Here is a 144,179-nt window from a genome sequence, read left to right on the forward strand (position 1 = left end):
GAATGGCAATTGGATCTCAATGTAGACAAGTGTAATGTGCTGCGAATACATAGAAAGATAGATCCCTTATCATTTAGCTACAAAATAGCAGGTCAGCAACTGGAAGCAATTAATTCCATAAATTATCTGGGAGTACGCATTAGGAGTGATTTAAAATGGAATGATCATATAACGTTGATCGTCGGTAAAGCAGATGCCAGACTGAGATTCATTGGAAGAATCCTAAGGAAATGTAATCCGAAAACAAAGGAAGTAGGTTACAGTACGCTTGTTCGCCCACTGCTTGAATACTGCTCAGCAGTGTGGAATCCGTACCAGATAGGGTTGATAGAAGAGAGAGAGAAGATCCAACGGAGAGCAGCGCGCTTCGTTACAGGATCATTTAGTAATCGCGATAGCGTTACGGAGATGATAGATAAACTCCAGTGGAAGATTCTGCAGGAGAGACGCTCAGTGGCTCGGTACGGGCTGTTGTTGAAGTTTCGAGAACATACCTTCACCGAGGAGTCAAGCAGTATATTGCTCCCTCCTACGTATATCTCGCGAAGAGACCATGAGGACAAAATCAGAGAGATTAGAGCCCACACAGAAGCATACCGACATTCCTTCTTTCCACGAACAATACGAGACTGGAATAGAAGGGAGAACCGATAGAGGTACTCAAGGTACCCTCCGCCACACACCGTCAGGTGGCTTGCGGAGTATGGATGTAGATGTAGATGTAGATTTGTGGATTGGCGGTAGCGTCGCGACAAGAGGCAGTCACGAGATCAAAGCGGCTGAAGCCACGAGCTGCGCAAGGAGGGCCTGCGCAGAGCCAAGGTACCGGAGTACTTCACCGGGGTCAGCGTCGACTACAAGCAGCTGGCCGACATTCCGTCAGTTGGTTGGCAACATTCGTGTCGGACGACCGCTCGTAGCCTGGCTGCCCGGCACCACTCAGCGACGCACCGTCAATCCATGGAACTGCTTGCTGATAAAAGGTCTGATCTTTGGTCGTAAATATAGGCATTAGTATTGTACCAAGATGTTAGTTATCGTTTGAAAATTCATCCCGCTATTATATTGCCTTTCCTTTCTGGTTTCTACCAGATCATTAACGTTCTAATTAATCAGCTCTTGGTCGTAAATACAGCCGGAACAATTGTACTAAAGAAAATTTTATGGTTAAATGCTTCGATTATCTGTAAAATATAGTTTATATATTTTTAAAAAATGGTTCAAATGGCTCTGAGCACTATGGGACTTAACAGCTATGGTCATCAGTCCCCTAGAACTTAGAACTACTTAAACCTAACTAACCTAAGGACATCACACAATACCCAGCCATCACGAGGCAGAGAAAATCCCTGACCCCGCCGGGAATCGAACCCGGGAACCCGGGCGTGGGAAGCGAGAACGCTACCGCACGACCACGAGATGCGGGCTATATTTTTAAATGCCGGCCGGAGTGGCCGAGCGGCTCTAGGCGCTACAGTCTGGAACCGCGCGACTGTTACAGTCGCAGCTTCGAATCCTGCTTCGGGCATGGATGTGTGTGATGTCCTTAGGTTAGTTAGGTGTAAGTAGTTCTAAGTTCTAGGGGACTGATGACCTCAGAAGTTAAGTCCCATAGTGCTGAGAGCCATTTGAAGCCATTTTATTGTTAAATAAACAGGTTGTGTGAAAAGGAAGTCATATTGGTGGGTTCTCCCTTCCACGTTTTCTTAATTTCAGTAAGTACAACGTATCATTGCAATCTTTAACAAAATGAACAAATTTACAAAATTCTTTTGACCTTAAACCTAAAGTTGAATAAGCTTATAATCTTTGCAAAAGAAATCTGAAGTGCTGTATTACAAAATAGCAAACAATATGACAATGATTACAAGACGGCCAGACCTGCAGCCAGCCAGTTAGCGGGTGAAACAGCGGTGTTTACTACCGCGCTGCACACAGTCTGTCTTATTAACTGCCCTTCTCTCTCTCTCTCTCTCTCTCACACACACACACACACACACACACACACACTCCCTCCTCCCGAACAGGTCATGGAGGCCCATCGGTACCGACCGGCCACCGTGTCATCCTCGGACCATAGGCGTCACAGGATGTGGATATGGAGGGGCATGTGGTCAGCACACCGCTCTTCCGGCCGTATGTCAGTTTCCCCGACCGGAGACGCTACTTCTCAATCAAGTAGCTCTTCAGTTTGCCTCATAAGGGCTGAGTGCACCCCGCTTGCCAACAGAGCTCGGCGGACCGAATAGTCACCCATCCAAGTGCTAGCCCAGCCCGACAGCGCTTAACTTCGGTGATCTGACGGGAACCGGGGTTACCACTGCGGCAAGGCCGTTCGCCCTACTGCAACACGTGAAAACTACATAAGCACCATTGATCACAAGCTTGATTCAGTTACTCAAAAGAAATGATTAATTTGAAAGCTATATGCCGAAAGGTCCGGAGCTAAGATGCGCACCTGGGCTTAAAAGGTTAAACAGATTAGCAAACAATATGACAATGATAAGGCTAACTTCAAAGCAACTAACCTCTTAATTTCAATCGGCAACCAAGATATACTGGACCACAACCCGTCCCTTCTGACAATTGACTACAGCCCTGGTGACATTTGGCTGTTAATCTGGTCTCGTGGTCTAGGGGTAGCGTCTTTGATTCATAATCAAAAACGTCTTCGGTCCCGGGTTCGATCCCCGCCACCGCCTAAATTTTGGTAAATAATCAGCATTGGCGGCCGAAGACTTCCGGCATAAGAAGTCAGCCTCATTCTGCCAACGGCCTTGTCAAAGAGGGCGGAGGAGCGGACAGAGGTTCAGGGCACTATCTTGTCCTAGGTGTGGGAAATCGCCCCTCAAGGCGGAAGAATCAGCAATGATCAACGACATGAGGATGCAGAAGGCAATGGAAACCACTGCATTAAAGACACGTAACGTGTATCCACAGGACATGTGGCCTGTAATTGAAGAAGTGTCATGATGATCTCTCCATTGGCAAAAGATTCCGGAATAGTCCCCCATTCGGATCTCCGGGAGGGGACAGCCAAGGGGGAGGTTACCATGAGAAAAAGATTGAATAATCAACGAAAGGATAACTTTCTACGAATCGGGGCGTGGAATGTCAGAAGCTTGAACGTGGTAGGGAAACTGGAAAATCTGAAAAGGGAAATGCAAAGGCTCAATCTAGATATAGTAGGGGTCAGTGAAGTGAAGTGGAAAGAAGACAAGGATTTCTGGTCAGATGAGTATCGGGTAATATCAACAGCAGCAGAAAATGGTATAACAGGTGTAGGATTCGTTATGAATAGGAAGGTAGGGCAGAGGGTGTGTTACTGTGAACAGTTCAGTGACCGGGTTGTTCTAATCAGAATCGACAGCAGACCAACACCGACAACGATAGTTCAGGTATACATGCCGACGTCGCAAGCTGAAGATGAACAGATAGAGAAAGTGTATGAGGATATTGAAAGGGTAATGCAGTATGTAAAGGGGGACGAAAATCTAATAGTCATGGGCGACTGGAATGCAGTTGTAGGGGAAGGAGTAGAAGAAAAGGTTACAGGAGAATATGGGCTTGAGACAAGGAATGAAAGAGGAGAAACACTAATTGAGTTCTGTAACAAGTTTCAGCTAGTAATAGCGAATACCCTGTTCACGAATCACAAGAGGAGGAGGTATACTTGGAAAAGGCCGGAAGATACGGGAAGATTTCAATTGGATTACTTCATGGTCAGACAGAGATTCCGAAATCAGATACTGGATTGTAAGACGTACCCAGGAGCAGATATAGACTCAGATCACAATATAGTAGTGATGAAAAGTAGGCTGAAGTTCAAGACATTAGTCAGGAAGAATCAATACGCAAAGAAGTGGGATACGGAAGTACTAAGGAATGACGAGATACGTTTTAAGTTCTCTAACGCTATAGATACAGCAATAAGGAATAGCGCAGTAGGCAGTACAGTTGAAGAGGAATGGACATCTCTAAAAAGGGCCATCACAGAAGTTGGGAAGGAAAACATAGGTACAAAGAAGGTAGCTGCGAAGAAACCGTGGGTAACAGAAGAAATACTTCAGTTGATTGATGAAAGGAGGAAGTACAAACATATTCCGGGAAAGTCAGGAATACAGAAATACAAGTCGCTGAGGAATGAAATAAATAGGAAGTGCAGGGAAGCTAAGACGAAATGGCTGCAGGAAAAATGTGAAGACATCGAAAAAGATATGATTGTCGGAAGCACAGACTCGGCATACAGGAAAGTCAAAACAACCTTTGGTGACATTAAAAGCAACGGTGGTAACGTTAAGAGTGCAACGGGAATTCCGCTGTTAAATGCAGAGGAGAGAGCAGATAGGTGGAAAGAATACACTGAAAGCCTCTATGAGGGTGAAGATTTGTCTGATGTGATAGAAGAAGATACAGGAGTTGATTTAGAAGAGATAGGGGATCCAGTATTAGAATCGGAATTTAAAAGAGCTTTGGAGGACTTACGGTCAAATAAGACGGAAGGGATAGATAACATTCCATCAGAATTTCTAAAATCATTGGGGGAAGTGGTAACAAAACGACTATTCACGTTGGTGTGTAGAATATATGAGTCTGGCGACATACCATCTGACTTTCGGAAAAGCATCCTCCACACAATTCCGAAGACGGCAAGAGCTGACAAGTGCGAGAATTATCGCACAGTCAGCTTAACAGCTCATGCATCGAAGCTGCTTACAAGAATAATATACAGAAGAATGGAAAAGAAAATTGAGAATGAGCTATGTGACGATCAGTTTGGCTTTAGGAAAAGTAAAGGAACGAGAGAGACAAATGGTTCAAATGGCTCTGAGCACTATGCGACTTAACTTCTGAGGTCATCAGTCGCCTAGAACTTAGAACTAATTAATCCTAACTAACCTAAGGACATCACAAACATCCATGCCCGAGGCAGGATTCGAACCTGCGACCGCAGCGGTCGCTCGGTTCCAGACTGTAGCGCCTAGAACCGCACGGCCACTCCGGCCGGCGACGAGAGAGACAATTCTGACGTTACGGCTAATAATGGAAGCAAGGCTAAAGAAAAATCAAGACACTTTCATAGGATTTGTCGACCTGGAAAAAGCGTTCGACAATATAAAATGATGCAAGCTGTTCGAGATTCTGAAAATAGTAGGGGTAAGCTATAGGGAGAGACGGGTAATATACAATATGTACAGCAACCAAGAGGGAATACTAAGAGTGGACGATCAAGAACGAAGTGCTCGTATTAAGAAAGGTGTAAGACAAGGCTGTAGCCTTTCGCCCCTACTCTTCAATCTGTACATCTAGGAAGCAATGATGGAAATAAAAGAAAGGTTCAGGAGTGGAATTAAAATACAAGGTGAAAGGATATCAATGATACGATTCGCTGATGACATTGCTATCCTGAGTGAAAGTGAAGAAGAATTAAATGATCTGCTGAACGGAATGAACAGTCTAATGAGTACACAGTATGGTTTGAGAGTAAATCGGAGAAAGACGAAGGTAATGAGAAGTAGTAGAAATGAGAACAGCGAGAAACTTAACATCAGGATTGATGGTCACGAAGTCAATGAAGTTAAGGAATTCTGCTACCGAGGCAGTAAAATAACCAATGACGGACGGAGCAAGGAGGACATCAAAAGCAGACTCGCTATGGCAAAAAATGCATTTCTGGCCAAGAGAAATCTACTAATACCAAATACCGGCCTTAATTTGAGGAAGAAATTTCTGAGGATGTACGTCTGCAGTACAGCATTGTATGGTAGTGAAACATGGACTGTGGGAAAACCGGAACAGAAGAAAATCGAAGCATTTGAGATGTGGTGCCATAGACGAATGTTGAAAATTAGGTGGACTGATAAGGTAAGGAATGAGGAGGTTCTACGCAGAATCGGAGAGGAGAGGAATATGTGGAAAACGCTGATAAGGAGAAGGGACAGGATGATAGGACATCTGCTAAGACATGAGGGAATGACTTCCATGGTACTAGAGGGCGCTGTAGAGGGCAAAAACTGTAGAGGAAGACAGAGATTGGAATACGTCGAGCAAATAATTGAGGACGTAGGTTGCAAGTGCTACTCTGAGATGAAGAGGTTAGCACAGGAAAGGAATTCGTGGCGGGCCGCATCAAACCAGTCAGTAGACTGATCACCATAAAAAAATTAAAAATATTTTCAAGGTTAAACTGATTTTCACCCATTAAGACCGCCCTGAAGGAACTTCTTAAAACGTTACCTGTGAACACTTATTACAAGAGAACTCTCTCGACGGAACCACAAGGTCCAGCTAAAATACATCAACAATGACCTGGGCTTTCAAACACAGAAACGAACAGCTTAATACAACAGGTTGTTCAGATTATAACTAATGACCGAGAAATGTAATTACAATCAAAAAATTGAACCGGTTAACAGCAAAATTAACCACAAGGTGCCTCTTTTGTTTAACGGCAACCTGTGCCTCAGTACAATTGTTCCGGCTGTATTTACGACCAAGAACTGATTAATTAGAACATTAATGATCGGGTACAAACCAGAAATGAATGGCAATATAATAGCGGGATAAATTTTCAAACGACAAGTAGTGTCTTAGTACAATACTATTGCCTTTATTTACGACCAAAGAGCCGACCAAGTAAAACTCTTAGGGTCGGGTACAAACCAGAAAATAATAAGTATGGCAGGTAGACAATGAAACAAATCACCACGAGGATTATAGAATGTTACTCCCCTTTACCAGCAAGCAGTTCCAGTTCCGGTGCGTCGCTGCCGTTACTGAGTGGTGCCGATGAAAGCCAGGTAGAAGAGGGCAGCCAGGCCACGAGCGGTCGTCCGACACGAATGTTGCCAACCAACCGACGAGATGTCGGCCTGCTGCTTGTAGTCGACGCTGACCCCGGTGAAGCACTCCGGTATGTTCGCTCTGCGCAGGCCCTCCTTGCGCAGTTCGTGGCTTCGGCCACTCTGACCTCGTGACCACCTCTTGTCGCGACGCTACCGCCAATCCATAAACTTCGTGCCTCCCTCTCTGGCTTTTTTTTTTTACTTTATTGTTATTTTAACACCTGAACAATCAGGTAGGCTGGCAGCGGCATGCTACGCCGCTCTTCAGCCATAGAGTTGACAATCACAGTACAATAACGGAGAATTAAAATGAACATAGTGACGGGCAAAAAATAGTAGGCACAGACACACAAAAAAACACGGAGCCGTTCACACTCGACGTGAAAGACACTGAAAACACGTTGGCATAGCGCACATAACACTGATGAATCCGATGGCACAAGTGAACGTAGAAGCGTGACGGCGGACACTAAAAACACAAACGACGTCACACACACGAGACACAGATGGCGATGATCTCCGGCGCGCGAAAGTCCACGTAGCATGTGCGAGTCCGGGGACCTGCCAAGACGGGAAGAAGGGTGAGGGTGAGCGGAGAGGGTGGAGAGGGGAGAACAGAGATGCCAATGGCTGAGGAGATGGGAGGAGGAGTAGAAGGACAGGGGAGGGGAGGGAGGGGAGGAGTGAGGAGAAGGGGAGGAGGGATGGAGGGTGCCCAAGGGAACAGAGACAGGAAGAGGGAGGGAGGATCAAAGTTGGTAGGAGGGGTAGATGGAGGGGAGGAGGACATCATCAGGGATGGGGAGCTGGTGGAAGCCACCTCGGGAGAGGGTAAGGAGGGTGGAGAGATGGAGACCGAGTGGGACGTGGGAATACAGGCGCGGCAGCGGGCGGGGGTGAGAGAGGATCGGGGAGACGAGCGGGTGAGGAGGATCGAGTTTATGTGAGGTGTACAGGATCTGTATCCTTTCAAGGAAAAGGGGGAGGTGGGGAAAGGGGATGAGATCGTACAGGATTCGCGTGGGGGAGGGGAGACGGATGCGATAGGCGAGGCGGAGAGCATGGCGTTCAAGGATTTGGAGGGATTTATAAAAGGTAGGGGGGGCGGAGATCCAAGCCGGATGGGCATAACAAAGGATAGGGCGGATGAGGGATTTATAGGTGTGGAGGATGGTGGATGGGTCCAGACCCCACGTACGGCCAGAGAGGAGCTTGAGGAGACTGAGTCGGGATCGTGCCTTGGCTTGGATGTGTCCGGAGGTGGGGAGTCCAGGAGAGGCGACGGTCGAGGGTGACGCCAAGGTACTTAAGGGTGGGAGTGAGGGCGATAGGACGGCCATAGATGGTGAGATAGAAATCAAGGAGGCGGAAGGAAGGGGTGGTTTTGCCTACAATGATCGCCTGGGTTTTGGAGGGATTGACCTTGAGCAACCACTGGTTGCACCAAGCGGTGAACCGGTCAAGATGGGATTGGAGAAGGTGTTGGGAGCGCTGCAGGGTGGGGGCAAGGGCAAGGAAGGCGGTGTCATCGGCAAACTGGAGAAGGTGGACGGGGAGTGACGGCAGCGGCATGTCCGCCGTGTACAAAAGGTACAGAAGGGGGGAGAGGACGGAGCCTTGGGGCACACCGGCGGAGGGGACCCTCTCTGGCCACCAAAACCCGTATATACATCGGTAAGCAAAGACCTTCTAAGGACACAACCCAGAGATACCAATTCTTCCTCATAGATACTGGCAATGCGGCTGCAAGAAGGATAGTCGATACTACTCCTGAGCCAGTGGCGACAGACAGGTGAGTCTACTAACTCAATGGCGCACGGCTCAGAGATCTCTGCTCGACCATGATGTATCTAACTGTATCTTCGTGCATTTTCCGAGTATACTACCTCCTCTTGTGATTCTTGAGTGGAGTATTCGTTGTTACTAGCTGAAATTTATTGCAGAACTCAATTAGTCTTCCTCCTCTCTCATCCCTACTACCAAGCCCATATTCTCCGGCAACCCTCTCTTTTATTCCTTCCCTACAACCGAGTTCCAATCCGCCATAACTACTGGACTTTTATCTCCCTTAACTTACTGAATTACACGTTCAATAACCTCACATACTTTCTGCGTCTCTTTATCTTCTGCTTGCGACGTCGGCATGTACACCTAAACTATCATTATTATATCTATGGTGACACCATTTTTGATTTAGCAGCCATATATTCACATGGCGTAAGAGGACTTGGAGCTCATTCACGATCGGGCATTGAAATATATCGAAAGGCGACAAGTGAAAATTTGTGGCGGACCGGTTCTTGAACCCAGATTTCCTGCTTTACGCGAACAGTTGCCTTAAGCGCTTCGGCTATCCGAGCGCGTCTCCCATCCAGCCCACATTTTCAACTTGTCACAGACCACAAACGTGGAGTCCACTGTCCATTACTTTCACTGCTCGCAGCTTCACCAGATTCCAGAAAGAGTTCAGACGCAATGTGCATCCGCACTGAAAACATTATTATTTGCCGTCAGGCACATACCTATTGTTATACGGTGTCTGTTCTTTTGGACATGCCCCAGTCCTGGTACACAATGAAATCCCTATACCACAATATCATAAAACAAAATGGCCCAGTCCCTTGGTAAAATTGAGTATTTCTTCATTTTAAGACGAACAGTGGTGCAATGATGATGCTGGTTTGGTAGAAGGACACACAAACAATGCAGCCTCACATGACATAGTGATTGTGTGGCGCAGGTTCTTCGAGTATGATCGGACGAACATGAATGACAAAGACCGTCTCTCTGCAAATCACCGGGAATCGCATGAGAAGCGGAGCTCACAGTGCCCAAACGCTGGAGTGTCACAGTCGAGATGATAGTGAAAAAAGTGGGAATACGTCATCGATCAGTTTTCAGTATCTTTCACGACGTTTTGAATATGACGAAGACACCATTCAATGGTTCTACAACTGCTTACACCAACTTAAAAAGCTTAGCGGAATGAGAGAGCAGTGAAAATGTTGCAACTGTGTCAGGCCAATGCAGATGACTTCCTTAGTTGCCTAAGCACGACATAGAGAGTATGGAGCAGCAGGGGAAACATTTGGACTCACTACTGCTGCAAAAGGCGAAGATCCAAACATCACTGGTCCTGTGCTAACATATTTTGATTGTAAGTAGCAAACCTTTACAAGAGCATATATCGAAATTCCGTTAGGAGATTATGGGAGGCTGTGGAAACGAAGCGTAATGAGAAACAGCTCTGGGGTTGTTTCTGCTCCATGACAGTGGTCAAGGCAGCTCATTACGGACAGTACACAGTCACACACGCTACTTCTTTGCGTTAACAACTTTTGCCTCAACACCATATTCTCCTGATGTGGCATCCAGTAACTTGTTCCTCTTTCTTAGGATCAAGAAAGGTAGGGCAGGCATTTCCAGAACGACAACGAGATGATTTTCGATGTAGAACATTTCCCGAACAGCTAAAATGCAGACTTCTGCAACCAAGGTCTCCACCAACATTGAGTGCCCACAGAAATGTATTCAGGAAGGGGGAGGCAAGACTCTAAAATTGCCATTTTTGATGTAAATGAGTTAATCAGTTTCGAGACGTATCATGCCACAAGAAATAAGTTTTATATGTGACACAAAAGATTATATTATATCCCAAAGAATCGATGGTTTTCTTCTGTTTATTACCGAGTGGTGCCACCAGCCAGAATTGAAGTACAGACGCCGGCCGGCGTGGCCGAGTGGTTTTAGGCGCTTCAGTCTGGAACCGCGCGACCGCTACGGTCGCAGGTTCGAATCCTGCCGCGGGCATGGATGTGTGTGATGTCCTTAGGTTAGTTAGGTTTAAGTAGTTCTAAGTTCTAGGGGACTGATGACCTCAGATGTTAAGCCCCATAAGGCTCAGAGCCATTTGAAGTACAGACGTAGTAGTAACGACTGTTTGCGTATTAAAGTTGTGTCAGACCATACCGCGCAGAAGTGGCTATTAGTAATAAAGGATCTCTCAAGCACGTTGACGCAGTGCGCTCTGAAATTAAGTAAATTTGATTTTGAAGAGGTAAATACGCAGAACTCAACACCGTTTCTGTGGATAAATCTCCACTCGATTACAAACTGAAGTGTCAGTCGTTGATGTCGCCCAGTACGTGCTCACAATGACAAAGCCCACGAAAACCGTAGTGGTGACGAAGAAGAGTAACAGCCCACCCCCAAGAGGCTGTGTTTCGTGGGTATTAAACTAATGAGCAGTAAGATAACTTCGTCCTATGAGGCTAATGACGTCGGTGTAGACGGGACGTTAAACATTAGGAGTATGAGGCTGTGAGTTCGTGGACAGTCAAGATGCAATTCCTGTGAAGTAGTGAGCGGCACAGTCCCATGAGGGTCGGAGCTCTCTTGGGCAGTCAACAGGCAGGTCCAGCAAAGCGTCGCTGTAGGGAGTGGCTGACGGAAGTCCTTTGTTGTACGATGCACTTGAAGAGAACGAGACGACATTGCCGTATGAGCAACAGCTGCGGTAGACATTGTCATAGACATATAGTCGACTGAAGCCGAGCGAGGTGCCGCAGTGGTTAGCACACTGGACTCGCATTCGGGAAGACGGCAGTTCATACCCGCACCCAGCCATCCAGATATAAGTTTTCCGTAATTTCCCTATATCGGTTCGGACAAATGCCGGGGTGGTTCCTTTGAAAGGACACGCCAGATTTCTTTCGCCATCCTTCCCTAATCCGAACTTGTACTCCGTTGACCTCATTGTCAACGGAACGTTAAACATTAATCTCCTCCTCCTCCTCCATAGACTCGAGGATGGCTGACAGAATTCCAATAACCGGCGTGGAGCCTGGATCATAACTGACCGCCGAGAGACCGAGCGGTAACGTGAATTCCTGTCATTGGAGCCGGCCGGGGTGGCCGAGCGGTTCTAGGCGCTACAGTCTGGAACCGCGCGACCGCTACAATCGCAGGTTCGAATCCTGCCTCGGGCATGGATGTGTGTGATGTCGTTAGGTTTAAGTACTTCTAAGGCCTAGGGGACTGATGACCTCAGCAGTTAAGTCCCATAGTGCTCAGAGCCATTTGAACCTGTCAGTGGATGAAAACTGTTGCAGTGCCACTTGAACACGTCACCGCGCGTAACCTTCAAACATAGAGAAAATTTCTTACGTAACATCATTTTCTCGCGGTGATACTTAAAACTTAATCACTACTCTTCATGTAAAGAAGGCTGCCCCAATCTGTAAATCAAAGATCTGAGCCCATCAGCTAATGGGCTACATTTCCAATGTAGCTAATTCTGGAATTGTAATTTGAAAACAATATAATGTGCCTTCATTATTCTGTGTTAATCACTTTTAATGTTACGGAAGCAAATCGGCCATGCCTTTTCAAAATAACTACCCTGGCATTTGCCAGGAGCTATTTACTGAAATCATGTTGTTGTTGTTGTGGTCTTCAGTCCTGAGACCGGTTTGATGCAGCTCTCCATGCTACTCTATCCCGTGCAAGCTTCTTCATCTCCCAGTACCTACTGCAACCTACATCCTTCTGAATCTGCTTAGTGTATTCATCTCTTGGTCTCCCTCTACGATTTTTACCCTCCACGCTGCCCTCCAATACTAAATTGGTGATCCCTTGATGCCTCAGAACATGTCCTACCAACAGATCCCTTCTTCTAGTCAAGTTGTGCCACAAACTCCTCTTCTCCCCAATCCTATTCAATACTTCCTCATTGGTTTTGTGATCTACCCATCTAATCTTCAGCATTCTTCTGTAGCACCACATTTCGAAAGCTTCTATTCTCTTCTTGTGCAAACTATTTATCGTCCATGTTTCACTTCCATACATGGCTACACTCCATACAAATACTTTCAGAAACGACTTCCTGACACTTAAATCTATACTCGATGTTAACAAATTTCTCTTCTTCAGAAACGCTTTCCTTGCCATTGCCAGTCTACATTTTATATCCTCTCTACTTCGGCCATCATCAGTTATTTTGCTCCCCAAATAGCAAAATTCCTTTACTACTTTAAGTGTCTCATTTCCTAATCTAATTGCCTCAGCATCACCCGACTTAATTCGACTACATTCCATTATCCTAGTTTTGCTTTTGTTGATGTTCATCTTATATCCTCCTTTCAAGACACTATCCATTCTGTTCAACTGCTCTTCCAAGTCCTTTGCTGTCTCTGACAGAATTACAATGTCATCGGCGAACCTCAAAGTTTTTATTTCTTCTCCCTGCATTTTAATACCTACTCCGAATTTTTCTTTTGTTTCCTTTATTGCTTGCTCAATATACAGATTGAATAACATCGGGGAGAGGCTACAACCCTGTCTCACTCCCTTCCCAACCACTACTTCTCTTTCACGACCCTCGACTCTTATAACTGTCCTCTGGTTTCTGTACAAATTGTAAATAGCCTTTCGCTCCCTGTATTTCACTGCTGCCACCTTCAGAATTTGAAAGAGAGTATTCCAGTCAACATTGTCAAAAGCTTTCTCCAAGTCTACAAATGCTAGAAACGTAGAATCATTCCATGTAGGCTTTCACGGCCGGCGTCTTCATCAATAAACACTTCCGGGCTAAGTTGCCGTGGTCGATCTATAAAACTTCTTCTCCCTGACGTTTCGTTCTCAACTACGGAGAACACCTTCGGAGGTGACCGATCTATAAAACTTCTTCTCCCTGACGTTTCGTTCTCAACTACGGAGAACATCTTCGGAGGTGAGTCACCTCCGAAGATGTTCTCCGTAGTTGAGAACGAAACGTCAGGGAGAAGAAGTTTTATAGATCGACCATGGCAACTTAGCCCGGAAGTGTTTATTGATGATGGGGCTAGAAACGTAGGTTTGCCCTTCCTTAATCTAGCTTCTAAGATAAGTCGTAGGGTCAGTATTGCCTCACGTGTTCCAACATTTCTACGGAATCCAAACTGATCTTCCCCGAGGTTGGCTTCTACTAGTTTTTCCATTTGTCTGTAAAGAATTCGCGTTAGTATTTTGCAACTGTGACTTATTAAACTGATAGTTCGGTAATTTTCACATCTGTCAACACCTGCTTTCTTTGGGATTGGAATTATTATATTCTTCTTGAAGTCTGAGGGTATTTCGCCTGTTTCATACATCTTGTTCACCAGATGGTAGAGTTTTGTCAGGACTGGCTCTCCCTAGGCGAAACTTATTTCTGGACGGTCGAAGACGGATTTGAATTTTTGTCTTCCTGAACCTGAATCCATTGTGAACCGGAGTCCATTGTGCTATCCACTGTGTCATTTCGCTGCATGTCCCAAGGCTACCCATGCCCCCTCACCAGCTTGAGTTTTATCGAATATTTTTATGTCTCATTTAGAGTATGAGTTTTTTAAGGAGTACCTGGAGGAGGGCACTAAGGTGGTATGCTGGAGGCTTTATATTGCTGATATCTTTGCTCTGTGTGGAGGCAGCAAGGAAGAACGTGATAAATGACATAACTAGCTTAATATGAAATGTTCCCTTCGAAAAATTATAAATGACTGTGCCGATAAACCTCTTTCATTATTTGATTTTCAAGCAGGTGAGCAAAACTGAACGTACTCAGACATTTCTCTCTTTACTTATTCTGATCATCACTAAACTGACACACAATATTTTTAGCGCAACCAAATCTGCCTTTCAGTAATCCCTACAAAAGAATGGCCCTGACTAACAACAACTTATACCTTTCATGGATCACTTACCTCACAAAAATCTTCGTTGCTCGAACTACTGCAATACATCGAGCGCCAATACTGCCAGCTAAATAAAAGATTCTAACTACTGAAGGCACTAACTACTGATAAGTATACTTAGCAAATGAAAGATTTTGATAGAGAACAAACAATGTATTTACCATAATAGTGTTCAAAAGTAATTTTTTATATATATATATATATATATATATATATATATATATATATATATATATATATATATATATATATATATATATCTTACAAATTTACTCTTTCTGATGGACACACGTCCAGATCATCTGCTCTCAAAACTCCATCTCTCTCCCCACATCCACCACTGCTGGCAGCTCACCTCCAACTGCGCAACGCCACGCGCTGTCCACATCTAACTGCCCAACACTACAATAGCAAATATTCCAACAATGCAAACCAGCCACAGACTGCACACAGCACAGTCAGTGATTTTCATACAGAGCGCTACATGGCATTACCAACATAAGAACCAAAACAGCCTACTTACATTTCCCCACAAAAAATTTTACAAATTGTTTTGGACATTGGCCAATACATATTTCTTTAAAAAATTATATTAACGCTAACAAATATATCAAATGCACACATTTATCGGTACAATGTTGGTCAAAAGCTAAAATTTTCTCACAGTCCATAAAGACAGTCCTGAACATTCGTCACAGTAGTAATTGCAGTTTTTTTTTCTTTTTTCAAAGTATGAGCAGTAAAAGAAAATGCACACGGAAGTAGTGGATTTCCATGCAGTCTTGAAGAAGTAGTGTTGTCCTAGAAAGACAGTGCTAACTCTTGACATGCAGACAGGTAATGGGTCACAACAGAGCAAACCCACAGCAGAGTCAGTCGAAGTTTTGAAGAATATTGGTAGGTAGGTCATCACAGAGCAGACCCACTGCAGTCCTGGTAGAGATTATGGTATTGGTGGGCCATCAGAGGTGCAGGCCCACTGCAGTTGTTGCAGAAATAATGGTATTAGTGGGCCATCAAAGATGCAGACCCACTGTAGTCCTTGTAGAGATTATGGTATTGGTGGGCCATCAAAGGTGCAGACTCACTGTAGTCCTTGTAGAGATGGCTAGCAGCCATCCGTTGCAACTGTGTGGGTGCACAATCACCATCGAAGAGTCTTGCAGATAATATAGCAAGTCCATGAACCACCACTTGTGAAATCACAAATAAAATTTTTGAAATGTCCTTAAAACCAGCAATGCTGTTAACCAGTCCCTTGCTGAATTATCAACACACATGCAAACACTAACAGTCCTTTTTTCCTCACATATTGTGCATGCACTATGACCAACAGAAATGTGTGCAGTGAAATGAAACTTAATTTGAAGAACTGATGTCTATACAATTACAAATTTATGGCATAAGAATCCAATTACAAAGATACAGAATACATCATTAAAGAACATAATAGTACAGATAACATTTGTAGTAATACGGGCTTTACAAAAGAATAGAAATAAACATATACATCAGTGTTACAGGAATTTTGATATAAGTAAATAAAATTTTAAAAATGAGAAGAGCTTTTGAAAGGTTAACTTCACACATGAGCATTAAAACAGAACAGAATAAATGATGTCTAAACATCTTTACAAAGTAAATGACATAGTATTAGAAAAATTCTACAACATAACTCTTATCAGATAAACACATAAAGACAGGAAGAACACAAATACACAAGGGTACACAAACACATAGTGGAATAACACAAAAGGAAAGGACAGGGTTTGTTTTACTGCAGTATTTATAGTATTTGATTTGCAAACAAAACTTTCTTTACTTATTGGAGATCTCCCTTCGTTCATCATTATTCCCAAAAAGTCCTATCTATACCTGTTGTCCCTAAACCCTACTGTTTTGTTCATATCCTCTTTCAAAATAATTATTTCTCATTGTACAATACTCATTTTGTCCCAAATCTTTTTCATATAACTTCTCAATGCATTTCTTCCAATTCATCACAACTTATTCTCTTATATAGCCTACCCCATCTTAAGCTAAGTTAAATCTACTGAGCTCAGATATATATACTAAGGGACGAGGCAATGCAGCAGCACAAAACAATTAACACAAACAGCAATGACAAAAAAATGCAAATTGGCAAAGCAAGCAGCAGTATATCTAAATTAACAAAGCAAATACAACATTACTACTAATATGAGCCAATGTGCAGCAATAAGAAAAATAAATCAGTAGTAAAACTGGCTTAATACAATGTAAAATTCAGTAGAAATATGCCTGGCAAATGGCAGCAGCAAATGCAATTACTTATACCTAAACATGATAGAGCTCATGCAGAAAAAAAATTACAGTTTAGATAGGAAATGTCTAATACCTATGTCAGATCTTAACAGTAGAGTGATGCATCACAAAAACTTACTCTACAAAACAAGTTACCAAATTGTTGAAAAAATTATGTATGCAATTCCTGTGAAGGGAAATGTCTATTTGTGCTTCCTTTTTTAAGAAAGTAGATCATGAAATTATTATTTAATGGATCTGTAGGCATAAAATAGTGATATCAGTACATCTATTAATTTTTATTTTAACCAATGCTGCAGTGCAACTAGAAACTAGATATTAAACAAAATAGGAAAATATATACATAAAGCAAGGCATGAAACGTCATTCACTATCCATATGGCATCTCCTAAGGCAGTAAAATATCTTTCAACTAGAAAGACATTAGTCAAAAAATGTTTCTCGTCATTTCATTAGGCATTTCAGTAAATATCACAAAGTACAAGCTCCAAACTGTAATCATATGTTTTCAAGTATGAGTGTGTCGTATTTGCGATGCTTTCTACAAAGGAGTGTCAATAGTGAGGTTAATGGCTTTTTCTCCAGGCCACTGGCGCTGCTGGGCACCCACAACACATTACGTCAAGGTCACTTTCCTTTCTCACCGAGACATTCATGACAGCGGTCTCCACTACAGTGACAGTCTGATACCAATAAAATTTCACAGGTTGAAGAATTATAGTAGAAATGTGTAGAAACGAAATCTCATGAATAGCAGTGTTGTGATACATTCACGCACGTACACACGTTTCATAACTCTTAAAGTACGATTCTTGGTTTCCAACATCCTTTTTCACAAATCAGAGTCACTACTCATTATTCCTTACCTTATTGCATATATATGTATTCATCGACACTTCAATACTTCATCATAATAAATACGTAGCATAATCAAATTCCTCATATAGCACCAGCTTATTGATCATAAACATACCTCAACAGCATAATAAACATTGTCGTCGTAATAATAACATCATAACACCTCAATCAAATCTCAAAAATGTCATATCTTTCTGCAATAATTTCAAAACCTACAAAAATTTCTCTGCTTATTCCAATAGTGTCATCTACCTCAAACGTACTTTAAAAATCATAATCCCATACCAAATACATCATTCAAAGCTCTCATAGTATCACAATGGTTCCAAAACAATATGAACAGTTCACAAAGTACAGACAAAATACAATTTCATAAGTGTGAAGTTATCCAACTGTGTAATTGCATAAACATGTGTCACTGACGTAGTAAAAAAAATGTTTGTCTATCTCAGTTAGAAGATCAGATAGCTGTGTAATTCTGTGTTAGAGAAATATGGCACCATGGTGTAAAGTTGTATAAGCAAATACCATATTAGCTAGGGCTCCTAGCGTTTGCCCCACACTTAGTGCACAAAGTAGGCTTGTACCCCCTGAGGATAAATGTAATTATACCCTCAAATGTTACAGATTACAGCAGTGGAATGAAATGTATCACGCAAAACTTTCTTTGTATCTTTGTAATTCAAAAATCTTTAAAAATAAATGTTTTAAGTACAAAAATTAATTACTCAAATGCGTGTCCTGTAGCGCAACACTGTGTGTCTTGTTGTAAGATAATTCTGTGGAAGTGTCGTAGTTATCATCCTCCATAAGCAAAGTTCTGCAGAAGTCAATGTACTTACCTTGTCATAAACAAAAGTGAAATGCTTTGCATACAGATATTGTAGTTATTACGATTATTGCCGTGTGGCTAACTTGCCCCCCTTCTAACAGCCGTGTACCGCAAGTCTCTAGAGGAACGGAGGGTTCCAAATGATTGGAAAAGAGCACAGGTAGTCCCAGTCTTCAAGAAGGGTCGTCGAGCAGATGCGCGAAACTATAGACCTATACCTCTGACGTCGATCTGTTGTAGAATTTTAGAACATGTTTTTTGCTCGAGTATCATGTCGTGTTTGGAAACCCAGAATCTACTATGTAGGAATCAACATGGATTCTGGAAACAGCGATCGTGTGAGACCCAACTCGCGTTATTTGTTCATGAGACCCAGAAAATATTAGATACAGGCTCCCAGGTAGATGCTATTTCTCTTGACTTCCGGAAGGCGTTCGATACAGTTCCGCACTGTCGCCTGATAAACAAAGTAAGAGCCTACGGAATATCAGACCAGCTGTGTGGCTGGATTGAAGATTTTTTAGCAAACAGAACACAGCATGTTGTTATCAATGGAGAGACGTCTACAGACGTTAAGGTAACCTCTGGCGTGCCACAGGGAAGTGTTATGGGACCATTGCTTTTCACAATATATATAAATGACCTAGTAGATAGTGTCGGAAGTTCCATGCGGCTTTTCGCGGATGATGCTGTAGTATACAGAGAAGTTGCAGCATTAGAAAATTGTAGCGAAATGCAGGAAGATCTGCAGCGGATAGGCACTTGGTGCAGGGAGTGGCAACTGTCCCTTAACATAGACAAATGTAATGTATTGCAAATTCATAGAAAGAAGGATCCTTTATTGTATGATTATATGATAGCGGAACAAACACTGGTAGCAGTTACTTCTGTAAAATATCTGGGAGTATGCGTGCGGAACGATTTGAAGTGGAATGATCATATAAAATTAATTGTTGGTAAGGCGGGTACCAGGTTCAGATTCATTGGGAGAGTGCTTAGAAAATGTAGTCCATCAACAAAGGAGGTGGCTTACAAAACACTCGTTCGACCTATACTTGAGTATTGCTCATCAGTGTGGGATCCGTACCAGATCGGGTTGACGGAGGAGATAGAGAAGATCCAAAGAAGAGCGGCGCGTTTCATCACAGGGTTATTTGGTAACCGTGATAGCGTTACGGAGATGTTTAATAAACTCAAGTGGCAGACTCTGCAAGAGAGGCGCTCTGCATCGCGGTGTAGCTTGCTCGCCAGGTTTCGAGAGGGTGCGTTTCTGGATGAGGTATCGAGTATATTGCTTCCCCCTACTTATACCTCCCGAGGAGATCACAAATGTAAAATTAGAGAGATTAGAGCGCGCACGGAGGCTTTCCGACAGTCGTTCTTCCCGCGAACCATACGCGACTGGAACAGGAAAGGGAGGTAATGACAGTGGCACGTAAAGTGCCCTCCGCCACACACCGTTGGTTGGCTTGCGGAGTATGAATGTAGATGTAGATGTAGATGTAGATGAAGAAAGTACTGTACTGTAACGTACTGTTGTGATATGGAAGAGACTGTCTCATTGTAGCTATACCACAAAGTTACTACTAAAACATGTTTTACTTTCCAGAAGAATTCAGAAAAACTGTGCAGATATGAAACAGATACAGCGCAAAAGCAATAATATAAGTTGTGTCACTCATTAGTAGCATCGTGATATAATCATGCAGCTGTCAAATAAACTAACCACTGTGTCATCTGGTATCTCTCAGAAAGTACTTTAAATCCAGAATGTATTTTCAAGTAAACCAAAATGTTGCATTAAAATCTCATTAGCAGAACCGGTATATGTTCTAAGTATGTAGGCCTTATAGTCGTTACGTAATCGTGCAATGAACAAGGAAGAATGTACACACAATAACACTGCATCGTCTGTTCACTAAAAAAATGCATTCGTAATTACTGTCTAAATAATTTTCCTAGGTTCTTGCCTGTATAGTTGGCTTCAAAACATTGTTGCATGTTAACAGTTTCTAAGTGTGACAAAGTATACTTGTAATGTGAAGCCAAAATTTTATGGCAAAGACTAAGTTAAAAAGCAGATTATCTCTCAATAAACAGTTTTACATGTGAAATGTGGTGCAATCCTTTACTCTTCCTAGTACGCAGAGTTTCAACTTCAACGCAATTATCATGTGGTATACATAAGATTCTGTAAGCTCCATTGTAAATCAAAAAGAAATTGTGATGCCAGTGTTTCTTCTTATGTGTCAATGAATGAGCTTTAATGAGAACTTTCTGGCCAATATATAATTTCTTTGTATTTGCTTTACCCTGTAGTTTTCTCCTTTTGTCTGCAGCAGAATTTATGTTTTTAATAGCCAAATCAATTATGTCTTTGTGTCAAGCTCTCTGATTCATCTCATGTTTTGACAGTTTAAATAAGTAACTGTCATACTATTAAACATACCTGAGTTAACAAGATTTGAAGTAAATTCTGTGCTCTTTTGTTTCTGTCCTATTTTTAGTCACTGACTATGAGTTATGTTTCTGACAACTGCAGTCAAAATTAATTTTGAAAAAGATTCATTACATATGTCATTTTAATTTTTTTTTTTCATTTGTAGTTATGCTACTGCAAAATACAGGGTGGCACATGAAATGTGTTACCAATTGTTTCTTTCACAATTTACGACGCACATTAGATATACTGCTGGGATCTCTACAGCAGTACCAGCAGAGCTTGGAAAAACAAATGAGCTACGAAATGATGCGTATTTCATGATACTGCTGCTAGGAGACTAGTAAGCAGCAATGACTGACAACGGAAGACTGACAATACAGCAATGATCGGCAATTGCATTACTTTTTCATGAAACGAAAACCTTGTTGTGACTCAGAGGCATTTTCGACAACAGTTTAACACATGATGGGTCCCTTGCAAGAAGACCATCCACAGGTTGTATGATAAATTTGTACAGGAAGTAACAGTATTGGAAGCAAAGCGACCTCGGCCTAAGCCTGTTTGTTCGCCAGAGAATATTGAAGCGGTACGAGTTGCTATACAGGGAAGTCCCGGGAAATCGTGTAGAAAGGCAGCAGTGCAACTGGGAATATCCAGATGCTCCGTTCAATGCATTCTTAAAAGTGACCTCCATATGTACCCATACAAGATGACCTGTGCACAGAAGCTCACTGAAGAACACAAGCAGCAGAGACTACTGTTTGCTCAGAGGGCAGAGGATAGGGAAGAAACTCTCAACAATATTTGGTTTTCAGATGAGGGGCATTTTCATTTAGACAGTGTGGTTAACAAACAAAATGTACACTTTTGGGCCACTGCAGCATAGAGATAGAAGTGATGACACTTTATGCAGGACCTGACCATCATTTTGCAGGACAGTGCTCAAGCAAGTACAGTGCAAGCTGTTTTTGATTTGTGTGACTGATGGGATTGCTAAGTGCTATACCACCTACTGCCCTCCCCTAACTTAAGCCCTAGTAAGTTCAACTTGATTTCTAAACTGAAGGAAACACTTCACGGCATTCACTTCAGAACTGCTACAAATTCGTCAGGCAATATACCGCGCTGCTCAAACTGTCAACACAACTGACACTGCTACGAGTATCCTATGACTTCCACATCATTGGCAATGGGTTATACACAATGCTGGTGACTACTTTGAAGGTCAGTAAAACTTTGAAACATGTATCTTTTTTGTATGAGCTGTAAATAAATAGTTGCCACTATTAAAGTTTCAACCCTTGTATAAAGGCCTGACAGTCAGTACATGGCCTAGTTTCAGATGAGGAACCCATATCGATTAGATCAACAACAACACATCAACTTAACTGTGAAATAAGTGTAACACAAGTAGGCCGGGTGTTAAAACAATGACAGTGTCTGTTCCATATGTACCATATTATTTTGCAAGATCTGTGAACTGTATGGTTCAGTTTATAATGCTCATAGGTAATCAACAGTAAACTATTGTAGCAGTATGCTGAGGTTTGCCTGCAACCTCTTAATGAGACTTATCAAAATTTTCCAATAGTTGACTCGCCATATTAACTATGTAATATTGTGGAGTTGTGAACAGTGAGAGTAAAGAATCAAATGAAATGCAACTGTCAGCTACATCATTTAAAGTAGTCAGTGTTGAACTTCCACCCCCTATTTTTCAGCCAGTATAGCAACGCAGTACGTCAACACCGAGGACAACTCATAAAGAAATAAAGCATGCAAATGTCACATGGTCCATTTGGAAAATAAACGATTTTGAAAGTACATCAAAAGATACACTGCATGTGCATCAACCAACTTGTACCTCCATGAACTACAACATATGCTTGAAGTGGCAACCATGAGTTTTATTCCACAAAGTACCTGCGAACAATGCTCACATGCACGTGATCCAAAAGTCCTGGAGTACCCTGAATGATCTCCATTGTAGCCATTACACAGGCAAGGAGATCATCCTGTGACTCCACAGGAGCCTTGTATACAATACTCTTCATGTAGTCTCAAGGAATAGGCCCAGAGTTGTTAAATTGGGCAATTGCGGTGGCCAACGAATCAGTCGATTGTGCCTTATCCACCCATTCTCGAATGTTTGGTGAAGGCGGTGATGAACATTGTGTGAAAAGTGGGCTGGTGTGTGTCTTCGTGCATGAACCACATTGAGTGATGGATATACAATGGAACATCCTCCAAAGGCTGCACCTGTACGTCTTGCAGGAAGGCCGATTGTTGGACGGTGTGCTAGAATATGTTGGGCAATCAGACAACCACAGATAATATCAGCCTACACATTAATACAAAAACAATGTTGAAATCCATGAGGACGTGTGACATGAGGGCTTTCCTCATCCCAAATGTGGCTGTTAAGACAGTTGAACAGACCTTAGTTATTGAAATGCGCTATTTCTGTGAAAGTCCGAAACATCAACACTATGGTGTAGGAACCTTCCACAGTAATAATTCCTGCACCTTCTGGAGGAGGTATGAATGAAGCTTCTGTTCATGGAGAACTCACCAAACGCTGCACTGGGATACATCCTTAGTAGCTGATATGTTGCAGGTACTCATTGACAGGTTCTGGTTGATCAGCTGAAGGATTTCCTCTTCCTCATCAACTGTGCAGTGCCTCTGGCACTGACCAAAATTGCCCCTATGAGTATTAGCCTTGAAAGTGCTGGTTTCCAGAAGTTGTTGTTCCACTCTTGCCAAAATGGCATGTGATGGATGAGCATGATCTGGAAATTACAGGTGTTGTGTTAATAGACCATTTCGTCCATTTTCACACTGAATCAGCAACATGCTGGTGTACTGAGAAAATGTGTACTCTGCCATTCTGTAATGCACTGTCTTTCTTGATAACTCGGTGGCAGCTGATGCACATGTGCTTCAGTTCATTGGATTGTTCTCTGATGACACATGATATGATGTCACACAAGACACCACATGACACAAGACATTGATGTCTGTCAATGTGTGTTGCCTTCCATCACTCAAAGTCATTTATCTTCCCAATGGTGCATTTTCTGGACATGAGTTTATTACTAAATATTAAATATTGCTGTCCCGATTCCCCTCTAAACAGCTACAACTTGTGTAATAGGAATTCTGAACCACCGTGTATATCAGTGTTAAAATTAAGACATCTACTGCAATCAAAGTGAGCTACAGTGTATTTAAAATTAGTTGTGACTTTTGACAATTGGTTCGGTGGAAAAGGTGTGACGCTGTTGCCTAGGTAACACTAATGGAAAGGTGGCTTTCCCCACCATGCCGCCAGCAGTTCGGTTGGTAAAGTGCTCCTGTTGACATGCCGTGCATAAACAGTACCATGTGGTGTCACGTATTAGATGCAGCTATGTTCATTAGCTCCCCTTGTAAAGTGGTATTTTCTGGTGTTCAAGTGTTCTGCAGTAGTCAGGTATTGTGAACCAGTGTTCTATGTATGCGTTGCATTAACAATAACAGTGCAGTATGTCTATTCATGAGAGTCACAAAAAAAGTGGTTGTCCAAGAACATGTTCACCAGCAGTGAAGATAATGTTCTGCTGAAAAATATTCCTCCAAATTCTACGATAGTAATGTAAAACGCATCATACCACTCCGTTATGATGGATAAAGCTCCAACAATGCACAGAGGAAAGGGGATGTTTTGCTCTGGGTACAAAGAAATGTTCACTGGATAAATCTTAACCTGGCTTGTGTAAGGCAGAGCTAATGAAACTTTTGTACAAGCCAGAAATTCCACGCTACCCAGTCGATGAAATGGCTAATGCTAAATGGCCTAGTTTAATCAGGCTTCCTCTGTATAATGCTCATTTAAATCCAGCTGAGAATATATGAGCCTAGGTGAAAAATAAGTGGCAAAAAAACAAGAAATTTACACTTGGTGAGGTTGAAGAAAAGCTCATGAAAGAAGCCATTGCAAATGTTGCACAGCAGGATTAGCATTGAGTTGTCAGCCATACCAAGAAGGCAGTTGAGGAGACATGTCATGAAGCACGGAAGAATTTTGAGAATACGTAACGTCTCTTGTGCCATGTTATAATCTGCTTCTTTTGACTAAACACAGTAGAGTTTACAAATATTCATCTTACTAACATTCTTCACTTATATTGCTGCAAAATAACACAGTGACTGCAGTCACAGATTGCAAGCAAGTACAGAGGCTCAGGCCATGGTGAACAATTAGCTATTAAAGTTTGGCAATTTTTGGAAGCTTATTACTAGTTCTTTCCACACTCAAACTAAGAACAGAACTTTCCATGCTCAATATGATGAAAGAACAGAAAGTGTTCATTGTAAGATTGCCAAAATGTTGAGATGTTATGTAAACAGCCATGAAAACATTTTGGATGTATATCTCCTGTAAGTCATGTGAGCGTATAACTCTAAAGTACACAGCAGTGTTTGTCTCTCACCACAAAAAACTTGAGTAAAATGGGGCTTAGTAAAGAAATTTGCAAAAATATTATTCAATGTGTGGCACAAGGTGAAAAAAGCAGATACAAGAGCACCTGAACAACAGGAAATGTGGGACAGTGTACACGAAGTGCTTATCTGCATAGATCACTTTTGTAAAATGATACAATGCAGTTTATTAAATGTTTTTGGGATAATGAAGTGGTGTTCCTCCAGGAGCATCCATGATGTCACAATTCCAGTGATTCGAAACATCTTTAGGGAAGAAGTATTGGGCATGTTACAAAACCAGCCACTTGAAACGTGAGTTTTATTTTAAAGAAAAACAGATATCATACTAACTAGTTATTAGTGGACATTAAGTCTAACCTATAATATGTGGGAAGTAAGAAATGAGGTACAAATATTGCAGGCAACATTTGTGGGGCTGTGTAACATAGCAGAAAAAGGGAGAGTGTTAGCAGAAGTACAAGAAAAATATCAGGGTTATGAATTTCATACAAGAAATTGAGACAGCAGTTACATCAGGTAATCAACTTAGCAGCTGAATGTCAAAGGGAAGGGCACCATAGTTTTTAGAAAGGGGTTGTGCACTAGATTTGCTCTTTTTTGTCTGGAAGTGTTGATGGTAAATTGTTGCAAGCAATGAAAGTTGAAGAGCAAGATGATGATGGAATTGCAGGATATCAAAATATTAATCAGTGGTATGATCTGTGCCAAAGCGAGTATGACATTCCATCTCTTGGCCACTGTAACTGGAATAACTGCTGTAAATCTGATACAGCCTTTGTGGTATTGGCAGGAAGAGCCACAAGATGTGTTGCCAACCCAGAACCCAGCCGTTTTAAATGATACTCTGATATCAGACTTCCTACATTCGTTAGACGAATTCAAAGTGTCACAAAAGGGAGATATCACAGTGTAACAAATGTTTCAACACATACAGCAATAACACGAGAAGTGATGTCACGATATTATGAGTGTAAGTGTAACAGTTTCTATTGCTGTATTGGTTTTGATTGTATTTTGTGTAATCTACATCTACCGTAAGTGCAGACCTGTACATCACCCCAAACTGCTGGTGCATCAGATACCAGATAACTGGATAACCAGTGGCAAGCAAGTTTTTTTTTAGGTAACTGGGCATTACAGGAGGAGGAAATTAGTGTTTAAAGTCCCATCAACAACAAGGCCATTGGAGACAGAGCACAAGCTTGGATTAAGAAAAGATGGAGAAGGGAAGTGGCTGTGCCTGTTCAAAGGGACCATTTGGCTTATGCAATTTAGGAAAATCATGGGGCACCTAACTCAGGATGGCCAGATGCAAGTCTGAACCATCACCCTCCCAAATGCGAGTCCAGGGGCTAACCATTGTGGTACCCCAGACAATTAGAACAGCAGACTACCTGATAAGTGAGGGGGAGTGAGTAAAATTGTGAATTATACAGTGTTGTGAACTGTGTGGTGAAAAAATGATTTATCTAGTATGTAAGTAATGACTTGGAGAATATATGTTTCTCTGGAGATATGAGTTCTGTGGACAGAATGGAGAAAGCACTGTTTTAGGATTAAGAGCATAACTGATGAACCACCTGAGTCAAGCTAGGCCAGAGTCAGGGAGAAATGAAGAGCACTGTGTATAATTGTCAAGTTGTGTATGTATGGGAATAAGTTTCCAGAGACACCTTGAGCAAAATCCGAGTTGGATTTTTTGAAAGAGAGAGGAGTGTTTTTGCCTTGATATAATACACTGGTGTGCAAAACTTAAGAATCAAAGTAACTTTCACTTGATTTGTCACTTCCAAGTAACATAGCTCAGTGAAACACAGATGGTACAAGTACACACAAAGAACAACTACAGTACAGTAAAGAAGGTAACTGAAAGAAATACCCAACCAGACAAATATAAATGACACTTTTATTCAAAGACAATAATTACATTTAAGTCTCTACAATACACAATGGCCCCTTGGACAGTACAAGGTTCTCAATAGGATATGTGATCATCACAGACAGCAGTGCTTGCTCTGCAGTGTGCAACCATGTTGGCCACAAGACTGGTGTGGAGTTCTTGTGGTAGGGCATTTCATTCCTCCATCAACGTGGTTGACACTGTTGGATGGTCATCGGTGTATGTGGACCTTTACAATGCATCCCACATAGGCTTGATGGGATTTAAGTCAGGTGAAAGGACAGGCCAGTCCATTTGCTGAATATCCTCTCGTTCCAAGAGCTCCTCTGTCAGTACTGATCAATGAGGTCATGCATAAAAATGATGTTAGCACTGAATACACCCCATAAAAGACACTCATGGCGAAGGACTATGGTGTCACAATAATGCTGAGTTAAGTGCACCATGGTCAAAGATTTGGAGATAAATATGCTCATACAAAATTATGCTTCCCCACATCATAACACTTAGACCACCAAAATGATCATGTTCGACAATGTTCCTGAGTGGGTTACGTGTTCTCACCTCTCGCATATGAGGTCACGTCCAGCATTGTCAAACATGATCATTTTGACACTGCTTGTATGGCTGTTGGCTGCCACTGGTAGAATAACTGATGCCTGCAGCCATCTTGCCTCCTCAGGAACCTTGTGCCACTCCCATCATCAAAGCAGTGTTCATGCAGACAGTGCACTTGCATTGGCATATCCCTGGTAGCGCATACAGTACTTCTATCTTGCTGCCACAGGCAATCTGGGGTGCCATCACATCATCTGCGTGTTGTGGAACAATAAATGTTTGTTTCTTTAACATTTTTTACTAATGTCTAGCATGCTTCAGACAGGCAGCCACTCACCAAGCTACAGTTCACCCACATCCTGGGGTGGTAATCCAAGACATCCTGATCTCAACTACCATACAATCTAACACCTGACCCCCAAGCATTATAGACTGTTCATTATAGTTAACAATAAGCTTGCTCACTCATTGTGGCCGATATCACTGAAGTCGATCACTGATGAAGCCACATGAGCGCCTCCCCTTCTTTTTAAACACGGTGGGAACTGGCACTGGACTTGTCTCCCAATTCTCATGAAGCTGTTTGGTGCAGGTATGGGCAGCTCCTGTTCTGCAGGTGTCACTTTGGCATCCTCCATTAGTGCCAAGAGCTGGGCAAAACTGTCTGTAGAAGTGTCAGCCTCAATGTTGGAGTATGGTGTTCCGCACTGAGTAATAAATGCACCATCATACGTGTTGGTGGGTTTGAGCTGCTCTATTGAAACTGTCTCCCATTTATCATTCCTGTCAATTATAAAATAATTTTTCCTTTGAGATTACCCTGTAGGGTCCAGAGTACAGTGGTGGCACTGCATCATCCCTGAGCCACATGTCTGAAGTTTCCTGCAGATCTTTCTACATCTACATCTACATCAATACTCCGCAAGCCACCTGACAGTGTGTGGCGGAGGGTACCTTGAGTACCTCTATCGGTTCTCCCTTCTATTCCAGTCTCATATCGTTTGTGGAAAGAAGGATTGTCGGTATGCCAATGCTAGAAGATCCTGTTGTTCAGTACCAAGGACCTCTATACTTACAATACTCAAATAGATTAGATGAACTTTGCAGTGTCTGTAATTGTAACAATAAGAAAAAATTAAATTATAATATTGTAGCCGGCCGAAGTGGCTGTGCGGTTAAAGGCGCTGCAGTCTGGAACCGCAAGACCGCTACAGTCGCAGGTTCGAATCCTGCCTCGGGCATGGATGTTTGTGACGTCCTTAGGTTAGTTAGGTTTAACTAGTTCTAAGTTCTAGGGGACTAATGACCTCAGCAGTTGAGTCCCATAGTGCTCAGAGCCATTTGAACCATTTTTTTTATAATATTGTATCATGCTGTGTTCAGTTAAAGTTTAGTTATTTCTCTGTTTTCCAATGTTGACAGAAGATATACAGTCCATTACACATGCTGTATTTATATAAGTAATCAAAGTTAATAAATCAAGTTAAGACTGTGAATGTATGAAGAAAAAATATTCATTGATTAAACAATGGAAAACCCAGGATGGAATGTCACAATATTATGAGGGGAAAAGTTGCCTTAATGGCCGAAAGCTATAGTTGTGAGAGTCTTTTTATTGTGCCTATCTGTGACTCACCTTCTCCGCTATATGGTGAGTAGCAGCCTTCCTTCTCATATTATTCACTGATTAATATATACAATCTTACTTACTGAAAAGGAAACATAGCTATGGGAAATTAATGCAGTTACAAATGTTGTTGAGTTTTGTGTCAGCTAAATATTGAGGAAGAGCATAATTTGTATTGAAAGCTGATAAGAACTGTAAGAAGACCTTCAAGTTGACATGATGAAGCATTTAACAAGCACCGTCAGACATTAAGTAGTAGCTGAAATTGCAACAAAAAAAAAAAAAAAAAAAAAAAAAAAAAAAAAAAAAAAAAAAAAGGAATGAATGAATCCTCAGGGCCTAATGAAATCCGTGTTAGATTCTATGCAGAATGTGTGGTTGAGATAGCCTCTCATTTAATCGTAATATGCTGTAGATCCCGTGAACTAAACACTATGTCCAGTGGAAACCACAGGTATCACAAGAAGTTAGTGGAAGTGATCTAAATTATCAATCCACATCACTGACATCCATCAGTTGGAGAATCATAATACTTATTCTGAGCTCAAACATAATGATATATTTCAAACAGAATGACCTACTCTATGCCAACCAGCAAACATTGATCATGCAAAACCCAGCTCATGCTTTTCTCATGAACATCTTGAAAGCTGTGGATCGAGGTAATTACATTAATGTAATGTTTTGAAGGCATTTGATTCAGTACAACATTTATTTTTATTAACAAAGATATCACCATATGGAGATTAAAACAAAATTTTATACTGGATAGAGGAATTCTCAGTCTGGAGGATGCAGCATGTTATCTTGTATTGCCATTCACTCCAGCAGTTGCATAGTCAGCACAGTACATTGCTAACCGAAGTGGCCCAGGTTTGATTCCCACCCAGGTCAGAGATTTTCTCTACCCTGGGACTGGGTGTTATACTGTCCTCACATTTATATTGTCATAACCGACATTCCATTTCTGAGATGGCTGTATGGGCACGTCCCAAAAGCAAAAAACAAATCTTGTGTGGAGATCCATTGACAAATGAAGTAATTGACATGTTGACTGCCATGTGGTCAGCTATCGCTGTGTGCCGTGCCTGGCTTGATAGTGAAACATCCATCACTAAGTAATCAACATGTTACAGGAGTGCCCCAGGAAAGTTTATTGGTACTCTTGGTGCTAATGTTGTATATTAATGAACTGGCAGACAATATTAATAATAACCTTAGAATTTTTGCAGATAATGTCATTATCTCTAACAAAATACTGTGTGAAAACAGGCTGCACAAATATTTAGTCAGAATTTGGTAGGATTTCAAAGTGGAGCAAAGAACTTGCTTTGAATTCTTGGTATATAAAACAGTGCACATCACAAAATGCAAAACTGTAGTGTCAAACAACAGAAAATCTGGGCTCAAATACTGACAGTATGCCCAGGATAGATTGCTACTCACCACATATAGGAGTCACACTGAAAAGCATAATTGCTCTCTCTCTCTCTCTCTCTCTCTCTATCTCTCACACACACACACACAAACACACTACAAACACACTAACACTCACTCACTCACCTCCTGTGGGTGAGGCCTCAGGGCCTGGAGAAAATGGGCCATGTGTGTACAAGTTGTGCATGTGTGGATGGATATTTGAGTGAGTGCCCACATCAACTACCACTGTAATTTTAGATGGTTGTATTTATTTCTTCACTCTTTTGACAACTCATCTTAGTAATAGACTGGCATAGGAAGCTGAAGATAGACCAACAACTATGTTGTTGTGACCTAACTGTGGTTTTTCTTTCTCACAAGACTACCTGTAGAAGATCTTAAGGTCAGACAGCCTCTACAGTGTCCATCCCACTCTTAAATTCATCATCAAGATTAGGAGAATTGCTTAACTACCTGTCTCAGATATGATAATTAAGTGGTAGGCACATGATCAACATGTTAAGTCTCCTCTGTTTCCAAACATATGAAAATGGCCATTAGAATAACCAGAAGGGAAAAAATGGGAAAAAGGGATAATATTGAAAATTGCAGGTCAGTTTCCTAGCTAACAGTGTTTTCAAATGTCTTTGAGAAAGCAATATACAGGGTGTTGCAGAAGTGATGCTGAATATTCAGAGATATGACAGGAATGATCATTCTAAACAAAAATGTCAAGTAAACATGGGCTCTAAAATGCATACCTTATGAGCTATGAGCAATTCTTGATATTCAATACTGTGAAACAAAACTCTTCTACTGCAAGCTCTTTGCTTTCCATATTTTGGGAAGTGGTACTATGGACCAAAACAAGAAAAAAATATCCAGTGAACATGTGCTCTAAAATGCATATCTTTAAAAGTTATAAGCATATGTTCATCTCCACTACTTTGAAACACAACTCTTCGAATGAGCAAGTACTCATAACTCTTAAAGTATGCATTGTAGAGCACATGTTTACTGGACATTTTTTCTTGTTTTGCTCCATACCACCACTTCCCAAAATATGGAAAGCAAGGAGCTTGCAGTAGACGAGATTTGTTTCACAGCATCAAAGATCAAGAATTGTTCATAGCTTTTAAGGTATGAATTTTGGAGCCCATGTTTACTTGGCTTTTTTGTTTCAAATGATAATTTCTGTCATACCCCTGAATATTCACCATTATTTCTGAAACACCCTGTATATTATCTTATTAAATGTAATTTGGCAGACAGATGGTTTGGATTAAGGAAGAGAGTATCAGCAGGTGCCTCCAGAGGTAAGTGAACAATGAAAGGAGGTATCTTTTTTGATTACAAGAGGAAAAAAAAAAAAAATCGGTTGTGTGGACCAGGGAAAAATTTTGTCTAAGTTGGATTATTGTGGACTTGGGGGGAGCTCAAAAACAGCTCCTTTCTCAGCTAGCATTCTCTTGACTGATTTGTTCTATATATTCCAGTCTCTGTCTTGTACTGTACTTTTTACCCCCTCTGAAGTACCATGGAAGTAATACTCAGATGTCCTGACTAGTCCCTTCTTCTAATGTTCTTTCATTGCTGATTCTGCAGAGAACCACATCATTTCTACATCTACATCTACATTCGTACTCCGCAAGCCACCTGATGGTGTGTGGCAGAGGGTACCCTGAGTACCTCTATTGGTTCTCCCTTCTATTCCAGTCTCGTATTGTTTGTGGAAAGAAGGATTGTCGGTATGCTTCTGTGTGGGCTCTAATCTCTCTGATTTTATCCTCATGGTCTCTTCGCGAGATATACATAGGAGGGAGCAATATACTGCTTGACTCTTCGGTGAAGGTATGTTCTCGAAACTTTAACAAAAGCCCGTACCAAGCTACTGAGATTCTCTCCTGCAGAGTCTTCCACTGGAGTTTATCTATCATCTCAGTAACGCTTTCGCGATTACTAAATGATCCTGTAATAAAGCGCGCTGCTCTCCGTTGGATCTTTTCTATCTCTCCTATCAACTCTATCTGGTACGGATCCCACACTGCTGAGCAGTATTCAAGCAGTGGCCGAACAGGCGTACTGTAACCTACTTCCTTTGTTTTCGGATTACATTTCCTTAGGATTCTTCCATATGAATCTCAGTCTGGCATCTGCTTTACCGACGATCAACTTTATATGATCATTCCATTTTAAATCACTCCTAATTGTGTACTCCCAGATAATTTATGGAATTAACTGCTTCCAGTTGCTGACCTGCTATTTTGCAGCTAAATGATAAGGGATCTATCTTTCTATGTATTCGCAGCACATTACACTTTTCTACATTGAGATTCAATTGCCATTCCCTGCACCATGCGTCAATTCGCTGCAGATCCTCCTGCATTTCAGTACAATTTTCCATTGTTACAACCTGTTGATACACCACAGCATCATCTGCAAAAAGCCTCAGTGAACTTCCAATGTCATCCACCAGGTCATTTATGTATATTTTGAATAGCAACGGTCCTATGACACTCCCCTGCGGCACACCTGAAATCACTCTTACTTCGGAAGACTTCTCTCCATTGAGAATGACAGGCTGCGTTCTGTTATCTAGGAATTCCTCAATCCAATCACACAATTGGTCTGATAGTCCATATGCTCTTACTTTGTTCATTAAATGACTGTGGGTAACTGTATCGAACGCCTTGCGGAAGTCCAGAACCGGCATCTACTTGTGAACCCGTGTCTATGGCCCTCTGAGTCTCGTGGACGAATAGCGCGAGCTGGGTTTCACACGACCTTCTTTTTCGAAACCCATGCTGATTCCTACAGAGTAGATTTCTAGTCTCCAGAAAAGTCATTATACTCGAACATAATACATGTTCCAAAATTCTACAACTGATCGACGTTAGAGATATAGGTCTATAGTTCTGCACATCTGTTCGACGTCCCTTCTTGAAAACGGGGATGACCTGTGCCCTTTTCCAATCCTTTGGAATGCTACGCTCTTCTAGAGACCTACGGTACACTGCTGCAAGAAGGGGGCAAGTTCCTTCACGTACTCTGTGTAAAATCGAACTGGTATCCCATCAGGTCCAGTGGCCTTTCCTCTTTTGAGCGATTTTAATTGTTTCTCTATCCCTCTTGTCTATTTCAATATCTACCATTTTGTCATCTGTGCGACAATCTAGAGAAGGAACTACAGTGCAGTCTTCCTCTGTGAAACAGCTTTGGAAAAAGACATTTAGTATTTCGGCCTTTAGTCTGTCATCTTCTGTTTCAGTACCATTTTGATCAGAGTGTCTGGACATTTTGTTTTGATCCACCTACCGCTTTGACATAAGACCAAAATTTCTTAGGATTTTCTGCCAAGTCAGTACACAGAACTTTACTTTCGAATTCAGTGAACGCCTCTCGCATATTTCTCCTCACACTACATTTCGCTTCGAGTAATTTTTGTTTGTCTGCAAGGATATGGCTATGTTTATGTTTGCTGTGAAGTTTCCTTTGCTTCCGCAGCAGTTTTCTAACTCGGTTTTTGTACCACGGTGGCTCTTTTCCATCTCTAATGATCTTGCTTGGCACATACTCATCTAACGCATAATGTACGATGGTTTTGAACTTTGTCCACTGATCCTCAACAGTACAGATAGTACTTGAGACAAAACTTTTGTGTTGAGCCGTCAGGTACTCTGAAATCTGCTTTTTGTCACTTTTGCTAAACAGAAAAATCTTCCTACCCTTTTTAATATTTTTATTTACGGCTGAAATCATCGATGCCGTAACCACTTTATGATCACTGATTCCCTGTTCTGCGTTAACTGTTGCAAATAGTTCGGGTCTGTTCGTCACTAGAAGGTCTAATTTGTTATCGCCACGAGTCAGTTCTCTGTTTAACTGCTCAAGGTAGTTTTCAGATAAAGCACTTAAAAAAATTTCACTGGATTCTTTGTCCCTGCCACCCGTTATGAACGTTTGAGTCTCCCAGTCTATATCCGGCAAATTAAAATCTCCACCCAGAACTATAACATGGTGGGGAAATCTACTCGAAATAGTTTCCAAATTATCCTTCAGGTGCTCAGCCACAACAGCTGCTGAGCCAGGGGGCCTACAGAGACATCCAATTACCATGTCTGAGCCTGCTTTAACCATGACCTTCATTCACATTTCGGATCTCCGTCAGTTTCCTTCGATACTATTGCACTTCTTATCGCTATAAACACGCCTCCCCCTTCACTGTCCAGCCTGTCTCTGCGGTATACATTCCAATCTGAGTTTAGGATTTCATTACTGTTTACATCTGGTTTCAGCCAACTTACTGTCCCTAGTACTATATGGGCGTTGTGACCGTTTATTAATGAGAGCAGTTCTGGGACCTTTCTATAGACGCTTCTGCAGTTTACTATTAGCACATTAATATTGTTATTCTCTGTTGCATTTTGCCTACTCCTACCTTGCCGCGTCTCAGGAGGCGTCTTGTCGGGCCTAGGGAGGGAATTCTCTAACCTAAAAAACCCCCATGTGCACTCCACAAATACTCCATTACCCTTGTAGCTGCTTCCAGCGTGAAGTGCACGCCTCACCTATTCAGGGGGACCCTACATTTCTCCACCCGATAGTGGAGGTCAAGAAATTTGCACCCCAGATCTCCGCAGAATCGTCTGAGCCTCTGGTTTAAGCCTTCCACTCGGCTCCAAACCAGAGGACCGCGATCGGTTCTGGGAACGACACTACAAATAGTTAGCTCTGATTCCACTCCACGAGCGAGGCTTTCCGCCTTCACCAATTCCGCCAACCGCCGGTACGAACTGAGGATGACCTCTGAACCCAGACGGCAGGAGTCATTGGTGCCGACATGAGCAACAATTTGCAGTTGGGTGCACCCAGTGCTCTCTATCGCCGCCGGTAGGGCCTCCTCCACATCTCGGATGAGACCCCCCAGCAAGCAGACAGAGTGAACACTGGCCTTCTTCCCCGACCTTTCCGCTATTTCCCTAAGGGGCTCCATCACCTGCCTAATGTTGGAGCTCCCAATAACTAATAAACCCCTCCCCCTGTGTGCCTGCTCGGACCTTGCTGAAGGAGCATCCACATGTCCACTCACAGGCAGAGCGGGCGATGCCACACAGCCAGCCTCCACATTTACCCTCCGCCTCGTGCGCCGCGAACGTCGCTGAACCCGCCACTCCCCTTGAGGAGAGGGTGGCCCAACCATGCCCGGTACCCGCGAAGATGTCTCGACAGCAGGGACAGTTGGTGAAGCATGTAACACCTGGGGTGTACCTTGCGACACACCAGACTCCCCACTGCCGCTACTCTCCAAGGCAGCAGCCTGAAGATGGCTGACTGCGGCCATCAACACGCTAAGCTGTTCGCGAACAGTGGCCAGCTCCTCCTGCGTCCGTACACAGCAGTTACACATCCTATCCATCCTAAGGAATCAATTTACTGAAGAGAGTTAATCAACTTTTAACTAGACTGCTAATTCACTAAAGGCGGCTGTTTATTGACTAAACTGTGGTTTCTAGCCAGTTCTTGTAGAAAATAATGAAAATAGCACTACCTGTCTCTGGACTGTATTGAAAACAAACACTAGCACTACTGGCACTATGGTTGACTAAAGGGACTCTCTCTGACTGTATTCAAAACAGACACGAAATCTATGGAACACTATTAATAGCACTCGACAATTAAAGCTTCCTAAAAGCAAAAACACACGGAAGAAGAAGTGACAAGTAAGAAAAATACAGTTAATACTTAAATTAAGGTAGCTTGCTGCACAGCAGACGTGAAGCAGACGGCAGTTACGACAACACTGACTGTCTTGTCTTGTCTTGTAAGTCCAGTTAATTTTTAGCACAATTCTGTAACACCATATCTCACATGTTTCAATTCTTGTCTCTTTCATTTTTCCCACAGCTCATGATCCACTTTTAAACAATGCTGTAATCCAGACATAGATTGTCTGAAAAATGCTCACTCAAATTAAGGCCTATGTTTGACACTAGTGGATTTATTGTGGCGCAGTTGACAGAAGTGTCCATGTTAAGTACACAGAATGTAATGTAAATGATTCAGATAATAGGTTAGTGGATAACAGCAGATCATCGTTAATACTTCAAAGCAACAAAGTGTACACAGTTTTTGACATGAAACTCTCATAAAAATGGAATGTTTTCATCATGGGCTACTCAAATTATCAATAAAGTTGAATGTTTTTAATTCTTTGGATGAAAATAGACAAACTTCCTGTATCCAATTCAAAATCTTATGCAGAAATTGAATATATCTGTTGTCACTGACATTGAAAAATGAAAGCTTGTTTCCTGTCTATTATGGTACCTCCTATGACACATTTTGTGGCACCCGTGCAACACAGACAACATTCTTAGTCCAGAATGAAGGAGGTAGACAATCTCAGAGTTCAGTGAACATCATTCAGATATTATTCAAGCACCTCTGAATTCTGGCTCTGCCTTTCCTGTGCATATAGGCCTTCTTGGAATTTCTGATTAATAATACAACCTCAATGAAAGTGCATTGTAGCATTCACTCTCAGAACACTTAATACAAAGTCCACTTAGATAACACTTTCTTAATACAATATATTTGATCAGGTGAACATCCACAATTGAGGAACGTATTTATGGAATAAAAATCTGCTGCAGTTGCTAGTAATTTTGTTTATTTATTCCATGACCAGTTTCGAAGCTTAAAGTTGCATCTTCAGGTGCCACAAAATAATTATGAAAACATGAGTGTGTGGCAGTTGGATCAGTCAGTCATTGGGGATAACACCCACATCAATCCACTCTATAAAAAGGGAGAAAAGTATAACATAGACAATTTTAGACCTATTTCTATGCCATCATTGTTTGCTAAAGTTATTGAAAAGTCTGTGTATGTAAGGATAATTGATCATTGTACATCATATGATTTGTTATCAAATGTACAGTTCAGCTTTACAAGTCGTTTAACAACTGAAAATGCTATATTCTCTTTTCTCTGTGAGGTACTGGATGGGTTAAACAAAAGGTTTCAAATGCTAGGCATATTTTTTGATTTGACTAAGGTATTTGATTGTGCTGATCACAAAATATTGCTCCAGAAGTTGGACCATAACGGAATACAGGAAGTACCTCACAATTGGTTCACCTCTTACTTTAGCAATAGACAGCAAAATATCATTATTCATTGACCCAGTTTCAAATAGTGCAGTTCATGACCTACATTCATGGCTTGTAGAAAATAAACTAATGCTAAATCACAGTAAGACTCAGTTTTTACAGTTTCTAACACACAATTCAACAAAATCTGCCGTTTTAATTTCACAGAATGGGCATATGATTAGTGAAACTGAGCAGTTCAAATTTCTAGGTGTTCAGATAGATAGTAAACTGTCATGGAAAGCCCATGTTCAGGATCTTGTTCAAAGACTTAATGCTGACATTTTCACTACTCAAACAGTATCTGAAGTGAGTGATCATTCGACATGAAAATTAGTCTACTTTACTTATTTTCATTCGCTTATGTCGTATGGTATTATATTTTGGGGTAACTCTTCCCATTGTAAAAGGGTATTTTTGGCTCAAAAATGGGCGGTTCGGGCAATAAGTGATGTAAGTTCATGAACCTCTTGTCAATCCCTGTTCATGAATCTGGGTATTCTGACATTGGCCCCTCAATATATATATATATTCCTTACTGTCATTTCTTGTTAACAATATTAGCTTATTCATAAGAACGAGTGGCTTTCACTCAGTTAATACTAAGCAGAAATCAAACCTGCATTTAGATCGGACTTCCTTAACTTTTTTGCAGAAAGGTGTGTAGTATACTGCTGCATCCATTTTCAATAAGCTACTGTTCAAATTCAAAAATCTTAGCAGTAATCCAAGTGCTTTCAAATCATAACTGAAGAGTTTCCTCATTGGTCACTCCTTCTATTCTGTTGAGAAGTTCCTTGAAAACTTAAACTGATTCTTGTTGTATTTTTGATAACTTTTTTCGGGTTCATACAGATTTTATTTTTATCTGTTATTACTTTTATGTTGTAATTTTATGTACTGACATGTTCTACAACCTTGGAGATTTGTTCCTCAATTTGGTCCTACAGGATTTGATGCGTAAATAAAATAAAATAAAGAAAATGCATGGGAGTGTAGGACCAGCAACTGCAGCACCCACCTGGTCAGCACAACACACACATCCATGTCATGCTGTCCAGGCAGTCACTGTGATTGTTGGTCTTACACTCTTATGTTAGTTTGACATGGGTGTGATCCCCAATGACGGACTGGACTGACCACTATACATTCATGTTTTCATGATTATTTAGTGGCACCTAAAGATGAAGCTCTAAGCTTCAAAATCAGTCATAGAATAAATTAACAAAATTACTAGCAACTGAAGGGGATTTTTATTCTGTAAATATGTTCTTAACAAAAGCATGGACAGGTTCTGTTTGCAAGAAGTTCTGTGTAAAACTGAAAATTATGAGAGAATTATCACCAGTTTTCAAAACTAAATTGCAAAGCTATGTTGTAGCATACTTAATGTAAATATTGTGAGTAGCTCCGAGCTTTTTACTGTAATGTGAACTTTAGCTCACAGTCACACAGGAAGTAAGGATAAAATATCAAACACGTCTCCTGTCAAAACCACGATACAGATAGTTTGAAAGCCAGAAACACTAAGGGAAATACTATTACAAAAGACAAACACAATGTACACTATGTGCATTCTAGATGGAGTCAAGCAGGTGGCTGAGATCAATCTAGAAGCAACTCAAATGTGATATGCAGAGGCAAGAAGAAACCTGGACAAGTTGGCATCTACCCACATGAAGGGATTTCAGGTCAACTGTCAGTCCATGTTTACATTCAGTCAACAACTGCAGCACATCCAGAACAATGTCAAGTATAAAAGCCAGAGGCTTCGTCGCTCACTGTGTTATGCTCTTGGTGTCAGATTACTTTACTTGCTCTATCAGGCGTTTTTTTTTTTTAGAATATTAGGATATGCTGCACACTGGTGGAGAACACTGACGGCTGATTGTGAGAGGAGCACATATTTCTGACATTCTAGTGCAAGAAAAATAAAGAATAAATTGCTGCTACATAAAAGAACTAAAAGATCAGACCACAGATTGTATATGAAAGATGAGCATCACATTACCTGTAGTTACCGTAAGTTGCCACAGAATTCACTGTTCGAGAACAGAGCATTCTGAGATAACACTGAAGATTCAGATGGCTCCACAAAGTAACACAACCTACAGAATCTCTACAGTCTGCGTCTAAAATATGTTTGTTTTATTTTTTAAAAGTAGCTTCATCACACAAAGATATTTTAGCCCATTGAATATTACCAGGATTTACTAGGTCTATTCAAAATTCCAAAAGTTTGTCCTCAAATTCTTTCTATGTTTACCTTTCTCTTACTGTGCTTGGTGTCCTTCATAATACTCTCCTCCACAATTGATACACCACTCCCAATGCCATTTCCGCTTCCGGAAGCAGTCTTGGTACACCCTTTGCTGGATTGCATGAAGCACCATATGCAAATTTTATTTTATCTCATCTATTGTTGCAAATCTTCATCCTTTCAATGGGGGTTTTCAACTTCAGAAATAAAAAAAAAAAAAAGTCTGCAGGGACCAGGTCTAAAGAGTATGGAAGATGAAGCAGCACAGTCATTTCGGTTTCTGCACAACAGTCACACACCAAGGGATGAATATGCAGGTGCGTTGTCATGATGCAAGAGCCATGAATTATCTTGCCGCATTTCAGGCCATTTCCTTCTCACATTTTCTCACAGGCATCGCAACATATCCCGATAATACCATCGATTAACAGTTTGTGACTGTGACAAATTCATGATGAACTAATCCTTCAAAGTCAAAGAAAACTATCAGCATGGCTTTGACATTTGATGCTGACCTGATGAGTTTTTTTGTCTTACAGAACCTTTCCCAATCCATTATGAAGACGACATAACCGTAGACCTACATCTCTTCAACAGTTATGATTCTAGTAAGGAACATCTCATTATCATTAGTTCAGTCCAAAAGCTCTTCACGGATTGCAAAGCAGAGATCTTTCTGGTCTTGACTCACGATCCATGGAACGAACTTGGCAGCAACACGATGCATTCCAAGAGGCTGTGTCAGGATTTCATGGCATGATCCAACTGAAATGTTACATTCTTCTACAATCTCTCGGACAGTCAGTCTTCACTAGGTACACACTATTTTGTTTGTTTTCCTGACATCAGCATTATCGGTAGACGTCGAGGGACATCCTGAACTAAGGTCATCTTTAGCTTCCATCTGGCCGTTTTTAAACCGAGTGAACCATTCATAACATCAAGTATGGCTTAAGCACTCATCACTATAGGCTTCCTGCATCATTTGGTGTATCTCTCTAAACATTTTCTTGAGTCTCATACAAAATTCAATGCAGATGTGTTGCTCCTCTACTCCAACTCTGCCATCTCGATATTCGCAAACTGTGCGACACAATGTTCTACTCAATACTGCACTGAACAATATACAACAATGAACTTCCACCAGTTGCACATTAAGAATAGGGGTGTGCACAGATGCCAACCACATTTTGCTCCAACACACCATTGGTGTGAAATTACGAATGTTCTGGAAGTTTTTGAACAGACCTTTTGCGTGTCCCACAATAGGTTATCACAGAACCAACTGTAATTTGCTGCATGCTATTGCTATGAGTCAGTGTTCAACCAGTAAAGGGAAGGCTGCTAACAGATAGCAGAATGCCTACAACTACAGATTGCACGTGTAGGTTGTGCTGTCCTCGCGTTTCATTGTCAACCCTTGTCTCCATATTGTCACATCAAATTAGTTCGCACCTGCAGACAGGCAACCCAATTACCAGATTCACAAAGCAAATTTGCCTTCAAGCTTTCATGGACACATCATGTAAACAACTTGCACTTGACACATCACAAATGAAGCCCATATTGAACACGTGTAGTGCAAGCCACAAACTTGGAAAGATGCTCTGTTCACTGATGTGTGAATGCTTTCAGTACGTCTTGTACATTTTGCACAATTGTCTTCTGAAACCCTGAAGGTATTCATGAGTAATCCTGTAAGTCCTATCCCTCCCCCTTTGAAAAACAAAATGTGAAATACCAGAAACACTCTCTTCATATTGTTACTTCTTACAAAGACTTAATTAAGATACGCATACATTAATTTTTTTAAAAATAAAAGTGGTATTCAAGGAGTTGATATGTGTGTTCTAAATCCTTTGAGCAGAAACAATTCAGATGCTTGACACTTTTAGAGGGACAGGAGTGACAGTTTTAAGCACTGTGCCACCTGACTTCACTCAATCCCATAGTGACTTACACTTGGAATGGCTTCTTTTTTGAACATAGTCAAATTAAAAAAAAAAAAAAAAATCCTGGGCCCTTTAAGAAGCTAAGTCCCTGATTAACTCCACCCTTAGCATAAAACAAATATTTTTCAAAATTTCTGAAATGTGGCCTCATTGCTCATGGACAATTACTGGAAAGTTACTTACATGGGAAGTCAAGCAACAGTATGAAGTGCAGGTGTTTGGAGTGCAGAATATATTTTTTATTCTTGTCAGACTATGAGTTCTTTGATGTGAAGTGGAGGCTCACCAGCTTCAGTGCAGAGGTGGATGCACGTATGTCAGCCGCATAATCTTCTGGTCTACAGTGATATCTGGATACCCCACTTACTCTTTATATCCGAGTTCCCCAATTTTAGTTCTGGAAGATTAAAAGCTCTACGGAAATGGTCAAAATACAATACACTCAAACTTTCTTTAAATTCAGTTGTTAGGGTCCTGTCATCTGTAGCTGGCGTCTACTTGCTGCAAAACTAGACAGTGAACTGAAAATCAAAGAAGTTGGACAAGGCAGAGTGAGTATTTTGTGTCACTTTTCATTAAATTATTTTTATGTAAATGGTACACCGTGACAATTTTTATATACATTTTGAAGAGAGGAAGCGAATTATCAAATAAAAGATACAAAGTGCTATTTAAGAAAGATGCACTGTTGTTGATATCTTTGCAATGAACAAAGTTACAAGAAAGGAAATCGTGCTGTTTAATGTCTTCCTGTTACTAAACATTTTCTCGATACTTTTTTTATTTTGCTTCTGGATAAAAAGTTATCCGGGGCAGTAAAGATAAATGAGATACCCTGTACTAAAGTATTGACAGCAAGCATATTGTCTATGAATAGAAATTTGACATTATGAGAGTGCTTTCTTTTGAAAAACTTTCAACAATCTTTGGATGCATAATTATTTACCCTTTTATTGGTTAGTTTTAAAAAGGTTGAAGTACAGTTTTTTGTCTTTTTTTTTTTTAATACTGGAATCAAGTGAAATGTGGGACATCAAGAAATGTAATATAATTGATAGATACGAGTTCATACATTCTTAAAAAAAAAACAACCAACAGTGTGGTAAGACCAAAATAGAGTTTAATTGAAAAGAAATTCATCAGAAGATAACTAAAACTGGCTGAAAATAACCCTGCATTGGGCAACAAATATTATACTGAAATTGGCAAAAAATAAAATCATTTTTTCCTGTACCTACCTATTTGCTAAATCATTTTACATTACATTCTGTATAATAAGAGCAACACTGAATCTAGATTCAACGCCTATGCTTAACCTCCTCCCACACCAGAACACAAGTCTGATTCAAGCAAATAGGACATGAGCATCAGATTGCAACAGGTGAAGAGAGCTGTACTTGCCATAAGACATCTACTCCTTGCCAACAAAGGCTTCAATTTGAGAGAGAAATTTCTGAGACTGTGTGTCCGTATGAAAGTGAGTGACGAACTGTGGAAAAACTGGAAAATAATATATTCGAAGGCCACTAAAAATTAATTGGACTGATAAGACAATAAATGAGGAGGTTCTCCACAATATCAGTTATGAAAGAAATGTGTGGGATATACTGATCAGAAGTAGGGACAGGGAATTTGTTTTCTGGGAATAAATTCATGGTATTTCAGGAAGCTGTAATCAGCAATAATCTTAAGGGTAGACAGAGTCTATTATATGCAACAGCTATCTGAGTGTATCTGAATCCTCCCAGAGTTAAGGGGAATGTGTCAGGAAATCATCCAGTTTCCCATATTAAGTTAAAAAGTTCAAGAAGGATTCACTTTTCAGTCACACTGAGATTCTGCAACTTGCTATAACAAATTTTGCCATGGCCTTGTGCTGTGGCACATTCTGCAGTTAATGATGAATCCCACTCCCACATAGAACAGTCAGCTATAAACTTGACTTTTGATGGAATTTAATTCTCAATTGCTCACCTCAACAAGCACTTTGTAGTGACAAAAATCTGGTCCAGGTTGACATTGGAGGTGAACAGAGTGAGTGAATGCACTGCACAATGTCTCACTCACTGGTACAACATACATTAATAGTGCTTCTCCCGCCTCTCCTTGAATACTCCTATTAGCTTCCCAGTTATGGAGGTGTTTAATAAAACAGTTGATTGAGTATGCAAACTGTTTCCAGGGTATCGTTTTACTCTCTCATATTTATGAAAGATTTTAGCCCTTGCACCTGAAAGGCTGTGATGTTCTCAATAAACAAACTTCACTTCTCTACAGTTGCACACCTGTTCCTAATTCATTGTTCTTCCTATGGCGACTGTACCCCTTGAAGACAGGGGAACTAGTTTCTCACAGATATCTCTTAGAAGCAAACACATGGGCCTCTCTTGTGCCACCTGTTTTAATTCCTCCACGTAAATTACTAATACAATGATGTCCCACTAGAGTGTGGAACACATATCAATGAGGTTTTCCTGCCTAGGCTACAAGCATTATTAAGTGTATTGTCATTCAACGACAACTGGGTGTTAACTTAATTACAGTAGCTGATCTGGTTATGTAGCTATCAATGTTTCTATTAGAAGCATTCCATTCCAAAGGTATTTAATGGGCTTCAAATTTGTAGTAATCACTTCTAATACATTTTTTTACATAAAGGGGGAGGAGGGGTATCCTGTTGAAACTTTTCCTTCCTCCCATTTAATGGCAACATACAGAAAACTGAAATTTTTTGCTGCCAATACAGACTGCTCTGGACGACTAGCCTGTAGAGTTCTCTGGATGTTTAAACACAGGATGATTTTTGGTTTAGTCATGAGCATTTTTGGTCCCACGAGAAGTTAGGGAAGCAAATACTCATCCAAACACAGCCTTCTGTAGGCAACAATACAACTTGAGTGTGGAAAGTGACTCAGAGATTCCTCACTCACAGCTGCTTTGCTTCAACAGCCATCTACCTAATCAACACAGTTTTTTTAGGTCCAGTTTTGTTTTAAGTGAATTGCAATATACTAACAATCCAGGTGATTACATCAAGATCCCCACTAACTCATTTTTTACACCTTTTCTAAGAAAAGTACCCCATTTTTGCCCACATTCAGACAACGAGACATTGAACTGCACTACTTGTGACAGAAAAGCATACCACTGGTAGTAAGCATGCACAAATTTTTGAGGTAGTGGATTATACCTTTATTCAGAGGTACCAAGCTCCTATCAACTTTATAAGAAAATTTATTTCAGAAACATTTTTTCTATAACAAATACACTATACAATCTATAAATTTCAAGTGTTATAGAACAAATATAACACCAATGATCAGGTACAATTTAAGATGTTACAAACTGTGTATCAGACTGCATTAACAAAAAAAGTAACAAAAGTAAATAAAAATAGTGAACTACAAATAGTTTTCCAGATGTTGCTACCTTGTAGCCTTTGTATAGTGCAAGTTGTACTCAGTACATTCTTCTATATTCTCTTGATTCAGTTTTCTCACCTTTAGGAAGTGTGTGACAGAAGTTATGTAATTTAGCCTGCCAGCAGGACACAGTTCCATCAAGGGTATATAAATCAATATCATAAAAAACTATATTAACAGTAATACATAAAGTGTTCTCAGATAATTTGTGAATTACTTCAACTTTAAAAAGTTTTTCAGTGCAACTACAACTGTAAAACTCACTTCTCTGAACAAAATCAAATAATGCAATTACATTAATTATGACATATTTAAAAAGACTTACAATTAGCCTATACCATTTACAAATCAATTTCATTCTGGGTTAATGATGATAAATAATGATATTCTGAGTGAGAAAGTTGCATGTCTGCTCTTCATCAATAATGAAGGACATTTACCAGTCTTAAATATTGATTTTTAAATATTAACATTAATTATGTTAATATTTTTATATCATTCTCTACTGTACATTATTATTTCTTTCCTGAAAAGTAACGAGCTTTCTTTGGCTTATATGTAAACAAATTCAATTTATCTCTGCTTTAAAATAAATAAGATAAATGTAAAAATAATACAAGGCCCCAAAAAGTGACCATTTAGGTCAATATTAATGACATTCTACCACAAAACATAATAATCAATGTACATCAAGATAAGAGTAAGTTAGATGAAGAAAATGACTGAAAAGTTATAATTAATATGGAAGAGTAATCAAGCACTAACTCAAATTTGAGTTATCTGCAAACTCTTTAAGTCTCAAAACTGATTTATCTTATAGGCATATCAGAGCAGTAAACTCTACATATAAAATATTTCCTTACAATACACAACACAGTACACATCATAGTCATCACTTCAGTGGTCTTACATTTGAATGTATCATGTGAACAACAGCTCTTATTTGTTCCAGGCCATCTCAACATGAAGACTGCAGATTCCAGAAATGTATGACTTGTCAAGCACATTCTCATACTTTACACATAAATCATTTAACTGTTCTTTTATAACTTAAGTTATGCCATGAAAAGTTTACATGTATTCCTCTCTAATAATGAACACTTACTTCTTTTATGTAAAGAGATACACTTCGACTACTTTCCATGCATCATATTGCATAACAATATCCAGAACTAACTCTCACATCATTTTTCCATTTCTGAATTCACAGAATATTTGGATACAATTTCAGATAATATATACAACAAAGATAAAATTATCCCAGATAAAGGGCATTTTAGGTACTGACTTAGCCAGTATTGAAAATTGAAATTTCTTCAATTAGTCACCCAGTTTCTTTGCAAGATTAAGTAAATTGGAAACACCTGTGAATAAAATCAGTCTATCCCTCTGTGGTGTCATGAATAAACTGCTACAGACAAAAACAAAATATCAACAACATAGACAAACAGTTCAATTCACTGTGGGGCAAGCGGTGATATACCAACATTAGTATTTGCGCCAACAATAGTGACAGGTCCTGCTTCAAGATTTTTCAGCAGTTGTGTCAACCAGTGTTTTGTTGACTTGTCATCCTGTAGGCAATTTGAGAATGTGGTGTCCCTCAACTGATCAGGCAGACATTGTCGTAGAGCCTCTCTTGCCCTGTAACACAGCTTAAATTAATGCACATTTGTAACACAGTACATTCACAATAGCACCTAGAAAAACAATATTGAAAGTAAAGACAAAAGGTCTACAACAGAATGCAGCAGTCTGAAACACACATCTATTCAACTTATCTACTTTACATCATATTTTAAACTGTGGTTACTTTTTCAGAATAGAGGACATAATAATGAATATTGTACTTCTGCAGTTAAAGCTACGTCTTTTTGTGAATTACTTAATTTGGATACAGCCCATGGTGAGTCAGGCATTTATTACCTAAAAACACCTTTATAAGTCATCTTTGATTTATTCCATTCATATCCAGACATTCCTATAGATACCAACAACTTCCGTAAGGCTTTAAAAGTCTTTACATTACTCCCACATCATCCAACATTGTCATGTAATGGTTACAATACTCTACTCTTAATATACTAGGAGTGGGCTTCCAATGTCCATTTGATCATCCTGAATAAAGAATTTCACTGTTTCTCTAAATCACTCCAAACTTTACTTCCAGAATAGCGAAGTGAATGATATAAAAAACTCAGAGTTCTGTCAACATTAAGGTACTCAATCTCTACACAATAATAAAAACTGATTCCAGTTCCTATACTGACTATAACAAAGAAAGGAGTAATGTGCTAATGGTCTTCAACTGGATCAAGTAATTAGTACACTCAAATAACTAGGCAACTAAGCTGCTGATCTGCCTCAATGGGAGCCTCTATTTTCTCATGGTTAAGTTACCGACAACTTGAACATGTTCCACACCTCACAGTTAACAGTAATTTATTGAAAGTAAAACAACTACACAAATTACCTTATAATCTTTATAATGAGAAAATTAAAAATAATTTTAATGTTTCAAAACAATACACGTATAATAGTGGCACTAGCATTATCTTATTTAGAACTTACCTAGGGTTGTCAGAGAGGCGGAGGTAGCATCTCACAACATGTTTAAGCAGCCTTGCTGAAGGATCTTTTGCCAGAGACAGTACCATTTTTCCCTAAAATATAATTTCCACAGGTATAAAATAGAAAATTTAAGATTCAACATGTAATACATCAATAAGCAATGTTACGCAAACAGAATTTCTGGTGGGTGAAACTACTGCAAAAACAGTGCACTGATCAATTTAAATGAGTCAGGTGAAATATAACTCAGATACAGCTATTAAGACACTTACAAGGATCATAGCAACATGTGAGAATCTGTCATAAGTCTGACAAATGTACGAGAGGCCACTGTCATCAAGAAGTATCTTCTGTAATATGAAGGTAGCCACAGTCTTTGATAGTTCTGATCCACTTTCCATTATTCGCAGACACAGTGGGATTATCTCAGTTGTCAGAAGGAATGTAATGACCTCTTGTTCATCAGTCTGTGAAAATATCACCATAAAAAATATGATAATCTGCATTTTGTGTCTAAAGATCTAGATTTTATGTTAAGCACACAAGATTCTTTCAACACATAACACTGAATGGCAAAGTTACACCAAAAATTTTACAATCTGATATGACAAGAACATTGAAATATTCTAATTGGTACAGCACAATTTTTTTGTGCATTGATTTGTCTTGTACATTTTCCACACTGCCTGGCAGCTATCAGATGCATTTTACAGCTAACTTATAGATAATAAGCACAGAAAATTGTGCTTATTTAAAGGAAACTGTGACTGTCACAATGTCTGTGAAAACTAGCTGACAAGTTATATTTGAAATGAATGATCAAAATTTTGAAGTTAATCTCTTTCCTACCACACTTCATTGGTCTAATTAATCTAGTGTTGCAATGTAGTCACAAGTGCAAATGTAACTCCAGCTCCATATGAGAATGAAGGATATGCAACCTGCACAAAGACTCTTGAAGTGACTCAGTAACATTCTGTATGTTCCTTATATTTTCACTTTGCCTTTTTGTTTAATTCCTTTACTTCTATGTTTCTTTCTGCCCTTCCAGGTACCCTCACTCAAACTTTATTATTAACAGCTATGGACATCAAAATCATTCCAAAAACTGGAATACATTATCTCTGTGGCAATTCATAATTCATTTGCTGCCTGCTAAAGAAAATATGTATCAAGCCATGCACTTACAATTTACTATACCTGCACTACTTATTCAGACACTCTTTCATATTTCTTACCCATGGAAGACAACTTTGATTCTGTTGATAACTCAATTTGAGTTTCTATTTGTATTTATGTCTATAACAATTTGCTAACTCCTGAAAATTTCATTATACATGAATAAATCTCCACTTTTATGTTTTAATATTCACTGCTGCCATTAACTTTCCATGTTCAGAAAAGTCTTCGAATCCAGCAACCTAAATACAAATTTTTTTATGTTCTTTCACTAATTAAATCATTTTACAATGTTGCAACTGGGTTTCTTGGTATATTTAACTGACTAGAAGGGGACTGACACACACACACACACACACACACACACACACACACACACACAGACAGACAGAGAGATTTCTTTGACACCTCTTTCTCCTATGTTCGCATTACAACAATTACTGAGTGGTTATAATTACAGTGCAGCTACTCACAGACGTCCTGTGTCGGCTGTAACTATCATACGTATGTATTCTAACGCGTTAATGCGGAAGCGATTTATGCTGGAAAAAAATTAGTTAATTTTTGCCACCAGGTGTAAATCTGGAACTGTGAATGTAAGAAAGATGTATAGAAATGTTTTCATATTTATTGGACTCTGAACGGGATGTGAGTAGAAAAGGTCAAACACATGAGAAAGGCATAATGCTGATTTTACTATTGACCGCTACTTACACAGCATGTTCAATATGAGCACTTGAGACATTGACAAAGTGCTGTATCCATAAAACGAGGTGATAAACAGTTGCTTGCAGCAGTTCTGTTGGAATCGGAGGAATGTGATTCCATATAGTGGTCTTCAGATTAGGTAGACTGAATGTGTCCCTGGTAAACATGTTCCCTTAGATCTCCCCCAGAGCTAAATGTCACATGGATTCAAATCAGTTGATCTTTCAGGCCATGCGTCTGGAAAACCTCTGGAGGTAACAGGCTCATGTAAGGACACATTATTAAGCAGATCTTTTACTGGATGAGTGACATGAGATGCTGCCCTGTCTTGCATGAAAACTGGGGTTTCCACACAGTTATGCTCTTCCAAAGCAGGATTCACATGCCGTACATGGAGGTCTTGATAACATGCACACGCCACTTTTCACTTGACAGGCCCTCTATGTGTATTCTCTTCAAATAATGAATAGAGAATACAGGTGCTTGAGAATCCACATAACACAGTCACATACAGCAACTGCAATGGCTCTTTGTGCACAACATGGTGTTTAATAATACCCCAAATTCGGTAGGCCTGTGTATTCGCTGCACCCTGCAGTGTAAAAATGTGCCTTGTCACCCCATAGAATATTGCTTAGCCACATGTCATCAACTTCAATCTGTGCCAGAAGTCGAAGAGCAAATTCAGAGCATTGCTATGAATCATGAAGTTTCAGTTACTACACCTTCTGAATTTTGTACAGCCACCAGTATAAGATAGGGTGCAAAATTTTCCATACTTTTGATCTTCGGATGGGCAATTCTTGGGACACTGCACAAGCACTAGCACTACCTGGGGCACGTGTTCGATGGCTAGTTACAGCAATAACAACCTCATCAATAACTTCCACCAGCATGAGACGCCTTCCTCTTCTAGATGCCACACCAAGCTCACCTGTGTTTTCAGATTTCATTATCTTCTTCTTTAAAACATTTAATGACAGTGGGCCTCTCCTCAGATCTTTTAGTTGACAACAGTCTCTCAATAGAGCACTGTAATTGATGCCCTTCACAAAAGACAGCACTCTGTCTCTCTTCTCGATTACCATCCTATTCACTCACATTATTGCTTTTCAAATGACAATGTGGATGTCATATCATCATAAGAACAGTGTACAGCACCAGATTTGCACCCGGTAGCCGCAATTGGAACTAATTTGTTTCCCAGCATAAATTGGTTCCATATTAACACATTAGCATATCTACCAACTTTTGCTGTCATATGATAATAACAGCTCACACTGGACCTCTGTGAGTAGCTGTACTTTAATTATAACCACTGCGTATTACATGAGAAAGCATCAGAAAGCAAACTCGGCTGTAACAGAAACTAACTCATTCAGGTGGTTAGCTGTAGCCAAACTCCAGTGAAAGACAGTACACATTGTTGCCTTGCAGTCCAAGCAGGGAAAGTCAGCAGAAAGTATTTTCATTAGCAGCTGTGAAAGCATGCTGTTAACATCATTAAATTTACTGACAAGGAGGTGAAAGCAATGACTGTGCTGATGGAAAGTATAAGAAGAAAAATGATGAGGTCGTATCAACTGTGGGCAAGTTACATCAACGAGGGAATGATGATGAGCAGAATGGGATTTCTAGAAGCACAGTAAATATATAAATATTCTATTGACACAGGAATAACAGTATTATTTGGCAGCAATTTCTGCAGTATTATGAACTTTGCAAAAGCTTCACAGTTTTTGTAACACAGAACTGGACTTCAATGGAGGCAAGGAAATTCTAGGAATAATTATTCCATCTATGGAATTCAGTTTTAAAATGCACCAGAAAAGACAAGTCATGCTATGCAGGACACTGGCATAGAGCCTGTGACAGCATTACACTATTAAGAATACTGCAGTGTTCTCCCCCCAACTGTTTCTCAGGCAAAAAAGCACAATGGTTTTGTCACCCTGGACACATCCTAAGTTCATTTCCTTGGCTAATAATACTTCCAAAATCTATAGTTTGCAAGAATTAAGATTTCCCTTGTAAATATCAACTTCTAGTACACCTACTCTCAGCTACACATCATTCACTCTTGTTTCTCAAATGGATCTCTCTGCAGTAATTAATTTTGTGGATGGAATTATCTCTCATGTGATAAAGGCATTGATTCAATACTGTGTGGAATTCGTCACAAATAGGACTAACATAATTTTACCGTTGCTTCCTCCACAGCAAAAACACTAAAACTAAAAATCAGTTTCAGTGTAACACAATTCTGATAAGGCCTGGATGAAACTGGGCATTGGTTAATTGAATACTTCAAAAACTGCTATGCTCTAGGAATTACTGAGCTGAAAATAAAAATAGGAAATACAAATTACTAAAGCTGATGCTTGCAATGTAAAAATGGGAAACACACAACCTGGTTACAAGACAAGTATTTATCTTCAAAACTAAAGAAATCATTAGCTACCACCCTCTAGCTAAATTGACATCCTATACAACTTCACTGTTAAGTGCAACAGGAAGGAAAATATTGGAAACATACTGAAGCAAGATATAAAATTAACAACACTGCTTTCTAAAAAATGAAAGTACTTTAAAAGCAAATGTGACCTAAACTTGTATGGCATTTACAAACCAAGCAAATTCTTGAGAAATGGAAACAAACTAGATGCTTCAATTGCAGCATACAACACATACAAAACACGAAAAAATACAAAATATGAAACTAAGGATGAAAAAGATGTTTGATTAAAAGGAACTGCAGTACAAATATAAATAGGCAATGAAGCAGTTTCAGCATCCTACCAAACTGCCCATTTGCAAACTGCTTCTGGATCGAGGATGCGGCGTGACCTAAGATGGAATCCATCCTGTGGATTAACAATGAGAGCCTGTGTGCTGGAAGCCTGGATGTGGTTTTTACTCTGTTTGCCACATCCAGCCAGGTGGATACTGGACTCAGTTACAAGATTTATGAACATTTAGAAAATGTTCGCACACGTACACTTGAGAACACTAGATGATACAGATGCTGTTTCTCCCCCCCTATCACTCCCCCCCCCCCCCCACACACACACACACACACTGACATTGCCAAATACTGTAATTAACATGCTAACCCTGTAAAGTTAAAAGATAAAGGGCAGCAAAAAGAAAAAGATTATCATTCTGCAGCCAAGAAAGAATTCACTAGATGGTGTGTGTGTGGGGGGGGGGGGGGGGGCTATCTCTGATGAAGGCCTTGTTGGCTGAAAGCTCATTTTCTGACTGTCTTTTTTGTGGTGCCATCTGTGACTCAGCATCTGCACTTAATATTTTTAAATACTGGAGTCACACGTAACCAATACAGCAAGGAAAGGAGAATGTTCTTCTACCAAAGACACAGTGTTTTTTAATTATATACCATACTGTGACAAAAATGAAATCCAGAAGAGGAGGTTTATAAAAGATTCTCAAATGTGACAGTAAAACTAGTTTATACACTATTGAACAATACTATAAGACATTTTTACAAAATTTTAATGAAAGTGATACCTGCGTAACATTCTGACACATGGGTATGGAGTATGTTGATAGCTGTTATCATAGGATAATACACACGAGAGTGAGGCAAATTTCCCATACACTACTGCAGTCGCAAACCAATTGACCAGTACCTTTAAACCTGACCGACTGAGGTCATTACAGATGGAGCTCTGGATAGGGATGTTGCACATTGAAGAAATGATTCCACCATTCATTTAAAGTAATTTAGAAAAATCATGGAACACATAGTTTGAAGAGTGACGTTTCCACCATCAACTTTGGTCAAAATAAGTAATGTATTTAGCACTAATGGCTGGTTTCAAGCTTTAACTCATCATGAAGTGCATGAATAGATGTTGACACTTTCCTCAGTCAGATACTTATGAGGTGGATATGTTTACATTCATTCATACATTTGAAAATGAGCTAGAGCTCGGAACTGGCCATTTATGCTAAATCTAGTAAGTTCACTTGTTTTATAGGCTACTTAGTGATTTATTACTTGGTCATTAGGTTGTGGCCTATTTTTCTGTGCCTACATTTCATTTCACTTCCTAATGCTGCAGAAATCCTCAGAGGCCCAACAAAGCAGTTTGTTAATTCTCAAATTTTAGAATCTGAGCTGAACACATTATATGTAAAATGCAACAACTAGGCTTGACACCCGACCACTAACTAAATTTCGTTGAATTGTGTGGAGATCATTTATTGTGCTGCAATTCCTAAGATTTTCCTGGGCAGGAGTTACATTTATAGTTTCAGAGCCAAGTTTACACCACCAGTTTTCTGCAAAATGATTTGATGACTAAGTTATATGCTTCAAGTAATGGTCTCAGCCAGTCTCCCATCATTTGAGGTAAATGACTAGGATACTCTTGAAAATATTGTATGGATGACTGTTGTTATCAGTCCAAGTGGAGGGAGAAAAATATACCTTTCCACTTCTTGAAATGTTACTCCATGCTGCAGTGGATCATGCCCAACCCAATAGCAGTAACGTGATTCACATGAACTGTGTTTTTACATAAAAAACTGTATATAGGTATCATTGATGGAAGTGGGATTAATCCTCTTATCCACAGCTTCACAATACATTTCTATCCTGAAAGTTCTCACTGCTAGTAAAATATTGTGATCACAGTGCACAATTGCTAGAGCTATTCATTCTGGTGAAGTTCTTGAAAAAAACACTTGTTATCTGCGATCAGTGTTCATAATTTCCTATTTTGCCAGCAATCTACTCTACTGACACTCAAATTTTGTTGACAGGTGTGAAACCATTAATGAGAGCTTAGAAGTCTAACATCATGAACTTCCTCCTGAATGATTGTGAATTTAAGCCCTTGCAATCTGATATTAACAGTAGATGGGCTGTTCGTGAATGTATTGTGGCCACTAATCCCACGTGTTACTCCAGTGATCAGATATTTCATTCTACAATTATTCATCAACCAAAATGAGCACTCATTTGGGGAGCATTGTTTCTACCACTTCATTGGGAATCTGTGTCTGTGCGCGCGCACTAAATAGTTATGGTTCTCTGTTTAGTTTCTAGGTAAAAAATTATTTATAAAAACAATGATTGTTCTGTCATTTACACAAGTTGTCCAATGAAATTACACTACAATACCCATATTTTCAGCTATGTATGGAACAGAAGCAAAGTACAGGAGCAATGGCAGTTCTTATAATTTAGGTGCAGTTATTTTTTTGTATTTAATCTAGACTGCAGTGGAGAAAATTACAGCTACAGTAAGTTGCTAGTTAGTAAACTCCATCGTGCTCACAATCAACTTACAAATTATGGTATGTTTGTGGAGTTGGATAACATTTCTGGGTTATAATGATAGAAATCTTGAAAATAAAGGGGCAATGTGCTGAAACTATATCCACAAAAATCAGGTTTGAAGAGGGGGAGAGGTGGTAACAAAAGCAGAAAATTAAGACACATTCATGTTAAGAAGGAATGAGCAATATATCAACAATATTAGTAAACTGTTGCATTGAAGAACCAGAGATGGGAATTTAGAAAAAATATATTGATAGTATAAATGCAAGAAGAAGAGATACTCATAAGAGAATCAAATACAATGAACTTTCTTAACAGAAAATAATTAAGAATTTGAATAACTGATGAATGGAATGAACAGCAAATCTTCAGTCTCAGGACATTTTCTAGAATGTTAATAGAGTTGTTTCTAGAGTAGCCAAGGAGAAAGATCCATACAACACACTGTCTGTGATGAAGAGATAAATGATATGCAAGGTGCAGGTCCCACCTTCCTTCAACAAAGTAGCCACCTTCCTTCAACAAAGTAGCCACAATACCTATGACTTTGCAGTTTTTCTTGAGTTTCTACCCCTCATTGTGAGTAATGAAACTACTAACCCAAGAGGCCTTAATAATAATAATGCCTGAGAAAGACAAGAAACTAATTTGCCACTCATTACAACATGGATAGGTATAAAGGTGAAATGAAACAAGGCATTCAGCTGTGGATACTACTGTGATATTGCAGAAAGTGTTAAATATTTAATCACTATGATTGACAGTAACAAGACATTTATAACACCAATAGCCTGAAGTCTTCCAACTTCTACAGATTCAGAGCTAGGGAGGCGAGTGCACTAGAAAGTACAGACTATAACTTTGTTTATGTTGTTGTTGTGGTCTTCAGTCCCGAGACTGGTTTGATGCAGCTCTCCATGCTACTCTATCCTTTGCAAGCTTCTTCATCTCCCACTACCTACTGCAGCCTACATCCTTCTGCATCTGCTTAGTGTATTCATCTCTTGGTCTCCCTCTACGATTTTTACCCTCCACGCTGCCCTCCAATACTAAATTTGTGATCCCTCAATGTCTCAGAACATGTCCTACCAACCGATCCCTTCTTCTAGTCAAGTTGTGCCACAAGCTCCTCTTCTCCCCAATTCTATTCAATACCTCCTCATTAGTTATGTGATCTACCCATCTAATCTTCAGCATTCTTCTGTAGCACCACATTTTGAAAGCTTCTATTCTCTTCTTGTCTAAACTATTTATTGTCCACGTTTCACTTCCATACATGGCTACACTCCATACAAATACTTTCAGAAACAACTTCCTGACACTTCAATCTATACTCTATGTTAAATTTATCTTCTTCAGAAATGCTTTCCTTGCCATTGCCAGTCTACATTTTATATCCTCTCTACTTCGACCATCATCAGTTATTTTGCTCCCCAAATAGCAAAACTCCTTTACTACTTTAAGTGTCTCATTTCCTAATCTAATTCCCTCAGCATCACCCGACTTAATTCGACTACATTCCATTATCATCATTTTGCTTTTGTTGATGTTCATCTTATACCCTCCTTTCAAGACACTGTCCATTCCGTACTTTGTTTATATCTAAATCCAATTTTATACTAAGTTGAAGGTAATAAGTACTACAAAGGAGATGACAAATTTGCTAAATATCCAAATTCAACAAGAGATAGCAGTGTAATTTAAAGACTTCTGTCTCCTAGCAAACAATATTACACAATATATGAGAAATGAAATAAATGCACAGTAACGGTGTAGTGAAAACTGTTCAGATATATAGTGACATCTGACAATTTGTGCCAGACCAGGACAGGAAACGAGATTTCCTGCTTAGCATGAGAAGTTGCCTCAACAATTAGTCAACATGACTTGACCGAAACTTCCACTATCACTGATGTAACCACAGGTTCTCGCAAGTGAAAAAATATTGAAACTCTAAATCAGGCCAGTAGAAGTACTCAGACAGCCTAATGAAACTGCTAGTTGAAAGCAGGAAATCTGAATTTGAGTCCCAGTCTAGCACAAATTTTCAGTTGACATCACATTTTCGTAATATTACACAAAACAACCAAAGTGAGGGAAACATCAGAGATACAGATGCTAGTAAACACATCTTTCACAGAAAAAGCTTAACTGGTATCACATACTGATATGGAACTGAAGAAGTGTTTCCCAGAAACTGTGTCTACATATTTGCATGGAAGTGAGGCATCGACAGTGTAAAAATCATGAGGCACTTTAAATGTGTTATGAAAGAATGTAAGAAAATTACAGGACAGAATGAATAAAATCAAGATACGCAGGAAAAAGAATGCAACAAAAACTTCTGAAAATTTCTATTGGAAATTTTAAGCAGAAGATTAAAAGCAAATTTTGTAAGGTGTTCAGGATATTTTAACACTCAAATTGGAAAATACAGAGGAGAGGGAAAATTGGAAGGATATGCAAATATCAGACCATGAAGAACAAACAGACTGTGTCAGGTATAGCAGATATGCATACACGAAAACAAAAGATGTAACAAAAAAACTCCAATCAGTGACAACAACAGGAAAGTTCAATAACAGCCTAGAAGTGACATTAAACTTGGGGCACTTTCCAAATTGGTGAAAGTTGCTCTAGCACTTCATATATTTTAAATATTTCCTTCAGACAATTTGAAACAAAATCTTGTTGTACTACACTGAAAATTCCATGTGAATATCAATACAGCACATCAAATTATGAAATTTCTTTAGAATACTAATGAAATTTTGAAGTCCACGTCTTACAGTAACAGAGTGTGTATGAAGACAAGGAAAAAAAATCCTGGATTTCCTGCTTTTAATACACTTCTTCCCAGGTGAAAATACACTTTCTCTGTGTTATGAGACAGTATATTTTCCCTCAGAATGTTAAAACTTATCAATTCTTTGAATGGTAAAAGTTTTATTCACTGGTGCGAAGCTTCCCTGCTCATTAGGAAACATTACCCAGGAAAAAAATAATGTGTTTCGGAAAGATCTTTGGTGTACAGCAACATATACGCTGCATATCTTCGTAATAACAAAGTATAAATACGTTCGTTTTGGAAGCACTGAAATCGAGATTGTGACGCGCATTTCTCAGCCAATCATAGCTCACATCATGTTATCTCAACCACACCTGTAACCATTCGTGCTGCCCCTCTCTGTATACATTCAATATCCCTTGTTAGTTCTATCTGGTATGGATCACACACACTTGAGCAATATTCTAGAAAAGGTCGCGCGAGTAATTTGTAAGCAATCTCCTTTGTAGACTGACTGCACTTCCTCAGTATTCTACCAGTAAACTTAAGTCAACCACCTGCTTTACCCATGATTTGACCTATGTGATCATTCCATTTCATATCCCTATTGAGTGTTACACCCAGGTATTTGTACAAGTTTGCAGATTCCAACAGTGACTCATTCATATTACAGTCACAGGATACTATGTTTTTTCGCTTTGTGAAGTGTAAAATTTTAAATTTCTGGCAAGTTGCCAATCTCTGCACCACACTGAAATCTTGTCAAGATCTGGCTGCATATTTATACATCTTCTATCAGACAGTACTTCATTATAGATAATTACATCATCTGCAAAAAAAAATCTGATTTTATTATTAATACTTTCTGCAAGGTTATTAATATACACCAAGAACAGCAAGGGTCCCAACACACTTCCCTGGGGCATACTTGAAGTTACTTGTACATCTGATTATGACACTCCATCCAAGGTAATTTGCTGTGTCCTCCATACCAAAAAGTCCTCAATCCAGTCACAAATTTCACTTGACACCCGATATGATTGTACTTTTAAAAATAAATGTAAGCGCATTACCAAGTCAAATGCTTTTCGGAAATCAAGAAATACTGCACCTATCTGGTTGCCATGATCCAAAGCCTTCAGTATTTCATGTGAGAAAAGCAAAGTTGGATTTCACATAATTAATGTTTTCGAAATCCATGCTGGTTGGCATTGAGAGGTCATTCTGTTCAAGGTACTTCATTATGTTTGAGTTCGCAATATGTTCTACAATTCTACCACAAACTGATGTCAAGGATATGGCACAGTAGATCTGTGGATCACTTCAACTACCTTTCTCGTAGACAGTTGTGACCTGGCCTTTTTCCAAGAACTGGCCACAGTTTTTTGATTGGGGGGATCTAAAATACCTTATAGTTAGAAGAGGGGCTAACTCAGCCACAAATGCAGTATAGAATCTGACAGGGATTCCATCAGGTCCCAGAGCTTTGTTCAATTTTAATGATTTCAGCTGTTTCTCAACTCCACTGACACAAGTACTTATTTCATTCATCTTTTCAGTGGTATGAGGATTAAATGGGGGCCAATTCTCCTGGGTTTTCCATTTTAAAGCAACACTTGAAAACTGAGTTAAGCATTTCTGCTTCTGCTTTGCCATCCTCAATTTCAGTTCCTATCTCATTCATTAGGGACTGGGCAGTAGCTTTGCTGCCTCTAACAGTCTTTATGTAGGACCAGAATTTCTTGGGGTTCCATGATAGATCACTTGACAATATTCTGCTACGATGATCACTGAAGGCATCACACACTGCCCTCTTAACAGCAACGCATGTTTCATTCAGCATCTATCTATAGCACTACGCTTTATTTTATACCTGTTATTCAGTGGTCTCTGTTTCTTTAGAAGTTTCTTTACAGTGACTGTATACCATGTAGGTTCCCTTCCACTATGAACTGTTCTACTGGGTACATCTATCAAGTGCATGGTCAACTATTCTTTTAAACTTGAGCCAGAGTTGCTCTACATGCTACTGCCCTGTGCTGGGAGCTTCACGTTCATTGAGATATGACACTACTGATTTTTTATCCAGTTTACTGTACATATATATCTTTCTGCTTGTTTTAGTTGTCCTTTGTACTTTGCTAATCATTGCTGTCACAACTACATCATGTTCACTGATAACAGTTTCGATGTGGACATCCTCGATGAGGCCAATAGGTCCAATATATTTCCATCATAAGTGGGGTTCCTAACTATCCATCCTAGGTTGGTTGGTTGCTTGGTGGGGATCAAACAGTAAGGTCATCAGCCCATCTATTTAGGGAAGGAAGGGGAAGGACGTTGGCCCTGCCCCTGAAGCAACGTAGGGAAATCATGGAAAACCTAAATCAGGATGGCCGGACATGGGTTTGAACTGTCGTCCTCCCGAATGTGAATCCGGTGTGCTAATCACTGCGCCACCTTGCTTGGTATCTGTTCTACATAGTTTTCAGGGAAGACATTTATTAAAGTTTCACAGGGTATCTTTTCATGCTTACCTCTAACAGAATTTTAACTTTCCCAATTGATTGCTGGACGATTAACGTCTCCACTGATGATTACAGTTTGATTGGGGAACTTACTTACAAGTGAACCGAGGTATTCTCTCAAGTTTCCAGTTAGATCAGGAGATGCATCTGGCAGGGGGTAGAAGGATCCAGTCATTTTATGCCCACCCCTAATACTGAGTCTTGCCCAAACAATCTGACATGTGGCTTCAATTTCTGCCTTGGTGGATATGAATTCCTTGTCTACTGCGACAAATACTTCACCTCCATTTCCTATATGCCTATCTTTTTGATATAGGCTTAAATTTTCCCAAAAAATCTCACTACTGATGATTTCAGGTTCCAACCAGCTTTCTGTACCTAGCATTATGTGAGCTTCACTGCTTTTCATGAGCACTTCAAACTCTGCCCCTTTGCTGCAAATGCTTCAGCAGTTTACCGTTAGGATTTTAATACTCTCACTTGTGGTGGTGGTGGTGGTGGTGGGGGGGGACATTTTTTCCTACATTACACTGATGCTGCTGGGTTTCCTACAGCTATCACTATCTGGACTGAATAGAGTCACCTCATCTAAAATACCCTTGTGTGCACCCCATACACAGTCCGCTAAATGAGTAGCAGCCTCTGATGTGTAGTACACATCTGACTTATTTAGAGGGATCCTGCAGTCCTCAAACATATGGTGCAAGTCCAGAAAGTCACAGCATAGCTTGTCACAGAACCTTCGAAGTCTCTGGTTCAGTCATTCCACTTGACTCAGAACCAAAGGGCCACAATCATTTCTTGGGATAATGCTGCAAATTAAAAGTTTCATTGAAACTCCACAAGCAAGGCTGGTTTTCTCAACCTTCTCCACCAGATGCTGGAATGACTCAAGAATGACCTCAGAGCTCAGACAACAGGCATCATTTGTTCCAATGTGCACCACAATCTGGAGTTGTTGCAGCCTCTTCCCTCAATGGCTGCCAGAATAGCCTCATCATCATGTTGAATGAGGCCCCCAGGCATACACAATGAGTACACCTGGTCTCCTTCCCTGCCCCTTGCTCCCATTTCCATAAGGGGTACCACCATTCACCGCATGTTTGAACTGCCAACGATTGATAGACCCCTACCATTCTTGTATGTGCCTCCTCCTGACACCAAATGAAACAGGCTTCCCAGTTCAGATGAAGTGAGTCCCATTGGTTCAGTTTCAGTGAAAGACAGCACCTCAAACATTTTGGTTAGGGGAACTGGTAGAACACCGAGTCCTCCCTGGTCGCCTCCACCTGGTACAGGATGCCTAGGTCTGCCATTGACACACCACCTGCAGACAAGTGGATGTGTAGTGACAGATCCCTTACTTTCTGCGGGGGGGGGGGGGGGGGGGGGGACAGGATCCACAAAAGAGGATAGCAGTTGAGGCACCTTTGGTACAAGTATCACAGGTACACTACTCTCAGAGCTCCTCCAACACACAGATTCACAACAGCTGCCAATCATCTGACAGTAGTAAGGGCAATTTACAGCTGTTTACGAATGTTAACCAACTAATGCCGAGTTTGAGAATAGCATTCATAGTGGAGCAGCATTTTGGCTAGTGCAATGTATTACAAGACAGTGAACAAATTAACTTTGAAGTAAACCTGCCGATCATCTTTTAGTCTGTTGAGCTAAAAAGTTGCTAATTTCCTATAAGAATTGATGAAAATACACAAAATGAGATATCCATTGAGGCAACACAAAAATCTGTGGCAAAAATTTCTAGTTTCCTGAAACTAGTTTGATGTAAATTATTGTTGTCAGCAAACTCAAAAACAGAATTAATTCACAATAAATGCAGATAATACATAGGGCTACTCCTCTTTAAGGGAAAACTAGATGTAACACAATACGTTAGTTACTAAATCTGCTACAGTAAATAAAACACAAACACCAATTTGCTACAAACTGCTCGTGGGTTATGCAAAGGACAATGGGAGCTTCTGAAAATTCTCAAAAATGTATGTTTATTTGCCAGTGACATTTTAAATGATAGCATAAATGTCTGGTCTTCCAGTCCCAAAATTATTCTACATGGCTGGTCCTCAAAGTGTTAAGTTTTAAATGCAAGTCAAACACACTGTGATTTGAGATTTACCACATATTCTCACATGAAACATAATTCATCTTGTGTGAAAGGAAATTTACTTTGGAAGTAACACTTCTCAAACCACCATTCGCAATATTTTCCCATGACCTGTTAGAAATTTTGACAGTTCTTATGCCATGCTCATCAAAAGAAGTTTTTTTGTTAAGAAGCATTGCCGATCTTCGCCCTAAGGCCTTTGACAAATTTTGCCACTGGCAAACACTTGTGTGTGCACTGTGTTTTGTTGTAAGTGGCACATTTTCCTTGCAACTTAAGTTTTATGTTGGTGTTTTTCTCTTGTTTATGTTTTATTGCTGCAGTGTTATTCTGCAGTGGCAGGTCAAAGTAAAATTCTATGTAACTTAAGTATGTATTAGTTCATACCATCAAAATTACAAAAATTTAACTCATAACTAAAACAATGAAAAATTCCCAGAATTCTAAGGAAATCTTAGGTTTTTCCCATTTTTCTACTGGATAATAATATTCCCAGGTTTTTTCAGGAATTCCCAGTTATCCTGGGGTGTATACATCATGAATAAATACATTTGTCATTTTTATAGTTTAATACTGATGACTTTTGTGTAGATTTAAATAACTCTAGACATAGTAAGGTAAACAAAACGACTGTATCAAAAATTATTTCCCGGATGTAACACACTTCTCTCTAATGTAACACTATTCCACTGAACCACCACAATACAGTACACACGCAGTTCACAGAGATTGCACAATGTGTGACATGATATATTGCTATTGTAATATAGATCATAAGGCATAACGCTTATTGGTGCAACACTCTCATTCCCAGTGGGATGTGATACACGATGTGATTTGCAACGCAACTCACTGTACGACAAGGAGCAAGGCAGCATGAATCATGTTCCTGTTTCAGTTGCAAATCATGAGCTCTTCTAAAGAGGATGTTGCTGTACCTTACTATTTATAGGTCAAAAAATTGAAAAACAAAAGGAAGTGTTTGGAGTACCCATGCAGTGCTACAAATATCCAACATACTTCAGCTGTGGTTTCTCCCGAGCTCTCCCAACGTACCACAAATTCCACAAAGGAGACCACACAGATTCCACTTCGCAGAACAATAAGTTGTGCGAAGGAATGAGCACTCAGCGTTGCGCAAGGTGACGTGACAGATACATGTATCAGTGTTGTACTACTATTGTCCTACAATGAACCAGTTAAGTGGCTTCTACTAAGTTTCTATGCACTCTGCTAATGTGGGCTGCTTCTGCATCTTATCTTGGGTTGCATCACATATCACATATTGTATCACCTCAGTGAGAACCATGCTTAACACATATCTTTGTTCAATGTAAGTAAATGAGATGTGCCTTATAGATATAATGCATATTATCTTACAATAATTTTTAATTACAAACATTTAGCAATTCAGTGGTCTGGGCAGCTTCAAGAAGCTTTTGGTATCATAGGCAACACTTCTTAGGTGAAAAATAGAAGAGGAAAACAGATATTCCTAAATTTTTACCAGCCAATAGCTACTTTAAAAACATTTGTCTCTCTCTTTTTCTTTGTTATCTGCGGCAGAAATGGCCAGTCGAATGAGCATAATGGTACAGACTTCAGTCAGTGTAGTATACTGCAAAACACATGTTTTGCACAGTAGAAGTACCTCTTGTATATATAGATATATGTGAAACATTTTTCGCTTTCATATAATGTGAGCTTTCTTGACATTACTTCACTAGATCTGATAATACTCTTTGGTACAAATCTGCATGCACACAAGAAAAAAGAAAAACAGAAATGGTCATTACACTTTTTTTACCTGCCTTTTTTAATATTTTAAAATGTTTAACTTAACTGACAAAATCGAACAATTATTACACTGAATTATTAGTTTTGGTTGTCTAAGCATCTGCCTTCAGATTATCAGATTATGTTACTGTCACAACAAGATACTATTACATTATTGCATGTTCACATACATGAGATGACAAAACTGAGCAGTACAGTTTTGACATAACGTCTATTTGATCGTGCACTATGTGACAATTTGTTGGGACAGTACCATGGCAATAATATGATCTGAAAAATGGTTGCTATGACAACTGAAATTGGTAACAGATTTTAACAACTGTGTTATATGGTCATCCACAGATTAGACTTATTTTTTAAGAACAAAACATGACAGACTTTTTCATAAGGCTTAATGATTTCTGTACTGCCACAATAAATGTGCAATGATAGGAAAGTACAGTTTTATATCTGCCACATACCTGGACAAAACTTATATCTTGCAGCTGCACCTAAGACTGTCACACACATAATGTCCCACAAGAAGAAAATTTCATGCAGTTTCACACATCAGAACAGATTAGAACCAAATCTATAATTTTCACACAATTAAAGCAGTCAACATAATAACAGTTAAATACAGTCACCAGACCACTTAATAAAATACTATTAAATAAAAGTAAACAATTAATCAGCTGCTTTTCAATACTTTTAAGCACATTCTTATTAATAATTTTTTTTATTATATCATTACTGTAAACCTACTAGAATACCAAGACTTGTAATTTAAATTAATGAAATGATCGGTCAGTATCACATGACTGCTAGGTGCAAAGTTCTCTGACATGGAGAGAAATGGCATTGCTATCAACTAAATTTTGCTATTACTGTATCTATACGTACTGCACAATAATGTAATTATAGTGCCACCCTTATTTGTAGATATGCTCATTTATGAACTTCTTAGATTAGTTGTAGTGCATATGTATGTCAAAATGAGTAAACAGGAATACTGGTCCCATGCCATCATAAATCTCGGTTTTGGACAGTATGTAGACAACATAATTTCATCCAAAGGTGGTGAAGGTTTATGAAACATCTACTCCATAATTTTCTACATTAATAAGCCGATGGGGTTCAAACATGACAACTCATCTTGCAGATGATAAATGCAAAGGACATTCTAAAACAAACAGCAAATGAAAATCTAGAGGAACTGCACAATATGCCATTGTATGATCCAGTAATTTACAAGGTTACTGCCATTTGGCCACTGCTAGCCACAGCAGGCAGCTCTGCTGTGCCACCACTGTCTTTGTCGCAGTCAATGTGTTAAAGCTGTGTGTAATATCTGAACCACTATCACATCTACAGGAAGATTGACTTAAGGACTGACTATAAGAAAGCTCTAAGTAAGATGCATATCGATTGTTTTAATACCTTGTGGTTATAATTACAGTCCAGCAACTCTAAGAGTTCCAGTGTGGGTTGTAATTATCAAATGGCAGCGAAACTTTGTACATATTTGAATGCATTTATATTTATGAAGAGCTAATTTACTCTTGGGGGGGGGGGGGTGTATAGTTCCAATTTTGGCCACCAGGAGCAAATCTGGCACTGTAAATGCAAGAAAGATGTACAGAAATGTTTCCACACGAAATGGCTTATTATCAGCACATGAGTAGTAACAGTCAAACAAGTGAGAAATGCATAACACTGATTTTCTTATTAACTGCCACTTACACAATTTGTTCAATATGAGCACCAGAGACATCGAGGATATGCTGTACAGCGCCGGATTTACACCAAGTGGCTAAACTTGGAAGATTTTTTTTTCTCTTTTTTTTCCATCATGAATCCATTCAGCATTAACGCGTTAGCATATCTACCAAGTTTCACTACCATAACAAAATTAAAGCCCACAGTGTACAAATGTAACTGCACTTTCATTATAACCACGCAACAGTGACCACATGCTAATGTGAAAATAACTGCCAAAAGCGAAATGACAAAGTAGTGGTGGAGGCCTGTGAAACTGCACAAGAAAGGTGGAGTCAGTTTCCATTTACATCTATGTATATACTCTGCAAATCACTCTGTTGCGTATGGCAGAGGGGTACATCCCACTGTACCAGTTATTAGGGTTTATTCCCTGTTCCATTCATGTACAGAGCACAGGAAGAATGACTGTTTAAATGCCTATGTGCCTGCTGTAATCAATCTAATCTTGTCCTCACGATCCTCATGTAGGGGGTTCTAGTATATTCCTAGTCATCATTTAATGCCAGATCTTAATTTTGTTAGTAAACTTGCTCTGGGCAGTTTCTATCTACCTTCAAGAGTTTGCATGTTCACTTATTTCAACATCTCTGTGATACTCTCCCATAGGTCGAACAAACCTGTGACCATTCGTGCTGCTCTTCTCTGTTTATGATTAACACCCCTGTCAGTCCTATTACGGTGGGTCACACGAACTTGAGTAGTATTCTAGGATGGGTTGCATGAAAGATTTGTATGCAATCTCCTTTGTAGACTGATTGCATTTCTCAAGTACTCTACGAATAAACCAAAGTCTATCGACTGCTTTACCCATGACTGAACTTATGTAATTGTTCCATTTCATATCCCTACGAAGTATTACAGCCAGGTATTTGTAAGAGCTGACAAATTCCATTGCGACTCACTGGTATTATGATCACAGGACATGGCTTTTTTTTCCATTTATTTTGGCAATGCAAAATTTTAAATTTCTGAACATTTAACCCTAATTGCTAATCCTTGCACCACTTTGAAATCTTAAGATCTGACTAGACACTTACATAGCTCCTGCCAGACAATACTTCATTACAGATAACTGCATGATCTGCAAAAAAGCCTGATATTACTATTAATATTGTCTGAAAGGTCAGTAATATACAGAGTCTGTCAAAATGACCTCACATATTTTGAGAGGCCACTCAGTGAATTGTGGTGGGAATACCAACATGGAGCGGGTATTGATCGAAAGCAGTGCACATGTGCAATGACTCTGCTACATGAGCATCGCATTTGTTGCGGAGGAGTTTGTGATGTGGTTCTGTGATTACTACTTAGTAACCATTTCACATTCAGTTGGACCTTTGCCAACTTTATTTTGTTCTTTAATAGAAAAAGCTATTCAAGTTTGGGTACTGATCTTTAGAGCATTAGTTTCTGCACTGAAAAGCAAATCTATTGGCTGACTTCGGGCTGTAACAATGGCGGAAAATGTGGCACGTGAGAGTGCCTATCCAGCAATCGCCAAAGCGTTCAGCACTTAAACATGCAGCTGTCCTGGAATAGGCTGAGAGGAGTGTAAGAAGTATCCTTCACAGAAATCTTCACATATGCCCATACAAAATGTTGGTTACTCAAGAATTAAGTGAGAGAGATTCTGAAACTTGCAGACCTGTGTGGAAGGAAATTCTTTAAAACAGTCCCCCTGATGCTGTTTTGATTTCTTCTGGTAAAGTCCCACTGGCACTTGTCATGTAATTTAAACAAACAAATCTTCCACTACTGGGCAGCTGAAAACTACCAGGAAATTCACCAGTGATGTAGGATCCGCATTTTTTCAAAGAACGTGGTGTAACAATGATCACTGTCACATGATAAACATCTTCCTTTGACCTATGTTAAATCCATTTGTTGGGGACCATGAACAGGGGGTAGTTTGGTTCTAACAAGAGAGTCACTGCTCACATCTCTCAGCATTCTCTGGAAATTTTGAGATAGTTGTTTCCTGGATGGCCCCTCTCTTCACGAGGAGAAATTGTCTGGTCCCCAAGATTACTCGATTTATTAGGTTGTGATTTTTTTTCTTTGGGGACAGTTAGAGAATGAAGTGTAAAAACACTGTGCCACACTCCTACAACCTCTTAAGGAGGCAATCACCCAGGCAGTGACTGCTACACCACCAGAAACGGCATGAATAACTGTGGAATCTTCCGGGAAAGGCTTCGCCAATGTATCAACAATGGAGGACGCCACTTACCGGACATAATTTTTAAAACCAGCTACTGTAAGATGATGTAGTACTTTTTGTTCACAAATAGAAGTCTATTCTCTGTATCTTCCATAGTTTGTTAGTAACTACCTTTTGAAACACGGAGTCTTTTCGCTGGACCCTTTATGACATGAACAGTGAAGTTCCCGACACACTTCCTTACGGAACACCCAAAGTTATTTCTACATGTATTGATGATTCTCCATCCAACATGCTGTGTCCTTGCTACGAAAAAATCCTCAATCAAATTACAAATTTCACTTGAGATCCCATACATTTTTTAAAAATAATAAGTGTAGATGTGGTACTCAACTGATTTTCAGAAATCAAGAAATACCACGTCTACGTATCTTCAACCAAAGCTTTCAGTACGTCACGTGAAGAAGCTTAGAGTTGGGTTTCACATGATCGATGTGAGATATTTCATTATGTTTGAGCTCAGAATGTGTTCTAAGATTCTACAACAAATCGGTATTGCACAGTAGTTTTGTGGATCACTTCTACTACCCTTCTTGCAAATAGGTGTGACCTGTGCTTCTTTCCAAAACTGGGCAAAGTGTTTTGTTCACAGGATCTACTATGGATTATAGTTAAAAGAAGGGCTAACTCAGCTGCAAATTCAGTATAGAATCTGATTCCATTCCCCCTAGTGATTTGTTCGATTTCAGCTGTTGCTCAACACCACTGATACCAAATTTATTTCACTAAGCTTTTCAGTTGAATGAAGATTAAATTCGGGCAATTCTCCTGAGTTTTCCTTTGTAAAGGACTCTTTGAAAAACCAAGTTACACATTTCTGCTTTTGCTTTGCTAACATCAATTTCAGTTCCCGTTGCATTCTCGAGTGACTGGGCATTAAGTTTGTTACCACTATCAGCCTTTATATATGACGAGAATCTCTTTCTGGTTCTGTGAAAGATCATTTGGCCATATTCTGCAAAAGAAATCGCCAAAGGCTTCACACATTACTCTCATGACAGTTAAATGTTATCTGTAGCCCTATGCTTTTACACCTATTGTGCAGTAGTCAGTCTTTCTTTGAAAGTTTCTTTACAGAGACTTTATACAATGGAGGACCCCCTCCTATAATGAACTGTTTTAATGAGTAAATATCTATCTCCATTGCCTGATCAACTATTCTTTTAAACTTGAGCCAGAGTTCCTCTACGTGCTCCTGTCCTGTGCTAAATATTTCAAGTTTCTCATTGAGATATGACACTACTGCTTTTTTTATCTAGTTTACTGAAATCATGCAACTTTCTACTTGCTTTAGTTGTCCTTTGTACTTAGTTAATCCTTGTTGCTAGAGCTGCCTCACTGTCACTGACACCAGTTTCAATGTGAACATCATCAAAGACGTCAGGTATATTTGTTGTCAACAGATGTGATGTATTTCCACCATGAGTGGGGTTCCAATCAATCTACGTAGTTTTCAGAGAAGGCATTTAGTAATGGTTCACAAAATGTCTTGTGCCCATCACTAACAAAACTGTAATTTTCCAAATTGACTGCTGGATGCTTAAAAGTCTTCAATAATGATTGCAGTATGACTGTGGAACTTACAAGCGAACAGAGATCTTCTCTAACATCTTTGTGGTTACATTAGATGGCGAGTCTAGTAGTCAACAGAAGGCTCCAATTACCATTTTATACCCACTGCTCATACTGAATCTTGCCCACACAATCTTGCACATTTTGCACATTACTTCAATTTCTATCTGTGAATTTGAGTGTGTTTTCTGGTGGGACAACTACACCATCTTAATTTCCAACCAGCCTATCCTTTCGACATAAAGTTAAATTTTCTCCTAAACTCTCACTGCTATCTTCTTCAGGTTTTAACCAGCTTTCTGTAGCTAGTTTTACATGAGGGTCACTCATCTTCAGGAGTGCTTAAAACTCTGGTACTCTGTTGTGAATGCTTCAGCAGTGAACAACTAGGATTTTAATACTGCTGCATAGATTACGACCAGTGTTATTTTTCTTGATTGAAATGCTGAGGTATAATGAAGGACATCACGCTAGTTTTCTGAATAGAAAAATATGAGACTACAAGGATTGAACTATCTTTCATGATGATAATTCACCTGTCCATGATGGTACTTTTTGTTAAATGGTAAAGAGAAGGATCTGCGCAATGAATTGGTGGCATATCCAACCTACTTGCTAGATTACGGATCCTCTGACTTCAAACTAGTCCCATATCTAAATTAATTACTTGTTGTTGTTGTTGTTGTTGTTGTTGTTGTTGTGGTCTTCAGTCCTGAGACTGGTTTGATGCAGCTCTCCATGCTACTCTATCCTCTGCAAGCTTCTTCATCTCCCAGTACCTACTGCAGCCTACATCCTTCTGAATCTGCTCAGTGTATTCATCTCTTGGTCTCCCTCTACGATTTTTACCCTCCACACTGCCCTCCAATGTTAAATTTGTGATCCCTTGATGCCTCAAAACATGTCCTACCAACCGATCCCTTCTTCTAGTCAAGTTGTGCCACAAACTTCTCTTCTCCCCAATCCTATTCAATACCTCCTCATAAGTTACGTGATCTACCCACCTTACCTTCAGCATTCATCTGTAGCACCACATTTCGAAAGCTTCTATTCTCTTCTTGTCCAAACTAGTTATCGTCCATGTTTCACTTCCATACATGGCTACACTCCATACAAATACTTTCAGAAACGACTTCCTGACACTTAAATCTATACTCGAAGTTAACAAATTTCTCTTCTTCAGAAACGCTTTTCTTGCCATTGCCAGTCTACATTTTATATCCTCTCTACTTCGACCATCATCAGTTATTTTACTCTCTAAATAGCAAAACTCCTTTACTACTTTAAGTGTCTCATTTCCTAATTTAATTCCCTCAGCATCACCCGATTTAATTTGACTACATTCCATTATCCTCGTTTTGCTTTTGTTGATGTTCATCTTATATCCACCTTTCAAGACACTGTCCATTCCGTTCAGCTGCTCTTCCAAGTCCTTTGCTGTCTCTGACAGAATTACAATGTCATCGGCGAACCTCAAAGTTTTTGCTTCTTCTCCATGAATTTTAATACCTACTCCAAATTTTTCTTTTGTTTCCTTTACTGCTTGCTCAATATACAGATTGAATAACATCGGGGAGAGGCTACAACCCTGTCTCACTCCTTTCCCAACCACTGCTTCCCTTTCATGCCCCTCGACTCTTGTAACTGGCACCTGGTTTCTGTACAAATTGTAAATAGCCTTTCGCTCCCTGTATGTTACCCCTGCCACCTTTAGAATTTGAAAGAGAGTATTCCAGTTAACATTGTCAAAAGCTTTCTCTAAGTCTACAAATGCAGAAATGTAGGTTTGCCTTTTCTTAATCTTTCTTCCAAGATAAGTCGTAGGGTCAGTACTGCCTCACGTGTTCCAATATTTCTACGGAAACCAAACTGATCTTCCCCGTGGTCGGCTTCTACCAGTTTTTCCATTCGTCTGTAAAGAATTCTTGTTAGTATTTTGCAGCCGTGACTTATTAAACTGATAGTTCGGTAATTTTCACATCTGTCAACACCTGCTTTCTTTGGGATTGGAATTATTATATTCTTCTTGAAGTCTGAGGGTATTTCGCCTGTCTCATACATCTTGCTCACCAGATGGTAGAGTTTTGTCATGACTGGCTCTCCCAAGGCAATCAGTAGTTCTAATGGAATGTTGTCTACTCCCGGGGCCTTGTTTCGACTCAGGTCTTTCAGTGCTCTGTCAAACTCTTCACGCAGTATCTTATCTCCCATTTCGTCTTCATCTACATCCTCTTCCCTTTCCATAATATTGTCCTCAAGTACATCGCCCTTGTATAAACCCTCTATATACTCCTTCCACCTTTCTGCCTTCCCTTCTTTGCTTAGAACTGGGTTGCCATCTGAACTCTTGATATTCATACAAGTGGTTCTCTTCTCTCCTAAGGTCTCTTTAATTTTCCTGTAGGCAGTATCTATCTTACCCCTAGTGAGACAAGCCTCTACATCCTTACATTTGTCCTCTAGCCATCCCTGCTTAGCCATTTTGCACTTCCTGTCAATCTCATTTTTGAGACGTTTGTATTCCTTTTTGCCTGCTTCATTTACTGCATTTTTATATTTTCTCATTTCATCAATTAAATTCAATATTTCTTCTTTTACCCAAGGATTTCTATTAGCCCTCGTCTTTTTACCTACTTCATCGTCTGCTGCCTTCACTACTTCATCCCTCAGAGCTACCCATTCTTCTTCTACTGTATTTCTTTCCCCCATTCCTGTCAATTGTTCCCTTATGCTCTCCCTGAAACACTCTACAACCTCTGGTTCTTTCAGTTTATCCAGGTCCCATCTCCTTAAATTCCCACCTTTTTGCAATTTCTTCAGTTTCAATCTGCAGTTCATAACCAATAGATTGTGGTCCGAGTCCACATCTGCCCCTGGAAACGTCTTACAATTTAAAACCTGGTTCCTAAATCTCTGTCTTACCATTATATAATATAGCTAATACCTTTTAGTATCTCCAGGATTCTTCCAGGTATACAACCTTCTTTTATGATTCTTGAACCAAGTGTTAGCTATGATTAAGTTACGCTCTGTGCAAAATTCTACAAGGCAGCTTCCTCTTTCATTTCTTCCCCCCAATCCATATTCACCTACTATGTTTCCTTCTCTCCCTTTTCCTACCGACGAATTCCAGTCACCCATGACTATTACATTTTCGTCTCCCTTCACTACCTGAATAATTTCTTTTATCTCGTCATACATTACATCTATTTCTTCATCATCTGCAGAGCTAGTTGGCATATAAACTTGTACTACTGTAGTAGGCATGGGCTTTGTGTCTATCTTGACCACAATAATGTGTTCACTATGCTGTTTGTAGTAGCTAACCCGCACTCCTATTTTTTTTATTCATTATTAAACCTACTCCTGCATTACCCCTATTTGATTTTGTATTTATAACCCTGCATTCACCTGATCAAAAGTCTTGTTCCTCCTGCCACCGAACTTCACTAATTCCCACTATATCTAACTTTAACCTATCCATTTCCCTTTTTAAATTTTCTAACCTACCTGCCCGATTAAGGGATCTGACATTCCACGCTCCGATCCGTAGAATGCCAGTTTTCTTTCTCCTGATAACGACGTGCTCTTGAGTAGTCCCCGCCCGGAGATCCGAATGGGGGACTATTTTACCTCCGGAATATTTTACCCAAGAGGACGCCATCATCATTTAATCATACAGTAAAGCTGCATGTCCTCGGGAAAAATTACAGCTGTAGTTTCCCCTTGCTTTCAGCCGTTCGCAGTACCAGCACAGCAAGGCCGTTTTGGTTAACGTTACAAGGCCAGATCAGTCAATCATCCAGACTGTTGCCCCTGCAACTACTGAAAAGGCTGCTGCCCCTCTTCAGGAACCAAATGTTTGTCTGGCCTCTCAACAGATACCCCTCCATTGTGGTTGCACCTACGGTATGGCCATCTGTATCGCTGAGGCACGCAAGCCTCCCCACCAACGGCTAGGTCCATGGTTCATGGAGGGATTAATTACTTGTGGCTGGGAAATAGGAGTCAACTGACAAGACTAAGGTAGCAGAAGTGGTACTATTTTAAGACCTCCCAGATTAGCAGTTGAGATGCAACTCAATTACTCGAAAAGAACAATGACTTAAACAGGGATTACATAACATAATACGTTAATTTTTTAAATTAAAAACAGTCATTTGAACTAAAGCCGAGAATTCTTTCCACTGACTTCTTCACAACTGAACACTGCAATCACCAGAATCGTTACTGACAATGTAGATGGTACCGAGTAGGTGACTGCCACACAACATGCCTACACCAAGTAAAATATGATAATTTCACTACTCACCCTGCATATATACAGTTCTATATTAATGAACATGTTTAGTAGTTACCTAAAAGTATGTGTGTGCATCTTCCCAACATACAACACGAAAATGACACATACTTTTTTTTTCTCTCTCTTTGCAATGCTAAAGATTGTTAAATGAAGCTATAACTATCTGCAATAGAAACTATACTCACTAGCATAACTACTAATAAACACGCAACTACATTCACAAAAAATTTATATGCATGAGATAGTGATATACAGCTGTGATGTCACTGTCAGTCTGGCACACAAAAAAGGTCAGTTAAAGAAATGAACAGAAATACTACAAGCATTTTATGTCTTCTGGTGAAATTTTACAAGAGCATATTGTCTATTTAGAGCTGTCAGTTCATAGCAATTGTCCACAACATACTTAACTTGAAGAAAATGTTCAAAATATCCTCTGCTTCTACTCATATGAACTCACCAGATCATGAGCAGTTGCATACTTTAAAAAAAGGCAAATTTTAATGTTAAGAAAACGCCTGCAGCTGTTATTTTAAGAGCTTTTGTGAAGCCTTGACCAGTCTCGTTCAGTGCTGCATATTGATATGTATCCAACACATACTGCTGACTGTGCTTAAATCAAGTCCGATTGTTGGGCTATGCTTTTGTCAGACTTGTCACACCATAAGTTGTTCAGCCTATCACTTGGTTTGAATAAGAATCTATGAACTTTTTCTTCCAACACAGCTTCAAGGAGTCTGGTAGTGGTCTTCTGTGGAAAGTTTTCTCAAAGGTTTGGACTGGATACACTGATCGTACCACTAAATTCATTCGATAGGTAACTTTGATATCATTTGCATCACAAAACTTTGTGCATCCTACACTGCACCACCACTTACGGTGAGGAATGCTCAGGCTTGACTTTATAAACATCCAGAAAAAATACTAAAACTTACTTATGGAACCAATGGTGACGCGTGTCAGTGCTCAAGACCTAATACTTATTTTTTTCCACAGTGATTCCATTTCATTTACATTAGTCTTAATTGCACTCCTACTTCTGTCTGCTTCTTATTCATTCATTTTCCAGTCTGACTTAGTAATTCTCAATTTGCATCTCTTCACTGTTCTCTGAGCCTCATCATATTCTGAATGGTTTTAAAATTAAAAGTTTATGTCTCATCTATAAATCAAAACTGGAAATTAACACCAATTGTGGACCATATTAATCTTCTGATTTTCATGGTGGTTGACATAAAGGTAAAACTTCTGGGCGATTAGGCTACATCACGTTCCTCTTCAAACATTTTCAATATTCAAAGCACTGACTGCTCTGCTGGGATCTTCTTCAGGAGTCTTTCGGTGTCCTTGCACTTTCCCACTAACAGCAGCAACAGGAGCAGTGCTCCCAGTAATAAAAGCAACAGAATCAATCGTCAAGATATTATGCCTTTATGCACATCAACAGCTAGCAGTACATCCATAGATTTTTTTTTTTACCACAAAATAAGAAATTGAAGAACAACGATTAATTTGAGTGCTACAAACTTTGGTTCCGATGTGGAATGGATCTAATAGGAACGTAATGGAGTGCGGCAAGATTGGCAACAATTATCCCTTTAACACCACAGTAGATCCAAGTTAAGCAACAGTCTACTACGAACAATTTCAATATTTTGTACGAAGGGCTGAAAATCAGCTAGAAGCTAAATACAAACAATGTTATTTTCCATCAATGTGTTTTTCGTATACACAACAATCCCCAAATCACCTTCATCATCTTGAAGCTAGAGTGAGAAATCTACCTTTCATTCCCAGATGTGTTGATCTATAGAAGACCTGACAATAGGCCCAGACAATAGAGAGTAAAGGAAGCCTACAGATTCAAATAGTATTTAAACAGCAACTTGCACCACCACCCAGCCCAAAAAATAGCAGTGCTCAGCAAACTTTCATGACGTGCCTTCCACAGCAGTGACAATTACAGCTTGGAATCAAATCTGAATTTCTTAAAAGAAACACTGATTGTCAACAGCTATGATCACTTTTTCACTGATAGGACCTAGAAACAAAATTATATTAACATTGTGAAAAAAAGGTAATTAGTAACCTCCATCCCACTCAAAGGTTACCATTAATTAGTAGAGTAAATGCATGATTAAAATCCTTTCGAAAAATGGTATCGAGACTAAATTTTTCAGCCAGTAGAAAATATAAGACTCACTATGGTTTACACTGTGGGAGTCTGAGAAATAGCACTGTGTATGCTCATCACACTCCTAGTGAAGAAGTTAATAAATGAAAATAATGAAGGACAGCAATATCATTTGCAATCATAGGTATATGTATGAAGGATTTTATTAGAGTAAGTTTGCTGAAAACAGCATCATAATCAGAGTGGTAGATCACGAGATACTTCAATTTTAACTAGCATGAAATTGAAATTTGTGGGACGCTGTGAAGGCAGAAAGCTAACATTGTTGTGTTGGTGGGATGGCAATGTACTATGCCCAAGGGCACCACATTATCATGGAAGGCTGGAGTACCTGGTTACAATGGACAAGTCCAAGGAGGGGATGAATGATGAAACAGTCCATTCAGAAAACACTTTTTATAAGGATAAGAACAAAGTGAGATTTATTTCAAAGTGTGTTTCTAAGAAGTCTCCAATGGAGGAACCAACAGATGATACTTCAATTTTCTTAGAAAACTATCAAAATTGCTTGTCCAACATCACAGTACACTCAAAAGTTATAAGTAGGACTGATAGACCATTGCGTAGAGGAGAATGCATGAGGGCTTGACTGAGGTTGGACCTATGTCAAATGACAGTCAACCATGGTTACAAAAAAAAAGCTTTGTATTAGTTTATTTGATGTTAAACAAATCCGAATTCATTCACTCACACAGGCAGTGCTTTTAATTAGTGTTTAAGAGTGTATTTTTGCTGGTGACAGTATCTGCAGACTTAAATGAAGATAGTTTAATTGAACAAACTTTATGGCACATCATATGTCATCAATCACTCAACTGTTGATAAGGGGGACACTGCTAACTATTCAGTGGTGTACTGGCTCACTGTTGCTATTGATTGTCAATAATAGCCATGTGGTCAAGACTAGAGGGATTAGCAGATTCCAAATCTATCCTGGTGTTGTGTGTGTAAGGCCCATGTGGTAGAACAGCAAAGTAATAGTAAATTTATGAGCAAGTAGATAAATTTGGTACTGTGGAACAGTGTTGCCAACTGGAATTAGTTTCAGTACCACAAGTTCTGTTAAGTGCTACTGTAAACTTTGCATAAATGCTGTGAATTCTGTGCACCAACTTACGTGGAGGGCAAAGAGCTTAGAATATAGCCATTTCTACCGTATCAGTTTGTTCTTTATTTAATGGTGTACATACGCCTTTCCAAGTGTTATTGTAGGGACGCAAGATTCAATTAGGTGGACAGATGGGAGTGAGGAGTATCTACAACTGCATCATAGGTAAGGACAGGTGGGTTTAATAGGTCAAAATTGTGCACCTGGACTTCATGGATGCAGTATCAGGAAGTAGGTCGGAGTCAAAATTAAGTTTTGTATCCCTGTTAGATCACTGTTTACCGTCACAATTTTAATTACACTGCTAATAGCAAATAAAGACCACAGACCTTTTTAGACAAAGAAGCTGCTCCACAATAAAAGATATGTCATCTATCTTCATGCTAATCATAGCTTAAGAATGTAACATGTAAGGTGTAACCTAGAACAGATACGAAGAACCTAATCAAATATAAATGAATTTTTGTGACAAATAATGGCTACTCAAGGGAAGCTGTGAACCCATTTTAAAAAACACCAATAATAAATAGTTCTTACACAAGAAACGGTGAGTGCTTAACCCACAGCATACCATGAACAGACAACTCGGGAGTAACATGCGGAAATAACGCCCTGCTGCACATGCGCAGCAAGGTGTGCCCACCTCAGCCAAGTCATAGCTACCATAGTCATAAGATGCGATGAAGTGAGAGTTTCATCTAAATTAAAAATTTTAAGTGCCTGCCAGCAAAGACAGTAGGGGAACATCTGTCCTGTAGGCTGGGACGCTTGGTGTTCATTCTCTCATCACTGCTGTAAGCACTATTTTCACACCATGTTCTCAACCTCACTTGAGTAACTGTTATCTATCACTGGGGTTAATTTATATTTTATTGGGTTCTTAGTATCCCTGTTTGTTCTAAGTTACATCTTGCACATAGACCACTGTCAGGGTTTTTTGGCGGTTGCTTTTTTACATTATGATCAGCATGAAGGTAGGGGACGTCCATGTTTTATTGAATGATGGCTTCCATGTCCAAAAAGATCTGCTGTCTTTCTTTCATTATTTATAATGCAATTAAAATTGTGTTATACAGGGTGTTTCAGGTGTTATACAGGGTGTTTCAGAAGTGATATTCAATATTTAGGTACATGACAGGAATGATCATTCGAAACAAAAAAGTCGATTAAACATGGGCTCTAAAACGCATACCTTAAGAGCTTTGAGCAATTATTGATCTTCGATACTGTGTAAAAATGGTTCAATTGGCTCTGAGCACTACGCGACTTAACTTCTGAGGTCATCAGTCACCTAGAACTAATTAAACCTAACTAACCTAAGGATATCACACACATCCATGCCCGAGGCAGGATTCGAACCTGCGACCGTAGCAATCGCTCACTTCCAGACTGTAGCGCCTAGAACTGCACGGACACTCCAGCCGGCAATACTGTGTAACAAATCTCTCTTACTGCAAGCTCTTTGCTTTCCATATTTTGGGAAGTGGTGTAGTATGGACCAAAATAAGAAAAAAAAAGTCCAGTAAACAAGTGCTCTAAAATGCATACCTTAAAAGTTATGAGCATTTGTTCATTAGAAGAATTGTGTTTGAAAGTAGAGAAAATGAACAAATGCTCATAAGTCTTAGGTATGCCTTTTAGAGCACATGTTTACTGGACTTTTTTTCTTGTTTTGGTCCATACTATCACTTCCCAAAATATGAAAAGCAAAGAACTTGCAGTAGAAGACATTTGTTTCACAATATGAGAGATAAAGATTTGCTCATAGCTCTTTATGTACGCGTTTTAGAGCCTGTGTTTACTTGACTACTTTGTTTCGAATGATTATTCCTGTCATATCCCTGAATACTGACCATCATTTCTGAAACACCCTGTATCGTTTAACCTACATAAGATAACAGAAGTTTTTGTGTCTTATTTATGTCAACTGTTTGGCACTTCAGGATCTGACTCTATAGTCACAAAACTAGTTGTGAACCCATAGATCAATAAATCTTCTCACATTGTCTGTTGCATTTATTTATTATTCAAAAGAATTCCTACAGCTGTAGCTGCCCCATTCACCAAGCAATCTGGACACAACATACAGGTGAGATCAAGAGGACACTGAAAGAACAGATTAAAAAGCATGGGCACCACACTTGTACAAAACAAGGTGTGAAATCTGTGAGACACCACACCAGTAGGACTGCAACCACAATACACATTCCAATAGTGTACTTGTGCTACCCAAAAAAATGTAAAATTTACAGAAGTAAAGTTTGAATAGTTGAAATCTCCAAGAACAAATATAATTTCAATAGAGACAATGGCGATTAGCTTTCAACTTAGTGGCTCCACACCATCACTGAGCCACAATGTGCAAGGAGTACAAACAACCAACAGGAAGCCACCTCGGTGGTACACCTACATCTACATTTACATCTACGTGATTACTCTGCTGATCACAATAAAGTGCCTGGCACAAGGTTCACTGAACCACCTTCATGCTGTCTCTCTACTGTTCCACTCTCGAACGGTACGCGGGAAAAACGAGCACTTAAAATTTTTCCTTGCGAGCCCTTATTTCTCTTATTTTATCGTGATGATAAACAATCAATATTTTGGTAAACATTCCTTCATCTTCTTTCACTACTGACTGTTGCTGCATATCCCTTTATGATGGCCCAACAATGTCAGCCTGATGAATGTTATCCAATAACCCTGCTTGCTTGGTTTGCTACACTGTCCAGCCATGTGAAGACACCTACAGAAGGCCCCAGCAGATGGAGTTGCAAAGTCTACAATCTAATAGATGACCGAATCACCCATATTTGATCTTCAATGATCACACACTGTTTATTCCATACACAGAGTAGATAATGTTTAGAAAACTTTTTGTTTTGTTTTTTGCTCATATGTTTGCTGCAGCTCACCCAACAGTTTTTACCCTCTACAGTTCTCCCAAGTATCTTGAGGTTATTCCTTGATGTCATAACACTTGTTCTATCATTCTGTCCCTTCTTCATGTTAACATTTTCCATATGCTCCTCTCCTCACTGACTCTGAAGAATCTCCTTTTACCAATCCACCTAATTTTCAACATCTTTCTGTAACACTTACATCCGAAACACTTTGATTCTCTTCTTTTTCTGTTTTCTGACAGTCCACGATTCACATCCATATGGTGCTTTGCTCCAGAACTACACATCCAGAATTTTTTTCCTCAAATTAATCATGATGGCTAAAATAGTAACCTCCTTTTGTTCAACGAAGTCCTCTTCACCTGTGATAGCCTCCTTTGTATGTCATCCTTGCTTCATCTGCCTTATCATTTGATTTCCAAGAAAGCAGAATTCTTTAACTTCATCTACTTCATAGTCAACCAATATTGAGGTTAATTTCATTGCTAATCTCATTTCTGCTAAACCTTATCACTTTTTTCCTTAGTTTTTTTGTTAAATCTGTATTATATAGACAGCTCATTCCAATCAGTAGATTCTGTAATTCTTCCTCACTTTCATATCACATCAGCAAATCTTATCACTGATGTCCTTTCACTCTGCATTTCAATCCCACTTCTGAAACTTTCTTCTATTTCCATTACTACTTCTTCAATCTATAGATTGAACAGTAGGGGCAAAAAACTGAATCCCTACCTAACACCCTTTCAATTGGAGTTCTCCATTCTTTATCCTCCATCCTTACTGTTCTCTTTTGGTTTTTGTATGCACTGTGTTGTATATTGCCTGGCTTCAGAAGCTTACACCAATTTTTCTGAGAATTTCAAACATTTTGCACCATTTTACATTATCAAGTGCTTTTTCTAGATTCACAAATCCTATGAATGTGTCTAATTTTTGTCAAGTTTTGCTTCAATTACCAAGTACGTCAGAACTGCCTCTGTGGTGCCTTTGCCTTTCCTATATCCAAATTAATCTAAATCAAAAATACCCTCAATTTTCTTGTTCATTCCTCTGTATATCATTCATACAGAAACTTTCACACAAGAGTGTACAGCTGATTGTATGATAGTTTTTGCACTTATCTTCCCTTGCTACCATCTGTAGTGTGGGGATGACATTTTTCCAGAACTGTATCTACAGTCACATAGATTCCACAAATCAACTTGGAAAGTTGTTGGTTGCCACTTTTTTCCCAACGATTTTAAAAGTCCCGAAGAAATGTTATCTATGTCTTCTGCCTTTCTGATCTAAAGTTTTCCAGAGCTCTATTAAATTGTGATCCAAATACTCGACGCCCTTTATCTTATATCCAGAGGCCTGTGTAGATGCAGATATCTGCAGTAATTGTTACTTTGTGGATAAAAGAGTGTACTGTTGCAGTTATCCATGGGTTATCTGCAAATGTCCACAGCAAGAACTGTTTTGTAGTTTTAAAGAACAGTATAAATTTTATTATAAGTGTTTGTCAAATTGTGGTACCTGTCATTACTGCTTGAATTATTACTGCTCTTCTGTTGTGATGGTAGCTGAAAACTTGAAATCTGTGGGCCCAGGTAAAGCAGAAGTCTGATCCCAACTTTACCTTCTAGCTACAGTCACTTCAGCTGCACCCAAGGGACCTGCACCTACGACTATACGCATTGCCACAACTTTATCTTTCACCCAATCCTTTACACTCATTCTGGATTACAACCCTGGCCACTGGCTACCAGACAAGTGCAAGCTTTCAAGTTTCTGCTGCCTTCAGTCAACACTTTGTACAGGCTGAGTGAAAATGTAACAAATGTGTCTGAGTAAACATTAGCGAGGTTGCTTTAACAAAATGAGTACCACAGACATCATTTCATGTAAGGTGAAATAACATTACTGCCAGAAGCCCATTTGAAATCACTGATTTGGAAGAAATTTGCTTATGTATTTGATAGCAATGAGAAAATCAAAGATGTAGTGGTTTGTTTTGTGGGTAGAAAAATGTGTTCTTACAATGGACACAAAACTGGGACTTCAAATTTGTTGAAACATGCATGTGAGACTGGACAAAGTAGTGTAATTACTTTCTTAAATACTAATAAAAACATAAAAGTTCTTGAAGTCCCACTGAATTTTAAGGTAGTTGTACCAAAAAGCTTGTCTTCTTGTCAGCAAAGACATTTTATCTTCAGATGGATGGAGATGGATTTCTCAAGACAGTGCTGTTTGTTTTTTATGTGAGGGCCAAGTACAGTGCAGAGTGTGCAAAGGAATTACTACTTAATCCAACCAGCACTTCAAGAATTTTGAAGGAAACCACAAATCGTCTATGAGAAGCTGTTTCTAGAGGTGAAGAATGTTTCCAGATATGGAGGAGGGGCATAGGATGATTCATATCACAAAACAAACTACTTGGCAATAACTGCCCATCACATTAATAGTGAAGAAGGAAAACTTGAGGATTGTATATTGTGCAGCAGATATTTCAAGAGTGATATTTTTAAAAAAATCTAAAGAAAATACTGAACATGAACTGATAAAGATATCACAGTTGTTCTATTTTTTCAACACTGTGCGAACCATGTTTGTTGCTGATAGTGGCCCGAATACTGTAACTGCACTTCTCCAATGTTAAGATACTCTCATGCTCAGCGCACATCTTAAATACTGTGCTGGAGTACACGAATCAAGGAGATATCAATGGTGACACATATGATGTACAAAGGTTAATAAATTCTAGTCAATCTCTCACAACTTTTTTTAAAATGATGAGGTATTCATAAATGCCTGCAAAGATACTGAAACGGGATGTGGACACACAATGGGACAGCAAACTAGACATGCCTGAGCCAATTAACATGCAGAGGTTCGAACTTTTAGCAATTCTGTGCTGTGTCGTCCGACAAGACACAGCCTGCACAAAAGCACCACTGGCGCCAAGATGCGAGCTGGTGCCATTGCCATAGAGACTCACCACTTGAGTGCATTCCACCAAAGCCACGGGAGTGTTGAGTATGAAGATATTGCCTTCGCTTCGGCCATCTGCCGCCCGAGTGCAATCTGCTAATGACCGGACAACGGACAGAAGCCTACTCGGAAGATGGAAGAACTGCTCTCACCGACATGGTTATAGATCATTGTCCAGGGCTGACTTAAGCACGGGACCTCGTCTAGTGAACTCTTAGAAGCGAGCAGACATTTGTTGTAAACTCCATTTGCTATGTACTGTGAAGTATTCCTATGATGATTTGCACCTAGCCATTGGGGGCCTTTTGTTGTGTTATATCAGATGCAGTGTTGGAGACTTCCTTATTCAACTAGTCACAAAGATAAGTAAACCTTTTTAACTCATTTGTGTGACTGTTACTAACTTTTCCAAGTATACCTCCAACTCTTTTGATCTCTGACCATTTCATTCACTTTTACTATCTGAAATTTACTGTAAAACTCAATTAGTCTTTCTCCACTCTCATTCCTATTAGTGAGCCCATATGCTTCCAGAACTCTTTCTTCTATTTACTCCTATATCATAGCATTCAAGTTACCCATGATGTCCACATATACAGGGTGTCTATAATTAAAGTTCCAGTTCCAAAACACTGGAAAAAGAGAACCACTGCCAAGAATGATGTCAAAATTGAACAGCGCATTATTGACACAGGGAGAAACGCCATGGAACAAAGAAAATTTTACCAAGATATGACCAAATGGCACTGTAAGCATCAGGATATGAACACCAACAGACATGCGGCACATGGGTCTCAGTTTGGGATGCCCAATATGACTGTCTCAATCAAGGATCATGCGCTGCTGATAAAGCTCTTTTACGAGAACAGTGACTGCACGCCACTAGCCCTGCAGAAATTCTGAACACTTGGAGAAACTGATTACAAAATTTGAAAAGACAGGTTCGTTTGAAGTGCAATATGGCAGGGGGAGGAAAGCAGTTGATCTGATGTGTATCGAAGATGTGGTCACAGCATTGCAGGAGGGGTCCAGTGGTGGTGTGCAAACATACAGAGCACATGGAACTGTCTGAACATTGGACATGCCTACAAGCACAGTGCATAAAATCCTGTGAAACATCTTCCATTGCTATCCCTACAAAATCACCCATGTTCAGGAGTTGCTTCCTGCTACCCTGCCAGCAAGATGAACATTCACTTTGTAATTTCTTGCTCGCATGGAAGTGGACAATGAATGGCCAATGAAAGTTCTGTGGACAGATGAGGCTCATTTCCATCTGCAAGGACATGTGGACATGCAGAATTGCAGAATATGAGCAACAGAATATCCACATGTACATCAGCCAGTATCACTTTATCCTGCAAAGGTGACTGTTTAGTGTGGGTTGACAGCACTGTTTATCGTAGGGCTATACTTTTTTAGAGAAGGGGTTCTGTTACTTGTACTGTCATTGGTAAATACTATGAGAGTCTTTTGTGCACTGTCATTGCAACCTTTCAACAGTGTGGATGCAAGGGTAGGACCATTTTTATGCACGATGGCACTCATCCACACATTACACAGCCCCAGTGAATCAGCTGCAGCACCCGCCAGTCTCACGACAGTTAGAAACAGATGTCACTCTGCTAAACAACAGTGTCACAACTGTTTGCTGCTGAACTTGTGCAGTCATGCACACTGAACATCATGCATGGTGCAATGGGCAACTTAAATCAAAGCTGTTGTATTGCAATTCATCTGTCATTTGTAGGCAACCCCATTTATGTTAAGACGTTTACAAATACTGCTAATAAAATTTTTGTTAAATTTCTTTTTGTTCAAAGACTTTTATCCCAGTGTCAATAATATGTTGTCCAAATTGGGCATCTTTCTGAGCAGTGGTTCTCTTTCTATAGTGTTTGAAACTAGAACTATAGCTATCGTCATATCTCCCCCCCCCCACCTACCTCCCTCCCCCCTCCTCCTCCCCACATGTGTACCTGAACTACTGTTGTTGACACTAATTTATTGTTGGTTCTGATGAAAATATATTCCAATCACTGAAATGTTCACTGCAACTCATTCTCTGCCTTCTTATTCATAATAAATCATACTTCCTTTACACCATTTTCTGCTGCTGTTGATATGAACCTACACTCGTGTGGGAAAAAAAAATCCTAGTTTTCTTTTGTTTTCACTTCATGGACCCACTCTGTAACTAGACTGATCATCTGCATTTTCCTTTTCAGGTTTTCTGGCTTTACAATTATAAAAAGTACCCAAGACAATTTTTACTCATCTATTTATATCTTCTGTTGTCCATCCATTCACTGTCTTCAGCTGTCCTAAATAAAAAATTCAACTGGTTCTATAAATGTATTGTTAGTTTGAACAATTTTTTCTTCAGTTTTTTGATTACATATTATTTTACTCTTACTGTATGTGAGTTTTCAGATCTACTTTCAAGCTTTCTCTGATAAAATTTTCCATTCACTGTGATGTTTGTTTATCTGCACTAGAGAGGAACTTAACAACTGATCAGCTAAATGTGTGTGATGCAAAAATCTTCATTAACCACACGTTCTTTCATTGTTTCCTCACTGAAGTATCTGAAAGATTCATCTAGGATTTCAGAGAATAGTTTTGGTGGGAAAGATTCTTCTTGTCTATCATAACTTTAACTCTCCAATATTCTGACAAAGTCAAATGGAAGATGCAGCATTGATGTGCATGTCCTTCAGGAACAACTTCACATATCTATGTGATGTAGCAGTAGACTAAGCCCGTAGCCGAAACAGTAAAATATGGAGTGAGGAAACTTTTTATCACAGTATCCCAGTAGTAAGAGCAGTTTTCTTACTGTGTTCACAGCAGAGGAGCAAAGTTTTTCGTATCTACTTCTGCCAAGAATTTATTTTCAAATTTTGGATCCATTTATACACAGATGAAGACTTGAAGCTGGAAGATAAATGACACATAAAAATTTATTTTTATTACTTAACTGAGTAATCCACATAGAAAAAAGCACTACTTCTTGGCTGATAAGTAAATTGATCTTTTAACATGTAAGGCAAAAATGCAACAAGACTCTGTATTTCAACAAAGAGTGGCAGTGCAGAGGACTCTTGTTGTGGAATGAGGAACTAATACAGAACCTTATTCAAAACAGAATTGTAGCAACACAAAATGACTGTAAGCAAGGAAATACAATGACTTTAAATATAGAAAATAACACTTTCAGAGGCTGAAGATGCACGAGAAAGAATTGAAAATAATAAATTAAGTACAAAATCTAATGAGATAGCCACACTGGTACAAAAACAAACAGAAATATTAAAAATAAAATTTAGAAAATATGTACCCATTATTTCAAAGATTAGTGTAGAAATAAATCACTTTACCAAGAAATGACCTACTCATAACCTCAACACCACCCAAAAAATAATATTTAACTTTCATAATTTCATAATTACTTTTAAAGGAAGCACGAAGTCTAACACCATTAAAATTACAATGGAAGCAACACAGATTGAAGAAGTTAGAAACCATTAAAACTATATGGAAGCAATACAGATTAAAGAAGTTGCAGAGACAGAGATTGTATTAATGGTGTGTATACAGCGAAACATCAGTTACTACACATGGATGAGAAGCATTCCAAAACTCCGTGTCAAAACTGGAGAAGCTGAAACCGAATACCAAATATCTAAAAAAAAAGAAAAAAATTGCAATACTGTCCACAAGTGAAGATGTGCATGCGTGTGTATGGAAAAAATGTTGCTATTGTTAGTCAAAGTCAGTAGTAAGGTGCTGAGCACTGGCAACAAGCAGTCATTACATATATATCTTCCGAAAGCCACATTATGTAACATGGCTGAAGGTATGTTATACTAATATTAGCGACGTCCAATCCTATTCCAATTTGCGTACAGAGTGAGGAAAAAATTACTATCTATATGCCTAAGTACACATCCCAATACTACTTTCATTATCCTTATGCACGATATACACAATGGGCAAAATAAAACTGACCTGAAAAACATTTACAATAAACACTGACACCTGACTGACCCTTGTCACAAAAGATGTTGGAAATGGCCACTAGTGATGTTGATGCAGCACTGTGCTAGATTTGAGACATGTATAGCAGCTCTGGTTGAGGAATAGCAGTAATCGCTTTTTCAATGTTCTGCTATTTCTCTTCCAGCGTGTGAGGGTTATTTGAGTACACCTGATCCTTCAACTCGGTGTATATGACAAAATCACACAGAGATCAGGCAATCAAGGTGGCCCTGAGATTGCACTGTCTCTGTTGACTGTCCTCTTTTCATTGAACACGTCATGCACTCTTTACTAGGTTATCTAGGCGGTGTGTTGTTGCTTCATCTCACTAGAACTATCAATACACTCATTCATCTTCTATGAGTTGATTGACATACGGATTGAACCGTTTCCACACATACTGGTAGGCATTAACAATGTGATGAAAAAAATCATCTTACACTGTAGACACCAGACACTGAACACCAAACGCCAATTTCTAGATTATGCAACAACTCTTCAAAGCACTGACGGGTATTTTCTGATGGCATAATGGCACATTTTCTATTAGTTCACATACCATGACAGAATGAGTCACGTCTTATCTGAAGAAATGAAAAACTGAGGATCCAAAAGTCCGATTCCACTTCACTCAGAAGCCACTGGCAAAACTCAACATGATAGTTTGTCAGTATGCTTTAATTTTGGCAAGAAATAAAATCTGTAAGGATACAGATGCAGGTCCTGTTTGGAAATCTTTCGACAAAATTATCTCTTAATTTACTACTACAAAGATAAATGATGTCGACATTTCACCAGATTTTGTTCTAGGTTTTCCTTCAATCTAGTAATACAAGGGTGGTTTGAAAAGTTCTTGCAATCACAACGAGAGGTCAGTGCTAGTGCAATGAGTTATTTACATGCTATTCATTGGACTGTTGCCTGTAAATACGTATCATGCCAGTGGTCTTGGGAGAGAGCTGTGGCTTTGTTGTTGTTCCCAACCTAGTAATTTGTGAAGACGAGGGGGGGGGGGGGGGATGGGGGGAGGGATTTCGAGATTTGAGCAGAGATTAAGTACTTCGTAAAGGAAGGTATGAAAGCAAAGGACATTCATGCCAATTTCCAGAATACACTGATGGACTCTGCTCCTTCATATTCTACTGTTGCCAAGTGGACAACTGAATTTAAATTTGGTCAGGAGAGCTTAGATGATGATCCAACGCAGTGGTCCGCCAAGATGTGTCACATCTCCAGAAATCATTGCAAAAGTGCAAAAATGGTCATGGAGTATCACCAATTGAAAGTGCGTGGAATTACTCATGCTTGCCAGATATCATCTGAAAGGGTATATCACATTTTAACTTAAGAATTAGAAATGAAAAAATTATCTGCGAGATGAATGCCGCAACTCTTGACACTGGATCAAAAATGCATTAGAATGGACATATCAGAACAATGTTTTGCCAGTTTTAGGAGAAACGAACAAAATTTTTTGCACCAGTTTGTGACCACAGATGAAACTCGGGTGCACTACTATACCTCAGAGACTCAGAGGAGCAGCGCCTCTGAGGAAGTCCAGCGCAGTTCTGGACGAAACGTAAGGAGCAGAAAAGTTCTTGGACCACGACCTCACATCCCGTAAAGTATATCAACAGCCATAGAGTAGCTGTGTTGCTATGATGTGTTATCCTATGCAGCAGTGCCCTTACTGGTCATATGCTGAGTGGGCTTAATCAGTTGATTTCACCTGTAAAGGTCGTCTGACTATGATAAAGGGTAAGTGATGTTGATGTACCTTCTGCACATGAATTACCATTGAACCGCCACAAAGTTCTGTTGTACACGATTAAGTAATACTGTCTTATTGAACTTATGCAAATGGTGAAACAACAACAGCATCCTAAAACTGTGGCATATTGGTGCTTCATTAATTTATCAGTGGTTGTACTGTCACAGAGCAGGTGGATTGCACTGAACATATGTAACTATGATGTGAGCACTTTCATACACGACACTGTTAGTACTGACAACATGGACATTGACGTATGAACCCGCAAATTAATGGTGTCACCAAAATTCACATACAATAATCCATTCTCATTAAGGAGAAACTCACATGGGCATATTTGCAATCCAAACCCAAGTGTTTTCTATCTCTTTCTACAAACGAAAACTTGCCTTTAAAATGTGCCCTTCTTGACACAATTTGCATGTCAGCCAATTGCTACAATCATAAAACAAATATGATATGCCACCTGCCACATGAAACTGCCAACCTATACAATTTTTTTATACACTATGTTGTACTATTGTCTTTACAACCATAATACGTGCACTAAGATTAAGATTTTATTAACAGTAAATAACAATTCATGCACCTTCATGAACTACTAATTATCAATTTTTCATTTTTAGACAATACCACAATAGCTACTTTTGTCCATCACAAAAGCAATTTTTTTCAGAAAAGGGAATGAGGGGACAGCAAATTTGGCCACTTTCAGACAGCCTATCAATTCTTTTGAATGACCTAAAAGCTAAATAATAAATAAGCCACATCTCTCCCTCTAAATGCATATTAGCAGAAATTTAACCTGGGGACAATGTTCAATTTCAGTGACTGTTATACAGACAATATTTTAACAGTATGTGGCACAAGATGAAAGATCACCAAATGTACTGAAGTATTTTAATCCTTACTTCAGTTATATAAGATCTATGAGAAATAAAGAAATGTTCATGATTAAAATGTTAGTGCTGGCACACAAAACCAATCATTCCATCAGTTCACTCAACTTTTCACAAAATTAAAATTTTCTTTCTAATTGAAACTTCTGATCAAAGGACACCACTATGATCACAAATGACATCATTTCTGAGAAAGACTAGTGTCAGGTCTAAAGAGACTGTTTCAAAAAGATTTCTTTCACAAGGTGAGCAATCACTGGCAAAAGTATATCATTAAGCAAGTCCACTACACAGAGTGTATGTAACATCTAATATCATATTTATAGATAGTTGTCTCATTCATATACATTCTGATCTTTCAATACTGTATATTTTGAGAGTATTAACTACAACAATAATGTACCCTTAATTCATAAATGAAAAGCAAGCAAGTTGGATGATTTAAATATTAATTTGAATGCATCAGTAAAGATCGAGTCCGTGTAGAAACCTTGGCTGGTAGATGTCCAGACAGCAGGGCACGTGTGGGGAGAGCAGTAGTAGTGGGAGTTACGGGCAAGCATTTTAGCGGAAACGTGGAGTGCTGGAGGAGAAGTGCCGTTCTAAACTAAAGCCTACATCCACATCTTTTGTAAATATTAAATGGAGTCCCTCCATGCCCACACTTGCATGGTGACCATCCAAAAAGATCTGTCACCTTTGTTATGGTTAGTATCTAAAAAGCATTCGGCCGAAAATGCAGGAATTTATTTTCACCTGGCTTGTTAACCATTTGTTTTCTCTAAAAACAAAGATGATGTGACTTACCGAACGAAAGTGCTGGCAGGTCGATAGACACACAAACAAACACAAACACACACACAAATATTAATTTGAATGCATCAGTAAAGATAGAGTCCGTGTAGAAACCTTGGCTGGTAGATGTCCAGACAGCAGGGCACATGTGGGGAGAGCCGTTCTAAACTTTAAATATGTCTGCTTGTGTCTGTGTATGTGCGGATGGATGTGTGTGTGTGTGTGTGTGTGTGTGTGTGTGTGTGTGTGTGCGCGCGCGCGAGAGAGAGAGAGAGTGTATACCCGTCCTTTTTTACCCCTAAGGTAAGTCTTTCCGCTCCCGGGATTGGAATGACTCCTTACACTCTCCCTTAAAACCCACATCCTTTCGTCTTTCCCTCTCCTTCCCTCTTTCCTGATGAGGCAACAGTTTGTTGCGAAAGCTTGAATTTTGTGTGTGTGTTTGTGTTTGTTTGTGTGTCTATCGACCTGCCAGCGCTTTCGTTCGGTAAGTCACATCATCTTTGTTTTTAGATATATTTTTCCCACGTGGAATGTTTCCCTCTATTATATTGCTATCCATTTCTCTGGTTGCCATGTTAAAATTTGCTTCTTTTGCCAGAACACAGCACATTTTACGCAGTCTCATTTCATAAACATGTTGTGTAGACAATTTCAACAGAATTCTGAAACAGTGGTTTATTAAGTTTGTTAAGAGAGGAACTGAGGAGAAGCAAGGTCAGAAGCTCATGAAAAAGCACATCCTCAGTACAAAAAATGTGTAATGTCTTCACTTTTGTTCCAAAACCCATAGCATTTCTTGTTTCACCAACTTAAAAATTACATCCTTTCATCAAACAAGTCTGTAGTTAGTGAAATTGTACAGCTGACAAAGATGCGGCAAAATACCCCCCTCTTTTTGTGCTATCAATTGCCAAATCGCATTTCAATATCTGAAACCGTCGACGAAATATGAGAAATGTTGTGAATATTTCACTCTCGCTTTATAGCTAGCATGGTGTGATAATACGAGTGTGCTGCATCAGATCAGTTTTCTCGGGATTGGTGACAAATACTTCTACCCAAGTCTAAAGAAAAATTCAATATGTCAGCTAAATTTCATATGCAGCAACATATTATGTAATAAGCACCAAAAGTAAAATCATAGCAATTCATTGTAAACTTTTCTGAATTTTGCACAGCGTCTTACTACCACATAAATATCACAATAACTATGACCATTAATTAAATAATGGGTGCATCATCAGAAACCTGACACACAAAGCTGCAAGTACAGCAAAAATGAAATAATTATACCAATAGTTTCTGTAAAACTGTTTGAGAAAGATTGCAGGGCGTGTGCCTCACTTTTGTCATTGCCTGCTGGCCGAAAGGTGGCAAACACTTGTCAGCCTCCCCTTCTGAACAAAAGAATGAACTCGCCTGGCACTTTTGGACAAAAATTGGTCACTGTGCATCGGCCACCGCATCCTGTGTGGTTTCTAAAGCTGTTTACCACGTGAAGGTTGGTGTAAACAGCACAATGCTTTATTGGGCATCATCCTATTACAGGTGGTATGCCCTTGTCTTCCTTCAACTTCTAAATTGACTTACTCAGCCAGTTCTACAGGCATGTATAGTGTAATGTGAAGTCCTGGACATCTGTGCAACTTTGCTTGTTTCACACAAATAAATCTTTGTCAGAGGTGAAAGAACCAATAAATTACATAAAAATCCCAAAACTAACTGAAAATTGATTCCAGGCCTATTGGATGCTCACTCATGTGACCACAGAGCCATAGCGAACACCCAATAATCTTCACTGAATTGATAGGCATAAGCATAAAACTGACTCTCTCAAACTATTAACAAGCTGTCATGTCACATAAATGAGCAAACATAAAGAGAATGTACACAATTAGCCCTTTGAAAGTACTTGCAGAAATATTCCCTCCAAATATGTTAATATGTACAGAAAACTAAAACTAATGAATGTTCATGTGAAATACATATATCCAAGAAGATGATTGAATACTTGGGTGTAGTTCCTTTACAGCTAGCTCAACTACACCTCAAATAAGGTGCCAAGGTATCACTTGTTGCTCAATTTTTTTTTTTTCCACAATGATGAGCACAACATTTTATTAACTATGTGAAGATGTGCAATCTTTTCTGTTGAATTGTGCAGATGAACCCTAGACACCCTAAGATGGGAATACAAGAATTTCATTTAAACGATCTGAAGCTTCCCTTGGATTTCACATGAAGATCCCAATATGCCATGCAATATACCATTTGAACCCAGTGTAGTACTGCTAACAGCAAACAGAAGAAATTCCATTTCTTAAATGCAGAAGGGGAAGTTTTACTGTTCAGAGCAGTCTGAACAAACATCCCATTAGCACTTCTCTTTAAGAACATCCTCCTCTGAACTGCTTGATCCTGGCTAGTGTAGTTGTTGACAGCAGCAAAACATGCTGCTATTATCTTTGGTACGTCTTGTAGCCAAGAGACATAAGCTTTTGAGGGCAGCTCTTTTTGGGCACCTTTTGCATTTTCCGGAAATCCTCCTGACTGACTCCCGTACTGAGGTTGACGGCGTGGAACTGTTTATGGTGTTGTTCGGTAATTCCTGCAACGGACTATTGCATGGGATTTGTTAAGAGTGACAGTAATACACTATGAGTCACTTCACATTTCTGCAAGTTAAGATTTGAAAATGTAATATGCATATGCATACATACCTTGACAAGAGCTCCAATGACACCAAGTGAAGTGAGACGTAAGTACTCAAATGGCCTCGTCTTGCTCACAGTGTGTAAAAACGGATACAGGAAAAGAGGAACATGTGCTGAAAGGAATGCTGAGCGGGTTTCTGGGTGAGATGCAACACATTGCAGCAAGGCTAGTGCATTGCAAACCCTGTTGGACTGGTGGGCTGTAAGTGATGCAGGGTTAATTGCGGGATAGATATTCACAATTTCCTGGAGAAGGGCTGCAATTGTGCCAAATGAATGCCAAAGCATAGGAGCCAGATCTGGTACAACTTCACGTTTTTTGCTGTAACAAAATAACATACCCTCAAAAGACATTCTTATGTATTAAGTAATTTGACAATATTGAAAAATTAAAGAAAAGAATACAACAAAGACTTAAACAGAAGTGTGTGTCTATAAACTCAAGAAAGTACACAAAAAATAAAATATAAATTGTGATAGCATTACGTAGTCTAAGAAAAAATGCTCCATTAACAAAATGATAGCATGTATGTTGCATCAAAAGTAAACATTTAATGTTAGACACTATCTCTCTCTCTCTCTGTCTGTCTGTCTGTCTGTCTGTCTGTCTGTGTGTGTGTGTGTGTGTGTGTGTGTGTGTGTGTTCAGATTTAATGGTACCAACACACTTAAAATGTTATCTGCACAAAAGTAAAATCTTAATAGCACCAATAAGCTTTCTCAAAGCCAATCACTGCATCTCAAGGTTTTGGGTCTATCAGTTCTTACTCAGCAGAAAAATAGCCCAACTTAAGACAGAATGGGTACTCCAAAAATATTGGGGGCAACCAATATGACTTACATGTTCATCGAAACTGTCTCAATACTAAATCAAAATTCTCCGAAAGATAGATTTACATTACAAGATCAAACAATGGAAAATATGGGATGGAGTAACAACCAGTATGAAAGGACAGATTCTACTCACAACATACACAATGCACATAATCTATATTCTGAAACTGTTACTCAAGTGATAATTGTTGGCCATTGCCATTCTGCAGATAGAGATGTGAAGCAAGTGACTATAAACATTGAAATAACATGCTTGAGTCAGCTGAAGTTTTTTCAAATGTAGATTGAAAGAGGTTTCTCCTTAACAATTTATTCGATACCAAAGATGAATTTTTGACAGAAACAGTCATTTATACAGAAAAATCACTATGACAAGCATACACATTCCCCATCATAACATTTATCATAAATAATTAATCAGATAAAGGACAAGAGATCAACAGAGGAAAAAAGAACACTAAAGGCAATGCTACAGTGTGTTCATTAACCCCAGTTCCATGTCTCTAATGGTTATACGACACGCGATCCAAGCGAATATCCGTAACACAACAGACTGATGCTTCTCAAGGAAAAGAGTTCTCTTTTAAAGAACTTGCATATGTTCAGGAAACACCATTTATGTTAAAACTGATTGCTTTTCACCATACATGATAACCTGCAAATAGTAATGCCATGTGAACATGTAGATAATATCTTTCTACACCTCTGAAGAGCCTCTTCTCACTGCACAGCACTAAATAATTAACCAATATCCAAAATATCGTCATACAAAGCAAAGTCATTGGCTTATAGTAAATATCACTGAAAATCCAGTGCACTACAGTTGATGCCCATATTGTCAGTAGAAGTGTGAGTTACATTAACTGTAGCCCTTTGCAGTACTGTGTGACCACTAATATCATTAATATTTAGAAGTAGAGAAGGAGATATATTGGCATCAGGACCTCCAGCCAGGACAATACACTGTGTGCATGTTTATGAAAAATACCAGTACACTGGAAATATTTGCGGAACCTCTGCTGAGCAGAAGGCTGCTTTAATAAGCTTTATGTGCCCACATGGCCCAGCACATTCATTTTATGTGCCACCAAGGAGTGACAAGTGCTGGGACTGGAATAGCTCATTACTGTAGTTATTACAACATCATTACCGACGTCATATGGCAGGCAGTATAGTTTCCCTCATGATAACCGTAAATTAATGTAACATATTAAAATTCAAGTAGCTTGAAGTAAACGTAAGCTGATGATCCTACAAGACCTCTTCTAGCTTTGGCCTCTGACACTTAAATCTATCATCAGGCTTGGAAACCTGTAGTAAAGAAACCCACAAGTGGCTGCTGTTGCACAGTTACTGTGTGTGGCGCTTATGGCGATGTGGATGCCGGGTTTCTCACTGTGAAAGAAACCAGTTGTGGATAAGTCACCATGGACCCTAGCAGCACATTTATACAATTTTTCATTAGGACACTCATGTTCAACATAAATTGCCAACTTTCGCAAACAGAAAATATGCTATACCTTAAACACAATAAAAAAAGACATACTCAAAATTCTCTATAACATGAATCCTTCCCAAAAAATGAGCTTCGCCTTTTACACAAAGTAATAATGGTTTAAAACTTGAAGGCAGTTTATTCTGTGTGTCTTGCAGCTGTTATGCAACAATTTTAGTGTCCCGATCTCCAATGCCTTAGAAATGTACAATTACATTATCAAGTTTATAACTTCCTTGATTTTGTAGTTTATATAGCAGAAAAAAAAGACTGAAATATGTCACGAGGAGCCGCAACAAGGAATACTCCTTTTTCAATTCTTATATCTCCCTTCATATTCAGGGGTGCACTGCTGAAAGCTAATCTATGGGGTCAAATGAATTACTGTGCCTCCACAAGTATTACATAGGCAAAAATTAAATTTTACTTGATGTTCTTTTACGTTATTTGTAGTGAACTTCTGGAGCCTCCCACATTGTTGCAGAAGCAAGGAATAACACTAAAAACTGTCGTAAATAAAAAAGACTGCATGAAAGAATAGCTTTAAATGCAAATGGAAAACTTTTATTCATCGGGAAAAGTCTAGGAAAGAAGCGTATTTCTGTTTTCGATACCACACACAAGGTGTATGACCTACCCAGCTGCAGGCTTTTGGAATAGTCATCAAATGAAAAATAGGATCAAGGATAGCATCTTTGACTACTAAACCAGAGAATATTAGTTTTAAGTTTAATTCCAGCCACTGGTTAGATTTTAAATAAAAAAAAGAAATTATACGCCAATGGCCTTGCCAATAGAGGGCTGAGAACGGGATTAGAGTTCAGAAACCCTCACAATCTTTGGGTGGGAAACTGCTCATAAAGACAGAAGGAACTCCAGTGATCAATGGTAGGAGATTCAGAAGGCTTCAAAAACCATTGCATTAAAGATAACAAGTATCCACAGGAAATATGGACTGTAACTGAAAAGTATTATAATGATCTTGCAATTGGTAAAAGATTCTAGATTAGTGTCCCACTTGGATGTCCAGGAGGGGACTGCCACGAGGGGAGGGGGGGGGAGGCAAGGGGGGGGGGTGATAATGCGAAAAATATAATTACCAATGAAAGGTTAATATTCTTTTCATTAGAGCATGGGATGTAAGATGTTTAATATGACAGATAAACAATTAAATCTCAAAAATAAATGTAAATGCTGAAACCTGATGTAGTAGAGACGATCAAAGTGAAGAAGACAAATGTAGGATAATATCAACAGCAGTAAAAAATTATGTAAAAGGAGAAGAATTCATTTTGAGTGGACATGTATGACAGGATGAGTTGCTCTGAACAGTTTGGCAACAGGATTATTCTACACCGAATCACAACCAAAATAATGGTAACAGCTATAACTCAGGCATACATGCTAACGTCACAAGTAGAAAATAACAAAATAAGAATAAATGAGGGAACTCAATAAGTAATTCTGAATTCAAAGGGCGTGAAATTAATAACTCTGGGGATTGCTATACAATATGACAACAGTATAGTATTACTAATTACAGGAGAACAAAGGAGCAGCAATGGGATTGAGAGAGAAGAAAGGCTTCTTGTGTTTTAAAATAAATTTCAGTTAGTAATCATGAATGTACTGATCAAGAATCACAAAAGGAGGAGAAAGATGTACACTAAAAGTCAGAAGATCAAACTGTATGAATGTTTATCTTGAGCACTGCAATGAACGGAAGTGAATCATTGGCTGTGGAAAAACAATAAAATAAGAGAATCAAAGAACTTTACACATGGTGTCACAGAACAATGCTGAAACTTAAGTGGATTGGTACTGCAAGAAATTAGGAGCTTCTCACAAAACTGTCAAGGAATGGAATATGTTGGAAAGATAATAGTTTTAAAAAGTTATATGAAGATAGAATGTATTAAGACATCTCTGGTACTACAGGGTGCTGCCGAGGGCAAAATTCTTAAGTGAAGACAATAATTAAAATACAAACATGAAACAATAGATGATGTTGTGTAGGTGCTACACTGATATCAAGGTATCGCAGGAAAGGAAACTGCAGCAGACCTCATCAAACCAGTCAGAAGAGTGATGACAAAAAACCACAAACTTATGTTGGCAGACACAAAACCATTCAGACATCATCAGATCATAACACATTAGCAAGACTGATATGGAAATGCAACAGACAAGCACAGGAAATTCATATGGGAAGGCAGTATTTTGTTGAATGATGATGATTCTATACAACTCTGTTACACAAATTATGAAAACCGATATTTTCAGTACAGTGTGCAACAGTTCTACTCCTTCTACTTATCTCCCACCTGGGGATCATGGGAACTATTCATCACTTGGTTTTGCAGCTCTTCCAGTAGTCCTACTTGCAGACAATGTTTACTCAATATCATGTTGCCTGTTACACAAACAATAGTTTTTCATATAAACTCAAACATGTTTCACCATCTTTCTGCCTCAGTGAGTATTCTTTACTCAGTTCAAGAAAATATAAAATGTTGTAAGTAATAATTATTGTAACCAAATTAAGCCTAAAAGCAGCTTTTGTCTGCTTCTTGTAATTACCTTATTAGGGGTTATTATTGGGTTATGGAGGATCTCCTGTACGTTATTCAATAATGGTAGCCTGTAATCAGCAGTTAAATGATTTTACAATGAGTTACTTTGGTAAGTTTACACATGTGCAAAACTATTTCACACTATATTCTGTGATTACTTACAGTTAGTCTTACAAAATCATTTGCTGCTGCTGAAGAGAGAGTGTGTGTGTGTGTGTGTGTGTGTTGGGGGGGGGGCACACACGCCTGTGCTCTTAAGCACAATTTTCTTAATGCGTAGGATAATGCACCACTGCATAGTGTAGTGAAGTCATTTATCATCTGCTTTCCTTCAGCTAGTGCCTTCTGTATGTGAAAGTGTTTTTTCAAGTACAGGCAGTGGCTGAATTTTCATATTTTTAAATCTGTTTCTATTTTCCTCGAGTGATAGTTATTTGCTCTTAAGTGGTCAGCAAATATGCTATGGGAGCAGTTACTTTTAAGAGCTCTGAATATCTTATTTTAAATCTCCTGCATGTTTGTCTGATGTATGCTGACTGGCAAGAGTTGCATGTCAGTTGATGTATGCTTGAGCTGTTGAATTTATGTGTGGGTTTTTCTGTGTTCCAAGGTATCTTCCATGTTGTGTCGTCTCTTCTGTGTCCCACTTGAAGTCACAGATTCTTTAAAATGTTGCCTATTCTGTGGACTACTTTATTATATAGTATATTAGTATGTGTGTGGTTTCATGCCCTGTTGTGTCTTGTGAATGACTACTGTCTGTGTGTTCCATTCTTCAGCATCACTGTGCAAGATCTTACGTGAACGTCGTCTGTTCACTCCTTGTCTGTTTACATATTTTTTGGTTTCGCTATCATATAGGTATCATAACCATTCTCCACTATTATCTGTTTTATTATATTTAGCTTGTATGTAAATCTGTTTATGAGTGTTCTGTTAGTGGAGCTTTAACCTGAAGCTTGCTTGTTTGCTTGTGTGCAAGTGGGTGGTGCGATTGATTATGAAAATTGTGTTGCTTATGGTTATAGGGTCCCTGATAGTGTGAAATCACATATTTTGTTTATTCTTTGTGTGATGAGATACGGAAAATTTAGTGTTTTGACTGTTTTTAATGTGAATTTTTACATGTAAAGTGTTTATTTAATGGTGTTGCTGTTTTATGTGTTTACATGGTTCATCAGCCAGGTATAATATGGAACTGTCATAACAGAACCCAGAATGAAGTGCTGGCCACTTGGCAAAGATATTCATGAACAACTTAAAGAAAATATGAAGTTACATACCAATACCATTGTATCTCACTATACAACAAATAAACAATACACACGATTTTTGCAACATTCAGAAAACCTGCAATATGAGCACCACCATTCACAATCCATCAAACCATCCACTTACACACAACCAAGCAACCTTCAGATTAATGACAAACACAACATATCATAAACGAACAGAATCACACACAAAAGCTAAATGAAAAAAAAAAGGTGCGGAATGGTTATGATACCCATATGACAGCAAAACTAAACCAAAACATATGTAAACAAACAATGAACAAGCCATACATGTACAGGGTCTTTTACAGCAATACTGAAGAACCCAACACACAGACAATGGCCACGTACGACACAACAAGAGCATGAACACACACACACACACACACACACACACACACACACACACACACACACACACACACACTCATTTATTACAGTAAAACAGTTCACAGAACAGGCAACATTTTAAAGAAACAAGGACTTCAAATAGGATACAGAACAGACAACGCAACACAGAAGAGACTCAGAACACATGAAACACCCACAGATAAATTCAACAGATCAAATATGTGCAAACTTACATGCAACTCCTGCCAGTCAGCATACATAGGACAAACCTGCAGGAACTTTAAAACAGATATTCAGAATAACTTGGATCTCTAAAAAGTAACAGCTCCGATTCAACAAAACCTGATGTTTTAATTTCACAGAATGGGCATTGATTAGTGAAACTGAACAGCTCAAGTTTCTAAGTGTTCAGATAGATAGTAAACTGTCGTGGGAAGGCAACGTTCAGGATCTTGTTCAAAGACTTAATGCTGACATTTTTACTATTTGAACAGTATGTGAAGTGAGTGATCGTTCAACACAAAAATTAGTCTACTTCACTCACTTTCATTCGCTTATGTTGTATGGTATTATATTGGCAGTTCGGGCAATAAGTGTTGTAAGTTCATGAACCTCTTGCCAACCCCTGTTCATGAGTCTGGGTATTTTGACATTGGCCTCTCAATATATATTCCTTACTGTCATTTCTTACTAACAGTACTAGCTTACTCCCAAGAATAAGCAGCTTTCACTCAGTTAATACTTGGCAGAAATCAAACCTGTAATTGGATCAGACTTCCCTAACTCTTGAACAGAAAGGTGTGCAGTAAACTTCTGCATCCATTTTCAATAAGCTACTGCTCAAATTAAAAAATCTTAGCAGTAATCCATGTGCTTTCAAATGGAAACTGAATCTTTTCCTCATGGGCCACTCCTATTCTGTCTAGGAGTTCCTTGAAAAATTAAGCTGATTCTTGTTGTATTGTTGACTGTTTTACTTAAACTTATGAACTGACTTTTTTCGGGTTCATAAACTTTTTATTTTTATCTGTTATTACTTTTATGTTGTAATTTCATGTACTGACGTGTTCCATGACCTTAGAGATTTGCTCCTCAATTTGGTCCTATGGAACTTGACTTGTAAATAAATAAATAAACAAGCATATTTGCTGACCACTTAACAGCACACAAGCATCAACCAACAAAAACAGAGAGAAATTTAGAAATATAAAAATCCAGCCACAGCCTATACTAACAAGTACAATAGAAGAAATCTTCCACATACATAAGGCCAGAAGGCATAAGTAAATGGGAAGTAGATTGTGACTGACACTACACAATGCAATAGCACTCCATTCTACAGATTAAAAAAACTGTACAGGAAAGATGACAGAGACAAACCTTGTTTCAGAACACAGTCTGAAAGTACTAAATCTATAGCAAATATGACCAAAAATATTTCATCCACACTAAGTGCCTGTTGTGGACCTGAAATGAACTTTTTAGTCAAAGGCAAGGTGTGGATGTCTGGTGCACATGTGTCTGATCAATGATAAGGGATACCAGCAAATGTGGGACAGATGAAATACCATTTTGTCTCCTAGAAGACAAGAGATGCTTATCAGTCTTCACAAAGGGATGATATAAGTATGTCTGTCATCACTGTAATCAATTTATGGTTAGCATCTCTGACTTTTTTTATGTATGAGGGCCTCAATGACTGTAGCCTGTATAACTATGAACTAGCTACGATCTCACAAATCTATATGAAATTAGATCTGAAAAATTATTCACTCTCCATGAGTTGTACCACAGACACTTCGATATAGTCAATGTTTTGACAACTCTAGTTTTCAGTTTAAGTCAATTGTTGAAACCCATGTAGCAGTAATGAGCTCTATCCAGGCTGGCATTGCTGGTAATCTACAAAAAACATTTCTTCAATGTCTTCAGATGTGATAACCACTCTCCACTTCCTCATTCCAATGCCACTGGCAGCCTGTTATATTTGCCCCAAACCCTCCTCATGAGCTCTGACAATTTTGTTCAGTTAGTGAATATGTGGCAGAATCCAGAAACATTCACCCTGACTACTGCTTGTTCTATTTAATAACTCATTATGTCTTAATCCAAGCAATTGTAATAGCTGCGAACATCTCCGCAGTTGGTCAGAGTGGATTGTTGCACTGCTGCAACCAGATTGCAAAGGAGCACTCTTAGTTCCATCAATACAAAGACTGTACTGTATAACCATGTGAAGGCTTTGGGGTGATCTGATAAAACAATGAACATGACCTGGCAGCATTCAGAACTATGAAGTACGCAATTGAGAGTATAATCTTAATCCTGTTCAGTTGACAATCTTTGCAGTTTCTTATCAGAGATGGCTCTGCCTTGCAAGTGGACCAGACTGCAAAGAATCACATATGTGAAGATCATTGGAAAATATCAACCATTCACAATTCAGAACAATAGCAGTGCAAAATAAGATTATGGCAACAACATGGACTTCTATTTGCTGTGGGAAAATTCACGACAGAAGGATAACTAAAAGATGAAAATGGTTATTCTTATTATTTCTTCTCTGTGGAATGTAAGAAACTTAATATCAAAGTCCCTGCACAACATTACACAATTAGCAATTTCTCAAAAAAGAAAGTGCATATGTTTCCAAGTCTGCTGGTGTTTCTCTATTTAGAACTGTAGGAATGTAACCGCTATTAGTGAAAATAATATTCACTACATTAACTCAAATCTCAGAATTTTTTTACCACCTTGCACTAACAAATGAAGACAACAAGAAAAACCAAAACAAAGTAGAAAGCTTCTGGAAAGACCTGGAAAACACACAGTTGGAAGATCGCAAGAACAACATAATATTCATGAGGTGGGACATCAATACCTAAATGGTAAGGAGAAATCATTCTGAAACATTATTGGATCTATCCACCTTGTAAGAGAACACAGATGACTCAAGATCAATAGAGATACACAAATCAGTTGATCTTATATTGATGACTACTCACTTGAAAAAAAAAAAAAAAAAAAAAAATAGGCCTACCTACAAAGCAAAAAACAGGGATGTAACCAAACCTCAGCTTGGGAGAGTTTCAAATCAGTCACGCCATCATCACTAGATATAATTTTCATGAAATCAAGGATATTAGATTGAAGAGAGGAATAGGAGGAGACTTATTGCAAAACATAAAATTATGACACAAACAAATACAACTAAGAGAATTAATAACAAAACTTCGAAGGAAAAGGAATTCAACACTCAGAAGATGATGAAGGAACTGAATACTAATGCCAACAACTTTACATAAACAATTAAACACACTGATTCAAAATAGCACCAGAGAATAAACCAAGAAAGAAAATTCGGTGGAGTAATAAATGTGAAGAAGAAATTACACAAAAATGAAAGTTTGGAACAACTGGTGTTGCTGAAATACAAGCAGTAATTGGAAAATCTATCACTTTGAGGAGCAGCGAGCAGATGAAATTATTAGTTTGCTTTGAATGGTACAATTTAAAAGTTTAGAAGAACACTTTAAAAATATAATACAAGAGCCCATTGCAAAACATTCAAGAACTCTATGTCTAGATACATTCCACAATCACTATAGTCCAGGAAAAAACTGGAAAACACACAACTAGCAATGAAGCATACAATGTCCAGTCACATTAACGTGACTACCTGTCAGAAAGCCAGCATAATTATCATTTGCAGTACAAACTGCTGCAAAATGTGCGAGAAGAGAGCCTATGAGGTTCTGGAAGATACTGACAGGGATTTGGAGCCATTTGACTCCAGTGCTATGGACAGTTGCACTAGATTTCTTATTTGAGAATCCATGGTACGAATAGCCCAATCAAGGTGGTCCCACAGATTCTTGATTGGGTTTAAATCCGGGGAGTTCGGTGGCCGGGAGACTTTGGTAAACTAATTCTGGTGCTTTTTGAACCATGCACCTACACTACAAGCTGTGTGACATGCTGTGTTATTCTGCTGGTAGATGCAATCATGCTGAGGAAAAACCAACTGCGTGTACGGGTGAGATGGCCCAGGGAATGCCAGGAAAACATTCCCCAGATCATACCACTCCCTCCAATGATAGTTGCAGGGTGTCTGGGGCATAAAATGTGATTCACCTGAAAATGCCACCTGTCACCACTCAGTGGATGTCTAATTGTGGTATTGTCATGCCACGTCCAGCCTTCATCGCCAATGAACAGCAGTCAGCATTTGTGCATGAACCAGGCATCTGCGTTGAGGCCCATACGCAAACACTGTTGGTAGCCCCTTGATTCATCTGGGTGGTCAGTTGTTCAACAGTTGGCTGTACATGTCTCCACAGCTGTCATTCAGCCCCATCATCCATGGTTCACAGTGCACCACTGTAGCCTGGTGCTGGTTTTGGATAGTGTCATTTTGCATTTTGCCATGCACAGTACACTTCAGCCAAAGTGGCACACAACAGTTTACAAACATAGCCATTTCAGAAATTCTTCCATGCTCTGCCCAAAAGCCAATGATCCTGCACTTTCAAATGTCAGATAAATCACTTTGTTTCCACATTACAACTGCACTGGTTTCTTTGGCCCCCGACACACATTATATACCCTCCACTGCCAGTGCTGCCACCAGCAGTCTGCACGTGGTTATTTCTCATTGATGTGACACTAAAGTGCAACAAACTTTATATGCTGCAACTAGCCGTCTGTGAGCAGTTACTGCGTACCGGTGTCAAAAAAAGATGGTCACATTAATGTGACAGGACCATGTGCTTTGAAGAGCTATTGAATTGTAGAAAACTGACCAAGCGACTGGAACATAATGATAATATTCCAAACAAAAATTCAAAACCACCCAACATTGATATGATTAAAAGTTATATCAAACAATTAAAATACAACCAAGTCCCAACACGAATATGGCCTCACAGCAACAATTCTTAAAGCTGGTGGAGTGCTAGGTATCACAATTATGAAAGAAATACTACGTAATATCTAGGGATTGGAAAGTTTACATTAAATGTCCCACTTCATAAAAAGGGGACATAACAGATATCAATAATTACAAAGGAACTTCATTATTGCCCTTAAAATACAAAATCTTGTCAAAAGCTCTTCTACACATATTAAATCTACAATACGATTTAACAAACTGGAGAGTATCTCGCTGGATTTAGGAGAAAAACATCCTGTCCAATGCAAATTCTAAACCTTAAACAAATTCTCTAGTGTTTTAAAATACCAAATAAAAAAATAATGCTAATATCTGTTGATTTTAAAAAGGAATGCGGTTCAAGAGACAGAGACTCCCTCCTCAAAACCCTGAAGGAGTTTGCAGTAGATATGGAAACTCTGGAAATAACTACACAAACTCTTACTAACAAAGTACCTAAAGTTAAATTTCTTGGAACAGCTAGTCCCTTCCAAATTTTATCAGGAGTCACATAGAAGGCACTTTGTGACAACTGTTATTCAACTGTGGGATGAAAGAAGTTAAGAGAACAGAAAACAGACGAAGAGAAACAGAAAGTTAATAACGACATAATGTTTGGTAGATCAATGAAAGAAACAGCCAAGAAGTCAGGTCTATAAATATCTTTTAAGAAAACAGAATACATGACCAATGAAAGCAGCTAACCAAGAATTTTAAAAATCAAGTACAGCAACATCAAGGAAACAGTAAACTTTAAATATCTGAGTGAAAATATAAACACAAGTGAAAAAGCAGTAATTAAAATCAGGACTGAAAAAATGAAGAGTTTAAACAAAAGTGAAAACTTTACACAATACGAAATGTTTTTCTGGAAATGTAAAATTAAGGCATAATTATACAGTTGTAAACCCAGAAATACTCAATGTGTCAGAAACAGTCCTTTTATCCAAGTGAAAAAGAGCATCAGAAGATTTGCAGAAGATAGAAGTATCCTGGAAAAAATATTAGGTCCAATCAAGAAATAAGATGGAAATTAGGTTTAGAGACCTAATGAGGAAATATATTCATTCTGCACTAAAATGACAAAGGAAATCGGGAAAAGAAGTGTTACACTCTATGGAAATTTAGAGAGAGTTGTGTCTGGCTATGAGAATGAACCAATAATGTGGAGACAGGATCTGATCGCCGGTGACACTTTGACCCATTTCTCGGACACATGCTGTCAAAGAATAATGAATGCTGGCATTCTGAAAATCCTCATTAGTTACATCAAGAGAGTGAAACAGGGTCATATGATGGTCACGTATTGTGTGCAGTTAGTGTAACATCAGTTACTGGATAGATCTTTTTGCACCTAACTACAACTTATGATGGGTTTATTAACAATATCCTGCAACGATTTCTTTAGAGAATGAACAGTTAACAAAAGACCTATGGATATTTCATGGAGGACAATGTAAGAAGGGACGCATCACAAATACAAGTATGATATTATTATGTAGTTATTTCTTTTCACAAGAAACACCTCGCAGTACTGTGTTACTAGGGAAGTTCCTACAATCGAAAATGTCTCATAATACTGGCATACACGCATTGGTGGTGTGTGCTTTTACATTGTAATGCAGTCAACCACCACAGTTCTTTTTGTTAATTGTCATTCTCTGAAAAAATGGTTGCAGTAAATTGTTCACAAAGAAGTTGTTAGGTGTAAAAGATCGGTCCAGCACCTGGTGTTGCACTAATTGCACACCATACGTCACCATCACACACTCCTGTTTCACACTCTTGATAAAACTAATGAGGATTTTCAGAACACCCGTGTTCATTGTTCTTTGAGAGCACAATCACATACCGAGAAAAAAAGGACCTTTCAGGAACCAAATCTCCATCTTGGACAGTCAGCAACAGTCAGTTGCAGTACGAAAGTTGTGCAACAATGTGGAAATTGGCCAGTCTATGCACTACCAGAATTTTTAAGTTTTCAGTCAAGCGTTTGCGTATCTCTGTGAGCAGCTAAATCTGATATGCCACCTGCTAGTGTCCGAGGAACAAGCCGAAGCACCAGTGGTGATCGGAGCCTTCCTCCCCATCACTGGTCCTCTTGTGAAACACCCTGTACTTGTTATGTGACATTTATGGCAGAATGCATGTTTCTCATGGCACTGCTTGAAAACTGCAAATTAGCTTTTGTGGTGCATTGGCAAAAGAAGAGAGTTCACATGTGACACTGAATGCTCTTACTGAAGAAACAAAGCTTCAAAACACAAAGTCCCAACTAACAAGAAATTTTAATCAGACTATACCTTTGTTTAACAAGAACTGTGGCAAATCTTACTCATTATGGCCAGATGGGGTTTCAACCCTAATTTTCTTAACAACTGTGGCCTGTTCATTACAAATATGGAGTATTACCAATTCTTTGTGGACCAATACTCCTTTCTAACTCTGCATTAAGTGATCTCTTATTTGTGAACCCTACTCACATCACCTTGATCTCCCTTCAACTATCATTAAAATTTTCTAAGCTATAACCCTTTTCAGTGAGATAGTCTTATGCAATGACTGTGTAGCTTTTATCATCTAACTAAGCACTACACTAGGCTTTAAAATGAAATTTTGACATGATACACTAGGATTTAAAATGAAATTTTGACCTGATAGTTTCCATCTCATCTGGTCTCAACATTCATGAAGCTGCTGAACTTTTCTTTGCTTACAGGTTACTAAACAGTGGTCATCTTATAATTTTATCACTGAAGTGGCTGTATGTTTTATTGACACAGAACTTCATACCAAAATGTCACTACTATTTGCTGAGTAGCATGTACTTCATAACACTTGTGCTACACTGACTGGGAACCTACAGCAAAAAAAAAAAAATTAAGCACTGTGTACCTCCTAATCTGACTTGGTCTTGTCAAGGGAGGAATGATACTACCAGCAATACTGTAGGCCTACTAATTATTAAAGCATCAGCTGTGTTACATGACCCCCTTTTAATTTCATTCTGCAGCAACTGAAATGGGCTTACACAATATTTCCATTTCACTCTTGTGCTGGAGGACTGGCACAGCCAAAAGAAAGAATTAAGTCACAATTTGATAGCTTGTCCATATCAAATTCATGTTTCATGCAGAATGTTCACATCTGTACAAAACAATATATAAATACTTTGGATGACTATGTAACACTTGTATCTAACAGTATTAACATGCCTATTTGCAAGTCACCACAACTTTTAGAAGTACTTGTACCACATTCATTCACAGCAACCTGTAACATGTTCTTAATCATACAGTCCAGTTAAGTCATCTGCATTACCTCTTATCTATAATTCATTAATGACAATAAAAAATGAAGACAAAGTACACATACTCAGCCCAGTTCCTCTAGAAACTGAAATATGTGCTAAATTATGTCATCCAAACATAAATAGGGCCTATTCAAAATAAATATGACTATGATAATACAGATGCATTAACATATTTACAAAATAAATATCTGTAAATAAGGTACCTCAGTTCCAGTAGAGCATTTTCCCTCAGTTCTGGATTTGAAAGCTCTACAATCCATTGGTAAATTTTCTCTCTGTCAACACCACTCTGAAGTGTAGCTGGACTCTGCTGTGAGCTCATCTGAACCTGAGGTTAAAAGAAACAAAATTACGCCTACAGAGGTATCACAAAAAGTGAGTTGCATTGTGCACTATCACATAAATTTAACTGACAGGTACATACATTAATACATAACAACAAACAACTCTTCTTTTATAGTTTAAGGTAAGTACAATTAGAAACAATAAACATGTCAATCTTCACTAATCTGTTTCTGATCTCATGTTTTGTGTTACACATCTGTTCAGCAGTATACGAGAATGCTACAAGAATTGATTCACACTTATAAAACAATAACGAATACCTGTTTCGAAAATATATTGCAAAGTCAATGAAAAGCAATATTTACTCGGAAAATGAGATTTTGTGTAGATATCAGACACTTTGTAACACATCCTTGTATATTGTGCTCTACTCGATATCACTACAAAAATTGATCAAATTTTGAAAAATTAGTCTCTTTCTAACACATCTGGTAACATTAATTCAATTTAAAAACACAAAACGATGAACCTTGTGAGTTAAACAAATTGAGTCACGGAAGGAGTGTACATAGATTAAGTAAAATACTGTGGGTGAGAACCAAAGGGATGTGACTTTTGAAAACTACCCAAGGTCAGGCCGATACTGGTACCAAGTAAACAATGCAGCAAAGGTCTACAAAACAATCACTGCACACAATAAAGGAATAGAATGTTTCAGCTGATGCAAAGTTCATTTTTTAGTCAGTCATACACCCCGCACAAGGGTTAAAGTAGGTCTTTTGTTACAACCAACACGTAGCTGAGCAGCTTTCTCACAACGTAAAAACAGTTACTATTTTACAAAGCATTTAAAAGTTGCAGAGTTATATGCAGCACATGTAGAAAATTCACACAAGTATCCTTCCGGAATGTGTATGTGCCAAACCAGAGTCTCAAAAGAAAAAGTTTCCTGCAGCTATATGGCATGGGTACGTAACCATGATAAATACGTAGTCTGTACCTATGATGAATTCCACCGGAACCTTTAGTTGTATGTAATTCCTTCAATTTATCTCTTTTACTATCTCATAGAAATTTCTAAACGCCGCTGGGCACTGTTTCATTTCAAATTACACTACCGCTAATATGTAACCTTGCGCGCTATAGACGGCAAATTTTTCAGTATTAGATGTATTCCGTCTTTACCATCCTATCACCATCGCCGACGTAATTTTTACAGAGGAACCAAGTGTTTATTATTAGATAAAACTGTATTTGATGTGCGTAAGGTAACGGAAACGAGCACACAGGCATACTTTAAAAACACCCAAACCAGGACCACAAACATACCATTTATGAAACTGCTTCACACAACAGACGCTTTACACCTACACTAAACAAATCACCGTATGTCATGAACTTTCAGCCGGTACACAAATCACAATGTCAGAGATATTACTACGTGAAGTGACCTGGTTCACTTCATAGCGTACATAAACACTATGGAAGTGTCATAAGTTGATGGGCCAACATCGGCAGACATAGAAGTTGGCGACATAGAAGTTTACGAATAACACACTTGAAAATGGGATTTCAACATATTTAATGCATAGAATGTAATTATCTATGTAGTTTAAGCAGATATAGGTGGAAAATGATGACCAAAAATATTAAATATACGTCAGTTGAAATTTTTAATTCATATTACCCATTTGTGTGCCACAGAAACATAAATCGCACAGGACAACCAATAGATTTCATTCCATTTCAGGTAAGCGTTACAAGTAGTGATGGGCTAAACTGCGATTTTCCGATATCAGTGATTTCTGTGAATGCTACTTTTAAATATCTGTTATTCTTAACTGTGATTTATCGCAGTGAAAGTAGCTAGGTCTTATATCCCTCCGCGCTCTACCACTGCTACCAGACCAACTAAGCACAATAAAGTCAGGGGATTGAGATTTCTGATGGCACTATTCAGTTTTTAAAATTAATCATTAAATGGTGGACAGCTTCTAATATACAGCATCCCACAAAAGGCAAATACACATCAGATGATAATTCTAGCCCAATCACTGGACCTGCTGACTCCGAACTTCTGTATCTTGAAAACATATCTTGACATCTAGCATGCATTGCCTACTCATGGAAAATTAACCAATGAAACATATACTGCTTTCTCTCACACACTTGCACCAACAGTTCAGTTATGCAGATATATTTCAACACTTACAACTGGTCCTACATTCTTACAGCAAAATTACACCCTGATGCTTTAGAAGAAAGATCTGAAGCTTATAGAAGAGTAAGTGGCTGCACATACAATGTTTCAGTCGAGCAAATCTTGGAATCTGAGAGGAAACTCGAAGTAATAAGTCTACTAAAGCTCAGATCTACTGAACATGGTGAATTTACATTAAATGATTTTGCAGCAAAAGCAAATTACAGCATAAAACACCAAGTGAATGAAAATTTAGATAAATTAGAACCTGCTCTAGATGAATTAGCAAACGTTCCCATGATGGATGAAGATTTGAAAGTCTCGGTTTGTATTGCTAGCTACACCAGCAAGACAGTGCTTGAAAAGCTGCGAAAAGGTGGAAAATGTTCAGGTTGTAAAGAAATGTTACAGACAGAGGATGAAATTTTGTTGCAGTGTGAAACTAAAGACCTCATTTCCTATTTCAACCAACTGAATCGTGGGGACTGCTGTGTCTTTCTTCTATAATGATTTCCTTGCGTTGTAATATATATAAATTTTTTCAAGTTTTGATTAGCAGTACATATGAATCAGATTTTCTCAAACTTGAAAATCAAAGCGATGCAGTACTTGCCTTAGGAACTGAATGGTGTGAAAATGCCATTAGTAACTTCAGTGATGTGTGCAAATGTGGCATTCCTTTAAAGACAATAATCATGAAATGTATTAAAGTGCTTTCAAATATTTTTATTAATAATTACACAAAACTCTTGAATGAAAATTGTGTTTCATAGGAAATTGCTCGAACACTAGTAAAACAAAAATGAGGAACTCATGTCGACATTGCAGCAAAAACAACAAAACGCAAAGTGGCCAAGCTGAGCAGCAAATAAATCCAACAGGTACTCAAAATCGAACCACTTCTAGCATATTACATAATGAAAGTAACTAGAATTAACTGCATATTGTTTAATACAATTTTGTGCTTCAGTTAAACGCTTCACTTATTATTGCTATGTAGCTTCTATTTTGCAAATTATTATGAGAGTCCAAATATGCCATTTAATGTGTTGTGTAGTTGTAGTCTGGATTTGATTTTGAGTTGCATCTCCAAATTTTACTTCGTCATAGTAATTATTACGTAATTTGTGACTTTCGTTACAACTTTTTATTTAAGTTTGAATATAGAAAAATACCTAACAATACGACATTTCTTACGCAATTTAGAATCTACTTTCCATTTATGAAGTTTGTAAATAACTCGTATTAGAGTACCCCTGAAATACTTGGTCTAAGACTGCCGCCATCTTAGTTTCTGTCTTGTGGTCTGATGTATTGTAGGTGGTCTTGCATTGATACTTCTGCGATTTCTACAACTTATCACCGCATGAAAAAGCTACACTTGTTCACACAGAAAATTACATCTCAACAAAACTGTCATTAGTATGTTTTCGATTTGTTCTTCCGTTGGCTTTACTGTTGTATTAAAGAACTGTGAAAATATTAATAGTGTAATTAATATGTGAGTAACCACACAGTACCGTAATAGTTTGTGTTTAGAAAACAAATTCTAACGTATTGTTATGTTCACAGGTACCCGAACTACATTTCAGTCACTCAGTAAAGCGATAATCAAAATAGCATAGTCAACAGATATGGAGAAATTTTCACTACATCTTTAGACTGTCTTCGTCAGACGAGAGGTTAGTTTCTAAGTGTTTGATGAAGTTAATTACTTAAATGAGATCGGTCTTGCAAATGTGAAACATCCCCCATTGAGTGGCCTTCATTACAGCAAATATTAGTAATACTACTCTGTCATTTACATTGCTTGTAGTTAGTGACAGCAAGAATGTTTAATGATCATTGTGATTTTGCAGAGGCAGTTCAGACTCTAATTACTGGTTGCTGTACGTATCTATCCACATCAAGGCTCTTGAGAGAGAATAGTGAAGATTCAAGACAGCTCTCAGAGGATTTGCAGTTTAAAAGTGCCATAATTATGAAATAAGTGTGCAAAATGAGTGACTGAACTATGTTTAACTGAAGTTGTTATGCGATTTTAAAGGAATAATAAATGTTAAATACAGTGAGTGACTAATGAAAATCTCATTTTCCTCATATTAAGCCGTCCTATACCTGTAAATTTTCCACCATTTAATGATTAGTAAACATTTGTTGGAGAGTGACATGCCGCCCTCCCCCCCCCCCCCCCCCTTTCCCCACAGCCTTGCTGTGACACTGACCTGTAACATAGCCCGGGGTCTAGAGTATGCATTTTGAGGCTTTTGATATGAAAATGGGAAGTACAGATGCTATAGTTACGTTAGGAATAGTTTACGTGCAGTACTTGAAGGTAACCCAGGAAAAGCTTACTTATGCAGGAGGCTGTAGTGTCGGCAAAAAGTTCTTGTGTGTGCAGTTGCCATGTAGAAAACCAGGTGTAAAACTTATCTCCCGAGTCTTGAACTGTGTCGGAACCGAAGTGAGGCATTCATATGGCTCAATACTACTGTTTTCATTTCATTACATTTATACAGATGTGTGAGTTCTGCTGTGTTAACTTTGCGAAGTCCTTTAGGCATGTGGAGTATTAACCACAACTGTCATATTGGAAGCAGAATCAGGCATTTTTTAGGTTACTCGTCTCTAAATGATATTTTCAGGAGAAAAAGGGAATGTTGCTTGTTATTGATATAATACATTCAGAGTCATAGCTATGCTTGACCAACCATAACTGGTGCTGAATGTGCATGTCATCACATACACAGTACATCGATCTCGCGAGGCACAAGGGTCTTGTAACGAAGTACGAACGTCGGTCAACAGATGGCACCAGGAAAACAATGTTAACTGCGCATTTAGTTGCTACTTGAGTACTTGCGACTTCGAGTTGCGATTTGTCACAGAAATCGCAGTTGGACTCATAGCGAATCCCAGAGAAAGAGCGTAGTACAAACTTTGGCCAACATATGGCACTGTTAACTGAACTTTTTAGTTGCTACTTGCGACTTCTAGCCGCGACTTGTCACTGAAATCACAGAAATTAGTACGAAATTCGGCCAACAGATGGCTGGCGGCATTGAATGTGAAATGCTACTTGCTACTGCTAATTGTGACTGAAATCGCATTTAGATTCTGTAAAGTTGTTATTGTGATATCAGTGGCTTCTCAATCACCGTGACTTCTAACAGATGCGCGATTTGCTACCTAAGTGCCTACCGCTAGTTATAAGTGACGTGTAGAAAATACTGTGGTTCAGTTGTAATCTGTTGTTACAACACATTAAACAATCGAAACCCCAAAGGCTGTACGTTAAGCCGTGGGATCATGGCAGATTTTGTTTGGTTTCATTTTAAGAGTTTGGTACTTTTAATAACATACCACGTATTTTTAATTACCACTGAAAAGTATGGTAATTGGAATTGGGACTGTTAGAAACATCTTTCACGCTGCAAAGTGTTTTAACACCACTTTGAACACCCATAAAACAGTGGGAAACTTGGTCTACAGTTTTTATTTTAAGTACCGGTATCCAAAATTGACTTTTTGTTGTGTTTTTTCGTCTTATATGAGGATTTTGTTCCATCGACCAAAAGGTGAAGAGGAACAATTGGATGACCTATTTTGTAAGTCAGAGTGACTAGAAATACTTTCAGTACATTTGCTGTACCTTTATTGGGTAAATAAATAAGTTCGAAGAAACAATTTAAAATCATATTTAATGACTGACAGCGAAGCAGGCCTAATGAAAAATCAATAATTAGTAGATTGTTTAATCCCCTCATTTACTGCTAGAGGAAGAAATTGGTGAAGTAACGACGACAGGAGATATAAGTAGGCAATGATAGGTTACAAATTATATCTTCATGGCGGATAATTTATCCTTGATATATTGCTGCAATCATTATTATCATCTGACAGCCAAGACAACCAGATGATACATTTTGATAAATACTTAGATCTCATCTACAGCAAAGCATCAAGCTAAAAGTGTAGTATTGGCAGGATTAGTATGACTCTGTGCAAAGAAATAACCATCTTCAGACATTGAAAAAATGATCTCTTGGCCACTACCTTGAATCAATAAATAAGAGTTCACAGCACTTCATCCGTTTTTTCAGTTTTTTCTGTTTGTAGACAGTAAAATTTTGTGTACAGGCAGTCTGTGGCAGTCATTTTCTGATATAGTGCAAATAACTGTATCAGCACGAATGCTTTATATACCTATCAATACTTTCACTGGCTGAGTATCAATATTTGTACGGTTCTTGAAAGGTTTGTAAATTTCACCTTTCTCAAATATCACAACAGTTCTGTAAAGGTATTTTCAATTGACTCAACAACCTGCCAGTTCTTCGGCTTTCATAATGTAGCTGACAATAAGCAGCATTCTCAAGACTGGGTACCATCTATTAAGTCAGAAGCATTTTGTTGCTCATATTTTTTTAAGGATGCCTGAAATCTTGTTCTTGGTGATGACTGATTCAAGAAGTTGAGACATTTTTATCTGCATTGGAGGAGGGATCCAGAGGTGGTTTGCAAACATGCAGTGTACACGGAATTGCTTCTGAGCCTGGTGCATAAATCCTACAAGACATTCTGCATTGCTATCCATACAAAATGACACATGTTCAGGAGTGGTTCCTACTGACCTGCCAGCAAGACAAATGTTTCCTCTAAAATATCTCGCTTACCTGGAGGTGGACAATGAATCATGATGAAACATACTGTGGACAGTATAAGCCCATTTTCTTCTGTAGAATATGGGCAATAGAAAATGTGCATGCATATCAACCAATAGGCTTACCACTTCATTCTACAAAGGTGACTGTGTGGTGTGAGTTGGCATCATTTATCATAGTGCCATGTTTTTTTTCTATAACATGAGTCACAGGACTTGTACCGTCACTGGTAAACACTATCAGAGTCTTTTGTGCACCAGCGTCATTCCAGCCCTTCAACAGCGTGGATATGTTGGTAGAACCATTTTTATGCAAGATGATGGTCCTCCACACACTGAACAACCAGTGAAGAGGCTGCTGCAGAGGCGTTTTGGAAATGCTAGGACTATCACCTGATCATAATCTGTATGACTTCTGGCTGTGGAATTATCTAGAAGATGTTGCATTTAGTGTTCTGTTTACAAATATAACTGGACTGGAGGCATACATAGCGCAACACATTCTAAATCTAGCCCCCTGTGACACACTGTTCTGTTGTGTAACATGCTGTTTCTCAATTCCGGTTGTGGCAGAAAATGGTGGCCAGTACATTGGACATGTCTTGCAGGAAATACGGAAGCGTCCGATCCCGCCCGTCTGCTTTGACCCATGACATCACAGATATGGCGGAAACGACCATAAACCACGATTCCAATATGGCGCATATAAAGTCGGTACGTACACATTATGAGGACGAAAATACATCGAAAAACAAACACACACACTTTCCACAAAAAGCCTAATGACACTAACGGGACAAACGCGGGAAATATGTGTTTTTGGGTGGGGGCAAACTAAATATAAACAAATTTAGACACCCAGCCCCATACAAAACCACACATAACGACGAAAAAAACCAACATCATAAAACTCCCCAAATACCACTAAACACAATATCATCTGGAATCGGACACTTCCCTTGACCTATACAGCTCAATAGCAGCTCCCGATCCCATAAATTAGGATCAAACACTTCCCTTGGCCTATATAGCACAAAAAATCTCCCGATACCAATATCAACATACACAGCCAAACATTGGGATCGAACACTTCCCTTGACCTGCGCACTGTTAATTTTATCCGTCATATCCATTCCTGAACAATATCAACAACCGATTCATTTTACTAAAATTACCACACGATGTACAATGAACAACACTAAATTAACTTTCACACAAAATCGTTAACTCACTGAAACGAATTCCACTACAAACACAGCCGACACTCGAACAATTCTGGATAATGAGCAAACTGAGCCAATTACACCACACAAACGAAAACCCTGAACATACCACCAGAGAGCACAACAAACCACAACACGACGACATCTACAAACACGCCACACTCACAAACCAAACTCCGCGCCGTCAGACGTCACACACGACAACACGCTTACGTCACGGGTCAAAGCCGAGGCTTGGGATCGGACGCTTCTGTCGACTCGTCTTGCACCAGTTCCATGACAATTAGAAACTGATGTCATTTTGAAATTTATGCAATTTTAGATGCGAGGACAATTAAAAACTGATGTCATTTTGGTTTTTATACAGTTTTTGGCCTCAAGACTATTAAAAACTGAATTTTCCCTTCCGAAGCTGTACGGCCTTTCTGTGGTGGATGGACTTAACTATCTTATGGTGCCACAACTCCTGACCACCTAACTTGTGCAGCCACGCAAGGTTAAGGGAAGTGTCCGATTCCAGATGATATTGTGTTTAGTGGAATTTGGGGAGTTTTGTGTTGTCGGTTTTTTTCGTCGTTTTGCGTGGTTTTGTATGGGGCTGGGTGTCTAAATTTGTTTATATTTAGTTTGTCCCCACCCAAAACCCCCAATTTCCCGCACTAGTCCCGTTAGTGTCATTAGGCTTTTTGTGGAACGTGTGTGTGTGTGTTTGTGTTTTGATGTACTTTCGTCTATATAATGTGTACCTAACGACTTTATATGCGCCATATTGGAATCGTGGTTTATGATCGTTTCCGCCATATTTGTGGCGTCATGGGTCAAAGCAGACGGGTGGGATCGGACGCTTCCGTATTTCCGCCACGCACATTGAACAGTGTGGATAGTGCAATTTGCAACTCAAACCATAGCTCTCGAATTGCAATTCATGTTATTTGCACCCAACTCCATTTATCTAACGACACTCTCAGCACTATCTATTGGAAAAAAGTTCGTTCTTATTTTTTTTAATTACATGACATTTTCCTATTTGTCAATAATATGCTGTTCAAATCTGACATCATTCTGAGCAGAAGTTCTTTTTCTACGGCGTTTTAAAACTGGAACTTTAACTTTACTCACTCTATATATTCCTATGTTCCTCAATTAATACCGTTTGTTGAAACTTTTAAAGTAGGCTTTTTGGCATAGTTTGGGTCTATATTCAAGAATATGTTGTTCAGGTTTTTCAGCATCTCAGTACCACTGTCCGATGGATCAGACATGTGACCATTTGTGGTGCCCTTCTTTGTATACATTCAGTATACCCTGTTAGCCGTATTTAGCATTGGCAACATAAAAGGAAAAGCTGTCATTAACTTAAATGTTAGTTTGAACACTATAGTGCTTTACCAGGTACTGTAGTTGCCTTCTGCCAACCTTTAACTATCTTGGGGGTCTATGAATTGCAAACCACAGGAAGCTTAGCATTTTTCACATAACAAATACTGTCAGTGGTGAAAGAAGTGAAAAGTACTACATAAAAATCTTAGGATGTTCTAGGAATCAAACCAAAGTCTGTAGAGTCTGTAATCTACCACTTTACTACTGAGTCACATTAAATAACATACACGTCAGCAATATTCTACAATATGTCACATAGTAAACAAACTCCTTTATAGACATATTGCATTTTTCCAGTAACCTAACAATGAACTTGTGGGAAATTCCTTTTTCCTTAACCTTGTGCTTGAGGCCCTATGGCACACTAGAACGAATGGTGGTCAGTGAAAGACAAAGTGAACAGGATATGGAAAGTACTCTTGATTTTTCGGTTTCTTTATTAGAACAGGACACAATTGCACAAGAATTAACATGGGACATTAACACAACAAAATCACTTAGCAATAAAAATGGACACAGTGTGAATAATTCCCATAGCACACGGTAGCCTTACAGAACTGAAGGTTCCAGTTAGTTGCTAGTAATGAATTGTAAATGTCAAAAATTATACACAGCTGTTCCATACCTAGTAAATACCAGTAAAGCAAACTTGAAGGCATACATATGGTAGACTACACAATTAGGCGACACACAGCACACCATCCATTGTGACACAGTAATTATTAAAAATTACTTGATGTGGAAGTAGCCCACTAACCCTCTGAAATGGCCAGGCACAGCATGAAAAACGTCAGTCTAAAGCTGTTCTGTATGAAAAAAATTCTAATGCTCTTCCACTTGTTTTTTTGCAGATGTCTGCAAACACTCTTCAGCCAAAGGATGTGATACAGAATCACCATCGGCATCTTCTCTGCAACTGCACATGTCCATGATATCATCACTGTACCTCGTAGCAAGTCCCATCTTCACGTCCACGTAGCACAAAAGACACACACTATACCACTAACTTACTCAAGCAAGTATGTCAATCGTTTGGTGTCGGTGCAGGGAGTGGTGGCCAGGGAGCTCTTTTTGTTGCATGCTTCTCTCCAGAAAATCCCTGGGGCTGCCACAAGGCAGTGCATGGTGGAGAGAGAGAGTCCATTACTTCAGTCTGCTTTCCTAGTGGCTGATCCGTCTCATCTGCTGATGTCATCTGTTGAAGCAGACAGGTGGCAAGTACATCTGTACTGTTGCACATTGTCACAAACTGAAATTAACCAACTGCTATGCCTCCAATTGGGTCCATATGAGCATTACATTTCATATCCCTATAAATTGTTCCACACAATTAACTGTACATGCTGACTGTTACCAACTATGATGCATGGATATTGTAGTTGCAGGATACTACAATTTAGCATTAATGAAGACCACAATTTTACATTTTTGGACTTTTGAAGCAATATGTCAAACTATGCGCCACTTTTAAATCTTACCAAGATATTATTAAATATGTTTGCAGTTTTTTGATGACAGCAATTCTTTATAGATAATGACATCAAGTAATAATTCTGAGGTTACTATTAATATTAGTTGATAGCTCATTACTATGCAGCTTAAACAATGAGGATCCCGAAACATTTCCCCGGAGCTCATCTGGAGTTACTTCTACATCGATCAATAACTCTCCTTCCAAAACAACATGCTGCATCCTCTGTACCAAGAAATTGTCATGTGTGTTGCTAACTTCATTTGATATCTCATATGATAGAACTTTCATAAATGAGCATTGGTGTGGTACTGAATCAAATGTTTTTGAGAAGTCAAGAAATGTTGTATATAACTGACAGCCTTGATCCATGTCTTTCACAGTATCATGTGAGTTGGGTTTTATGTAGTTGCTGTTTCCAAAATCCATGCTTATTGGCTTGGAAGGGCTCATTCTGTTCCAGATACCTCACTATGTTTAAGCTCAGAATATGTTCTAAGATTCTACAACACTTGGTTGTCACAGATATTAAACAATAGAGTTGTGGATCGCTTCTGCTTGCCTTTCTTTCTAAAGGAATATTTAAAACTGGAGTTCAGTATTTCTGCCATCACTTTGTTACATTACAAACAGTCCCTGTGACTACCATGGGCATCTGCACACAAAATTTGGCAGCACCATGAACAAACCAGTACTTATCCCAATAAATTGACAGGTGCTTAATCTCTTCCAGTGATGATAGTGTGGCTATGGAAGACATGTACTAACTAGTTTTAGGGTATATCTGGGGGTGCCTCTAGTGGTCAATAGGAGAATTCAGTTATAAATTTGTGACCACCCTTGATACTGAGATTTGTCCAAACGATCTCGCATGTAGCATCAAATTTAATATCAGTAGATCTGAGTCTCTTGTCCACTACAACAGACACACCACCTCCATTTCTCATTAGCATATCCTATAGATATCCACTAAGCTTTCACTTAAAAATATCACTGCAGGCAATTTCAGGGTTTAGACAGCTTTCTCTGTCGAGTGTTCTCTAGGTGCCATTGTCTTATAGGAACATCTCAGCTCATTCAGCAGTTGATCACTAGGATTTAAATTGTCTCATCCATGGGGAACATTTATTTGGACCTTATACTAATACTTAGGAATCTACTACAACTGTTATTATGTGGGCTAGATGGAGAATCACCTAATCTTATAAAAAAAGACTTCTGTGCATCCCACATTCAGTCAGCTACCTGGGTAGCAGCTTCTGATGTGTAGTGGACCATTGACCCATTCATGGAGGCCCAGCAGTTCTCAGGCCTATGGTACAGTCTAGAAAGTCACAGCTTAGCTTTTTACAGAGTCTTAGACATCTCAGGTTGAAACCCTCAACTCAGCTCAGGACAAGGGGACCATAGTCAGTTCCAGAGGCTACGCTGCAAATCGTGAGTTTCATTGAAATTCCTTGAAAGAGGCTGCTTTTTTCAACCCTCTCAGCTAATTCCCTCAATGGTTGCTGGAACAGCCTCTTAATGTGATCAATGACCCCCCCACACACACACACACAGACATACATATACACATATGCCGAGTGCATGTGGTAATTCTACCTGAGAATTTTTGGATACTTAAACTGTTGTGTGTAATGTATCCTGTAGTGCACTGTGAAGTACAACTGTGTATTCTGTAAACTTTCACACCAATATCTTTTAAGAAAATCATTTGCCTCTTATTGTACTGTAAATACTTAAGTGATTAGTGAAATGCTTCAGATTTTTTTCTGTTCATTGACCTGTTTTTTCTATATTAGTGTTTTATGATCATGGCATAAAGTTAGCTCTTCTCTATACCACTGCCCTCATTTTGGTCTGTCTTAATTTCTGTAAATAACTTTAGCTAAATGGAAGGATAGTTCCTTTTCAAGTTAGTGGAATATCTCAACTCTGTTGTTGTCCACCTTAGGTTGTCTTCTGTCTGTTCCTACCAGGACGTGCTGTCATGCCATTACTCCTCAATTCCTCTCTGTTGCTGTAGATGTCTTATTGAGTTTGGCAATTTTACTTCCTGGTTGTGACGTGCTGAGGTTTATTTCCTGTGCATTTTGCCAAGTCTTAAGGACATCCTCCTTGTGTACGCCACATTGCTCCATTGTTTTGTTGATGTGGTCATTCCAAGACGTTGTGGTCTGTCATGTTTATGTCTGCTAGGTGATTTCCATTCAAAAATTTTCTTTGGCCAGCAATGAGCTTGCATTTTTGACAAATGCTCATCCACTTTAATGACTGTACTTCAGTTCTATATCTGTCTCGTTTGCTCACACTGTAGCTCTTACTTCACCACTATTTGCCATTAGTAAAAAAAAAAGGAATAAAAAAAACAGTCCTAAGTTGCAGAAAGCTGTTTATTGGCTCCAGAATTACACGTTTCACCTGAGTAGGGCGTCATCTGGTTATCTGGAAGTACAATAAAAAATGGACATATAACTAACTGGGTGTATATCTATCATGAACTGCTATACTCAAAAGCGAAAACCAAAAACATAAATATGTAAGACATGTAGAAAAATGTTATTATTACTACCAAAAAGCATTCATCAAATATGCCTAAAATAGCTGGTAAATGAATATGAAAAACACCATATGAGGTGATACAAAAACCATGAAGAATAAACTTACAGAGAAATACTTACAAAGTGTAATCAACAGTTTACCTAATGCAATGTGGGTCATCAGTCATAGCAGCATAGAAAAAAACCATGCTCAAAAATTGTAAATATGGCCCCAGAGCAAATTATTGAAGGCCGATCCACACTCGTAAAGAGAGTAACTAGTATTGATAGAATCAGAAGCAATTGATGGCACTAGTAAAGATAACCATCACAAGGTGGCGTCAAAAGCAGGTATAAAGCCATAAATGTAAATCATTATATATAGAGAGAAATTCTCATACGTGAGCTACAAACACATTGTATAGGAAATAAATTGTATGAATATTAAACAGAATCCTGTCCAATACCTGAGGCAGACGTTCAAGCATGTGAACGTTTTACAATGAAACAGCAAAGATTTAGAAACAGGAAGAATAAATGCGACAGAGGTGCATAATACAGTAAAAAGAATGGAGAAGCTGACAATCAATAAGAAGAAAAAGTAAAAAGAATTATACAGTACAACAACCAAACCTAAAATACGTAAGTGGGAGAGATTGTCAGAAGAAAAATTAAAATTTTTGCACAGAATGACTAAAACTAAAAGAGTGCCAAAAATTGTCAAGAGCCTACAACCAAAAACACAATCAGTTTATAATCCTAAAACTGGCATATACTTCTGCTGTCATGAAGAGGAACTTACAGTATAAAGTAAGACAAAACTGCTAACCTCAGCTTCACTACCTCTTTATTGTATTAGACACCTCTACCACATTCTTTCTTCCTGTTTCTAAATCCATTCTATTTCATTATAATAAATTCACATAGTGGAACCCCATGCCTCAGGTATTGCACAGGATTGTATAATAATATCACGTAGAAGAAGGTGTAATTAGACAAATGACAAACACTAACTTCACTTAACGAAGGTTTATTCAGCACTTGCACATAAAAGAGCGCGGAGCGAACTGTCTCTCGGCAGAACTCTTACAGTATATATACAGCTACAGAACATTCCTGTACAATGATACTTGACATTTGTGGAAACTTCTAGAATGTACTCGAACTGAATATGGAAAATAAAATTGTACACTGCAGGTGAGTTTTGAACTCATGACCCTCCAAACAACGTTCTAGTATCATAGCCACTACACCACACAGCTACTTAGCGTTTTTTGTGACATTGCTCCCTCCTTAAGAGAACATCATCTCAGTGTTACGTCGTCCTAGTCTGGGAACGAGCCATCGGTCCTGCATACTCCGACTCCTGATGACCGATTCTCGCCTTGGCGGTTATCTTCTTAGTACTTCTTTTGCCGCTACGCTCTTGCTGGAGCTTCGAATTTACCCTGGGTTGCAGGATCCTTATAGGGCTCATTCAAAGGACGTGGACTGTATCTCTGGTCTTTCTTCGTCTTGTGTCGGGGTCGAAATCTTCATCTTCATGGGTAACATCAGACAACCGTCTTACACTCTTATAAGGTCCAAAGCAGCGCCTGAGGAGCTTCTCAGAGAGGCCAACCTTCCAAACAGAAGTGAAGATCCAGACGAGGTCACCAGGCTGGTAGACAACAAGCCGGTGGCTCGCGTCATACATTCGGCGATCGTTTTCTTGACCCTTCAGCGTGGGGAGTCGAGCCAACTGCCGAGCTTCCTCAACTCTGGTTAACACCTGGCCGATGTAGCCGTCGTCCACGTCATCAGGATGTAACACAAACACAGTGTCCATCGTCATCATCGCCTCACGCCCATGCACCAGGAAAAATGGCGTAAATTCTGTGGTGTCTTGTTTGGCGGTGTTGTAGGCAAACGTTACGAAAGGTAGCACCTCATCCCAGTTGCTCTGCTCAACATTGGTGAAGATTGATAGCATGTCGGCCAAGGTCTTATTAAGGCGTTCAGTAAGCCTGTTAATTTGCGGATGGTAGGCAGTTGTCATGTGGTGAGTACTGTTGCACCGACGGTTCATCTCTGTCACAAGATTCCATTCAAAAACTTTCCCTCAATCCGTAATTAACGACCTCGGGGCACCGTGTTTTAATACAATGTCTTCCACGATGAATTTGACTACCTCAGATGCTTTGGCTGTTTTCACGGCTTTTGTAATGGCATAGCATGTCAGAAAATCAGTGCAAACAATAATCCTTTTATTGCCAGTAACAGACGTTGGAAATCGTCTGAGGAGGTCAATCCCAAAACACTGGAAAGGCGTTTCGGTTGGTGGAATTGGTATGAGTCAGCCAGGTGGTTTCTGAAGAACTGCCTTTCTCCTCTAGCACTCTCTTGACTGACACTCCTAAATAAAACTATCCAGAAAAATCTCCTGCAGATTCCATTGTATGTCTTAATAAATCTTAGATGTCCGGCCTCAGGTGTATCATGGAATTTCTGTAGAACATCTAAGCGCATGTGTTTAGGAATCACTGGTAGCCACCTCTTTCCAAACAGATCAAAGTTTTCCTTGCAAAGTAATCCATTAACTATCTTAAATTGTCCTTTAACATCCTCTGACTGATTTAAGGCAAGCATAATTTGAAATATCTTGGCGTTCTTCTTCTGCTCAGCAGAGAGATCCTGGAGTGCAGTGAGACAGTCACCATCTTCATCAAAGTCTTGATGGTCTTGCACAGGGTTTCATGAGAGACAGTCGGCATATTGGTGTTTTCTTCCACAGGCGAGTTATCCTGTTGTATCCTTAAGACCTGTCAACCAACAAAGTAAATGATGGTCTGTAACAACTGTGAATTGCCTTCCATAGAGATACTGTCGAAATTTGCACATGGTCCAGATCACAGCAAGACATTCTCTTTCTGTAGTTGAGTAGTTTCTCTCGGCTTTTGTAAGTGTCCTAAGTGTCTCTTTTCCATCCGAAATTTGCACCAGAACAGCGCCAATCCCATACCCACTGGCATCTGTGTGTAGTTCTGTAGGTGCTCTCTCATCATACAGACCAAGTACAGGGTCAGTCATCAGAGCTTTTCGCAGCATATCGAAAGAATCAGTTTGAGTACCATACCAGATAAATTGAGCATCAGTTTTTAACAACTCTTGGAGTGGCCTGGCTTTGATACAAAAGTCTTTGATAAAACGACGGTAATAAGAACATAATCCGAGGAAGCTTTTCACATCTCTGATACTTTTAGGAATAGGAAATTACGTTATAGATCTCATCTTTTCTGGGTCTGGCTGCACACCATTTACGCAAGGTGTCCAAGTATTTTTATTTCTTTTGCTCCAAAGAGACACTTAGTTTGATTACGTTTCAGTCCGCCTTGTTGGATACACTTAAGAACAGCCCTCAGTCTTTTTATATGTTCAAATGTCTCTGAGAACACTATAATGTCATCTAAATAACAAAGACACATCGTCCACTTCAGGTGCCTTAGAAGATTATCCATCATCCTGTCAAAAGTTGCTGGTGCATTACATAAACAAAACGGCATTACCTTAAACTCATGCAGGCCCTCAGGGGTGACGAATGTAGTTTTCTCAAAATCAGCCTCATCTACTTCGATTTGCCTGTATCCCATGTCCATGGTTGAGAAAAACTTAGCCCCCTTCAGACAATCTAGTGTATCGTCAATTCGTGGAAGAGGGTAAACGTCCTTTTTAGTTATCTCATTAAGCTTCCTGTAATCAACACAAAAGCGTCAACTGTCATCCTTCTTCCTGACGAGGACCATTGGTGACAAGGCAGAATGACTTCATCATTTTCTCTACCTCATCGCGAATTATTCGACGTTCCGCTGCTGACACACGGTATGCTCTCTGGCTTATTGGTTGATGGTCTCCAGTGCTAATCCGGTGCTTCACCGTCGATTTGTCTAATTTGCTCTTCACCTGTGGATTGAAGCATTCCGAGAACTCTTGAAGAATGGCAAGTTGCTTCTTCTGTTGTTCCTTAGTGAGATCTGGTGATAGTCGAGCTAGAAGATCTTGTCTCGTAGTGGTAGCGCTAATTTCACCTACAGACTCGGCATGGTAGGTTTCTATGACACTCAGCTGTTCTTCAATTAACGGCTCAGCATTTGCTCTGCAGATGCATCTTGGAAGGATCTTCGGTTCTCGGCGACAGTTAACTATCCACAATTCATCGAATCCATTCTTAAACGAGACGACAGGGGCTGGGATGGCCAAGTTCTTCTTCAGTAGTATGCTTCTCTTACATTCCACTACAAGATCCATGGGTTGATGCACAGCATGACACATGACAGTTACCTTTCTAGCGCTGACAGCAGGAATGATCACTTCAAGCAGCACACATAGTCTCCACACACTCAGATGTGCATTTTCCTGTCCACAGTATCTCATCTCGTCTAGTACGATCTTCGGGTGACCACAATCTATAATTGCCTGAGACGCTTTCAAAAAGTCCCATCCGAGAATTACTACACTCTTGTCAGACGATGAATTCTAAGGGCTGTGTATGGCCCCTTATACCCACACAAATGGTACATCTTCCTGTAGGTTTTACATATTTCCCATAAGCTACCTTCAGCAGAGATGTTTTGCTGTCAACGAATACGGTTTTCTGCAAATGGCGACGGTACTTCTCGGAAATGACTGAATATGATTCTCCAGAGTCCACAAGAGCTTGGGCTGGTCGGCCATCGATGAGGATATCGACGTAGTTTCCTATCATTTTTGTAGTGATCGACGGTGGAGGATTTTTCTCTTCGGCGGCCTCACCTCCAAGGAAGGTCGCACCCTTTAGTTTTCCAGGTTGCAGTGGCTAGGTGATCGGCTGGAGCTTCTAAACGCCAATGGAGACCTTGACAGGTGTGTTGGCGAGCGTCCTCTCCAGCGGCTAGCTTGCGGCGATGGTGACCTACGTCGCCCTACACCCACATCTTCTTGTTCATCTTCGTCGTTCGTCGTCCCGGAGTCGGCGTCAGCTAAGATCGGTCTGCTGTCGTCATCAGCTGGTGCGGGTGTCATCAAATATCCGCTGCCTTTTTCGACAATAGCGCATCACATGTCCCAGTCGTCCACAGTGGAAACATACAGAGCACAGAGTCAGAGAGGAAAGGAATACCTGGAAAACACTGACAAGAAGAAGGGATAGAATGATAGGACTTCTGTTAAGACGTCATTTATAGTTGTAGAAGGAGCTGTAGAGGGCAAAAACTGTAGAGCAAGACAGAGACTGGAATACATCCAACAAATAATTGAAGCTGTAGGTTTAAAATGCTACTCTGAAATGAAGAGATTGGCACAGGAGAGGAACTGATGGTGGCCCGCATCAAACCAATCAGAAGGCGGACGACCAAAACAAAAACAAAAAAACACCTGTTCCAATCAGTTATAAACTGGTGTAGCAATATTTATTGGCTGATTGTGGCACCCCTTAACCAATGAAGGCATAAAAGGGAGCCCTTCGTTTGGGAACGTAGTCAAGAAGCCACTTTTGATGCCCTGGAAAGAGCACTGAGTAATTCTCCTGTATTGGCAACTCCAGATTTTCAACAAACTTTTATGTTACAAATCGATGCTCTAATCCTGAGATTGCTGCAGTCATATTGCCAGATTACCTAGGGGACCGTAACTCAGTGGTGTACACTTCAAGAGTTCTGTCTCCCAGGAATCTCAAATACTCTTTACATGAACTTGATACTTTGGCCATTCCTTTTGGACCTGAAATTTTAATTCAGTTAGAAACTGATAACCAGGCCCTAAGCTGGGTGTTGGCTTGCCCCTCAAAACTGGGTGAATACGACACTGGGCAGTCTGAACCTCAGCCTTTCGCTTTTCTGTCGAGAGTACAAAGGGAAGCGAGAAGTAAATTTTTTGATGAGGAGGACTGGAAAAATGAGTCGTTATGGGAAGAAGAGGAGTTAGAGTTTATGTGTGCTCAGCTAACTGAGGTATCCCCTCTCCCCCAGAATCTTAGGGAAAATTATGATCAGGATTCCAGGGTTGCTGCCATTAAGGATAATTGTATCAGTGGCTAGACGTTCAAGGCTATTGTTTAAATAAAGGGATAGTATGCTGTTGTATCCAATATGACAGAGAAATCACGATTTACCTTCCCCAAGAACTGGTTCCTGTTGTATTTCATTATTTTCATTCATACTCTTCTGGTGGGAATTTGGGAATTCTTAAGGCTTTTATGAAAATTAAGCAACATCTCATGTGGCCCTGTTTAAATCTGGATGTAAGAAAATTGGTAGGTCACTGCCAACAATGTTAGGCATCTAAATCTAATCCCCATATCCATCATGTTCTAGTCCAGCATGGATGAGACGGGTACGGAGAAACTGTTTGTTGATTATGTGGGGACACACAGAAGGACCAAATGCTGTAACAGATGCAATTACCCCCTTTGTTTGGCTGGTTCCCAGCTGTGCAAGGGTAAATAGTGTGACTATTTCCCCTTTAAGCAAGATCTTTTCCTGTTTTGGCCCACATCATTATAGTTTAAGAAGTTTTTCTTTGGAAGTACCATAAATCACATCACTACCACCATCCCCAAGTACTCATTTGCTGAGCAGATGAAAAGGAATTGCAAATCAAACCTTATTATTTATCGTATTCAGATTCAAGGTAATTGGGATAGTTCTATCAAATGGCTCAACTTTGGCTTCAGTTTGGCTAACTATGAGTCTCACAAAACTACGCCAGTTAAATTTATGTTTGCATATATCTTAGATATCCTATTTCCAGCCTCTGGTCAATTAACGACCTTCTTGCAGAGGAGGTAGATGCAGGTACTATTAAGCAGAATTGGAATAGAGCTATCGACAATATCCACTCAGCACATCAGCAGGAGGTTCAGCAGTACAATCAAGGAAGATGGCCACTTGTGTTGCGATTGGAGGAGCAGGTTTTTATTAAGAAACTGTGGGTGCACAGCAGGAGAGATCAGAATGTTGCGAGGTGCCGGGGTGGAGAAGAGTTTGTACCTCTTTAATTCAGAGGACTTTTGCATGAGAACGAGACATGCATTCGACCCTCTCCTTATCTACCAGCTAATTAATTATGTGAACAACGGTAACAGAAGAAGATAATAGTGGACCCTGCTAGTTGGTAAAATAAGGAGTGCACACGGACAATAATTAAGTAAAAATCGTAATCTACTAAAAAAAAGGAGATCTTTATCATAATAAACAACAGGAAATGGGATTCCGCATATATCTATGGCCATGTGTATTAAATATTACAATGAGATTTGTTATACATCAGAACATAAATGCACATGATTGTCGAGACACACAGTAAGTTAAAGGATAGGGTATACTGCACTACTATGAGAACAAGAGTTGGCTTAAGGACAAGGGGCTCCTACTCTTTGTGATGCAATAGATGGACAATAATGACTGGAGGTCCTAATGAATCAAATATTAACCTTCCGACTATATAGCAGTATCGCAATTAGTAGTGAGAGCTCAAATGGGATCACCTGGAGAAACAAGCAAGGTGGACTTGTAGCAAAGTGAGCGCGCACGCTGCTGAGGGATTCAGTACAAAATTGATTAGGTCCTACAATGCCGGAGCCGCAAAATACTGTACCAGTACTGAAATCTGGAGCACGTTCTCGGAAGGCAGCGTCCTGATGATGTAGGCGCCGACTTCTGCCGTGCAGCAACTCTGTGTCAACCCCTGGCCTCAAAGGCTGTCCGAGAATTCTAAGTTCTTCCGAAAAAGAGCAAGCAAGTTGCAAGACCGTCCGACTCTGAAGAATATCAGATCCCGAAAATCCACTCTGTGATGCGATGCAAGGGCGAAGCCAGCATTGCTCGAAAAACCGCCAATCAGCATTCAGTGCTGATTCCAAAATTCGCCCACACTGTCTGGGAACATCATTCACGCCAATAGCGACCGTTCCCTCCAATTTGGAGCAGGGCTTTATGACGTCAACTAGCCTAAGTTTAAGTTGACCAATCATGTCTCTGCTATTCAGCTGAGGGCACTGAACTTGCTGTTTGACCGGCTAAGAAAACAACCTGCGTAGACCACTGGCCATCCGGCGGCAGACAGTCGCACCCAGCATGCACGGTCCACAAGTATTCTCAGAATCAAGAGGACAATGCCGCCAGTCGGTGCGAGGAGTCTTCGTTCTCGACGCACCGGAACAGTAAACACATAAACTGCGGCGACAGTCAGACGTCTCGCAGGTCGTTTCGCCCTGCATACAATAGGCGAAACTCGACAGACGTCAGTCGTTCCGCCAGGCGCTTAAGCCTATTGTATGAACGCCTCAGAATTCAGGGAAGTGCAGCCCCCAACCGGAAATGCCGTGTGCCGCGTCCTCCGATGCTTGCCTCGCACAGGCCACCCAGGGAAGTAAACCAACATGTATAGGAATCAAGTGAAAAGTATTTTTGAGCTCTCAGTACAACTACTCTCATTACAATAAACTTATTTGGTATGTTACTACCGTGCAATGACATAAGACATTAATAAAATTAATGAAAATGAGAGGCGACATGCAAAAGAGGGCATGGAACCTCTCAATGTCTCACTTGGGAATGTTCCCAAGTGTCAAAAAAACGATCTTGATGAAACTTAGTTAGTGTCTCGACGAGGTAAAATAGTGCAATAGGTATTTTTTTGTTTGTGCCCAATTTCACTTTTAAGGGGTATAACACACCTCAAAAGGTAATCTGGCATTTTAGGTTTAGAGGGAATACCTTTGAAACCATGACACACAAAAATGTTTTCATATAAACGTTGATGTGTAATTAATCTTCTTCAAAACTGTATTATCTGCTTTCATAATAATTTAAAATTTTTCAAAATGACCCACCACCATTAATTAATTTGGACAAAAATGAAATACTTTTGTTACAATATAAATTAAAGAAGGTTTCAAGCCACATACAACTTTGTGTAATAAATCTAGTTGCTGAAGTACCATTTTTAGAAAATAAGCTGCATGTAGTGCCCTGTTGGAGTATTTTCAACATATGTAACAAAAATATCTAAATGTTTTTACATTCATAGCTATTTTGTTTCTTAGTTTAACATGTCACACACATTCATTTTATTACTGAAAATAATGAGTAATTCATTATAATGATAGAAAATAATTACAGTAATAGGAGTCTATAAGGAAATGCTTAAAACATAACGTTTTATTACACCATACACATAAACGAACGAAATTTCTTCACATAATATACACAACGGAGAGGGCAATATAAAAAAAAATCAGCAGGATTTAAAAATGTCACATTTAATACTCTATCAAGCATATTTGAATACATTGGTAAGTCTTGGCGAAGAGAATTGATTATGTACTACTGACTGCAGCTTGATTGCATTCTTTCTTAAGTGGAGATTGACATCATAATCATTCAACAGAACTACATCTGTAGATCTTCTCATACAGTTCTTCCAACATTGAAAGCTGTATATGTTCTGCATCTGTACCTTTGACTTGGGAGCCCTTTAGAATTACCAGCTTTTTTTGTATGATGCTCCAAACGGTTCTTTTCACACTGACCAACCATCTTTCGAAACTAATGGTGAGTTTGGACCGAGAATTCGAGAATCTGTTTTTGAAGCCCCAAATGTCGTTGTGACAGCATAAAAATCTGGTAAAAAAACTGACGAGATAAAAAAGATATTTGAAAAATATTTTCCTTCCCAGTGAGCGAGAAATATCTGTATTATTATTAGATTCTTGCTGCAGTGAGTGTGAAAGAACCTCAAGAGCATCATACCTGAGGACAAAGAACTTATTCATCTGCTGATCTCACAGGGCTCAACAACACAGGTATGGTCACAGCATGTATACAGCTTTGGATGTTGGAAGAACTTTGTGAGAAGACTTTCAGATCTAGTTCTGTTGAATGATTATGATGTCAGTCTCCACCAGAAAAATGATATAATGAAGCTAAAGTCATTAGCACATAACCAATTCTCTTTGCCAAGGCTTACCAATGTACTGAAATACACCTGATACAGATCATTTTCTTTAGGGGATCACTTGTGACAGTGTTTTACATTGCCTTCTATGTTATGTGAAGAACTGCCATGATATAACATACAAAACAAATGAGAGTATTTAGGTATGTTAAAATACTCCAACAGCACATTGAGTAGAGGTTATTTTCTGAAAATGGTATTTCAGAAATGAGCTGTATTACACACGGATGTGGCATAAAAGCTTCTTTAATTCATGTTGTAACAAAAATAGTTCATTTTTCCAAATTAATTAATAGTTACAGGATATTTTGCAAAATTTCAAATTACTACAAAAGCTTAAAATACGGTTTTCAAGAACATTAATTACATATCAACCTTTATATGAAAAACATTTTTTAGATATCATCATTTTAAAGATATTTGCTCTAAATCTAAAATGCCAAAGTACCTCTCGAAAATGAAATTGGGCACAAACAAAAGGAATATGAAAGTTTCATCAGGATCATTTTTGACACTTGGGATTGTTCCCTTATCAGCCAAGTAGGTTCGTTTCAGACTGTTGAGATGCTCAGTCCCATTAATTCTGTAAAGCCTTTTAAGACAGGGAAGACACGCAGGGTTCATTTGAGCCGAATTAAAATTGGGTTTAAGTAGAGGTTTGCTCCTTGGTCAGGTGCAAATCCCCCCTACACCTTTATTTTAAGGCAGGGAGACTTGACCCATGCGATAGTGCACATCGATAGTCACTATGCTGCCGACCTTTGATGAGTGAGGTGTGTGACTTCACTGGCCATTGTTGGCGAAGGCAATTTAAATGGCTCCGCCAGCCTGGAAGATGGGACCTGCGACTGCATCGAGTATGACCAGTTTTCCTCAGGCCTGCTGGCTCGTCACAATGGGCAGGTGACTCTGTGGGGCCACGTGTCGCCATTGGATCAACATTAGAGTTAATATTTATGCTGCGTTTATTATGTGGAATTTTTTCTCAGAAGGGAGGCATCATTGTTATCTCTGATATATGTCTGTTACAGATGTGGAATGGGTACCGCTGAGAAAAACTGCATTGTGCTCAATTTGTGAACTTCAAACTTTCTATTTTGTCGGAGGTGGTTAGTGAGGCTGTTTTATAATGATTCGCCATGATAGACAGTTATAACCACTGTCACTGGCATAATCGTTGACCGAGCCTGAATATTGAGTTCCTAAGTGTGTAAAGGAAGAAACTGCAGTTGGGCTATTCTGATAGTACCGTTATTATCTGTACCGAGTTGATAATATTCTCTGGGTGGTTGGTTGATTTAAGAAAATGGTTCAAATGGCACTGAGCACTATGGGATTCAACTGCTGAGGTCATAAGTCCCCTAGAACTTAGAACTACTTAAACCTAACTAACCTAACTAACCTAAGGACAACACACACATCCATGCCCGAGGCAGGATTCGAACCTGCGACCGTAGCGGTCGCGCGGTTCCAGACCGTAGAGCCAGAACCGCTCGGCCACCAGCGGCCGGCGGTTGATTTAAGAGTTCTGTGTACTAGCTGGATGCATGTGCTTGCCCAGGTTCAATTTTTTTTTCAATTTAAGAGTGTTTGGTATTATAGAATTGAAGGCCATGGTTAACTGTCTGTTTTATTTGTTGTAGTACTGGTCAGTGTTATCTGGCTTTACAATTACAGTTGTTTTGAGGCCTTGGTGGCCAGTCATCGAAGTCCCAGTCAATTTGATGTTGGCAGAGCGAATAAGGTCATGAAAGGCTATTCGTTAGCACCCATGTATTTGACTGAAGGTTTTGGATTGTCTGTAACAAGGGAAAAGCAATTTATGGTGACTGAGTTCTGAACGTATTGACGTTTTATTTATTTGTTTTTTAATTTTCTGTTACTCCTTACTTAGTTATGGCATTTTACATACAACTTGTTGCAACTTGGTATTTCGCTGAGCTGTTTGGTATCTCTTGCATGTTTTCTTTCAAAAATTATGTTTCTATGTTTATGTATTATATTCATAACATAATTCCTTAATATAGTTAAGTCTCCTTCTGTACAAACTTCGGTAATTGTGCATTTAACTAAAGTTTGTAGTGCCTCGAGAATTTCGGTGTAAATGCTAGAGGATTTCGTATTTCGACCGTCTCGAACACGCGTTATTTTAAAGATGAGTGTGTGAAAGTGGAACTGTGTCTACTGCGCCACGATTTTGTGTGTGGAGGACTGGCGTGTATCGGGCAGGTAGTCGCAGCGCTCGCCTCAGAAGTTACACGCCCAGCACAAGGAGCAAACGCTCCGTACTCCGTGACGCTGCTACGTCAGTCATTATTGAGAACAGTTCAATGTTGTTAAAGAAAAGAAAAGACACTTACATATTCAGTTACTTTCGTGAGGTCCGGATGGTGTACTTGTTAGAGCTTTCTAGATTGTATTTGTTATAAAGTGTGTAAGAGTATCTGTCGGACCGGTAATTGTTGTGCTTACAAAAAAGGAATCATTTATATGGTGTCTTGTTTGTGGAAGTGAAAATGTAGTGAGATTGGTTTGAAAGTATCCGAGTGTACGGAGTTATACTACTGGCCATTAAAATTGCTACACCAAGAAGAAATGCAGATGATAAACGGGTATTCATTGGACAAATATATTATACTAGAACTGACATGTGATTACCTTTCCACGCAATTTGGGTGCATAGATCCTGAGAAATCAGTACCCAGAACAACCACCTCTGGCCGTAATAACGGCCTTGATACGCCTGGGCATTGAGTCAAACAGAGCTTGGATGGCGTTTACAGGCACAGCTGCCCATGCAGCTTCAACACGATACCACAGTTCATCAAGAGTAGTGACTGGCGTATTGTGACGAGCCAGTTGATCGGCCACCATTGACCAGACGTTTTCAGTTGGTGAGATATCTGGAGAATGTGCTGGCCAGGGCAGCAGTCGAACATTTTCTGTATCCAGAAAGACCCGTACAGGCCCTGCAACATCCGGTCGTGCATTATCCTGCGGAAATGTAGGGTTTCGCAGGGATCGAATGAAGGGTAGAGCCACGGGTCGTAGCACATCTGAAATGTAACGTTAATGGCAACAAGAGGTGACCGAGACGTGTAACCAATGGCACCCCATACCATCACGCCGGGTGATACGCCAGTATGGCGATGACGAATACACGTTTCCAATGTGCGTTCAGCGCAATGTCGCCAAACACGGATGCGACCATCATGATGCTATAAACAGAACCAGGATTCATCCGAAAAAATGACGTTTTGCCATTCGTGCACCCAGGTTAGTAGCTGAGTACACCATCGCAGGCGCTCCTGTTTGTGATGTAGCGTCAAGGGTAACCGCAGCCGTGGTCTCCGAGCTGATAGTCCACGGTGTTTCAAACGTCGTCGAACTGTACGTGCAGATGGTTGTTGTCTTGCAAACGTCGCCATCTGTTGACTTAGGGATCGAGATGTGGCTGCACGATCCGTTACAGCCATGTGGATAAGATGCCTATCATCTCGACTGCCCGTGATACAAGGCCGTTGGGATCCAGCACGGCGTTCCGTATTACCCTCCTGAACCCACCGATTCCATATTCTGGTAACAATCATTGGATCTCGACCAACGCGAGCAGCAATGTCGCGATACAATAAACCGCAATCGCGATAGGCTACAATTCGACCTTTATCAGAGTCGGAAATGTGATGGTACGCATTTCTCCTCCTTACACGAGGCATCACTACAAACTTCCACCAGACGACGCCGGTCAGCTGCTGTTTGTGTATGAGAAATCGGTTGGAAACTTTCCCCATGTGAGCACGTTGTAGGTGTCGCCACCGCCGCCAACCTTGTGTGAATGTTCTGAAAAGCTAATCATTTGCATATCACAGCGTCTTCTTCCTGTCGGTTAAATTTCACGTCTGTAGCACGTCATCTTCGTGGTGTAGCAATTTTAATGGCCAGTAGTGTATTTCAAGAGTATAAAAAATTCCTCCAAAACAGCATCTTATCTTCGGAGAAGAATTTGGGAGATAATCGCAGCCGGCTATCCTGAAAAGAAGATCGGCGAAACAACACCACGTAAGCTCAATAATAAAGTGTGAGTGTGAGTCTGGCACACCAGCACCACACTGCTTCCCTCTAGTCGCCGGAAACCGCCAGAAGTTGTCTTCTTAGGTAATGTTTTTTTTTTTTATCTTAAATACCATTCCTTGTGTAATTGTTATTAGAACTGCCCTGCTTTCTTGTTTATTCGATAACCTTCATCGTAATAAGTCTTTTTTTTTAATTTTCGTGAGTGTCCTAAGTTTATTTAGATATTGATTTTTTATTAAATTTTTCGCAAGTATGTTAAAACAATTATAAATAAAATTTTATGGTGTGTTCCTGGCGAATAACTTTATTTCTTGCAGTTTCCACACCAATCGCCCCCCCCCCCCCCAAGCCTCCCATTGTTACTCACCTACTGACCCCCTCATAATATAATTCGAATTATGCAAGGTTTGTCATCTGAGATTGCTCTCTGTGGTGGGCTTACCACGAAATGCAGACAGCAGCAGTGATTAGTCAGAAAGAAAATGAGTAAGAATTTTCGAACCACCACTCTATATTATTTAAAAATAATATTCATTGTTTTTATACTTATGATTTTGGTACCGTTTCTTGCAATGGACCAGTTATACGGTACTACTGGAAATTCTGGACTAGGATATGAAGGTCTTGGAGTTACTAATGTCTGTGCCACCACAGCAAACTATAGGCGCTCTTCCAGGTTTATCTGAGTATTGTCTACTGACACAGCAGCACCAGCTGTCAGAACCACTGTAACCCACCGACACTCAGTTAAATGGTTCTAGAGTATTGCTATTCCTCAATATCAATAATTTAACTATTAGCAGAGCTGATTATGTGAATGTAGATCTGACGCCTGATAGTGACTCTGACGTGTTATTTGAATTGGAGAATGTCCAACAGCTTGGTACTAGAGTACAATACACGTGTTACAAGTGGGACAACCTGTGCACTATGAGGGACTATGTTGAGAGGAAGACGATGACTGAATATGACCCATCGCGTATTCCAATTAATGTCTATATGTTTGGAAGAAATGTATCCACAGTCGATACTTATAGAGAAGCACTGCCGGAAATAACTACAAGAGACACATGCATTTAGAATAAACACTCGTTGTTGTCAGTTTGCATGAACTATAGTGCCTAATAGCAATCACGCCTTACAGATTATGTCGCTGGCATACGTCAGAGCCGCATATTATGAATTTATATGCTGTTTACGCAATTGTAATGTAGATATGAGGCTACTGGAACAACGTAGAAATGCCTTGTATCTATCCAGTGCCAAAGGCTACAACAGCTCACTCCCACAAGTAGGGTATCTGTAGAAGCAGAATATACAGACAGACCAACCAAGTATGCAGTTGCTCCTATAAGGTTGAATGTGACCCTGGCCGAATTTAAGGCCAGTGAAAACCAATTATTTGCGAAATATTGCAGAACAGAATCGAGAATGAGACAATGTTCATATGAATATAAAAAAAAATTTTCCATAGCATTGTTCTCGTTTCACCCTGTACCCGTCCCATTGATTCAAAAATCTTATAACTCGCCACAGTTATCATAGTTTGTATAAATGAGAAACACATGAAAACAATTATCACGCGAACTGTCGCTGCTGCTGGGTCGCGCTGACTAGGCTGTATTTTCAGTACTTCAATGGCGATTATATTTGCCTCTACAAGTGCACGTCTTTTGTTACAATTCCGGCTCCACGGGTGGTTGAAACATGCTCCGCAAAGAACACGCACACACACACAAGCACTGAGTGATGTTGGTGTAGAAAAACAGGCATTCCTGCTGTATAGACATGGAAGAACAGATGGTGGAGGAATTTTTGCACAGGTCACTTACTCCTTGTGGAGTAACATAGTGCGTGTCTACCGAAAGAGTTGCCGTTCTTAATAGCTCAGTTCTGAATAAAGTGACTGAATAAATAAATACTGAATAAATAAGGGCACTCATTTGCTGCAAGAATTATTACCTTTGTGTATTCTCCAGGTGCGATTCTTACGCTTGCTACAACGAATACTGTACCAACAGACGTCATCTCACATCGTGGTTCAAATGGCTCTGAGCACTATGGGACTCAACATCTTAGGTCATAAGTCCCCTAGAACTTAGAACTACTTAAACCTAACTAACCTAAGGACATCACACACACCCATGCCCGAGGCAGGATTCGAACCTGCGACCGTAGCAGTCCCGCGGTTCCGGACTGCAGCGCCAGAACCGCTAGACCACCGCGGCCGGCTTTCACATCGTGTAGAGAGTGTAGTCTTACACTTTTAGAACGAGTACTGTGACAACAACACGGCAATAGCGGATATACTACTAAAATCAATGAAATCTCCATCTAAATAAGTGCAAACTCACTCTCATGGTATGAACTTATGCTTACTACAGTGAATATTGAATTGAGAACGTTAAATCTTACATCAAATACACTCCTGGAAATGGAAAAAAGAACACATTGACACCGGTGTGTCAGACCCACCATACTTGCTCCGGACATTGAGTCAAACAGAGCTTGGATGGCGTGTTCAGGTACAGCTGCCCATGCAGCTTCAACACGATACCACAGTTCCTCAAGAGTAGTCACTGGCGTATTGTGACGAGCCAGTTGCTCAGCCACCATTGACCAGACGCTTTCAATTGGTGAGAGATCTGGAGAATGTGCTGGCCGGGGCAGCAGTCGAACATTTTCTGTATCCAGACAGGCCCGTACAGGACCTGCAACATGCGGTCGTGCATTATCCTGCGGAAATGTAGGGTTTCGCAGGGATCGAATGAAGGGTAGAGCCACGGGTCGTAACACATCTGAAATGTAACGTCCACTGTTCAAAGTGCCGTCAATGCGAACAAGAGGTGACCGAGACGTGTAACCAATGGCACCCCATACCATCACGCCGGGTGATACGCCAGTGTGGCAATGACGAATACACGCTTCCAGTGTGCGTTCACCGCGATGTCGCCAAACACGGATGCGACCATCGTGATGCTGTAAACAGAACATGGATTCATCCGAAAAAATGACGTTTTGCCATTCGTGCACCCAGGTTCGTCACTGAGTACACCATCGCAGGCGCTCCTGTCTGTGATGCAGCGTCAAGGGTAGCCACAGCCATGGTCTCCAAGCTGATAGTCCATGTTGCTGCAAACGTCGTCGAACTGTTCGTGCAGATGGTTGTTGTCTTGCAAACGTCCCCATCTGTTGACTCACTGATCGTGATGTGGCTGCACGATCCGTTCCATGCGGATAAGATGCCTGTCATCTCGACTGCTAGTGATACGAGGCCGTTGGGATCCAGCACGGCGTTCCGTATAACCCACCTGAACCCACCGGTTCCATATTCTGCTAACAGTCATTGGATCTCGACCAACGCGAGCAGCAATGTCGCGATACGATAAACCGCAATCGCGATAGGCTACAATCCGACCTTTATCAAAGTCGGAAACGTGATGGTAGGCGTTTCTCCTCCTTACAAGAGGCATCACAACAACGTTTCACCAGGCAACGCCGGTCAGCTGCTGTTTGTGTATGAGAAATCGGTAGGAAACTTCCCTCATGTGAGCACGCAGTAGGAGTCGCCACCTGCGCCAACCTTGTGTGAATGTTATGAAAAGCTAATCATTTGCCTTTCACAGCATCTTCTTCCTGTTGGTTAAATTTTACGTCTGTAGCCCGTCATCTTCGTGGTGTAGCAATTTTAATGGCCAGTTGCGTACATGAGCACTGTTTCGGTGCTCTAGTGTTGGTCATTGTGCCTCCATATCTTTGGCGACTGCGTCTTTCATTTTTATGACTTACAGGTTGAATTCCCAGGACTCACACCCATAGAGCACGGATAGTATGCACCATCCGTTGTTAGTTTCACCTGTAGAGGAATGGAATAATTTTCGTACACACAGGCATCATGTAAGTACCATCACCTTTGTCGCATTTTACTCAATTCTACGTATTTTCCATCAATTTTATTAATATTATCAGGTTATCCACAATTTCAACTCATTTTACGCAACTACTTGAGTTCCAAATCACTGCTCTTGATGACTTGTCATGTCAAAAAAACGTCTCATCGCGTCGATCCCGTGATGCCCTCAGCCAACGATATTGCAGCATAGTTCTCAATTTCTGTATCATTGCCAAACCACTTCTCCATTACCAACGTGTGTGGGAAGTTGACTGAAAGAATACAACAACCGACAGTATCCCTCAGGCAAACTGCTAAACGTCGAAACTTTCTGTACGTGTGTGATGCTACAGATGCGTGTGTACCGGATATTCAGACTACATCCTTAACGTGCTTATGCTTGCAAACCTGTTGCGGCGACTTCAGTGGGTTTCTTGGAAGGATCCGGCACTTAAATGTCACTCAGGACGCCTGATTGAGCGTCCTGACCTCTAAATCTTTGGATACATTCAAGGTTACTACAACACCCTGCGTCTTTCAGGATTTATTCATTTCTCTGGCTCACAATGCTTAACCGCATGTGGGAGGGCTTTTGGTACGACAGCAGTCATGGTCTGATATTAGGTAGTACTGCAAATACTTAGGAAGCTATGGAAGTTTCGTCTTCATACCACGTCTCTATGATGCAGCCTCCTTCTGCTGATAAGATGTAGTCTTGTATCATCAGTCCATCTCCCCCCAGAACACGCAATTGTATTGATTTCGCTCAGTACTGCAACATGTGGCAAGTTTCCATTACTGTTTACTGTAAATGCTAATATACAGACTGTCGTAAGCAGATTTCCCATGCACGATGTTTAAGGCCGCGCGTAAACCTTGCTCGTACATCTGCAATTGTCACTTCCTTTTCCAATTACACCTGTCTTCGCTATATACCCCAGCTCTCTTTTCATGACTTAGATACCGTGTAGATCCAGTTTTCTTTTTCGTACACATAGCGCATTAACTCTACTTCGAGGAGTAATGTCCTTAATAAGGAATAGTTTAAGTCATATCGAAACATTAGTTCGTCTCTTCAATATTGTTTGCGAGAAGCAGCTCTAATTCGCTAACATATACACTACTGGCCATTAAAATTGCTACACGACGTAACTGACGAGCTACACACGCGAAATTTAACTGACAGGAAGAAGATGCTGTGATATACAAAAGATTAAGTTTTCAGAGCATTCACACAAGGTTGGCGCCCGCCGGTGGCGACACCTACATCGTGCTGACATGAGGAAAGTTTCCAACCGATTTCTCATACGCAAACATCAGTTGACCGGCGTTGCCTGGTGAAACGTTGGTGTGATGCCTCGTGTAAGGAGGAGAAATGCGTACCATCACGTTTCCGACTTTGATAAAGGTCGGGTTATAACCTATCGCGATTGCGGTTTACCGTATCGCGACATTGCTGCTCGTGTTGGTCGAGATGCAATGACTGTTGGCAGAATATGGAATCGGTGGGTTCAGGAGGGTAATACAGAACCCCACGCTGAATCCCAACGGCCTCGTATCACTAGCAGTCGAGACGACAGGCATCTTATCCGCATGGCTGTAACGCATCGTGCAGCCACGTCTCGATCCATGAGTCAACAGACGGGGACGTTTGCAAGACAACAACCATCTGCACGAACAGTACGACAACGTTTGAAACACCGTGGACTATCAGCTCAGAGACCACGCCTGCGGTTACTCTTGACGCTGCATCACAGACAGGAGCGCCTGCGATAGTGTACTCAACGACGAACCTGGCTGCACGAATGGCAAAACGTCATTTCAAAACGTCATTTTTTCCGATGAATCCAGGTTCTGTATACAGCACCATGATGGTCGCATCCGTGTTTGGTGATATCGCAGTAAACGCATATTGGAAGCGTGTATTATTGGAAGCGTGTATTCGTCATCGCCATTCTGGAGTATCACTCGGCGTGATGTTATGGGGTGCCATTGATTACACGTCTCGGTCACCTCTTGCTCGCATTGACGGCACTTTGAACAGTGTATGTTACATCTCAGATGTGTTACGACCCGTGACTCTACTCTTCATTCGATCCCTGCGAAACTCTACATTTCCGCAGGATAATGCACGACCGCATGTTGCAGGTCCTGTACGGGCCTTTCTGGATACAGAAAATGTTCGACTGCTGCCCCGGCCAGCACATTCTCCAGATCTCTCACCAATTGAAAACGTCTGGTCAATGGTGGCTGAGCAACTGGCTCGTCACAATACGCCAGTCACTACTCTTGATGAACTGTGGTATCGTGTTGAAGCTGCATGGGCAGCTGTACCTGAACACGCCATCCAAGCTCTGTTTGACTCAATGCCCAGGCGTATCAAGGCCGTTCTTACGGCCAGAGGTGGTTGTTCTGGGTACTGATTTTTCAGATTCTATGCACCCATATTGCGTGAATATGTAATCACATGTCAGTCCTAGTATAATATATTTGTCTAATGAATACCCATTTATCATCTGCATTTCTTCTTGGTGTAGCAATTTTAATGGCCAGTAGTGTATATTCGAAGGTATGGCGGAGAATACTGTCCCGGATTGGGGGAAATACGTTTCGCCTGCTTCAGTATAACGCTTCTGTGTAATACTATATCGTCTTTGTGGTGTCGATGTTACGAATCCCTACGTAGTTTAGAGGTGGATAATTTAAACTGAATGCAGACAGAGCACAATCTATCAGCTTATCTCGGCTTTGGTGTCTGAGAGGTTGAAGCTGTATCAAAACGCTCCCAAACCGCATCAAAATGTGTATCAAACTACATTCACACCGCAATTAACTGTTTCTGAAACTACAAATTCATCATCACAACTCTTAGTTCCTCCACCACCACAAGAACCCCCCATACTAACTTGGCTTTTCCCCAGTACGGGTCATAAAACTTTCACACAGGTTCTGATTTATCTATGGAAATGACTTTTATCACAGACCCATACATGGAGCACAGTATATAAAAGCCCAAGCAATTATTCTATGAAGTGACTTATTTCCTGTACACTCTAAGTATAAATACAGATATCCAGCAAAGATATTTACAAAATTTTGCTGAATTTGTCACGTTTTTTTCATACTGTCGATATTTATCCGTATGTATGTACACATATTGCTTACCAGAGGTGGCCTGCTACTTCTGTTTACACCATCCAACTCTGCTACATAACCCCGAATCCAGTCACAGTATCTACTAACTGTCGCAGAAACACACACGCGTGTAAATGGGTTGCTGCTGTGACGTAAGGTGGTGACGTCATTCTGTCGTAAACACACACGTAGCAGAACAGTTACGCTGTTTCGTGTGTCGGGCCCCAAGCTGACGCCTCTCTCCCTCACTCCGTCGTCGGCTGCAGGTGAGTATCGAGACTGAGATTCCTTTAACGAATTTTAAAGCAATATTTTATCTGCATATTGTAAAAATAACCCGAAAAGATTTTGGTCGTACGTAAAATATATGAACGCTACAAATAATTCAATACCTTCTCTTGCTGACAGTACGGGTCATGCGCCGAGCGAGGTGGCGCAGTGGTTAGCACACTGGACTTGCATTCGGGAGGACGACGGTTCAATCCCGTCTCCAGCCATCCTGATTTCGGTTTTCCGTGATTTCCCTAAATCGTTG

At 39.5% G+C, this 144,179-nt stretch overlaps 1 protein-coding gene across 3 annotated transcripts; it reads right to left on the reverse strand.

The window, feature by feature from the left end:
• Nucleotides 1–45,620: 45,620 nt before the first annotated feature.
• Nucleotides 45,621–110,576, reverse strand: LOC126251902 (CCR4-NOT transcription complex subunit 9). Of its 3 annotated transcripts, none has more exons than XM_049952626.1 (7): nt 110,427–110,576; nt 109,016–109,140; nt 94,049–94,364; nt 93,851–93,946; nt 48,615–48,809; nt 48,343–48,434; nt 45,621–47,415 (listed from the first exon to the last, which is right to left on the reverse strand). In XM_049952626.1, exons 1-7 carry the CDS (start codon nt 110,427–110,429, stop codon nt 47,229–47,231), a joined length of 1,014 nt encoding a protein of 337 aa, XP_049808583.1. In that variant the 5' UTR covers nt 110,430–110,576; the 3' UTR covers nt 45,621–47,228. The 3 variants fall into 3 exon arrangements, with proteins under 3 accessions (XP_049808583.1, XP_049808584.1, XP_049808585.1); XM_049952627.1 differs by lacking the exon at nt 110,427–110,576 and adding an exon at nt 110,098–110,221; XM_049952628.1 differs by lacking the exon at nt 93,851–93,946.
• Nucleotides 110,577–144,179: the final 33,603 nt, after the last annotated feature.

Source organism: Schistocerca nitens, chromosome 4, assembly GCF_023898315.1.
Source record: "Schistocerca nitens isolate TAMUIC-IGC-003100 chromosome 4, iqSchNite1.1, whole genome shotgun sequence".
NCBI classification, from domain to species: Eukaryota; Metazoa; Arthropoda; class Insecta; order Orthoptera; family Acrididae; genus Schistocerca; species Schistocerca nitens.

Coding starts and splice junctions, on each gene's coding strand:
- LOC126251902 (XM_049952626.1), bottom strand. Junction 94,365..109,015: donor AATGCTCTACTGGAACTGAG/GTACCTTATTTA, acceptor ATTTTGTTACAG/CAAAAAACGTGAAGTTGTAC. Junction 47,416..48,342: donor CGCCTCTCTGACAACCCTAG/GTAAGTTCTAAA, acceptor GCTGTGTTACAG/GGCAAGAGAGGCTCTACGAC.